The sequence below is a fragment of the Onychomys torridus genome, chromosome 4, assembly GCF_903995425.1.
Source record: "Onychomys torridus chromosome 4, mOncTor1.1, whole genome shotgun sequence".
Lineage (NCBI taxonomy): Eukaryota > Metazoa > Chordata > Mammalia > Rodentia > Cricetidae > Onychomys > Onychomys torridus.
In genome coordinates, this window is record NC_050446.1 from 58,427,436 (window position 1) to 58,571,614 (window position 144,179).

The window sequence follows — 144,179 nt, forward strand, 5'->3', positions numbered from 1 at the left end:
TATTGCTGTGATGAAACACCATGACAAAAATGCAAATTGGAGAGGAAAGGGTTTATTTGGCTTAAACTTTCACATTGCTGTTTATCATTGAAGGATGACAGGAATGCAAACAGGGCAGGAACCTGAAGGCAGGAGCTGATGTAGAGGCCATGGAGTGCTGCTGCTTACTGGCTTGCTTATCAACCTGCTTTCTTAATAGAGCCCAGAAAAACCAGCCCAGGGATGGCACCCCCCCAATAATGAGATGGGTCTTCTCCCATCAGTCACTAATTAAGAAATACCTTACAAGATTGAGTATGAACCAATCTTCTGGAGGCATTTTCTTAATGAGGTTCCCTCTACTCAGATGACTTTAGCTTGTACCACTGTAGTCTCTTTATGAGTCTGTTATTTTACTAGTTAGGAAAATTTAGGATATTTTTGGTGAACTTGCCTGTAAGCCGGAGTTCTAGGGTTTCAGCTTTAATTCTGGGATGGTTGTTTTGGTGATGCTTTTTGGTCATGTATGGGCCATGCTCTTTTAAGTAATTCCAAAAAACTCACTATTTAACCCAGCTAGACTGGGTGGAATCATTTCTTTGTTCTGTCATTGGTAAACCCTTTTCCTGGTTTATTAAAAATTACATGATTTCATGTTAAAAAGTAGATATAAGGATAACATTTAATGTTTCTTTCTAGGATTGATCTTTAGGTTGACATTTTGATAGTCAACCATTCAGCAAATGTTTCCTTGAATTCCACTGTCTTCCAAATGCTGTGACAGATACTTGCATATTGGTAGATAATGTCTCTGCTTCTTTAGAAAGTATATTTTAATACAAAAAGACAACAAATAAGAATGGCCCAAAAAAGGAAAGAATGTGGTAAGTACTCTGGAAGAAAGAAAAATACAGAAAAAGCTAAAGCATATTAGATGTAAGAAGGAGATGCCATCAGATGAGTTGAAATACTAAGTAGGTTCTCTACAAGCTTTACCTGATAAAGGTAAAGGCTGAAGATAATCTAAGCCTAGAAGAGCTTCTTTCTTAAGGCTGGAATATACCTCTTGTGTTAAAATAAAGTATGGATCTTATGTGGATAGAACAAGTAACCCAGCTAATGTGTGTGGTACATGAAACCAGTAAGGGACAAGTTCCTTGAGAGAACTCTGACATTCACTCTGTGGCTTTAGGAAGGAAGCTATGGTAGGATATTTGACAGAGGACTGCACAAGTGCTTTCCATTTGTTAAGTAGTTTGCTGTAGCTACATTTTTCAAAAAGTCCGTAGAGGTAGTAGAACAAAGTAGAGATGAGGAGACCATATTGGAGTTACTATAGCTAACAGACAAAATTATCAAACAGTGGAATGTGCCCTTCAACTGAAGAATGGATAAAAAAATGTGGTACATATATACAATAGAGTACTATTCAGCAGAGAAAAGCAATGACATCATGAGGTTTGCAGGCGAATGGATGGATCTAGAAAAAATCATCCTGAGTGAGGTAACCCAGACTCAGAAAGACAAACATGGTATGTACTCACTCATAGGAGGATACTAGATGTAAAACAAAGATGACTAGACTGCTACTCACAACTCCAGGGAGGCTACCTAGAAAACAGGAACCTAAAAAAAGACACATGGATTGCCCAATGACAGAGAAATGGATGAGATCTACATGAACAACCTGGATGTGAGTAGGGGTAATGAAGGACAAGGGTCAAGGGAAAGAGAGCTTAGGAGAGTGGGAGATCCCAGCTGGATCAAGAACAGAGAGGGAAAACAAGGAATAAGAGACCATGATAAATGAAGACCACATGGGATAGAAAGAAGCAAAGTGCTAGAGAGGTCCCCAGAAATCCACAAAGATACTTCCACAATAGACTACTGGCAATGGTCGAGAGAAAGTCCAAACTGACCTACTCTGGTGATCCGGATGGCCAAACACCCTAACTGTCGTCCTAGAAATCTCATCCAATGACTGAGGGAAGCAGATGCAGAGATCCACTGCCAGGCCCCAGGTGGAGCTCCAGGAAGGATTGTATGAGCGAGAATTGTTGAGACCATGACTGGAAAAAGTACAGGGACAAATAGCCAAACTAATGGAAACACATGAACTATGAACCAATAGCTGAGGAGCCCCTAGCTGGATCAAGCCCTCTGGATAAGTGAGACAGTTGATTAGCTTGAACTGTTTGTGAGGCCCCTAGGCAGTGGGACCTGAACCTGTCCTTAGTACATGACCTGGCTGTTTGGAACCTGGGGCTTATGCAGGGACACTTCACTCAGCCTAGAAGGAGGGGACTGGACCTGCCTGGAATGAATCTGCCAGGTTGAACTGAATCCCTAGGGGAGTCCTTGCCCTGGAGGAGATGGGAATGGGGGGTGGGCTGGAGGGAAGACAGGGAGGCTGATTGGGAGGAGGGAGGACAGGGGAAACTGTGGCTGATAAGTAAATTTAAATTAAATTATAAAATTTTTAAAAAGCTGAAAAAAGAGAGTTTGGATATAATTATAATGCACAGTAGATAACATTGGGTTTCCTTATGGAATGAAGTTGGACTACTTGAGAGCTATAACATTTGATGAATAGCTTTGTTTGGGCCTGGCCATGAGGACACATGAGATTGCCATTATTTTATATGGGAAAACTATGGGAAGGAGAGATTTCTTTAGAGAGAAAGAGAAAAGGAGGGATGGGAGAGAGAGAGAGACAGAGAGAGAGACAGAGAGAGAGATTTGGCAATTTGGTTTTGAGAGGAGAGTTTTATAAAAAACAGTATGAGGACTTTTGGATAAGGAATATTTCATGTTTGGAAACAGATATAAGGTCTAGATTTATATTTGAAAGTTATAGGGATGCAGAAAACTTTGAAATTACAGCTATAATAAAGTACTTCACAGACACATTTTAAAAGGAGAAAGTTTATTTTGAATCTGTTACAAAAGTCTCAGTCTCTGATTAATTACCCCATTGATTCTGGACCATGGCGAGGCAGAAAGAAACGGAAGTACTTTCAACTCAAGTGCTTAGGAAGCAGAGACAGACAGACAGACAGCTAGAGAAAGATATACCTTTCAAAAGCATTCATTTATTAATCCATTTCTTCCAATGAGATACCAACTTCCAACATGAATTTGTTGGAATGTAGCACCCTTTTGTCTGAACCACTGGTGGCCAAAAGCTTTGTGAAACACATTATTAAGCAACCTCTAAGAATGTTTATTTAAAATTAAGTGTTTCTTTTAAAAAATATCAATATGTGAAAATGTCACCCCAATTATAGAAAAATCAAATAAACTTTAAAAATGTCACATACATATAATTTATATCCATGTGGGTGCTTGTGTGTGAATATTCTCGTTGTGATTAGGTGCCTATAGATGCCAGAAGAAGACATCAGATCCTCTTGAGCTAGAATTGAAGGTGGTTGTGAACTGCCCAATGTGGGTCCTGAAAATTGAACTCTGGTCCTCTAGAGGAACAGGAAGTGCTCTTAACCACTGAACTATCTCTCTATCTCCAAATGTCCCTATTTTAAATAGCTTTGATACCATCTCTTTAAAAGTAATCCAATTATAATATTAGCAATCGTTCTAATTTTGTTTTACCACCTACATAGCAGTTTATCAATGTGTAAAGTCTGGGTTAAAATAAGCTTAACACATAGCACATTCAGACAGTGATAATCATAATAGGAATATTCTCTTTTCTAGTCTGGCTTATTTTTATTGACTTTAAGACAGAACTTTTTGTAAAATGTATATATTGGTAGGCCAGATTAAAAGTACAAAACTACTATGCTAGAGCAAAATAAGCATAAAATAAATTGATTCAGGTACAATATGGCAAGAGCATCATTTATACAGAAATTTTAATGATGTTTGCATTCCAAAGTAATTTCAAATTTTAATGTACATATTTTAAGCTATGCTGGTAGTTTAGGTTAGAAGTAACTTTAAATTGTCATGTAATTCAAGGAATATCAACTGTAAAACTATTAATGAAATTTATGGTTTGTTTTTAAGGGATACGGCTGTTTATAGGAAAATTCTTTGATGGAAATCATGACTTGACAACCAGTACTAAAATAATCACTGATATTTTTATATGTTCTAGTATGAAATTAATACAAGTCAAAACCTAGTTGGGACTTAGAACATCCATGTTGTTAGACTTTGTCCATTTTAAAGCAGGATTATCACAGTTTCAGGTCCTCTCATGTTATTCTTTGTCCTGACCAATACGTGCTCTTTTGTGATATGTTTTCTCCTATATTATAGGACCTATAGGCTAGAACATGAGTTGGACCTTTGTACATTTCCAGGCACTAATATAGGTCTTTGGTTTTTGTGCCAGATGGAATGAGTGTAGCTATCATCCCCCATCAAAGAAGTTTCTCTCTGCAGCAAAAGTATAGCATTACAGAAAACTACATTTGGTTACAATGCAGAGATAAATGGATTGTGGGGAGCCCAGTCCCAGTGGATCCATCTACATTACAGCATCTGCATCTGTGGAGTCAGAGAACATTTTGGAAGAGGAGATGGAAAGATTGTATGAGTTAGAATACCAAGATGTCTTCTGTGAGACTGTTTCTCTAGTCATGCTAACATCAAAGAGAGGACCCTTAGACAAATAAGTACAGGCAACTAATGAAGGATGAGAGAAGAATTATGTTCTCCCAGGCATGAACTCCCCAAGTGGTCATCCAATTGTTGTGTGGCAGTTTCCTCCTAGGCAAAAGCCTTCCAATTTAGAGGGAAACCTTTTAAGACATAGCATGTAAAAAAGAAAAGAGAGTATTTTCAGAATAGGGTGTTTACAAAAAGGGGAAACAGGATGTTCTAAGGGGAACATAAATTCTCCATCCCTCAGGGACACTTCTTAAGACCGGAATTAAGCAACTCAAAATAGCTTCTCAAAGTCCCTGAAACTGACCAGATTCACTAGGCCTCTGCTTCCCCCAACAGTATATACGCTGTAATGACTGCCAAGACTCACGACCAGCCACCTAAGGTATAGGAGTGATGTGAAGACAGGAAGGCTGAAAGAAACAGAAAACAGATGAGATGACTAGAAAACAAAGAGCAGTTCACACCAACTGAGCCACCAGGACAGGACCCTCAAACCTGCTGGCAGCTTGCAGGCTGTGTGCCGGTGTCCCAGGCTTTCAGCTTCTGTGAACTGTCACCTGTGCTGGGTAGGCTTTGGTGATGAAGCTGTCTTTGAGCTACATCTGCACCTGTAAGTAACCCCAATAAAACTCATTCATCAGACTTCTGTGGTATCCCAACTTTGGCCTGTCAACAGTTCTCTGTCTTGGGTGGGTAGACATTTTGTTCATGTCTCACTAAGAACAGTGTTATCCAACACCAGTGCAAAGTAGTCAGCCTTGAAACCATATACATACAAACAACAAAGACACAGCGGGTTGGAATTTATGTATTTGTGCATGCGTGTATATATAGTTGTTTTCAAAGGAAAAGAGGGTATCAGTTTGGGAGTCAGGAGTCAGTGGGAGGGGCTGGTGGCAGTAGACATGGGAGGGATTTGGTAGAGGAATCACAGTAAGTGATGATATTATATTTTAATTAAAATATATTATTAAAAATAAAATGAGTCTGAGTCCTACTCTCAAGACCTTAAAACATCATGGAAACTGCATAACTGGACCCTTCCCTGTGGACATGGTAAAGCACAGTATAGTTTCTTCTTCAGACCATAGGGGATGACACTGTAGCTCCTGAATCCACTTTCGGCACAACTTAAGCCTTAGCTTATCGCCATAAAGTTCCTTCCCATCCCTTTCTTACTTTCCATCCTCCTTAGATTTTTTCTTCCTTTCCTTTTCTTTCCCCTTCCTATTTATCTTATGGGCATATCACAGCCCTGTGAGATCTGCTAACATAGCAGTTACATACACATTCTTTAATGTTGAGGACTTTATCCCTCTTTTTTTTTAAAATATATTTATTTATTAATTTTTTTTCATTTTACATACCAACCCCAGTTCCCCCTCCCTCCCCTTCTCCCGCCTCCTCACCTCCCTCCCAATCTACCCCCCATCCACTCCTCAGAGTGGGTAAGGCCTCCCATGGTAGTCAACAAAGTCTGGACTTTGCCTCTCTTAAACAGTGACTTAAGACGATTTTCAAAAAGTAAATTTTGTTAGTGTTATTTATTATTTTGCCTTTAGTTAAAAATTTACCGAATATAAAATCTGAAACATTATTAGGGATTGTTTTTTGTTATAGAGAATTATGATAAAAAGTTATAATTTGATTATACTCACTTGAATAAATGTTCTTCTGAGAGAAATGGTCCTCAGTGTATAGATATAACTGATAATGCAATCAAATAATTAACAGCTTTAACTGAATTTTATAAAGTAATTTCCCAAAGGAATGGGCTGATGAGTGTTCATAGTTCCTCCCCTACATGATGAGCACTTCTCTCATTGGAACTGATAGTGACATCTATAGATTTCTCACCTTCCTATGAAGGGAGGGTCCTACAATATCTGTCTCAAATGAACACCCACGTGAATCTAACTTATAGAGCATGTCCTCATTGCACTTCACATCCTTCATCTTTGGGGAAAAGGACGAACATAAAAATGAAGAAAATGAATAATCAGCCAAATCATTTCAGGTCTCTGTAATGTTTTCATGTAGGATGGGATTGAACATGTCTCTAATATCACAAGCTGAAGCTTTTACATGTAATTAAAGTACCTTAGATTCATAAGACTCTTAGTTTAGCTACAACCCCTCTACTCCTTTAAATCGAAAGAACTCAACCTGAACATAACATCCCTTTCTTGCTTAAGAAGTAAAACCAAGATCATGTCTTCCTAAAACAGAAAATGTAGAGTGTTACCCATTTAAAGCAGCTCTACTTTATGCCTTGTGGTTTTAAATGGGCAAATTTCTTTAAATAATCAAACGTAGAAATGCTGAAAGGGGAAGCCTGATAATCTGAACTGCACCCATATCATGTAGAGCTTTTCCCTTGTGATGATTTGTTGGCTTGTTTAAGCTTTACTTTTATTTTTTAAATTTTTTTCTCTGCTACTGAGAATTTCCTGAAGAAATATTAGGTGAAAATATTGAGGTCATTTTTATTCCTTTGCTATTGAAAAGAAATTTGCTACATCACATTTAGGAAGTAGCTCTGCTCTCAGTGTGTTTTATGCAATATGCATATCTACTGTACAGGTGTTAACACTCTCATTTCTTTACTTTAAAAGTATCATATTTATAAAAATAATAAAATTAAGTAGATGGATTTGCTGAAATCACTACCATTACCACCACCATCATCATAACAATCATCATTTTTGATTGCAGAATTGTTGTTGAATTAAAAATCTAGTTGGAGGTATCTTCATTAGAGGATAAAGACAGTCTATTAGTTATAATGGCTTGAAAAATACAGGCTATTATTCTAGAACCTTCTGTTAAAGCCAATATAACTGGCCTCGGTAAAGTGCCCTGTTCTCATCAATGTTAGATGGACTATACAAGACTTGTCTGGCTAGCTTTGATAATATGGTTCCAAAAAATACAAGAAGAAAAGGTATGTTATTTAAATACACATCAAATAACCCTCTGCTTCACTATTCAGAGCCAAGAAAATTTCAATTTGCATAAATGTCCTAATTTTGCATATATGTACATTTCCTCAAACAGTGTTAGTAAACCCCGGATCTTTAGAAAAACAACTGGCACACTGCTTCTTACATGAGTAATGAACCCCAGCTAGAATAATGGAAAGCCCATCCCAGTTGCAATACTTCCTTCTTATCATGGATCATAGCCTTGGCCCAGAGTATTACATTCCTTTTTGCTGATGGACCAGCAGTAAGAGAAGTCAATGTCTTGGGCTTTCAGTGTGGTACTATGTAGGTAAAATGTGTCAAAGTCACTGGCAAAGCAAAGACCTAGAATTGTTATGACTGTTGGCAGGATGCAGGCCAGCATAAGGTTGCTCTGTATGTGCTTCTAACAGAAGCTGATTTGCCAGCTATGTCAAGCAGCCCTACATGATGGAAGGCCTATTCATGAGCACTAGCAGCACTACCCATGATAATGATAGCAAATGGGATGGTAAGATTTGTCTTCCTTCTTTGATGAATTTGAACTTAGGACAGAATTTCAGGTTATTGAAATGTGTGATTTGTCCAATAGAGTCAAAAAAACTTAGAATTTACAAGATTGAACCTTAGGTCAAGAGGCACTATTTGGCACAAATTGCGTTTAAAAAAAATTTTTTTTTTTTTACATTTTTCTATTTATTTCATTATGGCATCTTTTGTTTTGTTTGGGTACTTTTTTATTATTATTATATTTGTGTTTTAATTTTACACATCAGCCCTGTCCTCCCATCTGCAACCCCTGCCCCTATATTGCCCCCCCATCCCCTCCCCTCCATTCCCATCTCCTCCAGGGCCAAGACTCCCCTGGTGTTTCATTTAAACCTGGTGGATTCAGTACAGGCAGGTCCAGTCCCCTCCTTCCAGGCAGAGCAAAGGGTCCCTGTGTAAGCCCTACGTTCCAAACAGCCAGCTCATGCTCTAAGGACAGGTCCCAGTCCTACAGCCTGGGTGCCTCCCAAACAGTTCAAGCTATTCAATTGTCTCACTTATCCAGAGGTCCTGTTCCAGCTCTGGGCTCCACAGCCTTTGATTCATAATTCATGTGCTTCCATTAGTTTGGCTATTTGTCCCTGTGCCTCTCCAATCTTGGTCTCAACAGTTCACGATCTTACAGTCCCTCCTCTTTCTCGACAACAGGACACACGGAGCTCCACCTGGGGCCTGGCTGAGGATCTCTTCATCCACTTCCATCAGTTATTGGGTGGGAGTTCCAGGAGGACAGTTAGGGTGTTTGGCCATCTGATCACCAGACTAGGTCAGATCAGGCTTTCTCTCCACCATTACCAGCAGTCTACAGAGGACATATCATTGGGTATTCTGGGGACTTCTCCAGTACTGGGCCTATTCCTGTTCTCATGTGGTCATCATTTTTCATGGTCTGTTATTCCTTGTTCTTCTTTTCTGTTCTTGATCCAGCTGGGATTTCCTGCTCCCCTAAGCTTTCTTTCCCTCAAACCTTGCCCTTCATTACTCCAACTGTCGTCCAGGTTGTTCATGTAGATCCCATCAATTTCTCTGACATTGGGCGATCCCTGTGTCTTTCCTAGGGTCCCATTTTCTAGGTAGCCTCCCTGAAGTTGTGCAGCAGTCTAGTCATCTTTGTTTTACATCTAGTATCCTCCTATGAGTGAGTACATACCATGTCTGTCCTGAGTCTGGGTTACCTCACTCAGGATTATTTTCTCTAGATCCATCCATTTGCCTGCAAACCTCATGATGTCATTGTTTTTTCTCTGCTGAGTAGTACTCCATTGTGTATATGTACCATATTTTCTTTATCCATTCTTCAGTTGAAGGGCTTCTAGGTTGTTTCCAGGTTCTGGCTATTACAAACAAAGCTGATACGAACATAGCTGAGCAAATGCCCTTGTGGTATGATTGAGCATTCCTTGGGTATATGCCCAAGAGTGGTATAGCTGGGTCTTGGGGGAGATGGATTCCCAATTTTCTAAGGAAGCGCCATATTGATTTCCAAAGTAGCTGTACAAGCTTGCATTCCCACCAGCAGTGGAGGAGAGTTCCCCTTGCTCCACATCCTCTCCAGCATAAGCTGTCTTCTGTGTTTTTGATCTTAGCCACTCTGACAGGTGTAAGGTGGTATCTCAGAGTCGTTTTTATTTGCATTTCCTGGATAATTAGGGATGTTGAGCAATTCCTTAAATGTCTTTCAGCCATTTGCACTTCCTCTGCTGAGAATTCTGTTTAGTTCTATAGCCCATTTCTTAATTGGACTGTTGGACATTTTGATGTCTAATTTCTTGAGTTCTTTATATATTCTGGATATCAGCCCTCTGTCAGATGTGGGGTTGGTGAAGACCTTTTCCCATTCTGTAGGCTGTCGCTTTGTCTTATAGACCGTGTCCTTTGCTCTACAAAAGCTTCTCATTTTCAACAGGTCCCATTGATTGATTGTTTCTCTCAGTGTCTGTGCTACTGGTGTTGTATTTAGAAAGTAATCTCCGGTACCAATGCATTCAAGACTACTTCCTACTTTCTCTTCTATCAGGTTCAGAGTAACTGGATTTATGTTGAGGTCTTTGATCCACTTGGACTTAAGTTTTGTGCATGGTGACAGATATGCATTTATTTGCAGCCTTCTATACATTGACATCCAGTTATGTCAGCACCATTTGTTGAAGATGTTTTCTTTTTCCATTGTATATTTTTGGCTTCTTTGTCAAAAATTTATGTTCATAGGTGTGTGGGTTAACGTCAGGGACTTCAATTCCATTCCATTGTTCCACATGTTGGATTTTATGTCAGTACCAAGCTATTTTTATTACGGTAGCTCTATAGTGGAGCTTGAGGATGGGGATTGTGTTGCCTCCAGAGGTTGTTTTATTGTACAGGGTTCTTTGGCTATCCTGGTTTTTTTGTTTTTCCATATGAAGTTGAGTATTATTCTTTCCAGATCTGTGAAGAATTGTGTTGGTAATTTGATGGAGATTGTGCTGTGTAGATTGCTTTTGGTAAGATCACCATTTTTACTATGTTAATCCTGCCTATCCACGAGCATGGGAGATCTTTCCATTTTCTGACATCTTCTTGAATTTCTTTTTTCAGAGACTTAAAGTTCTTGTTATATAGGTCCTTCACATGCGTAGTTAGAGTAACCCCAAGGTATTTTATATCATTTGTGGCTATTGTAAAGGGTGATGTATCTCTGATTTCTTTCTCAGCCTGTTTGTCTATTGTATATAGGAGGGCTACTGAATTTTTTGAGTTGATCGTGTATCCTGCTAAGTTGCAGAGAGTTTTTATAAACTGTATCAGTTCTTTGGTTGAATTTTGGGGTCACTCATGTATACTATCATGTCATCTGCAAATAGGGAAAGCTTGACTTTTTCCTTTCCGATTTTTATCCCCTTATGTTGTCTTATAGCTCTGGCTAGAATTTCAAGTACTATATTGAATAAGTATGGGGAGAGGGGACAGCCTTACCTTATTCCTGATTTTAGTGATATTGCTTTGAGTTTCTCTCCATTTAATTTGATGTTGGCTTGCTATAGATTGCCTTTATTATGTTTAGGTATGTTCCCTGTCTTCCTGATCACTCCATTACATTGAGGGACTTTCATATGTTGAACCACCCTTGCATCACTGGGATGAAGCCTACTTGATCATGGTGGATAATTGTTTTGATGTGTTCTTGGAGTCTGTTTGCCAGTAATTTATTAAGTATTTTTCCATCAGTGTTCATGAGGGAAATCAGTCTGTATTTCTCTTGTTTGTTGCATCTTTGTTTGGTTTAGGAATCAGGGTAATTGTAGCCTCACGGAAGGAATTTGGTAATATTCCTTCTGCTTCTATTGTGTGGAACAATTTAATGAGTATTGGTATTAAGTCTTCTTTGAAGATCTGGTAGAATTCTGCACTGAAACCATCTGGTCCTGGGCTTTTTTGGTTGGGAGACTTTTAATGACTGATTCTATTTCCTTAGCAGTTATTGGACTATTTAAATGGTTTATCTGGTATTGATTTAAATTAGGTATCTGGTACCTATCCGGAAAAATTATCCATTTCTTTTAGATTTTCAAGGTTTGTTGAGTAGAGGATTTTGAATTATGACCTGATGATTCTCTGGATTTCCTCATTGTCTGTTGTTATGTCCCCCTTTTCATTTCTGATTTTGTTAATTTGCATGTTCTCTCTCTGTCTTTTGGTTAGTTTGGATAAAGGCTTGTCTATCTTGTTGATCTTCTCAAAGAACCAACTCTTTGTTTCAATAATCCTTTGTATTGTTCTCTTTATTTCTATTTTATTGATTTCAACTCTCATTTTGATAATTTCCTGGCGTCTGTTCCTCCTGGGAGATTTTGCTTCTTCCTGTTCAAGAGCTTTCAGGTGTGCTGTCAAGTCACTAGTTTGAGATTTCTCCAGCATCTTTATGTGGGCATTTAGTGCTATGAATTTCCCTCTTAGCACTGCTTTCATCGTGTCCCATAAGTTTGGGTATGTGGTGTATTCATTTTCATTGATCTCTAGGAAGTCTTTAATTTCTTTCTTTATTCCATCCTTAACCCATTGGTGATTCAGTTGAGCATTATTCAGTTTCTATGAGATTGTAGGATTTCTGTAGTCTTTTTTGTTGTTGAAATCTAACTTTAAACCATGGTCATCTGATAGAACACAGGAGGTTATTCCAATATTTTTCTATCTGTTGAGATTTGCTTTGTGGCCAAGTATGTGGTTGATTTTAGAGAAGGTTTCCTGGGGTGCTGAGAAGAAGGTGTATTCTTTTTTGTTCGGGTGGAATATTCTGTAGATATCGATTAAGTCCATTTGAGCCATAACATCAGTTAAGTCCATTATTTCTCTGTTAAGTTTCAATTTGGCCGATCTGTCCAGAGGTGAAAGTGGGGTGTTGAAGTCTTCCACTATTAATGTGTGGGGCTTTATATGTGATTTAAGCTTTAGTAATGTTTCTTTTACATATGTGGGTGCCTTTGTGTTTAGGGCATAAATGTTCAGAATTGAGGCTTCATCTTGGTGGATCTTTCCGGTGATGAGTATGTATTGTCCTTCATCATCACTTTTGATTGATTTTAGTTTGATGTCTATTTTGCTGGATATGAGGATGGCTACACTAGCTTCCTTCTTAAGACCATTTGATTGGAAAGTCTTTTCCCAGCCTTTTATTCTTAGGTAGTGTCTGTCTTTAAATTTAAGGTGTGTTTCTTGTATGCAGCAGAAAGATGGGTCCTGTTTTCATATCCATTCTGTTAGTCTGTGCCTTTTTTTAGGTTAATTGAGTCCATTGATATTAAGAGATATTAATGACCAGTGATTGTTTGTTCCTGTTATTATTTTTATTTTTTGGTGATAGTGTCTGTGTACTTGTCTTCTTTGGTGTTTATTGCTGTGGTGTTATTTATTGCGTGTGTTTTCATGGGTGTATCTGACTTCCTTAGGTTGGAATTTTCCTTCTAGTGCTTTCTGTAAGGCTGAATTTTTGGATAAGTATTGTTTAAATCTGGTTTTGTCTTGGAAGGTCTTGTTTACTCCATCTATGATGATTGAAAGTTTTGCTGGGTATAATAGTCTAGGCTGGCATCCATGGTCTCTTAGTGTCTGCATTATATCTGTTCAGGTCCTTCTGGCTTTTAAAGTCTCCATCAAGAAATCAGGTGTTATTCTGATGGGTTTGCCTTTATAAGTCACTTGGCCCTTTTCCTTTGCTGCCCTTAATATTCTTTCTTTATTCTGTATGTTTAATTGTTTAATTATTATGTGGCGAGGGGATTTTTTGGGGGATCTAGTCTGTGTGGTGTTTTATAGGCTTCTTGTATCTTCATAGGCATTTCGTTCTTTAAGTTTGGAAAGTTTTCTTCTATGATTTTTTTAAAATTTATTTTCTGTGCCTTTGAGTTGGTATTCTTCTCCTTCCTCTATCCCTATTATTCATAGGTTTGGTCTTTTCATGGTGTCCCAAATTCTTGGACATTTTGGGTCATGACTTTGTTGGTTTTAGTGTTTTCTTTGACTGATGAATCTATTTCTTCTTCCATATCTTCAACACCAGAGATCCTCTCTTTCATCTCTTGCATTCTGTTGGTTATACTTGCCACTGAAGTTCCTGTTTGTTTACTCAGATTTTCTATCTCCAGCATTCCTTCTGCTAGTGTCTTCTCATTTTTTCTATTTCCTTCTTCAGGTCTTGGACTGTTTCCCTTGTCTGTTTCGTTGTTTTTCATGATTTTCTTTCAGGGACTTATTGTTTTCATCTGCTTTAATTGTCCGTTCCTCTAGTATTTTTTTTTATGGTGTTCTTCCCATTTTTTGTTTGTCTGTTCCTCCACTTTATTTTTGATTTCTTCTATATAAGGCTCTAGCCTCTTCTTGATGTTACTTATAAAGCTGTTTTCTTCTTCTTCCATTCCATGATTTTCAGGTCTAGCTGTTGGAGAAGGGCTAGGTTCTGGTGATGCTGTACTACTCTTTATTTTGTTGTATGTACTTCTGCCTTGACGTCTGCCCATCTCCTTGTGGGTTCGTTCTTGGTCTTATCAGTGTACTTGATCCAGACAGAGCTGACAGATTTAGGGGGCCTCACTCTGGTCCAGATGTAAGCTCTAGGCCTGATGGGAGCTCTGGTCCAGATGAGAGTGCTGGCCAGATAGGAGCTGGAGGGGTTGGACTCTGAGTCTCAGGAAGTCCCTGGGGTCCCCTTATCTTGTCCAGATGGGAGCTCCTCTTGTCCAGATGGGAGTTCTGGGGCAGGATGGAATGCTGCACTCTGGTCTCTAAGTCTCTGGAAGTGGCTGTGGTCTCTGGCAGATGGGTGTAGGGGCAAGGCTTTGAGGTTGTAGTGTCTACCTCAGGGTCTCTCTGGTCCAGATGGGAGTTTAGGAGTACATGGGAGCAGTGGCTGGGGTGTCAAGCAAATGGGTGTGGAGACTGCAGGGTCTGCCTGCAGTCTTGGAAAAGGGGAGCCTTCCTGCAGGGACCGCCGATTGGCCAGAAACTGGGGCCAAGTTGGTCAGTCCTACAGGGATATCTGGTGCCCATGGGTGGGACCCAGGGGCCGTTGCCTCTCTGACTATAACCCCAGGCACTCACCTCTGGTCCAGATTTGAGTTCTGTGGCTGGATCTGTCCTTTAACTTTTTTTTTTTTTTTTTTTTTTTTTTTTTTTGGTTTTTCGAGACAGGGTTTTTCTGTGTAGCTTTGTCCCTTTCCTGGAACTCGCTTTGGAGACCAGGCTGGCCTCGAACTCACAGAGATCCACCTGGCTCTGCCTCTCAAGTGCTGGGATTAAAGGCGTGCCCCACCACTGCCCAGCCCCTGTCCTTTAAGTTTTAACACCACTCTTTGCTCAGTCTTATCAGACATCCTCGTTTTCTGTTTCATTGAAGTGAAAAGCCAGATAGAAAGAATTTTGAAATCCCGCCATCACGTTTGTCCAACCTTTTCATTGTGGCTTACACATGCTCTATCATTTCACCTGTTTGGGAAACTATCCATCCTTAAAAGAAAGGCCAATCAATCCATTTGTGCACTGCCTCCTTTCTTTTATATCACTGCTTTTCTCTCACACTACACCATCCACACTATTATAAAAAACTGAATTTATATCTTAACAACTCCTCTTTGAGTTTCCAGTCTTCATTGGTGATCACCCCATATTTCTAGTGACCTCTTCAGCAAAGCTGTAGAGCACACCAGGCTTTAACTTGTCCCTCCATTCATCACTCACATCCTTAGTACTGCTTGATGGATTCTACTGTCAGAATATATGTATAAAACCCATCCACTATTTTCTATCTCAACTACTACTACCCTGAACAAATTCACTATAATCCTGATCAGAGTACAACTAATTTACCTGCTTTCTTGCATGCATTCTTGCTCTTTATATAGGAGTTAATATTTTTCTTAACAGAATGTAAAGTTATGCCTCTTCCTGCATACAATACTCTGCAGTAGCTTCCCATTTTATGAGAAAACAGAAATGTAATCTTTTCCTGTTCCCTGAAAGACTTTGCTTACTTTCCTTCTTCACCTATGCGTTGTCTGGCTGCTGTGTCAATCACACTACTTTCTTTGTCACACTACGACCTTTTACATTGCAGTGTCTTGACACATGTTGGTCTATCTTGGCATCACTGGCTCTTTTTTTGATTCTCAAAGCACGGAAATTATATACTCCTTCACAATAGATTTTTTATTATAACCTCTCATTTTTTCATAACAAACAGTTTCAATTTACAAACACATATCCACTTTTGTATATTATATATTTTCCTTATTAGGATACAAGTTCCATGAACGTTAGAAACCAGGATCCATTAATTATTGTCCTAATGCCATATACACTGCTTGGATACTGTTGTTGAAGTTAAAAATATCTGTCTGTGTTATCTGTCCTTTCTATAATCCCATCCTTTTTAGAGCAACTTCAGTCAGACAACTTCTCCTATTTAGCCATAGAAATGAATTTTAAGATAATCACATGAGCACACATGCTATCAAAACCAACCAGAAATTGAAGATTCATTCTCTTCATTTTTATTCTCTATTCTATATCTTAACTCACTCCTGTAAGCTACTCTCTGTAAAATCCCCAAAGGCTCTAGCAGTTCTCTTTCCACTGTACTAATGCTCCTCCTTTTGCCTTCTGGATATGGAATATGATGGGCTTAGTCCATTTATTATGTGGATTTTAGTTATTAACACCAATCTCTCATAGCTTTAGTGTACTATCAGTTTTAAAACTGTAGCTCAAATTCTAGAATTCCCATAAGTACCTACAGTGGCATATTTAGCAGCTTAATTTTGATCACTACTAAAAGAATCCACTAAGGAAAACTAAATCCCTTATTTTACTACCTGTACTACCTGTTCATTCTTTACCTTAGACAGGTGACCCTTCTTTAAAGCCTATAACTTAGGACTACGAAATTTTTCTAACTGTCCTTTTCGGTTCACATCCCAAGTCCACACATTGGTCAATCCTCATTCAATTAAGCTAAAAAATATTATGAATTCTCACTCCACTATCATCCTTGTCCAAACAGTTATATTTTGAATCTTTCTAGTTAAGGTTATGTCTGGGACCTAGAATAGTTCCTAGCACTGAGTCAATGTTCTCTAAATATACATTGAAAGTTAGATGTAAAAGCTAAACCATCAGGTGTTGTTTCTCAAGTTGGCTGCATCATAATTCAGGTGGTTCTATTACTTAGAAATTCAAATAATGCAATCTTTTAATTTGGTCAGAGTTATGTATTCATAATTCTACAAGTGATTATAGGGTTTACAAGCATCAAGGATTGACTAGAAACTGAATGAATGCCTAGTCATGAAAACAGCTTCAGGCTCCATTTTGTGACACTATTAGACTTTGTTTAGATTCCTTGACTCTGAATTTTGTCACTTTAGTAAAGCAGTAGGTTCTCAAATTTGAAATGTAGCTTATAATATAATGGACACAGCATCACATCTTTCATGTTTAAAATAGTTGCCACTTTGTTTCTGCTACTGGTCTATTCAGGACATAAAACTTCAGCATGGGATGAACTAGTATCATAGAAACATAAATAATGATACACTGCAGTTTATCTTCAATCAATAATTGGATTCATATGACACACTTAAAATTGTTGTGTAAAGACATATGGGATGAAAATAGTTACTGTTTGTTCCAGTGTCTGTTTTATATAGTTTGGTATTTGGTTTTATAGACACTACTACAGGCACATTTAAAATAACCACCAGCACTCCAAATGGTTATTCAAGGTAATGAACTTTTTGTTAATGCAGACTAATTCCATTTAGTAACAGAAAATGAGAAACCATATTACAGAAAAAATAATTGCTTAATGTCACAGAGACATCTTGTAAGTAGAAATATAATAATTATCCCTTCAAATAAATGCTTGACTCATCACCCATCTGAGACTTGCAATCTTATTCCTTGACTATCTTGTTACTGTATCCATTCATATAACTGCAATTTTAATTTTTTAAAAAATTCTCCCCAATTGTTCCATTTACTAATCATGAGAAAATTATTAGAATTGTGTGGGACCTGAATCCCTATATGTTCCAGGTACAAGATTGTAATTCCAGGTATTTTATTGTATTTTCCCTTTCCTATATATTACAACTTAAATAACTTTCTCATTGCTCACATAACCTAACAGCTAAGTACGTGTCAACTCACAATGTGTTCCATACAATTCAAAAAGCACAATTTTCAAAACTGCTAATCTTTTTGATGTATAGGTGGTTAACAATCTACACTTTGCTAGAAAGTAAAAAATGTCTCACAGAAGAGTGACAATGCATTAATATTTTAACAAGATCACTAGTTAATCATAAAAATTAATAGTCTATCTCCTCCATTTAAATTTATGATTCTTTAAATTTATTTTTTAAACACCCAGTTCTTTTACCTAGATTACCCAGAAATAACTTGTGGTGATACTATTTGGTTAACTGTTCCCTTTGTAGAATGTGATTACATTATTCATTTGAACCCATTTGTATTAAGCAACAGGTCTATGAAAGAATTCTTAGCTAGCTGGATATCATTAAAGATAATTGAGTTGGAAGTGCTTTACATATTAAAGTTCATTTTAAAAGCAATTCCTAAATTTTATTTTAATTTATTATTTATGAATTATAAGCTTCATGACTTTATATAATGCATTAATATTGATTCAATCTTGAATGATGTTTACAGAATGAACTTGCATTTTTCATATTCATTGTATATCATTTTTGCCCATTTATATAATAGATTGAAACAGTTTTACAAATTTAATCTATATTAATATAATGTTTTTTCTTTTTTCTTTTCAATTTTACCCATTATATGTATAGTGAAATATGTCATTTAAACATACATAAATATTCATACATATAAAACTACTCAGAACTGTGTAGAGAACCAGCCATATTTAAAGCATATTACTTCATATGCTATTCAGAACCTTAGAGGGTAACCTAAACAAATGAAGTATGTGTAACTCTTTGAATAGTTCTTTCTGAAGAAATAATTCTTCATTCCTAATAAAATGTTTGCTACACATATGAATACAAACTATTTAAAATTATTTTCTCTCAATATTTGAATCCTAAGTACTATGGTAAGCCTGGACAATCATGATGAGTACTTTCTTTCACCTGTTGTGTCTGAGAGATTAGTTATATAGACTGTCTTTGAGTAAGCACATAGATTATTATGAAATAGAAATATTACTTTAAGGTCTCTCTTTTAGATATGAGTTTATTTCAAAATTCAAGTTGTCAAAGACATTCTTATTGTAAGATAACCAATTTCTTAAATGTATAAAACAGGATTTAAGAAGTTTCACAATAAAATATAAACAAATCTTTAAGAAAAGTATAGTATGGACATAGTGATATATGTTTATTGAAGCTGTTGATGAAAATAAACAGTGAGAAATATTAACCCTAGAAGCATGGCAGTTAGGATCACAACACCTATATCTTCTCCAAAACAACCATTTTATACTCTTGGTTTTCATCAGCAGCCTCTGCAAACAGCACTGACACCTCTTTGGAATAGGGATACTGCAGCTGAAGTTTTCTCCAGTCCTGCTCAGCCCCACAGACCCCACAACCACTTATAAAATAATCACTCAGAAGCTTATATTAATTAAACTGCTTGGCCATTAGCTCAGGCCTACTACGGACTAACTCTTTCACTTAAACTCATCACATTTCTGTTAATCTATATGTCCCCATGAGTTCTGTGGTTTTACCTATTGTCTTTACATGCTGCTCCCTGGATGGCAGACTGGCATCTCCTCACTCAGCCTTCCTATTCCTAGAATTCTCCTCTCTCCTTATCCCACCTACACTATGCTTCCTGCCTGACTACTGGCTAATCAGCATTTTATTTATCAATCAATCAGAGCAACGCATTCACAGCAACCCCAGCAGGATAACCCAAGAAGGAAGATTTTTGTTCTTCCTATATGCTCCGAGCTTATAGGGATCTGGAAGTGCCTTGCAATTTCAAGTTCCTATGGTAACTTACAACAAGTGACTGATGGGTGCAGAACTGACATGTGCTCCCTCCTCTTTTGAACTATACAGATGTTTTCTTTGGAATTGCTATGCAAAGTTGAGACAAAATCTCTACTCTCCATCTCATTTTACATAAAATCATATCTACTTCTCACTTGCTACTGGGTTATATTTGGGGATTTGAAGTAAAAATAAAATGATTTTTAAAATGTTTTAAATTGTATGTTATTCACCTATTTTTTTAATCTATGTAATTCTGAGTGAGCATAAGCCAAGGTGTATGTGGAAGCAGAAGAACAACATGCAGTGTTAGTTGTTTCCTTCCACCCTATGGGTCCTAGGAAACAACTTTATCAGCCTTGGTGGCAAGTGTCTTTACCTTTATCCTCTGTGACATCTTGATGACTTTAAAAGTAATTTTAAATGATTTATATCATGCTGAGGAGGTCCCTTGGTAATTCAACTGTCTGTGAGTCATTTTCACTCCTGTAAGTAATTCTGCATCCATATTGCTGTAAGTAAGCTCAGTAAAATTCTTTGGTTCACCAATTTGGAGTTGGGTGCACTGAAGTGACTACAATAGTGCCATCTTGTCTTGACTCCATTTTGTGTCTGCCCAATACTCCTCAGCCTTCCAACCCCATAGCCATGTCCCTCTTGGCAATTATTTTGGGACTTCTATGTCTTTGATGATGGTCAAGATTTGTTAACCAAAATAATTAATGTTTGTGCAAGTTAAAACAAACAAACAAACAAACAAAAAACCTAAATTAGACAAAGCATAAATCAAAAATAATTGTTGTATCTGGAAAATACTGCTGAGATCTTCAGAAAGACAAACATCATAAGGATATTCCAACCCATAACAATGATATGACCCCCACCAAACACTGATGTAATTGTGGTTTTTGTCTTTTAAAATGTTGTGCTCCTGAGCATTTAAAGAAACATTTTGGAGGCATTAGCCAACTCTTGGTGTGGCCATTATTAAAGAACTCTTATGTTCTTAATTGTTGTGATTGTTGGTAACTATCTTCTTACCTTTGGTAAGGGATCATTTCAGCACAACTTCAAGGCACACAAAATTTTTGTGTAGAGAAGGGGAAGTCGTCACACCTCTATTACAAACCAGTCTATTTGCAACTGATAGTTGCTGGGAGGGGAGAAATAAGCTTTTTCCATGGTGGAAAGCTGGGGATATTACCCATACTCCGTGGCAGGTCTCCTGCTGAGGAATAATTGGCCAGCATAAAACACAATACAACAACCAGGCAGTGGTGGCAGGGCAATATGTCTCTACTAGAGCCCTGTTATCTTCCTACAGCAGGACCTATACATTCCCAAATAGCTGAAGCACAAGAAAAAGACTTTAAAATCAAATACATGAAGGTACTCAAAGAGGAAATGAATAAATCCCTTAAATAAATTCAGGAAAACACAAACAATTGGAGGAAATGAATAAATCCCTTAAAGAGTGCCGAGAAAAAAAAAAAACAGTTAAAGAAAATGAATAAAACTGTTCAACACTTGAGATTGGAAAAAAAGGCAATAAATAAAACACAAACTGAGGGAATTCTGGAAGTAAAATAATTAAGAATGTGAAACGGAGCTAGAGTCAAGCTTTGCTAACACAATACCAAGATGGAAGAAAGAATATTGGGCATTGAAGATATGATAGAAAAAAAAAAAACAAATACATTGGTCAAAGAAAATGTTAAATCAAAAAATTCCTGACACAAAGCATCTAGTTAATCTGAGACACTATGAAAAGAACAAACCTGAGAATAGTAGAAATAGAGGAAGGAGAAGAATCCCAGCTTAAAGGCTCAAAATATATTTAAAAAAAAAACAAAGAAGAAAAATCTTTTTAACTTAAATAAGGACATGCCTATAAAGATACAAGAAGTGTGCAGAACACGATAGAGATTGGGCCAGAAAAGCAAGTCCCCATGCCACATTATACCCAGCAATAGTTTCAATCACTATATATGAAAAAATAAAATATTCCATAATAAAGTCAAATTTATACAGTATCTGTCTACATATCCAGCTCTACAGAACGTGCCAGAAGGAAAACTCCAACCTAAAGAGGTTAATTACCCTTAGGAAAACACAGGAAGTAATAATCTCACACCAGCAAAACCAAAGGAAGGGAAGCACACCTACCCACTGCACACGTGCACACACACACACACACACACACACACACACACTACCACCAGCAGCAACTACAAAATAACAGGAATCAACAATCATTGGTCACTGATACCACTCAATATCAGTGATCTTAAATCTTCAATAAAAGAACACAGACTAATAGAATAGGTGCAAAACCAGGATCAATCCTGTTGCATTCAAAAAGCATACATCATCAAGCATAGATATTATGTCAGAGTAAAGGGTTGGAAAGATATATATCAAGGAAATGGACCTAAGAAGCAAACTTGTGTAACCATTTTAATGTTTAACAAAATAGACTTCAAAACAAAATTAATCAAAAAGGATGGGAAAGGATATTACATACTCATCAAAGGAAATATTCACCAAGAGGACATTGCAGTTCTTAATGGCTATGCCACAAAAACAAGGGCACCCAAGTTTGTAAAAGAAACACTACTATAAGCTCCCAATTGACCTTTACACACTGATAATAGAAGACTTCAATATCCCATTCTCACCAATGGAAAGTCATCCAGATAAAACCAAAACAGAAAAATTCTGGTGTTAACAGATATTATAAACAAAATGGACCTAACAGACTTTTAGAGAACATTTTACCCAAACACAGAATATACCTTCTTCTCAGTTCCTCATGGAACTTTCTACAAAACTGACCACATACTCGGATACAAAGCAAATATCAACAGATACAAGAAAACTGAAATAACTCCCTACATCCCATCAGACCACCATGGAATAAAGCTGACCACCATGTATTAAAGCTGAAATTAATGACAACAGGAACAAGAGAAAGCTTACAAACTCATGGAAACTGAAAAACTCTCTACTGAGTGAAAAATGGGTCAAGACAAAAACAATTAAATTGAAGGCAAATTTGAAAGGAAGAAGTCAAATTATCACTATTTGTAGATGATATGGTAGTATGTGTAAGTGACCATACAGTTTCACCAAGGAACTTCTGTAGTTGATAAAACATTTTCATTAAAGTGGCAGGATACAAGATTAACTAAAAAAATAGAAAGAAAGAAAGAAAGAAAGAAAGAAAGAAAGAAAGAAAGAAAGAAAGAAAGAAAAAGAAAAATCAATTGTTGTTCAAATCTTAGATGGTCTTTTAATAAAAAAAAAAAATCCAGAACCAGGTATTGAGGTGAAAGCTGAAATATCAGAGTAGCAGAGCAAGCCACAGCCAACCTCACCAACTCCTCAGCCAATCCTATTTCTTTAGACTGAAAGCCTCTGAGTCCTCTCTGGAAAGGATCTCAGATGAACTGCTTTAGTTCCTGTTTCCTCATGCCTTATATACCTTTCCTTGCCATCACTTCCTGGGATTAAAGGCATGTGTGCTTCCCAGTACTGGGACTTCAAGGCATGGGCCTTGAACTCACTGAGATCCAGATGGATCTCTGCCTCCTGAATGATAGAATTAAGGGTGTGTGCCACCACTGTCTGGCCTGCATGTCTAATCTAGTGACTTGTTCTGTCCTCTAATCTCCACGCAAGTTTATTAGGGTACACAATATATCATATCACTACACTCAATATCCCTCCCATATATAAATGACAAGCAAACTAAGGAGGAAATCACGGGAAATACATCTTTCACAATAGACTCAAATAATGTAAAATATCTTGGTGGTAACTTTAACCAAACAAGGGGGAGACTTTGTATGATAAAACTTCAAGCCTTTGAAGAAAGCAATTGAAGGAAACATTAGGAGATGGAAAGATCTCCCATGTTCATGGATTGGTAAGATTAACATAGTAAAAATGGCCATCCTACTGAAAGCAATCTACAGATTCAATGCAATCCCATCAAAATCCCAACACAGTTCTTCACAGACCTTGAAAGGACAATTCTCAACTTTGTGTAGAAAACCAAAAAATTCATGATAGCTAAAACAATCCTGAACAATAGAAGAACTGCTAGAGGTATCACCACCTCTGATTTCAAGGTATACTACAGAGCAACAGTAATATAAACTGCATGGATTGGCATAAAAAAAGAGACATTCACCAATGAAATTCAATTGAAGTCACAGACATAAATCCACATACCTACAAACACCTGATTTTTGATAAAGAGGCTACAAATACACACTGAAAAAAAGACAGCATCTTCAACAAATAGTCCTGGTCTAACTGGATATCTGTATGTAGAAGAATATAAATAGATCCATACTTATCTCTCCGAACAAAACTCAAGTCCAAGTGGATCAACATAAAACCAGATATACTGAACCTAATAGAAGAGAAGTTAGGGAATAGCCTTGAAGACATTGAAACAAGAAATGAGTTTCTGAACAGAACACCAAAAGTTCAGGCACTAAGATCAACATTTCATAAATTGGACCTCATGAAACTGAAAAAAACATCTGTAAGACAGAGGACATTGTCAACACTACAAAGTGACAACCTACAGAATGGGAAAAATGTTTGTTTGTTTGTTTGTTTTTACCAACAATACATTTGATAGAGGGCTAATATCCAAAATAAACAAAGGACTCAAGAAATTGATATAAAAAGTCATCTAATTAATAATTGGGTACAGATCTGAACAGAATTCTCAACAAAAGAAACTCAAGAAAAAGAAGAAGAAGAAGAAGAGGGGATCAAGATCATGATGGGGAAACCCACAGAGACAGCTGACTGGTGCTAGTTGGAGCTCACTGACTCTAGACTGACAGCTCAGGAACCTGCATGGGACTGAATTAGACCCACTGAATGTGGACAACAGTTGTGTGGCTTGGTCTGTTAGTGGGATCCCTGGCAGCAGGGACAAGACTTATCGCAGGTGCATGAACTGACTTTTTGGAACCCATTCCCTGTGGTGGGATACCTTGCTCAGCTTTGATACAATAGGGAGGGGCTAGGCTCTCCTTCAACTTGGTATGCCAGACTTTGTTGACTACCATGGGAGGCCTTACCCACTCTGAGGAGTGGATGGGGGTAGAGTGGGAGGGAGGTGAGGAGGCGGGAGAAGGGGAGGAAGGGGAACTGGGGTTGATATGTAAAATGAAAAAAAATTAATAAATAAATATATTAAAAAATAAACTCAAAGGGAGGAGAAACACTTTAAAAATGTTGAACATTTTAACTTTCAGGAAAATGCAAATCAAAACTATTTTGAGATTTCATTTTATACCTGTCAGAATGGCTAAGATCAATAACACAAATACCAGCTCATGCTAGTGAGTAGGTAGACCAAGGGGAATACTCCTCCTCTGCTGGTGCAATCTTGTATGATCACTTTGGAAATAAATATGGTGGTTATTCAGATAATTGGGAATCAATCTATTGTAAGACCCCACTATATGTCTCTTGGAAATATACCCAAAGGATGCTCCCTCCTATCACAAGAACACTTGCTCAATATGTTCATAGCAACTTTTCTCATAATATACAGAAACAACTGGAAACAATTTAGATGTCCCTTAACCAAAGAATAGATAAAGGAAATATGGTACATTTACACAATGGAATATTACTCAGATGTTAAAAACAATAACTTCATGAAATTTGCAGGCAAATGGAGGGAACTGGAAAAAGTCATCCTGAGTGACATAATTCAGACTTAGAAAGGTAATTATTGCATGTATTCACTTATAATTGATATTAGCTGTTAAGCAAATGATAAACAATCTACAGTCTGTAGACTCAGAAGGGTTTAGTAAAGAGGAGGGGTCTAGGAGGGATGCATGGATCTTCTTGGGAATGGTAACTATAATAGATTTTGTGGGTGGACTGGAGAAAGGTGGGGATGGAAGCAGGACTGATTAGGTGTTGGTGGGGGATGGAATGGAGGAGAGAGTTAATGGAGAGATGGCTGGAATCAGAGTACATTTGGGATGTGTTGTAGAAACTTCCTGGAATCTATGAAAATGATCCTAATGAGGACCACTAATAATAGGGAATATAGTCTCAACTGGCCATCTCTTGTAGCCAGGCAAGGCTTCTAGTGTCAGAGTTAGGTTACATTCAATTAAGTTGTTGACCAAAGAGGTCCCATGGAATCTCCAAATACCCAAGGCTAATGCGCAAAGATTGCTCTAAAAAACTGATAGGGGTCCTATTGCAGAGGACAACATACACCTAACTCATTGAACATGGAGATGTTGAGCTGGTACCTACATAGAGCCTTTACCCCCTACTTTTTGTATGTCTTTTGGTGTGCGAAGGTACTTTGTGGGCTACTGATAGAAAAACATGAACAACAATCCAGCCACAAAATAATTGATCTACAATCTGTCCTGCCTGCAAAATATGCTAGAGTAATTGTGGCACAGAACTTGTGGAAGTAGCCAACCAATGTCTGATTTGACTTAAGGCCTACATCATGAGAAGGAACTCATACCTGATATTGCTCTGGTAACCAAGAACCAGAGAAAAATAACCTCAAAAGCCTAGTCTTAAAGCAAACAAACTAACTAACTAACAAACATCTCACAACTGGTCTCAAAAAAGATTCCTAATGATATTCTGCTATACTCATAGATCAGTGCCTTATCCAGTCATCATCAGAGAGGCATTTCTGGTAGCAGATGGGAACAGACACAGACAGATACTCACACCACATATCATGTGGCAAGAGTGTCTAAACTGGATGTCTCCATCAACTTCCTCCCTTCAAAACTCAGAGAATTCAGGGGAAGAGGAATAGAGAGTGTAAGAATCACAGGGGATGGACAACATCAGAACACAGGTGTCTGAATCAACTAACAAGGCACATATGATCTCATAGAGACTGAAGCGGCAAGCACAGGTCCTACAGGAGTCTACAACAGGTCCTCTGTGCATATATTATAGCTATTTGATTAGTATTTTTATGGGACTCCTGACTATGTTAATGAATGAGTCTCTCAATCTTTTGCCTGCTCTTGGGACTCTTATTTTCTTCTGTTGGGTTTCTCCATTCAACTTCATTATAGAGGGTTTTCCTTCATCTTACTATATTTTATTTTGTCTTGTTTGGCTGTTATCTCTTAGAACCCTGCCTGCTCTTTTCTAATGAAAGACAGAAAGGGGATGGATTTGGAGGGGAGGACAGGTAGGGTGGAGCTGGGAGGAATAGAGGTAGGGAAAACTATAATCAGGATATAATGTATGAGAAAATAATCTATTTTCAATAAAATAATAATAATAATTGGATGTATTTAAAGTGTTAAATGAAAACATATACAAAACTGAAGTTAGAAGTTTTAAATTAAATCATCTGGAATAATATAAAGATTTTAATCTATTTTCATGTAAAAGAAAATTTATAAAAATGTCTAACTAGAAAATTGGTATCATATAAATATAGGAATTGTTTCTTCAAATTTATAGTCCATTTTCTCTTTTCCACTAAGTTCATTTTCTCCCACTATATTCTTCCTGTGTTTGGATTGATAAAGGGAACATGCTTTTTTTATTTACATTCTTCAGAAATTTTAAGTGTCGTAAAGATACAATTCATGTACTGTTTAACTTTGCAGCACTAGAAAATCATAGGTTGGAATGTCTCCAAGAGTGTGGCTAAGAATAGGATCATTTCCTCTCTGTGTCTTTGGGAAAGCTTTCATAAATAAAGCCATTACTTGCTACTTTATGTGAAAATTTTTTATAACATTGTACAAGAGACTGCTACTGGAGAGCTACACCACACACATATCAACTCACCCTAGAGAAGGAGTCCATGACCAATCAAAGTAGGGATACCACCAAGTCCAGCTTGGTGAACCTATGAGTTTTACTAGAGTTACAGGAATACAAGTGAAACATCATGAGAACAGAACTATCTCAAAGACAGCTGCATCCCCAAAGTCCACCCCAGCATAGATGACAAATGACAAAAGATGGGAACCTGGAATATGTTGCACAGCCCACATATAACTCTACAATTTGGTGCCTCAGTTGGTCTGATCCTCTTCCAGGCAGCATGACTGGTCTCTCTGCTTCTTTCAGGAAACTAGTCTGGTCTCAGAGTTGTCTTTACAATTTATCTCCTCTAAGGCAGACTCTCAGCAGTCTTTACTGGTTCCTCTTGGGTTAGGATAGTGAATCTGTCCAATTTGAGGGACTTCCTGAAACTATTTTGAGTGGTCTACTTTCTGTGTTAAAGAAATTTCCTGAATGTTGGAATGTTTCTAACTCAAAGAAAACTGTTATATTATAGGTGGGCACGTTACCTGGGCTGTTACAATATTCTTATGGAACTGACACCTATTGTTGAGGTTAAATTTATTTTATGATTTTAGTGCCAAATATTCATATTTTAAATGCTGAACTGAAGAAGCACATGTTTCCAAGATTGAGATTTAAAAACTTGAAAATTGTATGTGCACCTTAAATATTCATAAATCATAGGTTTTAATAAACAATTTGGTTCTGATTTAATTCACATATAAAAAGAATAACTCCCAAACATTTACTAGGATAATTAGTTTTTCTTAGTCAACCAAGCTTTAAATGTCTTTAAAGCAATCTTTTTTTTTCTAGTGAAATTTAAATTTGTGCATAATTAATACGAACTGAGTAGATATTCCAGGTATGATGAATTATTTCAGCAGAAGGACTGAACTTCAGAAAAGGTCTATTTATGTTACCTGGGTATCAGGAAAGGAGGTCGCTCTTGACAAACCTTAAACTAGCTATTTGTCTACAAATAAAAGTCATAAAATAGTCAAATATTAAATGACAGAATTGAAGATAGATCTCAAGAGCTGTGTGCTATTTTTTTTTTCCTATTACGTCATTGGCCCCTCGGCATTTTTTCACTTCCTACGTAAAGTAATCATTGTTGTTCATCCAAGTGTTTTGCACTTGATTATTTATATTCTTCATTCTCTGTTCTCAAATCTTTCCCACAAACAAAACCACTGCAATGAATCCTAGCCAAGTGCAGTCTCAGCCTTCGGTGTAGACTCCCAGTGAATTGTGCTGAATCTCAAGTTTAATGAGGGTTGCTGGAATGAGAAAACATTAGGATTGAGTAGGAATGGTAAGTGATTAGTAGTAAACTCAATTTATAACAATACAATATATCTAAAGCAGATTGAAAAAATACAACCAACATATATGTAATTTATTCAGGTGGGAGCGACCAAGGTTTGAAGAACAGCTTAACTGCACAATCCAGGCAGTAAATTCAAGTAGTATTTCATCAAGAGGGAAAATACTTTATCAAATGGGAACAAGTTAGAATGGAAATGGCAATATTATCTAACAGGAGCAAACGACAGTGGAATGGGTCTGGGTAATTGCATTCCTGTTCAATGTCCTGCTCAAGCTCCAGAGAAATTAACATGCTAAAAAATGGGAAAATTAGGGCAATTGACAGCTAAAAGGAACAAATTCAAAATGGGGAATTTGGACAAATTTAGTTAGACCCCAGGTGGAGTTAGACCACAGGTGGCAAGTATCAGTGTAACAGATTTACCAGTCAACATCCATACAAAACACAATGTGATTTTTCAGAGGAGCTAAGCTCTGGATCTGTGCTGACTAATAGGTATTACCAGTCACATGGGGCTAGCTGTACCAGCTTATACTAAGTCAACCTGAAATGCACTGGAAGTCTGTATCAGGCCTTGCCCCAGTCTTGGGAAGCCACTGGAGGCTTTCGACTAATTTATTGTTCCTAATACAAATGCTTGTTTGTACCACTAAGGAAAATGTAGTTGGTACTGTTTAGGATGAAACCAGTTAGTGATTGTATTGAAGAGACTTGGACTATAAGAGGTAATTTTAATGATTAAAAATAATTCATATGAGGAATGGCATAACCTGTTTACAAATTTAAATACAGATGAAATGATATAAATAATTGTTACATATACAGTTAGAGTTCAATGAAAAGCTTTTATAACCCAAGTATTTTTTTCTCAAAATCCACAAATAGTATAGATAGAAAGATACTTCTGTGTTAAAGTCACATATCTTTTTTAAATGATGAAATAAAAGAATCCTGAGAATTGTTATATCCAAACTGAAAATGAAACACATGGTACAGAGACAGCCAGCCAGCTTGGTTGAATCCATGAGTTCCAGGCTAAATAGGAGACTCTGTATCAAAAACTAAGACTGGAGAAGGATTGAAAAAGACAGCCAACATTGACCTTTTGCCTCCACAGGTACATAAAGAGAAGTGCATACATGCACATATTTAATAGTTTTTATTCCACAGGTACATAAAGAGAAGTGCATACATGCACATATTTAATAGTTTTTATTGGTTCTTGATAGAAAAATGCTAACTTAAAATTTGACAGGAGAAATCTCTTCTACTGTTACTCCTATGACATAAATGGTGCCTTTCAGAATATATTTTCTCTTTTGAAATAACAGACACACACACACACACACACACACACACACACACACACAGACAAGCACTCATACACAGGGAAACACTCATACACACACATGGTTGCACACATACATACACACACACACAGATACACACACACACACAGCACAGACGAACATTCATAACATAGACACACATATATACACAAACACACACAGACACCATAACACACACACACACACACACACACACACACACACACACCATAGCACAATGGATTTATGCTTTGTGTACCTGAAAGGCCTGTTTTTTGTTGTTGTTGTTGTTGTTGTTTGGTTGGTTGGTTGGTTTTGTTTGTTTGTTTTTCCTGAATATAGTGGTACTTGTTAGGGAACTGGGATGTTTTCTCAAGGAGCTGGAGATCTCTATCACATTTCCATGTCTAGATACAAAACTTCATCTTCAGTGAGAGTTCTATAAAACACTTACTAGAAGCTTCCCCCAAAGGACTCAGTGCAAACCTTGCCTCATTTAATTGCAGTGCAGTACCAATACAGCAGATCCCAATGAAATGAGAAGGATCAATATCCTCTAGAATGTGTTGAACAAAAGAAAGGAACTGGTGCCCTCACAAAAAAATAGTATTCAAAATTCTCTCTTTCTTAAAAAATAAAATACTTTATTCCAACTTTTTAAAAATAAAATCGGACATGTAAGGAATAGCTGATATGTGATTTATAAAGAGGGAAAATAGTTGGGAGAAGCCAAGTTAGAATTGATCCAGATGCTAAAGTTAGCAATTAGACAACACAATTGTTTCAAACATGTTGAATAAATTAGAAGGAAAATAGGAAAGAATGAATAAAAGTTCAGTAATTTAAATAAATAAATGACATATTTAACAATGACTCAAAACAGATTTTGGAACTGAAGTTGTAGTATTAGATAATGAGAGTTAAGGCATACAACTCAATGAGCAGAGTGGAAGGGGAACAATGGGCACAAAGTGATGCCATGGACATTACCATGAAATAGTGGCAACTTTACGAACAGCTGAATTACAACTTGGGCATTGAGGATAACAAGAAACACCCCAATGTAAATTTAAATTAAATTAATAAAAACTTAGATAATAAAACATTTAAATCAATCCTTAAAGAGATAAAGTGGAGTATCTATACTTCAAACAATTCATAAAAATTCAGTCAAAAAACTAAAACTTGAAATTATTACACCATTGACATAAGCTGAAGATAAAGACAACACCATTAAAGCAAAGAGAAAACATAGGCAAAGCAACATCCATAGGAACAAAAATAATAATAATAATAAATGCCAAAAATAATGAAAGGAAATAGAACAAGTGTTTGGAAAATAAATAGGGTATAAATCTCATCTATAGAATATGTGCCACAGAGTCCATTGGTTGAAAATGTCTATTTTCTCCACTTGACTATGAGCTTCAAAAAAATAGGAACCTAGCTGTCATTTCTGCATTTTGTCAAAATATCTGGCAAAATCAGATATTTGACAAGTATCTATTAACTAAACCATAATTTGATCAGTAGTCCTACAACCAAGGTATTGTTTTCCTAGTGATGAGAATCCTAAAACATGAAATCACTTAACCAAAGTAATGTAGATTGAAATTAACACAGACAGATATAGTGCAGTGTTCTTATATTCAGCCTAACACTTGCTTCCCATTGATGCCCAACAAATGAGAAAACACCAGAGTTTAGAAATACTATAAATTATTGTCAACTTCCCACATGGACACTATCAGCATAGTTTCTTCAACAAGGATAGTGCGATGGTGATAATAAATGTGTGATAACATTATTTCTGGCTTCTTAAAAGAGGAAAAGAAAGAGGCCTCTTTAGTGTAGTGGACAGCATGTCAGCCTTGTAAAAGAGAAGGAGTTGCATACTTGCTTTCCTGCAGTACAACAGTGGCCAACCCTTCAAGACTTTGTGCTTTCAGTTCTGGTACCTAACCCCCAATGAAGCATAGAGGGACTTTGGTAAACTGCTTGGAAAATTATTGAGCATTATAGTAGTTATTCATTATTTTTGCTTTTTGCACACCCTATATGTTGCAAATTGATCATGTTCTTGATACACCTTGCTTCATCAGAGGGGTCTCATTTATTGAGACAACTAGATAATTACTCATAAATACTAATAAGCAATGAAAACAAAGTCTGTTGTGGGATATTAAATACAATTCATATATTTGATGTGTGTTCTTTCTGACTATTGGCTGCTATTTATGGCCTTCTAGCTTAAAAAATTATGAAACTCTTTCATGCAATATGCACAATATTGAGGGGTTTAGAAATATAATCTGATAAGGTTAAGATTCAAATATACTAAATAAATACTTCAAAATGAAGTTAAAAATGAAAAAAAAATCTCAATTAGAGAGAAATTGATCCCCAGGAATAAATGCAAGTATAAAGAAATGATAAAAGTATTTCACAAACATCTAAAATTGCTTGTAAATGTGTCCTACTCTGATTGTTTTATTTGACATTTTATTATTTATACAATGGTTTTCCTGATATTAAAGTCTGTTTCTCAACCTCAACAAACTAAATATAATGTAACTATTACTGAAATATTATAATAAAACTTTGCCTTCATTTCTAATAAATACTCTTTTTAATTTCCTTAAATAATTTTACTCATACATAAACCATAAAATAAATACACTAATGGGACATGATATTATACTTATTGCATATATACATTTGGAATCTATTACTGGGTTCCACAAATCTATATCTTTTAATAGTTGTCATTTTTATGTGAAACATTCAAAATATTCCTTTCTTGCTTTTGACAGACATTTCATTACTGTTATACACGTTTACCCTGCTGTGCCATGCAGCACATCAGAGCTTCTGGCTTCTATCTAATGATAATGTGCACACCGATCAATATTTCCTCAGGTTTCTCTTCTCTTATGTTATATATTTTTGATGAAAGGAACCTATTGAAAAGGTAATTTACACAGTAATATAAAATCATTAAATAACGTATATGTATATAGAATATGTGAAAAGTTACACCTGAGCTAAAATACTATCTATGACTTTACATGAACAATCATAGACAGTTACAAAGAATTGGCCATGCAACATAAAACATGACCACAGTGAGATCCCTCACTGAGTTACAGTAGTTGTGAGCTGCCTGGTGTAGTTACTGGGAACTGAGCTAGGATCTTGTGCAGGAACAGTAAGTACCTGTTCTTTACAAGCAAGCTGTCTCTTGCACTTCAATATGAAAAATTTTGTATTCTTATTTCTAGCCCTTCTTGAATATATTATGGATTATTGTTTTAGCAAATGATAACCTTGTATGTAAAGATGCAGAATTAATTCTTCTCTGTATGTTGTGCCTCTCCTTGAACATATTTCAGCCCCCAAACCCTTATCTTTCTGTGAACTGTTGACACCATTCTTTTTTGATATGGGCAATAATCATATATCAGGTAGAATTGTCTGTATTTTAAGTGAAAAAAAATATATAACAAATAGTTACCACATTGTATTTGGTATATCAATGTCAAACAGATCAGGCTAAATATCATTATGTTAGATATGACAAAACTTTAAAATGATGAAGTTTGTAATTTCTCAAGAGAAATCTAACAAAAACATGGGGTGTTTTCCTTTCTGGGTTTGGGTTACCCCACACAACATAGTATTTTCTAGTTTTATCCATTTACCTGAAAATTTAATTTTTCTTTATTGCTGAATAGTATTCTGTTGTGTATATTACCACACTTTCAACATCCATTCATCAGATGATGGACATTTAAGGTGTTTCCATTTCCTAGCTGTTGTGAACATCAGCAGTGATGATGTCGAAGTCTTTGGGCATACGCCATGAAGTGGTGCTGCTGGGTCATATAGAGATTTATTTGGCTTTTTTTGGAATTCTCCATGCTAATTTTCAGAGTGATTCCACCAGTTTGCAACCCCATCAACAGAGGTATAATCAAAAGAGAGTTCCTCGTTTACTGCATCCTCAACAGCATTTGTTTCAAGTTGTTTTCTTGCTCTTAGTTAGTCTGACTTGGTTAAGATTCTCAAAGTAGGTTTTCTTTGCCTTTGTCTAGATGCTAAGAATGTTGAACACTTTTTGAATTTTTTATAGTTATTGTTATTTCTTCTTCTAATAACTCTGTTTAATCTTTCTAGCCAATTTAAATTTTTAAATTTATTTTTATATGTGTATAAATAGATGTTTTGCTTACATACATGTATGTGCGTCAGTTGCATCTCTAGTTCCCTCAGAAGTCAGAGAGGACATCAGATGTTCTAGAACTAGATAGAATCACAGATGAATGTAAGCAGCTATGTGGTTCTGTGAACTAAACTCAGGTTCTCTGCAAGAGCAATATGTGCTTGTTACTTGTAGGCCATTTCTCCAGCCACACAGCTAATTTTGAGTTAGGTTATTTGCTTTCTTGACTTTGTTTTTGAGTTATTTATATATATATATATATGGATATTAATCCTCTGTCTGATATATTAAGTTGGCAAAGATTCTTCTGGGCTTCCTCTTTACTCAATTGACTGCTTTTCTGTATGGATCTTAGTTTTATGAGGTTTCATTTGTCAATATCATCATATCTCTTTATCTGACCATATTTCCAAAGGACAATATATTAGATTGGGGCTATAGTTATAGACCCTGTAAAATATAAGAAAATATATTTCTGAGCTCCAAATCTTGAGGTATGTTTTTTTTTGAGGGTCTATTATTCTGCCCAAAAGAGAAATACATAACTTAGAATATATACTCACATGTAATACTGTTTTAAAGTAAATTTTATCTGCTTTGCTAGATTTTAATATTAGCAGTGCAATACTGTGTGACATGATACAGAGATAGTCATTTTTTTCACTCTAGAAGTAAAATATTTGAGTTCTAATATTTGAAATAGCATATGGCTTATCACTTTCTTGAATATTAGAAATATATTTCTTAGGAAACCATATGTGTGTTTCTCTTAGATGGGATCTAGTTCATATAATCTATAGTCAGTTTCCCTTAAGTCCTGAATTATCTAAGTCTATCTTATATTGAGGACATTTTAGGTTTGAAATGGTTAATAACTGGGATAGTTTTGGTTTTATTTGTGGAAACACATGTAACTAACATTTCAGTCCACATGCATGCAAACTCCAGGCTTGGCCATGTAACAGTAGATAAGGCATAGAAAATACTGGTACATTAGGCTTCTACTTGTATCCCCTTGGAATAGTAGCGTAAGCTATACTAGTAAATACCCGGAATGGGGGCAATGCTTTGAAAAAGCATCTATGTCTTCCAATCTCAAGAAGGCTGAAGAACATATCTTTGAAGCCATTTCTGAATTCTCAACTCTGATGAATCTATTAGGTAAAATTGTCTACAATGGTCATCCTGAGCAAGTCCAGTAAAGCATATAAGTCAATCTTGACTGAAATTTCTGACATCTAAGTTACAAGCAATCAGAAATTATTTATTTTAAGTCACTGTATTTTGGTATGTTTTGGTATGTAGTGATAAATAACAGAAATAACAATTCATATGGAGGAGGAGATAATCCCATTTCAAATATTTTTAAAACATGCCATTAAAAGGAGGATCAGGTAGCAGCTAGAGGGTAGTAGAATAGTATGTTTCTTTATTTGAATTAAGTGATAATTGAGGACATTGTTATTGATACCAGGAGAAAGTAAGCTGTGTGGTGACATGCAAGGGTTGGTAAAAATGCCACACTTGGTAACTTAGAAAACAGGAAATGTACAAAGTGAATTCAAGGGATTTAGGTAAGAAGATTATCTGGCAGAATTTTCAACGCTTCAATTGGTTTCTTTCAGTAGCTTTATGGGGTATTGCAAAAACAGAAATGAGCCAAAGAATAAAATAGTCACTTTTCAAACAGAATTTAAGAAGTCAAACATAAAATTGATTTGCATCTCTAGTTCCTTCACATGACAGAAGATATTTGAATTAAAACATAAGGGTAAAATATTACGAGTTTTACTGGAAGAACCTGTGTTTAGTAATTTAAATATTGAAGATAGTACCTATCTTTCAATTACACAAAGGGTTTTAAGGAGTTTTAAAACATTACTCTGTGATTACTTTACTTATAGCCCCCCAAAGGGAGGGACTAATCTTAATAAAACTAAACAAAAACAAAAAAGAAAGAAAAAGAAAAGTTATGAATGTGGCATTTGCAGTAAGGATTGAAACTGTTGACATTCACAGGAGACTCAAAGAGACATCTCAGGACTATATTAACACAGACGCAAACACAGGGAGTGCCAGGAAAGAAGAGATTTGGGGTCTGAGGAAGGAGAGTCATCTGACCTGTTTCCCATCCCAGTATTCTATTTAGTATTTTTGCCTACTTTGAAACAATATGGAAATATATTCGTGAAAAGGACTCCCAGGATATTTCCAGTTAACATGTAGAATTACATTCTTATCCTGTCTGTTTCTGAATAACTTTCGGATTCCTGCCTTAAAAAGCTAGCATGCGAGTCTGCTCCTAAATCCACAGCAGGATTAGTCATGTTTGAATTGATCAAAGAGATGCCCATGAATCACAAGGTTGTAGGATGTCTGACAAATGCTTGCATATATGGATAGCTGATGAAGAAGGTTGGTTTGGCACACTAAGTGACAAAAAGCTATTAACAGGGTTCAGTCTTTCAATCACATTTCCAAGGGCCCAGAGATGAGGATAAGAGTTACACCTTCCAGCATAATTCAAGCTTCCCAATGACCACAGACAGATGCCTGTTGTAGGCGAGCACATAAGATCAACGACCTTGGTATCTAGCCCCAAATTATTGAATAAACAAATTTGGACAAGTAAAAGCTGTTTTAAGATATTTCCTTTTGAGATGTTTTGTCATCCAATAAATGATAATAGCAAAAAAGATAGGGGCAGGAACCTGCAGGCAGGAGCTGATGCAGGGGCCATGCACAAGTGCTGCGCACTGGTTTGCTCCTTCACCTCTTTTTTTCAAAGAAGAGTTTTCCCTGCATGTATGTCTGTGTGAGGGTATCGAGTCCCTATACCTGGAGTTACAGACAGTTGTAAGCTGCCATGTGGGTGCTGAGATTTGAACCCAGGTCCTGTGGTAGAGCAGCCAGTGCTCTTAACTGCTGAGCCATCAGCCTGCTTTCTTATCACACCCAGGATCAGCAGCCCAGAAGTAACACCACCCACAATGGGTGGGGCCCTCTGATATCAGTTACCAATTAAGAAAATGGACTACAGACTTGTCTATAGGCCAGTGTTATAGAGGTACTTAATAGACCCTGATAGAGTCAACTAAGAGCCCTTCTTCTTAAGTGGATATCTTTTGTGTCAAATTGACATAAAACTAGGTAACATAATACACATGGACACTTCTCAGCTCTCTGTGTTTAACTTCTATGTGTTATTATGTAAGTTTTGACAAAATATCTGACAGAAACACAGAGGAGAGATTTGGTTTGATTCATGGTTTCATACGTTTCAGCCTATAATTGCTTTGCCACACAGGAGCATGAATGGAGGAGGATCTCAGCCCATGATGGATAAGAATACAGAGTGAAGACCTGATGCTGGGTGACCTCATTTGATCTTCAAAGGTAAGGCCTAGTGCTGGACTTCTTCCAGCTAGTCCATGGTTTCTAAAGTCTCTACCTCCTCCTCCCAGAGTGCCACCAGCTGGGGACAAAGTGTTGTCTCCATGAGCCCATGGTGAGCATTTCACATTTAAACTGTGGTATATTTTGTTCTCTCATTAATATTGTTAGTTGTTATGCAGCAACATACTGTAAAAATAGAAAAAGATATTTTCTTACTATCTTTTTTTAGTACCTTCCCCACCTAAATACATGTATCTAACAGCTTATTTATTCAAGTACCAGTTTTAACACTGAACCCTTGATTTTAAACTTCTAAATCAAGAAGTCAAAATTATCCAACATCTTTATCCAGAAATTTTGTGCTTTTTCTCAGTTAAAATCAAATATGTAATTAGAACTTCTAAAATAAATCTTGAAGTTCTTCCATCATGGAATAAAATTAAAGTCATAGTGAAGTTATATTAGATTTGAAATGGAAGATGAATAATCTCCTTATTAATTCTATATAAGTGACTCTTTCTTTGCAGCAGTCCTGATGCTAGTCATAAAGAAAGAAAGACTTAATTCTAGTCTTCAGGCATCGAAGAAATCACTGTCATGGAAGATGCACACAGAAACTGATGGCCCTCTGTGCCCTAGCAGCATTAAGAAGAATGTGTGTACAGAGCTGTTAAAGCAAAAGGAAAGGGCATCTGATCAGGTTGTGAAAGCAAAACCAAGCCTAGAAAATCTTTTTAACTTAAGAAATATACACATTTTTTCCCACAATAAGCCATAGCATATGGGTAAAATCACAGCCATAGACACAACCACTCTACTTTAAATCTACACATCACCAAGGAAGCAGCTTCTGAGTGCAGACAAGTCATTCAGATTTTTCTATGGCCAACACTGGTATCAGTAAAGTAATAATAATTTAAAGCATGAACCTGTTAGGAGGAAGAAACGACTAAGGACAGGGTCCACTGATGAGTTCACCTGTGCCATCACTAGTCTTCTCATTAAGAAATTAAAAGATTTGCTTCTAGGACAGGGATAAAACTTGAAATGAAAAAAATTAAAATTATGTTAATGGGTTTAGAATATCCTGCTAAAAAGTCCTTTGTTGTTGTTGTATACATTTAATTTATAATTAGTCTTGTTTGTTTGGGGTGGCTTCTAAACAGATGTTGGAAGGGTAGAGTGGAGGATGGAAATGACATGAATATATTATTTATGTATAAAATCCTCAAAAATTAAATAAAATTAAAGGACCAAGTCAAGTTATACATTATAATATCACTCTCAAAATCAAAGAAGAACCCAGTGATGACATACATATACTGTAGACAAACATGAAGAACTTTCTCTTAGCAAATGGGTACTCTTTTAAGAATTTCATTTCCTACCAGTTAATAGCTTAAGAGGATTTGGTTGATCATAGACTGATTTACAACATACTAATAGCTTTGTGGCTCACTTGAGACGTCTGTAATGTGATTGAGATGATTTCATCTTTAATATTATATTTTACAGAAGTCTAGGGCAACAGATTAGCATTTCTTTGATATGAATTCTCCGATTTTTTTTCTCAGATGCCATGTTCCCTTCTGTACAGTTGGCTGATTAGATAGCATATGACTCTGTAGCTTGAGAGCTGGCTTAATTGGTGCACTGTGCTGAGTTAACACTGTCTTCCCACGCAAGGGCTTTTGGCTCTGCTCTAATTCACATCTGCAGACTGCAATATGCCCCACTGACAAATGGGTGTATTATTGCTGGGGGTAAAGGCCCCACAAGGTAGTATAAGTACATTAAGACAAGCCTTTTGCGGCTGAGTGGAAGAACCCAATCCTGACTTGCTGCTGGTATATCAGCTCTATTATGTTTACACAGTAAAGAGAGTAGAGATTGGTTCATATTGAACAATTCTATGTTTAGTCCTGGCGTCAGAAATTGCTAGTTTTACTTGAAATAGCTGATTCATCAACCTAATAAATTCCATCCTAACTATTCTTAAAACCTTGGTAGAAAATGTTAATATGAGCATTCTCCTTTTAATGCTCAACATGATAGAAACAAGGAAACTCACAGCAGACAGAGGCCTTTTCTAGGTTCTGTGGTCATACAATTATCACATCTTGTGAGTTCTCTTACTCACAAACTTCTTACTCTCCCAGGCCTCTGATCTATCCTTCCATTGAATCTCTTTGCCAAACATTTTTATGTTGTTGCATTGACACACTGTAGTAATTACCATGTCCAAATAGTTAAGGAGGTGAGTGGGTAGGTGGTCTTCTTACAGTGTAAGAAGGAATATAGCCCGTTATAGTGGGCAAGGCAGCAAGAGCTGTTGGTCATACTGCAGGAAGCAAAGAAGGAACAAGATGTAGGGCTATCAAATGTCAATCCCAGTGACAACTTTCCTCCAACAAGTCTCCCCCTCCTAAAGGCTCCACAACCTTCTTAAAATACCCCTCCAACAGGATGCCAGGTTTCAGACCCAGGGAGTCATTTCACATTTCATCCACAACACACATAAAACCAAATAACATAAATGTGCCTATTACAGGAAACAGATGTGATAGACATTGGTTGGTGATCTGTAAACTATGTTGATGTATTTGTAAAATTTTAATTTTAAATATGAATACTAAAGCTTTATGCAATGGAAATTACTCACAGAAATAATATATAGAAAATTAAGGTTGTCTGGCCTGTATTTTATTTAAAAATATCAGTTACATTACAAAAATATACTGGAATTCAATAATTTCAAATACTTGGTGATAATGTTTTAATGCAATGTTTCTCAGTATTAATATCTTACCTGAAATACCCTCACGGGGTATTTACTTCTAAGCAGACATAAGCCTGTGGATGTAATGTAGGGAGATGAAAATCAGTAATTGCATCATTGTGTATATTAGTATTTCATGCTAGGTTTCTTAAAAACAAATGAGTATTTAGTGGCTACTTCCTTGGAACACTTAACACCAAGACCAACATGACCATTGTAGTCCCCAATAGCGACAAAAGCCTTGAACCTGGTCCACTAGCCAGCCCAAGTCTGCTTCTGCACTGGCATGATCTTTAGAACCTCATCCTTTAGGGATGCGTCCAGGAAAAAGTCAATGATCTCGGACTCCTTAATGGGAAGGGAGAACAGGAAGATCTCCTCCAGGGACTTGATCTTCATATCTTTAACCAGGCAGAAAGCCTGATCTGACCTAATCCGGTGATCAGATGGCTAAACACCCTAACTGTCGTGCTGGAACTCTTGTCCATTAACTGATGGAAGTGGATGCAGAGATCCTCAGCCAGGGCCCAGGTGGAGCTCCAGGTGTCCAACTGTTGAGAAAGAGGAGAGTCTGCAAGAGTGTGAATTGTTGAATCCAAGATTGCAAAAAGCACAGGGACAAATAGCCAAACGAATGGAAGCACATGAATTATGAACCAAAGGCTGTGGAGCCCCCAGCTGGATCAGGCCCTTTGGATAAGTGAGACAATTGAATAGCTTCATCTGCTTGGGAGGCATCCAGTCTTTGGACCAGGATCTGTCCTTAGTGCATGAGCTGGCTGTTTGGAACCTTGGGCTTACACATGGACACTTTGCTCAGTCTGGAGGGAGGTGGCGGGGCCTGCCTGTGCTGAATCCACCAGGTTTGGATGGATCCCCGTGGGTGCCTTGATCCTGGAGGACATGGGAATGGAGGGGAGGGGCTGGGAGAGGGTGGGGGCGGGAGGGTGGGGACGGGGGAGCCCACGGCTGATGTAAAAATTTTAAATTTATTTTAGAAATAATAAAATTTAAAAAAAAATGAGTGTTTAGAAACCACCATCTCAAGGCAAAATATTTGGTAACTTACAGGAAATGTTTCAGTAAAGCATTGGCAGCAAAGAAAACTAATTTATAGCATCTTCAATAAGCATATCATCTGATATCTTAGTGTTTGGGATGAACTGTAATGCTAGAATGTTTATTTAAGCAACTCCCCACTTTACTTATTGCAGACTTATCAGTGTGGTGTTTGGCTAAATGAGATCATTATGGAACACACGAAAGACTTGGCGATGACTAACTGACTGTAACTGTTCTCATCAGTCAGGGTTTCAATGTCATGATTGAGGCAGCTGTGCTACTGTTAGCCAGGTCATGCTTGGTAATTAATTGAGCTCTCTGAGACTTATTTTCTACACTTACAAAGTGGCTTGTGTGTATTCTCTTCTGGCAAGCTTGAATAAAACTGTTAGAACAATGGACTTGGGGGTTAATATCTGAGTGCAAAGTCCTGATAGGATGTTAATTATCTCTGTCTTGGATATCTCTGTCTATGGATCCTTGGTGCTAATAGTTTTGTACCTCAGTTGTATCATTTGTAAAATGTATCTGTGTAATATAATGTAAGATCATTGTTAGCATATACACAAATATATACAAACATACTTTACTTTGAAGCACATGTACTATGTATTCAACTGTAAAATATTAAAATTATTTAGTAATAATTTAGAAGCTTCTCTATTGGATATAAACATAAAGGTCAAACTCTTGACAACAAAATGTCTTGCATTACTAATACTTATTTTTATTGATTATATCCCAATGCCACCATAGAGCCATTACTTAATAATATTTGAAAATCAACTAAAGAAGATTTTACTTTAGTTAAAGTCACAAATATGCAGAATTATAAACACAATGTTTCATTACAATTTATGCAAATATTAATAATGGTACTATTATAATATAATGGAAACATTCATTGAGATTGCTCTAAGAATGATATTGCTTCATGTTCATTTCCTTCTTGCTTTATATCTCCAATCAGCTCCAATCTACCCCATTAGTTTACAAAAATATATTTTCTCCTGTTGAAAAAAAAAGAACAATGTACATGTTTAGTTTAGTTCTTAAATAAATAGAACTCCCATTGGCCAAAAATTTGCAAATGAAGATCAGATTTACTATTAGTCTCTAAAATGCAAATAAAAATGATGATATACTCTCTTCATTTATAAATTAAAGACTTAAAGTAGGCCCAGACTGGAGAGATGGCTCAGCAATTAAGAGCACTGAATACTCTCAGGGGACACAGTTTTCAATTCTCAGCACCTATATAAGGGTTCATAATGCTCAGTAACTCCAGTACAAGGGTGTCTGACATCTTCCTCTGGGCTCTGAAAGCACTTGCCACACATGGAGTGCACGTATATACATGCAGCCAAATACTCGTGCACATAAAATAAAATGAATCTAAACTAAAAAAAATACAAATAAAAATATTTGTATACCTCATCACTAACCATACTGACAATATTATATCACAGATTTGAGTAACTAGGACCTATGAAATTGAGATGTCATATATCTTAATCTACATTCACACTTTTCTCCATTTTCTCCCACCTGTCATCATTTTCTTAGGTATTATGAGTGAGTAAAAAATCCCTATTCTCCATACCTTTTAGAGGAAGAATACTGTGTGGTTGACTTACAAGACTTAACATAATGTCCTCAAGTTCACCTATGTGCTAACACATTGCAAGATATCTTTTTAAAATCTTTCCTAATGTTAAATAGGTTTTATTCAGCAAAAGGAACAACCATCAGAATGAAAAAAAAGCCTGCTGAATGAGAGAAAATATGCAAACTTTACATCAGCTAAGTAATGAATTGTCTTAATATAATAGGAACTCATGGAACTTGGTGGCTAAAATACAACTAATAACTTAATTACTAATGGAATAGAAATCTGAATGTTTTCCAGAGAAGATAAAGGAATGGTCAACAGGTGTATAAAAAGTCACTTAGAGACACAGATCATCAAGGAAAGGCAAATCAAAGCTAAAAAGATATTAATTTATATCCATTCATAATGGACACTAGTAAAATAATAAGCATTATTTAGAATGAGTAGAAATGAAGTCTTGAGTACTGCATGGAAAATGTGCAACCATCACAGGAAAGGGTATTGAGAATCTTTAAAACACTAAAAATAGAACTACTGTGCAATGCTGAAATTCTGCTTCTGGATATTTATAGTGAAATTAAAATATGATCTCTAAGATATTACCAATTCAATGTTCATTGCAGAATATGCTTCAATAGATAAGTGGATAAGTAAAGTTGGAGATTGCACACATGCACACAGAGAGGGGGTAAATGGGTGTGATGAACCTTAAAAAGTGATTTTGAATATTTTGAGAAGGTTATGTCATGAAAATGGAAAGAAAGAAAATGTAGAATACAATCCTACTATATAATGACATGTATATGTAGATATCACATATAATCACATAAGAATTGAAAATAGCTGGAAGGCAATAATGATGATGGCAGAGATAATCCAAGAAGATTAAAAAAACAGAATTAAGACTCCAGTAATTATAAATACATGCAATAATTCCATTTACATCTACATAGTTGTATATTTATAATTCCATTCACATCTACATATATAAAATTACTCATTTAAAGTGAAATAAAGACTAGCACACCAAAGATCTTTCAGAGTCGAGAGAGGAATGTAAGACCACTTAAAAACACAAATGATAATGTTTTTGTTATATCGTGTAGATTTAAAACAAAAGAGAGAAAACTCAAGCGTTTCCTCCAGCTCATACAAGGGAGTTACTGTGCTTGGGAATGTTAGAAAAGAGTCACAGAGCTGTGATGAAATGCTGACGCAGAGGCAGAAAGCTGAATCTTTCTGTCATGTGCTATTTTCAGAACAAAAGTCATGCAATGTTAGCTTGCACTTACTATCAAACAGCAGATGATCCAAGTGCTAAATTCTCAACACCTAGTCTGTACTTTAAGGCTATTAAAAATATCATTTTAGGACAAAAAATGAACAATTACAATGGGTACAGATTATGTCTAGTTCTATTGTATCAGACTTTTATAAGTGTCATATGCTACTTGCTTTATTGAGCAGTAGCAATATCTTGTGATACTCCATGAAGGGATTCACAATCTGTTTTCAAAATAGGAAGCCATGTTCATTTCAACAGTGCTTGAATTTGTGAGTTAACAAGAAGAGACAAAAAAGAAAGGAAGTAACATGTGAACAAAATCTTAGCAGATGGGGAAGTAATGTAGGGGGAGGTGCACCTCCCAACTTATGGAGAGGAAGAAAAGATAACAGAACCATCAGCTTAGTTCTTGCCTTGGCTCTAATTTTATTATATTTTCCCTTCCCTTGCAGTCCAGAGACTTGTCCAAGTGCCATATTGAAAGATTCTACCTGTATTACATTTTCTTCCTAATTTATTATCCACTTCAAAGATTACTCTTGATTAAGTTGTTTCCATATTTCAACTCTTAACACAGTTCTCATGTATAAAAGGTGACTGAAGCCACATGTATGCCTGACCACCTATTTATTATAATAATTCTAAAAAATAATAATTAATTATTTTTCCTGGCCCACAGTTTCCCCTCCCTCCATTCCTCCCAGTTCCACCCCTCTCCCACTCCCCCTGCCCCACATACTCCTCCTTTCTCTTCAGAAAGTGCCTGCCTCCCATGGATATTAGCCAGCCATGACATATCAAATTACAGTAAGGCACCTCCTCTCCTATTAAGACTGGATGAGGCAACCCAATAGGAGGAAAGGGTCCCCTAAACAGGCAACTGAGTCAGATACAGGCACTGCTCCCACTGTTAGGAGTCCCATAAGAATTCCAAGCTATATACACAACTGTAATGTATGTGCAGAGGGCCTAGGTCAGTCTCATGTGAGTTCTCTGGGTGTCATTTCAGTCTCTAAGGCCCTAGGTGAGTTGACTCTGTGGATTTGCCTGTGGTGTCCTTGGCCCCTTTGGCCCCCATAATCCTTGCTCCACTACTTCCCCCAGAATTCCCCAAACATCTAATGTTTGGCTGTGAGTCTCTGCATCTATTTCTATCAGTTTCTGGGTGAAGCCTCTCTGATGACAGTTAGCTAGGTACCAAGCTATGAGTATAGCAGAATAACATTAAGAATTATTTCATTAAGACTTTTTTTTTGCCAGTCATTTTTTGCTCTTCCCTAGGTCTCTGGGTTGTTCAGCCTCTAGGTCCTGGCCTTCCAGGCAGTGTCAGGGTTAGGTTCCCTCTCATAATATGGTTCTCAAGATGGGGCAGTCATTGCTTGGCCACTTCATAATTTCTGGGCCACCTTTGTCCCAGCACATCTTGTAGGTAGGGGATATTGTAGGAGAGAAATTATGTGGCTAGTTTGAGTTCCCAGTCCCTCCACTGAAGGTGTTGTCTGGTTAGAGGAGATGGCTGCTCAGGCTCTATATCCTCTATTGCTAGTAGTCTTATCTAGTGTCATCCTTATAGATTATTGGGAGTTTCCATTACACTAGGTTTCTAGCTCATTCCAGAGATGTCACTGATTCCAGTTGTCTTTCCTGGTATTCTCTCCCTTCATCCTCCCTGAACCTGATCCCTCCTGGTGCCCTGTGCACCCCTCTATCCAGACCTCTCCATCCATCCACTATATTCTGTTTGCCCTGCATAGTGAATTCCCATCAATTGAACAGACACTAAGAACAACAATTAATAAATGAGACCTAATGAAACTGAAAAGCTTTGGTAAGGCAAAGAACACCATCAAAAGGAAAAATGATAAGCCCACAGAATGGGAAAAGATCTTCACTAACCTTATATCTGACAGAGGGCTAATATCCAAAATATATAAAGAACTTAAGAAACTAGATAGCAATAAACCAAATAATCCAATTTAAAAATGGGGTAAAAATCTAAGCATAGAATTCTGAATAGAGAAATCTCAAATGGAAGAAAAACATTTAAGGAAATGTTCAACACGCTTAACTATCAGGGAAATACAAAGCCTAAACACCTCTTAAATAAGAATTGCAGTTCTGCTTTTTAAATCAGTTATCAGTCACAGAACCACTTTAAATGTCTTTTCTCAGTGTCACAATTTTGACCAACAATAATCTCCATTTGTGAATGGTTTGCAGCAGATGTAACACACACACACACACACACACACACACACACACACACACACACACACCTCATTGTATTCCTAGGCATTTATTTATCTAAGGTTTAAAGAGCACAAACACACTACCCTGGTAGCATATCAGCTATCAACCACTAGGAATAGTTACTCTCTCCTTTCACCCATTAACTGTCCTTAGTGTTGTTCTGTGTGGCTCCTGTGGAGCAGAAGTACCCCAACTAAGTGATAAACACATTTTTCTGGATGTCAGTCTTTACTGTGCACTAACATCTGCTAATTTGCATTCAGGCTCTGTTCTCATCCTGCAGCATCCTTTTTATATTGGCTGGGGTCCTATAAATCCAGGTGATATCACCCAGATGACTTTGTCATAACTGACTTTCAGTTAAGCTGTGCATCAGAGGATAGTGGTATTATGTTATAAGTCAAATGAATGTAGAACAACTCTTCTTCATATAAATTCAGTACCCTTGCTTTAGACAGGTCATGATCCTTTGCCTTCTGAATAAACTTGAAGAAGCAGTAAGTAGACATTGTTCCCCAGATCTTCAGCAGTTCTGGAAAATGAAGAGCAGAGCTCTGCTTCAGCTCCATATATATTCCTGGACATCCCTTCAAAACTCTGCCCCTCCTCTGGTAGTACTGAAACTAGCTGTGGACAGACCAGCAGTCCAATACCAAGATGCAGAACTATTTCATGAGATCCTTCTATGTGATACTACTTTAATGGGACTACTATTACCACTAGTTCTTTCTTTGGATTTTGACTTCACATCTTCTAATTACATTCCCTCCTGGTTTCGTGTCTTCACAGGTTGTCATGAACAATCTCTGAATTTTTCTCTGTTCTACTTTGGATCTCTCAATCCATCTTGGGTTTCTAATGAACACAACCTGTATTTAATCCATATTACAAAATAAGGGTCACTTATTTTCTCTGACTTAGAGTAGAGAAATATGTGATACACTATCATTTTAACCTTTAAGTATTCAGATGCTGTAACTACTACAGCATCTGGACCTAAAGGCATAGAAACTTGACAACTTCAGAACTAGGGCTTTTGAAAAATCATAAGAATTTTTCCATAAGGCTAGATCAGGCAATGTGGCATGAAAAGCCTTTAAAAATCTGATTGATATTGCCATCATCTGACCTCCCACACTGTCACTCAACCCATTTATTCTAGTGTACCAAAAGTCTTGTATTTTTCTAAATGATGCGTGCTGGAATGAATGCACAATTTTTACTGTGTTAATTTTCCTTATTCACATTTAACCCATTGGGTCTTCTAATATTAAGATCAAAATGTTGACCCTAACTATACCTTCACACCTTGCTTGTCTGCAATATAAACAGTATAATTTTTTCCTTCTTTAGCTCTTAGCTTAGAATATTTTGATCTCCTAAATTACACTTTTTATATTTTACTTTCCAATGTTTAAATGTAAATCATAAAATTGGTTCCAGAAATAACAAAAAAGAAGAGAACAATTTTATAAAATACTAGTTCTGACGTTTACTGTCTTTTCTTCTATAGCAATTCTACTAGGAGCTCTGAGCTTCTACTCCCATGTCAAACACTGGGGTCTTGTCTAAGTTCAAGAGTGGGAAGAACCTAGATGAGCACCTGACACATTGTCAACATTATGTGAAAAGCCTTGTTACTATTTCTAACTACTCCTACTAGGTTAATAACCAATTACATATTAACTCAGGGGAAGTCTTTTTAAACAGTAAAGATAAACATTTCTTCATATTAAACATAATCAATATGAGGCTTTATGACTATAAATGAGAAACAAAAGTAAGAATCTCAGATTGATTTGTGACTGCTAGGCACACAGCAAATATTTAATCTTTGAGTTTTCAAAACAGTGTGTTCATCTTCAGTCTTCAACACCACCAGAAAGCACACATAACAAACTACTCTGAAGTTTCCATTGTTAAGTCTTGCCATAACCTTTCTTTTGTATTATTGTGTCATGATTTTGGTGTAGGTGTTATGACACTTTGGATTTAGGTTATTTCATGAACATCCAGAGGGTAGAATGTCACCTAATGAATCATTAATATTGCTGTTGCAGCATGGTTTTCCATTATATTCTCTTCCTGTATCATAACCTGACTTGACCTTAATGAATCTGGAAGCTAATAGACTCATCACTCATATGGCTATGCATTTGAGAACAGGGATAGATGTGCAGAGACCATTCTTTCCTTTTGTTCAGCACCAGAATTGAACCATTTGGTGATATTATTGAATTGAACAGATGACTTTTTTTTCACTCACTCAAGAGTTCTATACATACTCTTTCATTAGCTGTCTGTAAGAAATGGGTGATTTCTTTTCCACCAGAAGACTAAAGACTGTTTCTCATGATACTCAAAGAGTTGTAAAACAATTTTATAGAAGGACAACTAAAAGTTCAATAATTTCTAAAGTTATTTTTTAAAAGACAAATACTGTTTTACACAGAGTTTTTCCAGACACAAACCCTGGAGTTTAAGATGTGTTAATAGGACATATTTCAATGTGATTTTTGCAGCAAATACAAGAGGGAATAGAAGTAGCTGCATGGATAGAAAAGATGACATCTGCAATGCAGTTATAAAGGGCTCAGCTGACCCAAAAATGCTGTAAGGCTACTGGGTACTCTTAGGCTAAGAAGGCCCCCTGTTGATGGGAAGGAACTGAACTTTTATTCTTGCTTCAAGCAGTCAATGAGGGTAAGGTGTCCATGGGGAAAACAAAATCTTGAATGAGGTTATTGAGATTCAGAGTTGAGCCATTAGCAGTCATTGTTTTTGCAACTGAGGATGTAGGAAATGTGGGTTGCTCACAAGAGCACCACAAATACACATCTCTCAGTCAACTATAGCAAAATAAGTCTTCAGACTTCAATCATGTCCTCCAGAATGTTTTAAATTATGAGTCATGTATACTTCTCTGTGTACAGGGGAAAGAGTGAAGGGATTTAATCAAGCCATGAAAAATTGGAATGCAAAGCTCATACTTAGACAGAAGCACCCAGAGTAAGAGAGGCCAAAGCTCTGTTTTTATTCATCAGTTGAGTATTTGCTTCAGGTCTATTCCACCAGAGCAATACTTTGTCCTTAAAGATAATAAAAATTATAAGTGGCTGAAAATTATTTATCACCCTATGCATAAAGTTAAAAGTCTTCCACAGTGAGAATCACAGTGAATCATTCAATGAAATGCTAAGTGTAAGTGTGAATGTAATAACTTGCACATTTGGTTGTTTAAATGTCACTATATTATTATAAGTTCCTTTTATTTTTTGATAGAGCATTCTTATTTTTATGATATTATAAGGTCTGTATAATGCTAAATTTGTTGCAATGACTTTAAATGAGGGAAGAAATTGATCCCTTCAAGGAAAACAATATAGATAAGTGCCCTGAAACCGTAATCAGAATAATTAGATATGTGAAAGAAACATTCGATGTAATCAATAAAATGTGCATCTTGTGTCAAACACAGTTAAACCTCTTACTATGTAAAATATGTTTAACTGTTAAATGAGGTTGGAAATATGCACAAAAATGGAACAGTAGTATTTTTACCATGATTCAAAGTCCCTGAACTATTTCTGAAGCTGGTTGGGCAGTATCATAGACACTCTTACCTGATCCAGTAAGAATGAAATGGAAGATACTTTCAATAATGGGGATGACAAGAAGAGGATGATATCAATTTACAACAGAAGGGTAGCTACCAATGACATATCTTGAATTATTTTTATAGTGAAAGTAACTTTCTCCATTACTTAAATGACTTTTTTACTTTCACACTCTTCAAAATAAGACAACTTGTCTCAGGTGTGAAATCATAAAATCAATAATTAATTATTGCCCAAAGGTCAGAAAATGAAGTTAACATTTAATATCTAGGAAGCTAGTTACTTGCAATGACTTTAAGAGTATTTTGAAATATCAAGAAAATGATATCTAATTTATGTGATTTATTAAGGAGATGAGGAGAACTCAATAAAATAAACCTAAAGGAAGATCCTAACAGTCTTTCTGCGGTTTTCACAGGTCAATGCTAAGATGCAAAGTGAGTGATAAAGCAAGTGTTGTTGTGCAAAGTTAATGGAACTGATCAAAAGTATGTAGAGCATGTACACAAATTGTAAGCATATTTTCTTTTGTAGTTTTATTTTATTCTTTATTACGATTACGAGAATATGTGTGTGAGTTTGTGCATGTGATTGTGGATTAGTGTGGTTACTAAAGTGTCAGTGGTGCACATGTTGTTAGCAGACTTTTTTTCAGGAGTTTGTTATGTCCTTCTACTCTCTTCCAATGATCAAATATTTTTAGAGTAAGTGCTTTTATCCATTGAGACATATCCCTGGATATAAACACAAATTTTAGTTTCTGAAAGGGACAGCTTTCAATACATTTGAGGATTTGTGGGAGAGTATTAAAGTGAACATTAGAATCAGACAAACCAAAGGGTAACTTCTTTCAAATTTTACAAATCCAGGAGGGTCAAAAAGGAAAATCTCTCTCTATAAAAATTTTTACAATATTGTCTTTCTTTGTTTTTTTGAGACAGGGTTTCTCTGTGTAGTTTTGCTACCTGTCCTGGATCTTGCTCTGTAGACCAGGCTGGCCTCAAACTCACAAAGATCTACCTGGCTCTGCCTCCCACATGCTGGGATTAAAGGCGTGTGTCACCACCACCTGGCCAGTATTTTTTATTTTTTTAAATTTTGTGTGGTAGAGTTAAGATGGATATGTGCTTCTGAATGCAGGTGTCCACTGAGGGCAGAGGAATCTGATTCCCATGGGTTGGAGTGACAGGCTACCAAAACTGTGTGCTGAGAACCAAATCCAAGTCTTCTCTGAGAGTGATATCCACTCTTTTATTTATTTTTTCATATTTTTTTTCATTTTTTTATTTTTTACACATCAGCCATGGGTTCCCCTGTCCTCCCCACTCCTGCACCCACCCCCACTTTCCCCTCATCCCCTCCCCTCCATTCCCATCTCCAGGGCCAAGACTCCCCTGGAGATTCATTTAAAACTGGTGGATTCAGTACAGGCAGGTCCAGCCCCCTCCTTCCAGGCTGAGCAAAATGTCCCTGTGTAAGCCCAAGATTCCAAACAGCCAGCTCATGCACTAAGGACAGGTCTAGGTCCCACAGCCTGGATGCCTCCCAAACAGTTCAAGCTATTCAATTGTCTCACTTATCCAGAGGGCCTGATCCAGCTGGGGGCTCCACAGCCTTTGGTTCATAATTCATGTGCTTCCATTCATTTGGCTATTTGTCCCTGTGCTTTTTCCAATCTTGGGCTCAACAATTCACGCTCTTACAGTCTTCAGCCAGGCCCCAGGTGGAGCTCCAGGTGTCCAATAGTTGAGAAAGAGGAAGGACTGTAAGAATGATATCCACTCTTAACTACTGAACAATCTCTCTAGCCCTGAAAATCTCTCTCAAATAGGAAAGATTAGGAAGTAAATCCAGGCTGTTTTTTTCCTGGTGGAAAACTCTTTGGATCAGTCTTTGCCCATTTGGCTACAGCTCATGTTGAGAAAACTTATCCAAGGTACCAAGGCTCATGACTTAGTACAACATATGATGTTTGCTGTGGTTAGAAATGCCTTGTCCTCCAGTATGGCCAAGTGTGGTTTCCTATTGAGTAGCAATAATGATCCTTCAAAGTTGGACCCTTGTGGAAGCAATTGTTTTGACTTCCAAAACTCATGGGGGACACCAGACCTCCAAAGCCAATGAAGAACACCAGTGATCTCCTATCTCTTATATTTAGCCATGAGGTGCCATGTCTCCTTTTCCTAGACAGTTCTATTATTTTGTATTATTCCACCAGAGGCCCAAAGTATTAGAGCTCAGTGTTCAGTAATGCCTATGAACTACAACCTCAAAATTGTAGAACTTTGTTCATATTTAGTTCATAACATTAACTATGTTATTCTAGTACTAGAAAGAAAGATGACAAATATGATAAATAAGGAATATGAGTTATTTCTATGAAATATTGATGTATATCCTTCATTCAAATGGTTCTGCTATTTATGAAAATAGTAACTATCTTGAGATTATTGCATGTTGAACTTTTAATTTGCTTTTTTTTCAATGTATTCTTAGGCTACAAAACAGAGCTACTTTGGGGAAAATGACAAAGTTTAATAAAAATATCCTATTGCATATACACACTGTGCAAACAAAACATATAATCTTGACACATTGATTTTTACCATGTTGTTGGATTCTCTATGTTATTGCAAATTTAAAGACTTTTATAGTTGTTTGGTTGGGTTAGTGATTTTCTATAAATAAATAAGATATTTAGTGCTTAAGATGTAAGAGACTTTCTGTTAATTTGGATTAACTACTCACTAAGTCATCTGAGCCAAGTCCATTTCAATGGGAAGGATCAGATAGTTTGTAATTCTGTCCTTATTTACAACTTAGGATATGGTTGAGAATGAATTCATGCATTTCTCCTGTCAGAGCCCTAAACCCCAGAGTTCTCTCATCCTGGTCATCCCCAGATCCTACTACACTGTGGCCTATGGTGTTTAGGGATCTTTACTTATTGCCTATCTGTAATCAAGGGACGGTTAAACACAATGTAGAAATTCTTTACTTACACTGCTGTGGCTTCCTTCTCTAAGCTCTTTATAAGGCCCAGCAGCTCCCCCAGGAAGGGCTACCTGGTCCATATTCAGCAAGAATGCAGGAAGTCTGCCATCAGCAAGGATGCAACCCTTCTCTCAGTCCCAGTGGCATGCTGGCTTTTCTTTTATAATGATAGGTTCCTTTCAGACAGGTTTTGAGAGAAGGCCAACACAAATGACATTTTGAGAATAAACTTTTTTCTTTAGTCATAAAGTAATATGCCTATTTTAAATGAAGAAGCAGTCAGTTTCTAACTTTCCTCCTAAGGGGGGCAAGGCATACCTTGTGGCTTTTAGAGAAAATAAATAAATATATGTGAGGGACTGCAGAGCTAACCCTTTACTGTATGGAGTAAACCTATGCTTAGAATGTTAGAAGAGTTGAAGTTACCACAAACCAACAAGTAATTCTGCATTTATCTATCAGCCATTCTTTCTGATAGGCAGGACTGTCCATCATGATAGCCTATTTCAGCTCTGGCCTTGAACATTCCTAAATATATTTTTCCCACCATTATTCATGTCTCACAGTCTTTACTGATTTTAACTCTACAGTTTAATGAAAAGATAAATAGTGCTTTATGGTAAGATAGTAAGAAATAAATTTCTTATAATGTTCTGTGCTTTAAATGATGGGTTACACAATTTCATTTTGTAGCACCTGAAAAGACTGAATTTGCATTAGCTGTAGAAATATTACTCTTGAGGAAAAAAAAATCACCAAATCTATTTAATATTGCATACTTAATTCCAGATTGTCTCTTTTATGAATTAAAGATAATTTGCCACTATTTTTCAATTTGCTGATGTAACCATTTGCTATCTTTTCTCATTTCTTCCTCATTTTGATCATTGCTTGGTAGACTCTTGTTGGACTTCTCTTTTAATCTTGTCACTTTTATTTGTCTATACATATGCATGTGAAAGAGGGAGGAATTTAGGGAGCTTTTCCTTCAGGTTTTTAAGAAATTTGCTCTTCAGTGGGGATTATATTTTATACTCTACCTCCCTCAATCTTATCAGCAGTATATTGTATGTATCCCCTAAGCTGGAACTGTAAAGTTTAAGTAAATTTTTTTTTTTATTAGGCTTTGGTCTCAGTTTCTAACTCAAATGTCAGAGGTTTCTGGCAATATCAATAAGAAGCCATCAACAGGGCCCTTACTCCTAATTCTCATCCTGACATGTTACAAAAATAAGCATGATAATTTTATGGTCTTTTTTCCTGCCTAAAATGTAACTACATTAATCTGAAAGACAGCTGATTTTTCAAGGTCAAAAGTGCTTAGTTACAAATTGATGAGCTATTATGCATGTCTGTGGTTTTCTTGATGGCACTGTATTAATAATACGCGTGCAGAACAGGCCATAAAAATTCCATTTAAAGGTATTAAGCCATACTGGGACATTTAATCAGGTTAAAATTCCTGTCAGTTGGCTCTAGGCACGATGTTGTTCAGTCAATGATTAGCAAAGTGTGTGGAATATAAAGATGTGTGTCTATTACGTGAGTTCAGATTTCACTGAAATGACCTTTTTTTGTTTTGTTTTGTTTTCTGCTTCTCGCAAATGATTCAACTAAAATGCACTACAGTGATATTCATTGCTTTAATAGCTCCCACTGTCCTCCAGCCTGGGTTGTTTTGATTAGGAATTCGGGAGATAATACACTTGGAAAGGCGCTGATATTCTTTCAGAGTTAGACAAAAGCACTCTGGGATGAAGTGTTTTAAAATATGAATTGCATGGTAAGGTTTCATTTGTGATTTATAAAAGCTATCTCACCATGTGTGCAACTGTGCTCTCAGAAACCAAGAAAGAGTAAATGAGAGAAAGCTCCAGAAAGGATTGTCCTGATAGCCTTTTACAGTATACATTGCAAGTTCAAGGTGAACACTGTGGAATGCAATATAAGAGAAATAAGAATTAGTCTGCACACGTTTGTACATATTACAGAAACAGCCACATTTGGGGGATAAAGAAAGGAATGAGTATTCTTAGCCTGTGACAATCTCTCTTCATAGTAGTAACTAAAAAATACATCTCTATAAAACAAGCTCTTTGGAAAACTTGCATTAACAAAGAAATGGGCAACACCCAAGGTGCAACTGCTAAGCAGTCTAACATGGCCTCTCTTTAAGTGTGGGAAGTTGGATACTATTCAAACTTGCCTTTTATGCATGTTTGTACATCTGTATACTTATAAAAATGCTTAGAAAGAAAAAAAGTATATTAATTATTTAAAATCTAAGCCCTTCTAAATAGCCTTGTTCTTACAACTCAGAAGAATACATACTTATGTCAGAGAAACAAATAATGACCCTTACAACTCCTAACAAATTAATCTCCCCTAAAACATTCAATGTATGGACTTTAATTTTATATTAATACATTTCATTTCTTTTTCATAGATGGAGGGCTAGAAAGGTAAATAGAAAGTATTTCCCCTGCCAACTGCTTCCTCCATGAGGTATCTTGTGTTTCTATTATACATTTGGGAAATTTAATGAGTGTTAATAAACTAGTGTTTACCAAAGTCTGCAGGCTACATTAAAGATCACTGTTTATTATGATTCATTTTTAATATTTTTAATTATGTGTAGGCATGTATATGTGAGTATAGGCATATGCACAGGTGCCCTCAAAGATCAATGACATCAGATCCTCCAGAGCTAGAGTTAAAGACTATTGTGAGCTACCTGATGTAAACACTGAAAACTGAACTTGAGTTCTCTGGAAGAGCAGCAAGCACTTTTAACTGCTAGGTCATTTCTCAGTCATGCCTTTTATTTGCTTTTTAAAGATATTTTAATTTTTTAATATATGTATATGTGTATGTACATGTGCTTGTGTAGGCCAACAGTGTCAGATCTTCTTGGAGCTGAGTTGCAGACAGTTGTGAGCTGCCTGATGTGGGTGCTGAGAATCGAACTCTGGTTTTCTGGAAGAGCAGTACATGCTCTTAACCACTGAGCCATCTCTCCAGCTCCCTTTATTTGTTTCTGAGACAGATAATCACTTATCTCAAGCTGGCTTCAAACTCCCTACATAGCTAATGCTAACATTGAACTTTGGATTCTCTTACTTCTACATCTGGAGTACTAGGATATTTACCACATGCATGGCTAGTTTTACATGCAGTGCTGGAAATAAAACCCAAGTCTGTTTATCATGGGAAAACACATGCCCAGTTGAGCTTCATCCCAGTGCTCAAGTTTCACTCTGAGTTGTATAATACTAAAAGTTTACAGAACATTGTGATAAACATCATAATGTAATAAACATTGAATTATTGTACAAAATAGCTTAGTTTCACTTTTTTTAAGTCTACCATGATCTCCATGTACTATTATTCCCTTTAGTACTCCCAAACATGCAGCTGCCAGTGATATTTCACTCTCTTTGGTTTGTCTATTCTAGGATGTTATAGGTTTCAAGTCCTACAATAAGGCTATGTTTCAAATTGTCTTCACTGAATTCACGATAAATATTAAAATTTCTTTTACTTTTTTCTGTGATTGCATGTGGTGGGTATTGTGTTCCCTGAAATATTGTGTGTTTCCCGAAATAAACATATCTGGGGTCAGAGAACAGACAGCCACTAGAACAAAGCTAAGCATGGTGACCCATACCTTTAATCCCAGGGAGTGGGGGCAGAAAGAAAAAGGTATATAAGGTGTGAGGACCAGGAACTAAAGAGTAAAGCATGTAGTTAGGCATAACTGGAGAAGTATTCAGGCTTTGGAGCAGCACAGTTCAGCTGAGAGCCATTGGGATGAGGACTCAGAAGCTTCCAGCCTGAGGTAAAAGGATCACCTGAGGAACTAGCAAGGTGAGATAGCTGTGGCTTGTTCTGCTTCTCTGATCTTCCAGCGTTCACCCCAATAACTGGCCTCGGGTTTGAATTTTATTAATAAGACTCTTTAAGATTCATGCTACAATTGCATCCCTCATTTGTTTTGTTTTTAAACTGTATTCCCTGGTATGAAGTGTATCACAGTTCTATGATGTGTATCACAGCACTATGATGTGTATCACAGTTCTATGATGTGTATCACAGCACTATGATGTGTACCACAGTACTATGATGTGTATCACAGCATTATGATGTGTATCACAGCACTATATAATGTGTATCACAGTTCTATGATGTGTATCACAGCACTATGAAGTGTATCACAGCACTATATAATGTGTATCACAGTTCTATGATGTGTATCACAGCACTGTGAAGTGTATCACACCACTATGAAGTGTATCACAGCACTATGATGTGTATCACAGCACTATATAATGTGTATCACAGCACTATGATGTGTATCACAGCACTATGAAGTGTATCACAGCACTATGATGTGTATCACAGCACTATATAATGTGTATTACAGTTTTATGATGTGTATCACAGCATGGTTATATATGGATGAGTTAAAGGACAAAATTGATTGCCTTCAAATTTGGGGAATTATTAATAAAGCTGATTTAAATGGCCATCTGTGTGGTTTATATAGACATTAATTTCAAATGTATTTGGGTAAATTCAGATTGAACAATTGCTGGATCTTTACTGAATCTTTTTTAGAAGCCTTAAGAGTGACACATTTTTGTTTGAGAAATGTTATTGCCAAGCAGAATTAAATGCTAAAGAAATATTATGTTCAAGTTAAATGAGTTTAGTCTGATTAAACAATTTTCAATAAAAGAAGCAATTTAGCTTTTCAAATATGATTCCTATTTTCAATCATTGCTATCTACATGATTTCATATACACTTCTTTCTTTCTTGTAAATGTTTTATATTTTTAAATTTAAAATAATCAAAATATTTCAGCCTATTAAATTTCAATAAAATTTATCCATTAGCATTTTATGTCTTTAGTTAATAATCATCTTTTAATCAATTATGTTATAGTGAATATTTTATGATATGGTTGATCATTTTCATTGATAGTGCTAAAATATATTATGATATTAGATTATTTAATTATGTATTATGAATTAATAACCTATCTAAAAATGTTATATATGGTTATAGAACATTCCAGTTGCATGCTCTCTTGAACTCATTTTTTATCACAAAGTTTGAAAGAGTTGTTTATTAAAATCAATTTAATAAATTTGTAAAATTTAAAAACAGTTGCAGTAGGTTATCAAAAGCAACATTAAAACACATTTTAAGTTAAAATTAAAATCTGCATTGATATTATATCTCACCCCAGTCAGAATGAGCATCATCAAGAAAATAAATAACAAGTAGTCAGTGGAGCATGGGAACACTACACACTGCTAATGGGAGTGTAACTAGTGTAGTCAAGTAAGTGTGGGAATTTCTCAACAATTAGAACTAAAGTTATAGTATGATACACTTCCAACACACAATGGCACCAAATATACACATTCCATTCTAAAATGGAGGAAACAGAGCATAGTATGGAAATACTGAACCAAAGCTAGTCTGCAAACCAACCTCACAAACTCCAAACTCTGCATCTCTGTGTCTGATGTCAAGGTGCTCATCAGATCTCCATCCTTTCAGATTTGCTGACTGCAATACACTTCTCTTTCTTGGGTTGGTTCCACACTCTGTTAGCAGTTCTCCTTAGTACCCCACAAATCTTCTACCTCCAAAATCTTAGTGTCTCCAATGAAATTCAGGTTTCTCTTTCACAGTTTCACACAATGGCCTTTCTGGGCCTCCAATCAGGGACACCCCTGACCTAAGTCTGACCCAGGAACTTTCCTAAGCTGCAGAAGGAGATTCCACAGCCCCTTTCTTATATTCTTGACTGTAAAGGCAGAACTATATGACCAAAGCTTCCAAGTTATTTTCCTTTCTGGGGCTGGAACATGCCCCCTCATTCAAATACATTTTCACCAGCTTTCTGGTTTTGATTATTCCCTCCACTGCCTAAACTCGGCTATTCTGAAAGTTGCTCTTAAATCCTCAAACTCAGAGATATACCTGGATCTGCCTCCTGACTGCTGGCATTAAAGCATGCCTCACCGCAACTGGTCCTAAGCTTTTCCTTAATTCCTTCCCCAAGTTAGAAGCTTAGCTGGGGTGTTGCCCTGAAGTCACCACTCTCTTTTTTTTATTAAGAAATTTTTTATTCATTTTACATACCAACCACAGATCCCCCTCTCTTCCCTCCTCCTGTCCCCAGACTGCTCCCCCAACCCAAGCTCCCATTCCCTCCTCCAACAAGGTAAGGCCTCCCATGAGGACTCAGAATAGCATGGCATACATTCAGTTGAGGCAGGTTCAAGCCCTGCCCCCTGCCTTAGGTTGTGGTCTCCAAAAAGTCATCTCATTCACCAGGGATGGATCCTGATCCTACTGCCAGGGGATCAGACCCCTTAAGCAGATCAAGCTACACAACTGTCTCACTTAAGCAGAGGGCCTAGTCCAATCCCATGGACACTCCACAGATGTTGCTCTAAAGTTCATGAGTTCCCAGTAGCTTGGTTTGGTAGTCTCTGTAGGTTTCCCCATTGTGATCTTGATGCCCCTTACTCATAGAATCCCTCTACCACTCTTTTTATTCCATTTAGGATCAGGCTTTCCTTTAAACTTTTTATTTCCTTGATCACTAGACTTAGCTCCATTACACTTCTTGACTCTTTTTCCTCCTCAAACTGTACATTTTGAATTTTTTCTTGCTTAGCTTGCTCCTTTATATTATAGATCTGCATAAGCATGATCACTAATAACCAAACACCACCAACACAGTCAAAAATAGGCTGTTTAATATCCCTCTGCCAATGCTGTTAATTCAAAACACTTCAATTGTATGCTGGAAATGTGTGATCTGCTTTTTTGATTCTTCTTTTATAGGTAATTACAGTAAGATATATATATATATGTGTGTGTGTGTGTGTGTGTGTGTGTGTGTGTGTGTGTGTGTGTGTGTATCTGTGAAGTATCTGGCCTTTATGAAATAACTAGCAAGCAAGGGTATTTTGAGAATGTTGCAGAGGCTGTGATACTCTGGTTTCTGCTATACATTAGACACTATAGCACAGAAGAGGACAAAGATAAATCCACACAGGTATTACTTTCAAATAGCACCTAGCATATGAAGTAAGAAACAAAGGCATAAGTCTCTAGATTGTGTGTTCAGAGATTGGCATTCTTAACATGGTTCTGGAGCAGTGCACTATACATAGTACAAAGTAGTACAGGGTGGGCATAGAACTTTTTTGTAAATACCTAAGAAATAATTTTAGATATGGGGAGGCTTGAGCTGAGTTTTTAAGGAAGGAACAGAGGAGAATGCATTTAAAACATTGTTAAAAGCATATGTAAAACATCTTAAATCTTGTTGACAGAGGCAGAATATTGGATATCTATGTATATCTGGAGTGGGAGGGTCTGCATTGGTGACTAGAGCAAAAACAGATCTTGAGAAAATCTAAGTTCATTTTCTAACTAAAATTGCAGAAGAAGCAGTTGACTACACTATCATAATTACTTTCATAATTTTGTTCTATTAGCTTTGTGGGTGATGATCTGTAGATAAAAGGGTCTGTAATAATTTATCTTGATTGTCTTAATGATTAGAGAGAGAAGTGCCTGGATTAGTAAAGCATGCCTCTGGAGTGTCTGTGAGCATGTGGTTGATTTTAGAGATGGTTCCATGGGGGTGCTGAGAAAAAGGTATATTCTTTTGTGTTAGGGTGAATTGTTTGTAGATATCTATTAAGTCCATTTAAGTCATAGTATCTAATAGATCCCTTATTTCTCTGTTAGGTTTCTATCTGGTAGACCTGTCCATTGGTGAGAGTGGGGTGTTGAAGTCTCCCATTATTAATGCATGAGGTTTGATGTGTGGTTTAAGCTTTAGTATTGTTTCTTTTGCATATGTGGGTGCCCTTGTATTTGGGGCATAAATGTTCAGAATTGAGACTTCATCTTGTGTATTTTTCCTGTGATAGATATATAATGTCCTTCCCAATCTCTTTTGATGGATTTTAGTTTGAAGTCTATTTTGTTAGATATTACGATAGCTACACATACTTGCTTCTTAAATCCTTCTTGATTGGAAAGTCTTTTCCCAACCTTTTACACTGAGGAATTGTCTGTCTTTTGAAGTTGAGGAGTGTTTCTTGTATGCAGCAGAAGGCTGGATCCTGTTTTTTTTTTTTTAATCCATTCTTGTCTTTTTATAGGCAAATTGAGACCATTGATCTTAAGTGTTATTAATGACAGTGATTATTAGTTTCTATTTTTTGGTGGTAGTTTGTGTGTATTTCCCTTCTATTGCCTATGGGTTTTGTTTTGTTTTTTGGTTTTTTTTTTTTGGTGATTCTAACTTCCTTGGGTTTGAGTTTTCCTTCTAGTGCTTTCTGTAGGGCTGGATTTGTGGATAGCTGTTGTTTAAATTTTGTTTTGTCTTGGAATATCTTGTACACTCCTTCTATGGTGATTGAAGCCTTTGCTCGGTATAGTAGTCTGGACTGGCATCCATGGTCTCTTAGTGTCTGTACAATGTCTATCCAGGACCTTCTGGATTTCAGAGTCTCCATTAAGAAGTCGGATGTTATTCTGATGGATCTGCCTTTATAAGTCATTTGGCCTTTTCCTCTTTCTGCTCTTAATATTCCTTCTTTATTCTGTATGTTTAGTGGTTTGATTGTTATGTGGTGAAGGGACTTCTTGGGGGGTCTAGTCTAGTTGGTGTTCTATAGGCTTTTTGTATCTTCATAAACATTTTCTTATTTAGGTTGGAAAAGTTTTCTTCTATGATTTTGTTGAATATATTTTCTGTGCCTTTGAGTTGGTATTCTTCTCCTTCTTCTACCCCCATGATTCTTATTTTTAGCCTTTTTCTGGTGTCCCAGATTTCCTGGACATTTTGTGTTATGACTTTTTTTGCTTTCATGTTTTCTTGGACTATCCAATCAAGTTTCTCTCCTGTATCCTCCATATCAGAGATTCTTTCCCCCATCTATTGTATTCTGTTGGTTTTACTTTTAGTTCCTGTTAATTTACTAAGATTTTCCATTTCCAGCATTCCCTCGGTTTGTGTCTTTTCCATTTGCTTCTATTTCAGTTTTCAGGTCTTGAATATTTCCTTCACTTGTTTAATTGCTTTTTCTTTTTTGTGTGTTTCTTTTTTTGTTATTATTGTGGGGTTTTTTTTTTTTTTTTTTGGCTTTCTTTAAGGGATGTATTTGATTTCTTCCAATTTTTTGTTTGTCCTTTCCTCAGTTTATTTAAGGGAATTTTTCATTTCCTCTTTAAAGGCCTCTATCATCTTCATGAAGTTATTTTTAAGATCGTTTTCTTCTGCTTCATCTATGTTGTAAGCCTCAGGTCTTACTGTTGTAGAACGACTAGGTTCTGGTGGTACCAAATTGCTCTTTATATTGTTGTATGTTAGTTTGCACTGGCATCTACCCATTTCTTCCTCCAATAGGTGCAAGAGGTGTCTGTGTCTGAGGGAGGTGCTCTTGGTCCAATCTGTGTTTGCTGTGTCTGTGTCTCAGGGGACTACTCTTGGTCTAATCAGGGCTAGTGGATTCTGTGCCTTAAGGAGCTGTTGAGGTCATAGGGGGATGGGTGGGTTTGGGGGAGGGAGTGGGTAGACTTCAGGGTCCTATGGGGCATATTGGTGGGGCAGCCTGCCCTCAGGAGTCTTCCCTGCTGTCTTGCAACTGGGGCAGTGATGAGTGGGGCTGAAGGGGCACAGGTGAATTCATTTGTCTTAAGTTCAGGCACAGAACTTGACATTTTGTCCATTTCCAGGGAGTTTGTCAAACACAGTTGAGGTGTTCAGAGGAGAAATAAGGAAATATTGTATTAAATCAGTGATGGATATCAGAGAAGAGACTGTATTTGGAAGCCAACTTGCAAGAAATTGTCTTATGTAGTTGGGTAAATTGAAGTTATATCTTCTTTAGGGCTCTTTAACCTGGAATTAATATTACACAAAGATGTGCATATTCTCCATTAGCCTAAGCTTATCATTTTTATTACATTTAAAAACTAAAATTACAAAATATAAAATTCAGCATGATAGTCAGATTTAATGGCATTTTATGTAATATATTTATGATTGTCTCTATTAGGGTTAAAACTTCTTCAAACATAAGAAAATGAAATTGTTTTACTGTTGGATAATAAAGATAATCATATTAACCACATCCACTGATTGCTTCGTAATTGTATAAAACTGTTCTAGGCACTTTCCAATAATTGTGATAACTTTCTGAAAATAAAGGATCTTAGGTTCAGAGCAGTTATATAAATCAGTTAAGGTGCCCTCATGAATTGTCCTCCAGAAAACCATTCTGGATGCAAGTGTATCTGCTCTAAATCTTAGGCAGTAAGATGGTTTCCCCAAACACCATCTGTTCAATAAGGCACCTAGGTTTAGCAATGACTGAAATGTCTTCATCACATGAACATTAGGACCCAATTATCTTGATACAAAAATAGAAATAATTTTGCTGATTTTACCCATGGTTTTTAAACAGGAAAGTTTATGTTAAAAAAATAACTGCATCTGGACTTACATAATTTGATTGATTTCAGAAAATGGGACTATACAAACCATTTTCTCTAGCTATGAGAACGAATTGTATGGCAATGCATACTAGTCACAGGTTTCCAACATTAATGCTAGTCTTTTTAAGGAGAAAAGGTAACTTCTATTCACAATTTTTGGTATTTTTTGTGCTCAACAAAATGACATTGTTCATTCACTTATTGAAGTTCATTTCATCTAAGGTCTTTACTTTCTTAGATTATTATAAATGTATTTGTTCCATTAACAAATATATTTTGGCAACATTCAACTACTTATTCAGTGACATTTTTTTTCTTTAACCTATTCTGGTTTTAAAAGAATTTTTAGAAATATTTTTGAGTCTAATAGGTCAACAGTTTATAAAAAGAACAAAGAAGGTACTTTGGTAATTTATTTAAAAGCCTATGCAGGAAATGTCATAGTAAAGTTTAGACAGTTGTTTTGTTCAACAAAATGTGATTTTTGACTTATATAAGAAGGCTGCATTACTAGGTGAGCATTGAATGCCACTAATCTTAAATAATTTAAAGAGACTTTAATGTCACCTATTGACAGGCACAGTTGCTATTGATGATTATAACTTGTATTTATAAATTCATTAAAGAAAACCTTGGGACAGTGTACTGATATGGGAGTAACATAACTGATGTCATGGAATATGGTTTTATATTGGTGACTGTGTATCAAGCTATCCTAGTAATCTAGAGATTTTGACTGTAGTCTCTTGTCTTTCTTCCCACATATGTGTTTTATATTGTTCTCACTGTACCATCTCATAGATTGTCACTCTGAATCAATGCCTCTGGGATGCATCCTAGGAATAATGGAAAAAAGGTTCATGGAACTTCAAAGAAACGTTTGCAGAAAGCAGAAAAAAACAAAACCCAGTAAGATGGGGTAGACTCCCTGATTTCATGGGTAAGTCTTAATTCTCATTCTTCTTACCAACCTGTACAAATGTGCTTTAAAAGAACACAGTTCTGTGGAAGAGATCACAGAAAGGAAGTACTCCATTATTTTCCATTATATACCTTATAATTTGCCTCATGATGAATTCAACATTTACTATACACAAGCCATTCTTTTGATAACTCAGTACATTTTTATAGTAACCTGCAGAAATCTCTTATCTTACTAATGTTTTAAACATTATTACCAAAATTTCAGAAAGCATTTTTATATGTTGTTATTTCAAAAACATATATTACTGAAGTACAGATTAATTAAAATTAGTTATGTAGTTCTTTTTAAATAATATTTATATTAATTCTTTGGGCATTTCATACAGTCTTGGTTACGTCCTCTCTCCTTTCCAAACTTTTCCCAGATCCATCCCCACCTCCATAGTACCCAACTTCATAATCTCTCTCCCCAGCTCTAGCTCTCTCTTTATCTCCTATGACTCCTTTTAAAATCTATGGATTCTAGTTTGTATTGTCCAATCACTCCTGGGTACAAGGCCTGGAAAGTGCTCAAACTTCCAGAAGTAATATCCTTAAAGAAACTGACTCTCCCTGTAGCCATCAAATGCCAACAGCTCATAAGCAGGAGTAGGATTTATGCCCATCACACAACACATGCTGGGTTTTAACCGGCTTGATCTTGTGCAGGCATTGTTTATAGTCCCAAGATCGCTATGGGTTCACATGAGCATCTGCCCTGTTATGTCTGGAAAGACTGTATCCTTGTCATCATCTATACCTTTGGCTTATGAGACCTTTCTACCTCCTCTTCAATGATTATTACTGAGTCTTGTGGGAAAAGCTGTGTCCTTCTAAAGACTGAGTAATCAGTGGTCTATTTCTCTATGCATGTGGATCAATTGTTAAATCTCTGTCTTAACTGCCATCTACTGCTAGAATCAGCTTTTCTGATAAAGACAGAGATGCACTAATAAATGTGTATAGTGACAAGATAGTGGAAGACATTTTCAATAAAGTAATAATAATTTCTCCTCTAGGGACTGTGACTATCTAGTCATGGATTCTTTTCTCCAGTGATGTTTCTGGGCATGGGTTCTATCTCTTGAAACATACTTTAGTCAGTGAATGGAAAGTAGTCAGTTATTCTCATAATATTTGTGCCATATTGTTGCACCAGTGGGCATATCTTGTCATACAATTAATTATAGTAGCTAACAGGCTTCATAGCTGGGTAATAATGATGTTTATTTTTTCTCTTTCAGTAGCACACACAGGACACTCAAGCACTATGAAAGTTGGGCAATGGATGTAATGTATGTAATCTGAGTGATACATTAAAAATTACACTTAAGAATGATTAATACTTCTGAAGAAGAATACTGTTGATTTTTTGTCTTCGTTTTGTATCATGATATATTTCTGAATACATTTAACAGGTGTAAGAGTTTTCTGGTGAATTTTCAAGGATTTCATGTATAGATTAATATTGTTTGGAAATAAGGATAATTCATCTTCTCTCCTTATTTTTGTTTCTTTTATTCCCTTTACTTGTCCAGTTATGCTACCTGAGGTATCAAGCACCAGACCTAAAAAGAATAGACAGAGTGTGCATCTTCAATTTATGATTCTAGTGGAAAAGTCTGGGTGTTTCTCCACTGAGCAGTGTTGGCAGTGGGCTTGTTGTATGTTACCTTTATTATGTTGAGATAGGCTGGCTGTACCTCTGGGCACTCCAGGACTTTTATCATGAAATGATGTTGGATATTTTCATAAGTCTTTTATGATCAAAAGTAGAAATATTGCAAATGAAATTATGGCATAAATGACAATATTAAAATTAAAAGGCAGAAATAAACATTTTCATGTCAGTTAATCACATGACTACCCTAAACAATGTGTTTTTCTCTGATCGAATATATTCTTTATTTAAAAAATATGAAATGTTAAATTTTATTTATATTAATATAATTTATATTTACATGGCATATAGGCACATCATCCATTTTACATGATCAAATTATTAGGCTGCATAAATTGTTATCCTGCATTAACAAAGATATTGAAATACACAAATAAAAGTGAATATCCAGTAATTGTTACTGTCTACAAAAGACCTGCTGCAGATCAAATCAGTGAATATCTGAGCATAAATGAAGAGAGGTCGTAGTAGGAGTCCTCCTAGTCAAGAAGCTGTTGGCAGTAATGGGGGTGCTGGTGGGTGGGCTATTGCCCCAGATGAACTGATCATGCTCTGGTAGATGACATCACACCCATATGCATTTGGTTTGCATTGGGTTTGAACAAGCACAATTGGTTATTAAAAGAAGGAGGAGGGAGAACAGAGGAAGAGGAGGAGGAGTGGAAAGAGGAGCAAGGAAGAAATGAAGATGAAAATAATTGGAAAGAAGAGATGGGCACATGGATATGATGAAAATACAGTGAGTACATGGATGAAATTCTCAAATAATAAAAGAAATGAAAAAAAATTAAATGAAGATTTCTCACTCAAAGGGAAGATTATTGAAGACAATAACTTAATAATCAACAACTTTGTTGATCTCTTCAAATACTCATTTGCTTCTGGTTTGTTTTTTTTTTTTTTTTTTTTTTACATTTTTCAGTCTTCATGATTTATGAACTCACTGAAGGATGTGTAGTGTGGACCTTCATTGATTGAGACTGAAGCAATAGAACAGAAAGACTGATAAACTTAATATTTGAAATGTGACTGAACTCTCAGAACCTTAAAATAAATTCTAGCAGGTTGATTGTAAAGGTTATTTTCTTGCAAATATTAAAGAATTCCCCAGAATCAAGTAACTTAATTTTAATGACTTTATATCTTTCTAGATGTCAATATATTTTCTTAGTGTAGTATGTGTTTTGATGTTTCTCAAACATGTTTTGAAATGTTGAAAATATCTTTGATAGCACTAGTAATGTAAAATCACTGGAAACACACATGCTATGTTATGAAAGTTGCATATCATTCTCAAAATAAACAGCTCTTTTAAACTCAGGCCTTGGTCTTTATCCTGTACATACTATTTACTAATGAATTAGCCATTTTCAGTAGAGATAAAGCACAAAATTAGTTTGTATTTGTAAAATTTAATGGTTTTTGTTTACAACATTGGGAAAACATTTCATTGTAATAATATTATAATGCTATCTGTCTTCATTATTTATAGGATTGTGACTCTTCCTTTTTACAATGAGAGAAAAGGCAATTCAAAGAGAAGAGATTGAAGACGTGTTGGCATATTCATGAGGAACACTCAGAGTATACTTCAGTAAGAGGTGAACTTCCTAAAGACTTCAAATGAATATTAAAAAAAATAAAGGATCAATAACACGAGCTAGAGAATTTTATGTTTAATAAGTTAATGAAGTGGCATTATTTAACATTAAAATACACCTTTATTCTATTTTTTTATTCTTGTGTTAATTTTAAAGGCCTCTTATGGCATTAATTATAATAAGTATAAGTTTAACCCATATTAAAAAATAGAGTATTCAAATGAAATTATAAAAAATATTGCCTGCAATATCAATTTTGAAACTTATTTTTATCACAAAAATCTTAAAGGGGATATAAATTGTTGAAATAAAGTTTAAATCACTCAACAACAAGCTATGTACCCCAAGTTAATTATTCTAAATTAAATCATAGATAAATCTTTTGGAATTGATATTGTAAGTTAATTTTTCTACATTGTATAACCATTTTTTTACTATTAAATTGAGCAAATTAACAGTTTTGTTTCTCTTCCATCTTTATGTATTTCTGCCAGATTTTATTATTTATATTTTGGATGCTATATTTTAAATATTTATAGTTATGATATATACAGCAGAGCTGTTCATAAATAATTTATGGTTTTACACTTTCCAAATGTGGTATAAATTGTATCTCTAATCCTATTTTCAATATTCTAATTTTCCACAAACATAGGGAGAAAATCTGAACAAAACCAAACAATAACAACAAAAAACAAAAGGACAACAACAACAACAACAAAAACAAATCCAAATATTCTCTGTGGTCCAGAAGGATGAAAGTTAGAGAGTAGAGTTCCAGTGTGTTGTGTGTACTTTGTGGCTTGCCTTCTTCTGACTGTGCATGGTCCTTCTTGATGGTAGTATATTATAGGGCAAGAATTGATAATCCCTCTCTCTGTCTCTCTGTCTCTCCCTCCTCCCCTCACTCTCCCTTCTCTCCCTTTCCTTCCCTTCCCTTCTCTTCCCCTCCCTCCCATCCTCATCTTCCTTTTCTTCATCATTGTTTTTTATATTTATTTAATGTGTGTGTGTGTGTGTGTGTGTGTGTATGAAAGCACATGTGTATGTTCTCACATGCACATGTACCTCTGTGCTACCTGAAGGTCAGAGGACAACTTGTAGGAGTTAATTCTGTCCTTCTGCCTATGGATTCTGTGCTAACTACATTTATTTAGCTCAATGACAATTTCCTTTATCCTTGAACCACCTAGACAGCCCATCATCAATTTCTTTTATATGGCAAATGTCCTATTTTTTTTTTCCCGTCTTTGTTGCTATGATAAAACACTGGCCAAAAACAGCTTGGCAGAGGAAAGGCTTCATGTCATCTTATGCATTAACGTCCCTTATAAAGGGAAGGTGTGGTACATACTCCAGGCTGGAACATGGACACAGGAACTGAAGCAGAGACCATATCAGAATGTTGCTTATCGCCTTGTTTCTGGCTCAGATTCAGCTAAATTTCTGTACTAGGAAGTATCTCTAGAAGAACAGAACTGATAGGCTGAATGTATAAACTGTAAATTTATTAACCTGGCTTACAGGTTATGGTCCAGGTAGTCCATTAATAGCTGTCTCTCAACTGAAAGTCCAATATTCCAATAATTGTTCAATCCATAAAGCCAGATGTCTCAGGTGGTCTTCAGTATCTGTTGGAATCCTAAAGAAATAGACTCTAATGCCAGTGTAGGAATGCCTCTGTATCATAATAGATGAACTTGCCTGTGAGAGCAAGGATAAGCACGCAACAAACAAAAGCTCTTTCTCTCATGTTCTTTACATAGGCTGCCAGCAGATGTGGCCTAGATATAGGGTGTGTCTGTGGAGTGCAAATGATCCAATTTACATAAGTGTGTAACACAAATCTTGTAAGGTCTTATAGTAAAAAAACCCAGAGCCCGATATTGGAGTGAAAGCTGAGACATAAGAGAAACAGAACAAGCCACAGTCCCATTCTCACTTCTACAAAATCCTGTCTCAAGACAGTGAGTTCCTGTTTTCTCGGACTGAAAGCCTCTGAGTCCTCATCCCTGAGGGTCTCAGTTGAACTGCTGCTTAGTTCCTGTCTCCTTGTGCATTATATATTGTTCTCAACCCAGCCATATTATTTTATGGGATTAAAGGTATGTGTGTTTCCCAAGCAAAGATATGAGATCTCAAGTCCTGGGATTAAAGGTGTGTGCCACCACACCTGGCTCTGTTCCCAGTGTGGCCTTGAACTAACAGAGATCCTGAGTGATAGGATTAAAGGTGTGTGCCACCAATATCTGTCACGACCACCTCGACCAGCAAGGAAGACGCAACACCGAGCTCTTCTTTCAGCAGTTTACTCAGGAACCTTGAACAATCTTCTGACTTCTGACCCCGGGGAAACCCGCTCACAGCCTTAAGTAATCACTGGGTAGCCAACCCTGATATGCCACGTGGGCACTACCAGTAGGTCCAGGCGTGCATAAGCAAGCCAGATTCTCAGCCTTAGCCAATTAAGGAGTTGTTTATCACAGACAGTGCTCACCATCTGGAAGGTGGAAGGTGGAAGCCGGCACCATCTTTGAGGCTCAGCTGTATGCAGCTCTCTATAACTATCTGACAATTATGTCTAATCTAGTGGCTGGCTCTGTCCTCTGATCCCCAGATAAGTTTTGGGGTACACAATATATTACCACACAGGTGAGTCCATTTGATTAAGTTCTTTGTTAATTCCAGATGTAGTCAAATTGACAGCCAAAAATATGCATCATACTTTCCTATAGACCCCAGGCACACTTGACTCTGGAAAGTACTGTCCACAGTGGACTGAGCCCTCCTACATCAATTACCAAATAAGAAAATGCTCCACAGATGTGTCCAAGGGCTCTCTATTGGAGGTGATTCCTCTATTAGGATCTCTTCTTCCCAAGAGTTTCAAGTTGACAACTGTAGCTAACTATGAAAGCAACTATATTCTGAGCTGGTGACGAGTCACGATTATCACATTTAATCTAATTACCTACTAAAGCCCCTAACTTCAGATACGATTACAATGGAGTGATGCTTCAAACTGGGAAATTGGGAAGAATATTTTGCATTCAAATTTATGTAGGTACATGACTTTTACAGACAAACAAATGTGAAAGGGAACATTTTAACCCCACTATGACCTCCAACAGTGAGGACAGTCTGTTTTAGAAAGAATTTTCAATACCGCTGTGCTCTTAGGGGGACAACAATTGCAGAGATCATGCTGATATATATCTGGCAGTAATGCGTCAAAAGTAAATGATGTTTGTTGTGTGAAGTCAATGAAATATTGAAGCAAATTTGACCAACTTTGATATTATTTAATTTGTCTTTATTTATAAAGTATAGTATTCTGGGTTAGAGAAAAATGCCAGCAGTTGGCTTGCTTCTCTTGCATAGGGGTAAATATTTGATTCTGAACGGCCACAATGGGGCAACCCTCAACTCCTTGTAACTTTAGCTCCAGGAGGTCGGCTACTTCTGGCCTACTTGGGCACCTTCATATGAGACTTACATTCATAAAGCCACATGCACATACAAATTAGTGAAAAGAAGACTATTTTTAACTAAAAAGTTCTGCTATGTCTCTCATAGACAACTCTGTTTCTCCATAAATGGATATAATATAATTATTGTTTGTTTTATTGTAACACATACACACCATTTTTCACTGAGCTTTGCTGTCTAGAATCTGAGAACAGGTTGATATTTACTCTTCATATTTGATGTACTTTTCTGTTGGAAATAACATGACTGTTTGAATTCTTCTTATTGAGAGATGCTATACATACAAAAAAATACTTGAAACGTAAATGGAGGCATAATGAGTAACTAGAAATCATTTTCAAATGGAAAAATTATAATATTTATAGAACATAGCCCACTCTTCAGAATGCAGTAAACTTTGGTATTTCACTCTCACCTTCTTTGGGTCTTAATGAACACGCTGACTTTTCTTTTTTAGTTATCATTTCTTTGCTCTCTTCTCTCTCTCTGTTCTCTCTCCTCTCTCCCCATCTCTCTTCCTCTCTCTCTCTCACTCACTATATAGGCTTTAATTTTCAGAAACTAGAATAGCAAATGGATTTCTCTTTGCCTCTCAATTGAAAGATAAATGATTTATTAAAACAATGCTAGGAATTTTATACAAAAATACCTTCTTTTTTTTTGAACTGAGGATTGAACCCAGGGTCTTGTGCTTTTTTGGGTTGGGGATTTAGCTCAGTGGTAGAGCACTTGCCTAGCAAGCGCAAGGCCCTGGGTTTGATCCTCAGCTCAAAAAAAAAACCTTATTTTTAAGGATAATCTATATCAGTGGCAAACTTCAGAAAAAATATTTAAAAATTCCTTCAACATTTTATGCCAATGACACTGTGAGAGTACTGATGCTATATATAACTGGATATAATCTTAATAAAATTTAATTTCACATTCTTGGTAATTCTTATCTGTATTTTCTGACTATAGGATAGGTGAGAAATAATATAATTAATATAATACTGATGTTTATAGTAAGATACAAAAGTTATATTCTTTCACGACAAATATGAGCCTTCTATACAATGTTCTGGAAAAAGTGATCCTGATATGATCTACATTGTCAGGTAAACACCACTGTTAAGCATATAAACAAATGAAATTAATTACAGATTAAATAAAGTAGAGATTAAAATTAGAGATTAAGCTATTTCTTCCTGAGTGAGGTAACCAAGACTCAGAAAGACAAATAGGGTATGCATTCATTCATAAGTGGATACTAGAAGTAAAGCAAAGGATAACCAGACAACCCACAGCTTCAGAGAAGCTAGTTAACAAGGAGGACTCTAAGAGGGATGCATGGATTTCCCTGGGGAATAGATGAGTTCTCTGGAGTAATGGGGGGTGATGGGTGAAGCAATAGAGCTAAGGGGTTGGGGCATAAGAACATGAGGGAACAGGATGGTCGAGCTGGGAGAGGGACAGAGAGGGAGAACAATGAAAGACATATCTTGATAGAAGGAGGCATTATGGGGTTAGGAAGAAACCTGGTGCTAGGGAAATTCCCAGGAATCCACAAGGATAACCCCAGCTTAGACTAATAGCAATAGTGGAGAGGGTGACTGAACTGGCCTACCCTGGTAATCAAATTGGTGAATGCTCTGTCATCATAGAGCCTTCATCTAGTAACTGATGGAAGCAAATGCAGAGATCCACAGGCAAGCACCAAGCTGAGCTCCAAGAGTCCAGCTGAAAAGAGGGAAGAAGAATTATGTGAGTATGGAGGTCAATATCATGATCCAGAAATCTACAGAGACAACTGAACCAAGTTCTTAGGAACTCATGAATTATAGAGAGACAGCTGTGGAGCCTGTGTGGGGCTGGACTAGGCAATTTGCACGTGGGAGACAGTTGTGTAGCTTGGTCTGTTTGAGGGCCCCCTGGCTGTAGGATCAGGATCTATCCCTGGTATATGAGCTAGCTTTTTGGAGCCCATTACGTATGGTGGGACTCCTTGCTTAGCCTTGATGCAGTGGGAAGGGGCTTGGTCCTACCTCAATGGAATGTACCAGGCTTTGTTGGCTCCTGATGGGAGGCCTTACCATTTGAGGTGGAGGGGATTTGTGGGGTGGCAGGAAGGCTGGGGGGGGTATCAGGAGTTGGTGTGTAAAATGAATAAAAAATTTTCTTAAAAATCTATTTCTTATTTAAATATTCAGAAAAAATTACCATATATTTTATCTAACAATATATTTTGAAAAAAATAGGGTGCTTAACGGAGGTTTTCCCTAAAGGACCAACAGCACATGTTTGTAAATAATCTGACACTGATCCTCTATTGTTTCTCTTGATGGCTTTTGGAATTTTGCTAGCTAGGGATAATCATTTTTGGAATGCAGTAATGGAAGTTGTCGAGTATATTGTCTTTTCCTTCATTGTGACCAAACTCAAATTCATATTGAATGTGCTTACATTCTATAGATTGATTTTTGGGAGGGAAAGCAATTGTTAACCTAGAAGTGGTGGAAAGGATTTTATGGGTTTTCTAATCATCCCTCTGCAATTCACATTTCATTATTATCTTATGTCATGGTTAGAGTTTCTGTTGCTATGAAGAGACACCACAGTCATGGCAAGTGTTATAAAGGAAAACATTTAATTGGGGCTGGCTTATACCATGGAGGTTTAGTCCATTGTCATCATGGCAGGAAGCACAACAGCAGGCAGGCAGACATGGTGCTGTAGAGGTAGCTGAGACTTCTACATCTGAATGGCAGACAACAGGAAGAGAATGCTGCACTGGGCTGGCTTGAGCATTAGGGACCTCAAAGCCCATTCCTAGCAACAAACTTTCTCCAACAAGTGACACCTTTTCTAGTGAGGTCACACTTTCTAATAGTGCCCTATGAGCCTATGGGGGCCATTTTCTTTCAAATCACCACAGCTAATATGGTAGAGAGGCTCTTTGTGAATCCATTTTTCTTGAAATACATTTTTATCATCTTTGCAAACCATGATTATTCTTTTTTCTTGAATATGTATGTGTGCATGTGTCTGTGCGTGTGCCTGTGCATGTGTGTGTGCACGTGTGTGTGTGTGTGTGTGTGTGTGTGTGTGTGTGTGTGTACCACATGTGTACATGTGTGCAGGTACCAGTAGTAGCTAGAAGAGGGTGCTGTGTAATTTGGAGTGTTAGTTGTAGGTCATAACATGGGTGCCAGGAACTAAACTCAAGGACCCAGAAGAGCAACAAGCACTCTTAACGACTGAGGCATCCCTTCAGTCCTGTCCTCCTCACCACTTTTTTAAAATGTGAATACGCTTAATGCTTCTTCTTCTTTTTTTTTTTTTTTAGAAATCATGTTTCTTTTAAAAAAGACAGATTGCAAAGGTTTTCTCCCACTGCACTTAATGCCTTGATTTTTTTTTCTTTTCTCTTTGACCTTTACAAGAGCACAAATTTAAAGCTTTAAATACCGAATGTCAGAATTCTTACCTAGAGGCATAAGGAGCTCACTCATAGCAAAGTTATTATACAGTTCACATACTTTTATATAGTTTCTGTCTAGGTAGTAAAAGGTTAAACCCGCTTTCACAATACAAAAGCCAAACAATGACAAATGGAAGGGCATGTTTTTTAGCCTCTTTTTATTATCTGTAATGTTTAAGAAATACCACAGTGAGTAAAACACTTTAAATTGAACCATTTATTAAAAAGACCATGTCTGTCATGGCGTCTTACGTTCCCTAGCACAGAAGCAAATTTGGAAACCACCAGGAAGAGAACAATAGATTTTTAATTAAAGACGATATTTTGGGTATTAGACGAAAGGGACATTTAAGCCACTTGTATTCAAAACTGGCATTTGTAATCTCTGTTGCTCAAAGTATGTGATAATTTATTGCTTATATTAAATACATTTGAATTTCCAGAGTCTGCCTTACAGTTTTGTTGATAGTGACAAAATTCTAATAGTTTTCAATTCTGAATAAATATATTCATGGCAATATTTTTTCATTTTCATGGAAACTCAATTTGAATGTGATGTTTTCTCACACAGAGAAAAAATGTTGAGTCTGTGGTTCAAGATATTTTATGGCTGAGGAATTTAATGATGGTTCTTAGGCTTTGAGGGAGCCACTGGAAGATGAGTTTCTCCACTGATTGTGTTTAGATAGATTCAGGATAAAATGTGGATAAAGAGGGAAAGAAACAAGGCTTGAACTACTGAAACATCTTCTAGACTAGCTGAGAATGGGAATCACAAACATTAACTAGTTTGCGGAGATAAATAACATCTAAACAAAGAACATGATAAAAAATTAAATCCTAAAAAAGCAATATGTGAGTCAAAACTGTACAGGGATCATGCATTGGGCAGATTATCAGGGGACTCTGTTCATCTGTGGCTGCAGTGTCCCTGACACAACATGGCCATGCAAAACCAGAGTGCATCAGTGCAGACTGCACACCAGTTCCCAGAGAACTCTGGAAAATATCATGTACTCTTCAATACCTTAATCTTGACTAAACTGGTATTTATTTTGAATTTTAAAGTATTTTTGGGTTCAACAGCTTGTTTTGTCATTATAAAGATAGCAATAGAAAATATCAAATTATATATATATATATATATATATAATGGGTAACTATAGTTAGTCAAATGTGGTGTTGAAGAATAATTTTTAATTTCTCTTCAGGTACTTATAATTCCAGAATTGATCAAGAAGCTTACCAGAACTCTACAGGTAAAACTGCACTTTCAGAACTTTGGGGGTTCTCAATGCTTGCATACAGAAAAAAAATAATATAATCTCATAACTAATTCTCTTTCCTTTGGGAGGGACTTGGTTAAATTGTTTTAATGTTCTATATTTCAACAATTATTTATCTCAGCAATTGTGTTACAAAATCTTGTTGTAAATAAAATTATATCTTCAAATCTTAATATTAAATTTTGTCCATGAAATTTATGAACAAAGAAATTTGATATCTGTCCTAGATTTTTTGAAAATGCTCTGTCATCACAATTGATATGATTTTACCTGAGTGTTATGTAAATATTATTATACTGTTACAGAGGATTTAATGTATTTTATGTGTTTATAGTTAGAAGCGTAAGTGAATATTTTAAGTGGTCCATCTTTTAGTGTGTGGGTAATTTTTATTATTAATTGGCTTCATCAGAAGAAAAACATATAAAATGAGTGATCAAACAGCAAGTGTCAAAACTGTAACTCTTTGGTTTTAAACCCAATATAAAAATGCTTATACCATTAAAAATCTTGAACCAATAGAAGAAAGGTTATAGTTTCAGAAATACACTAGTTTATTTCCTGAGGAAAAAAAAATTAGAGATACATTTTACAATTGCAAATTGCTGACTTTGCTTCTGTAAACTTGCTTGCATTAGACACTGACCCATCCTCTCCCTGGAAATAAGTAAAAAGTTTCAGAGTCCAGCCGTCGGCCTTGGGACAAGGTCTGTAATTATAGATTAAAATAATAATAAGTCTCTGTTTAAAAATTCCCCAAATGGGACCCAAGATAAGGACCATCTGGCAAGTCCAGCAAACTTGGTCAAATGTCAGCCAATCATAACCCTGTAACTATGTGAACTCCCCTCCAGAGTAATCGCTCCCCCTAGACCTCCCCTGAGCCAACCAGTTTACGACGAGTGTTACAAAATTTCCCGTGTAACCTAATGATTGCTGAAATAAATGATGATTTTTAAATTGGGCCAAACCCGGGACACCTGGTATCTTATGCTAATTTTGTAGTTTCTGCCTTTAAAAATGCTTGTAACCACTGCTCAGGGCTCCCTGACTGACCAGGACAGAGAGCCCACTTGCGCCAGTGCTGAATACATTCCTCATGCATGTTGCATCTGCTGGTTTGGAATCTTGGTTTCTGGGGGGTCTGGGGTCTGGGCTCTTTCATTTCCTATTTCACCTTTTGTTTAAAAACTATGTGAAACACAACAAAGTACAAACTGAGTACTTTCTTGGATTTGATTTTTTTTCCTTTTTCAGAATCTGTGTCAGATTTTCAAATTCTATGTGGTCTCATGCATTTTCTTTTCATTTTCAGTAATTATTAAACTATACTCTGAGTTTAAAATACCTTTTAGTAATCAGTTTTACTAACATTAGCTCACTAGGTGTTAACCCTTAATCCATAAAATTGTAAGTAAATTTTTTCAGTAAATTTTAATAATCTATTCATTTAATAATTATGTCAATTTTTGTATTTTATGGAATATCAATCACATTATTATATAGTCTTGTTTTCTGGCATCTGTAATGATGATTATTAAATCATCACTGTTTAATTGATGTAATATGTTAATTGAGACTCAAGCTTATAGTTTGAGTCATGTTCCTTACAAAGAGTCATAATATACTTATCTTCCTTCAGAGAATTGTATTTGGTATACAGTTTTTTTTTTTTAATTTCTTGAAGCATGAACTTATACAAGATGAATGACCAAACTTCCCATATAGTATTTTCAGATGAAACAAATGCTTTCTGCCATAAAATGAAACCATTCAAAGAGTAGTTCGAAAAACTGAAACTGTGTTCGGAACTCTATAGCTTTTGTAGCAGTAGAGGATGTAGCTGAAGGTATAATATGGCAAAAGGTATACTCCAGGAATTAAACCTTTAATGCAAGACTCTTGCTTGTCCTCAAAATATCATGGTGGATGTGTTTTACTCCTATTACTCTGGTACTGAAAGGCACTCTATTTTGTACAAAACCTTAAGAGACAACATGAGATGTGATTAATTTCCACTCATGAAAGAACAATCTTTAATTTATCATTTGCTATATACCTACAGATGACAATGAGAAAAATAAATTATGCCTTTTATTTGGATTTTTAAAAAATGTGTGCCTAATTCCTGTGTGTTTGGAATTGGATAATGACAACACATGATTATGGAAGATAGCAAAAATAACTTGATTTTTCTCTTTTTATAACAGAATATATTTGAAATATGATTACTATATTTCAATTAAATTCACATAATTCAAACTTTATTTCAAAGAGAGATAGCTTTATTTTTCTTACTATTTAGAATCTCATCCATTTTTAATAACAATGAATAAATGAAATAAGACAAAATAATTGCTAATAAAGAAAAAAATTGTGATGTTATTTAAACAATTATCTATTAAAATATTGTCTTCCAGTCTTCCTTTCCTTACCTCAAAATGTAGAGCTTCTATGAAATGTATGAGGATTATTCTTCCAATGTCCATTTTTCTTACTTTTAAATTAGTAACAAGTACATCTATCTGTAAGAATAAACTGGTTCTACATTCAAATGTACTTTGTTTGAGGGGTCTTTAGGGATTATAACTTTATATGCCATAATTTTCTTAAATATAAGAACTATGCTCTGGAAAAATTCCAAGAAAGAAGGGTTGGACTGTTGCTGCACAGGAGAAGAGCAGAGTCTTCATTGAGAAAACTCTAATAGATCTTTCTTTCTACTTCTCTGGCTTGAATCGTAAAAAGAACTAACACTTCCTTTCATTTATCCATATTGAGAAATCAGCATAGAGTGAAACTCTTCACAAAGGCCAATTTCAAGCATCACATATAACACCAAAAAAGATTCCAAATACTAATCTATAACACTATTTACTTATTTTCCTTTGTAGGTGTCTTAAAAATTCTACATGCACATTATATTTTTGTCCACATCTATTCAAATACTTCAAGCTCTAGATTTTAAAGACAATTCTTAAAAATCTCTGACAAAATATTTTAAAATGGGATTTTTTTGTAAAATAATTTATATATAAAGTATATAATGAAACTATTATAGCATTAATATAATCAATAATTTTAAGTTTGCTTAAACATCTGACATTTTATGTCAGCTAGTACTTTGGGTAATTTCTCTGATAAGAGAATTGGACATTACTTCACTTCTTCAAATTTAGGCCAGTCGGCTTCTCTGACAGTCATACCAGTAAAGACACTCTAAAATTTCTTATTATTCCAGAGTTGTAACATATATCCATATATCTGTTTAGTCTTAGAGCAGCATGATATGTGGTCATGTGTTTTTTAATTCCTGTTAATTCCTTTGATTCTCCACATTGTGATAGTGCATCGTGATGATTGGCTTGAGGGGATTGATAGCCATTTTATAGATCAATAAGGAACCCCTCACTGTGTATGTGTGTCTGTGCTTGCAGAGAGAACAAAAAGGCTTGACCTAGTGATAGATTAATCCCTTTATGGAGTCATAAAATGGTGGCCTTACTAGGAAACGGAGAAAGGTAGGAACTGTAGCTTCACTGGAGAAAGGGTTTTTGTAGTATATTGCATATGATTTAGTCGCTTTCATCTGCTTCTTCCCTGTCATGCATTGAGCCTCTTCTTTCAGCACATGTCTTTCCGATATGATGCTCTGTCCAGTAGTCCAGGGCTCTGTGTCTATGCAGTGAACCCTCTGAAAACATGAACCAAGTTCATTATTTCTTACCTGCAAGTGGCTTCTATCAGCTACTGGGCCAGTGATGAGAAAGTTAACATGAATTGCCAATCACAATAATGTAAAGATAATTAAAATTTGAAACAATGTCTGGTTTTAGATAACACTTCCTAATTTTCTAAAGATAAAGAAAAGTATAAAATACAATAATAGATGGTTTGTTCAAAGAAGTCATAGAAAAATTCCTATAATAATAATAATCCTATTTATTGAAAAGTTGGATGACATAAATTTGTAATTGTTAATTGCTTAAATATAGAAAGCTTTGCTTCCCTCACATATTTGTATTTCTCAGTTCAGGAACACATGCTGGTGATAAACTTCGGAGGCACCCAATTCAAATAAATTATGTGCATTTCAAGATCACTTTGCAGTTTGAAAGATGCCAGCCTTCAAAATCATTCATAAAATAAAAATTTCTGCAGAAGTCTGTATATGCCTTCTTTCTTGGGTTAGCTACATCAAACTTATAGGAAGTTGCAATACCCAAAAAACATTATATGCTCTAATACTATGAAATCACAAATGCTTGACCAAAAGACTCTATGTCTGAAGTCTCACTAAAACACATGGTTTATATATGACCTCCACACAAGTTTCCTTCCTGACTGTTAGGGACATGGATCAAAACCATAATTAAACAAAGAAACAAGTAATAGAATGGAATAGTTACTACAAGGTATCTATTTTAAGCATTTATGCATGTGTTTTTTTTTCGTGTGTGTGTGTGTGTGTGTGTGTGTGTGTGTGTGTGTGTGTGTGTGTGTATGTGTGAGTGAGTGTACATGTGTCCCGAAACACATGTAGAAGTCTGAGGACAACCTGTGGAAATTGGTTATCTGTTTCCACCATGTGGGTCTAGGTGACTAGGTCCTGGTTGTTGGCTTGGCCTCAAGTCCTTTCTTGATGAGCCATCTTGCCATGCTTATAGAAAATTATCTAAGCATTAAATAACTCATATACTTACAGAAAAAGAATTTACCTAAACAACAGTAACAACAAAACAAAGGCAGACGTTTAATCAACCAAAACTTACCACAATTCCAATTTATTACATATAGAATAACTAAAGAAATTGTAGAAATGTTCCAAGAAGTAATGCTATAGAGAAATTAAGCCAAAGTGATGATAATGATGTCAATGTAGCTTCAACATTATCAAGTTTTATATTACTCACCCTTCAAGCTCTCTGCTCAATGGTTTGCAGTGCCTGCTAAGAAAGGTTTGTTCCTTTTACAAATCACTAATATTGAGCTTCGTCAAATCATACTTTCTTGCCAAATTGCAAATAGTAAGGAAAGCACATTAATAAATGCACTTGACTTCTTGTATTTTATGAGACATGTAAATTTTTAAAGAAAAACTGCTTGAGATACCATATATAGTAAGATACCATAAATTTCAACATCAAGCGTGTAACTCAGTAAACTCTATGCTGCTTAAAAATTAATCATAACATTGTTAAGCACAATGAAATATAAAATTAAGATACTGTCCTAACTCCTAGCAGTAGAAAATAAATATGGGGATTACAAAAGAATAGTCTATAAATTATTCCTTATTCTGGAATTATATACATGAGTATCTGTTTTATTTCATAAATAAAAACAATTATACTTATATATTATTTCTGTTAGAATTCTATATAAAACTAAGCAAAAATTTGTTGTCTTTTGATCTTTTAGTTTACACACTATGGAGAAACTAATTGGCATTTGATAACTATGTATTTCACTAGGAAACATAAACCACCCACTACTGCAAAATAGGCTACTATTTTTCCTCTTGATTCTTTCTTTCTTTCATTCTTTTTTTTTTTTTTTTTTTTTGATTTTTCAAGACCTTTATTGAGAAATTGTGTCTTTTGGGGATCAAGTATTACAAACATAATGCAAAATTTTCCCTAATTCTCTTCAACGGAAACATTAAATCTATTAGGGGGCACTTGAAAATATGTTGCCTAATAAAAGTTGATTAAAGAAAAACTATTGCAAGAGGGCTAAGTGAAAAGGTAGGGTAGAAGCTACTTGTCCTGTGGGTGCTCATTAAAACTGCTGCTTCTTGATTGACTGACCTAAAAAAATGTCTCAGGGAATTTTGATCAAAATATTGAGTTTTTAGAGTTGCTGAGACTGGTCTTAACCGGTTCAGAAGTTAATACAGAAACTGAATCCTGATAATAACATTATTCTGTGCGTGCTGGTGAAAAAATTTTTAGGGAGATGTTGTTTGTTTTTGTTTGTATTGTGTGTGTGTGTGTGTGTGTGTGTGCGCGCGTGCGTGTGAAGTAGGGGCTTTTGGAGTATCTTTTGGAAAACCCTACTCTGGGCCATGAACATAGAGAGAACAGTCTCCTGAAACAATAACAGCTGACCTTGGTTGATCCTTAATCCTCAACTTTTGCTAAAACTTGGTGGCAGTTCTTAGGATTTCACTAGTGTGTAGGGATTGATTTCTATCATTCATCACATTGTCTACTTATTCGTAAATTCTGGTACTCTGCTCTGTTTAAAAAAATCCTTCAAAAATTAAATATAGTGTTTGTATTTACTTTAAAATATTCTAGATTAGATTCTTTTCTTTTTTAGAATGTATTATGATAAATATCATGTGTGAGTGTGCATGCAATGTGCATGCTTTCTTTATCTTATCAATTAAGAGTCTCAAAGTTTGGTCCATGCTATTTATTTTATACAGTAAAGTTTCACATTATTACACACATATTTTTACTTTATTAATTTTAGTATATAGTCAGATTTATTACTTTAGTATTCACCAAGTTATTTTTATTTCTCTAAGTACTTTATTTACTGCCTTGAAATTTTCTGTGACTATCTGGCTTTAGGATTAAATCGCTGTTCTAATATCACTGATAATATTTATAACCTACTCTATACAGCGGTGCATGTGTTGTCATTGAAGGCAATATTGCTCTCCAAATTGAATATCAATGGGTTCTTTAGTTGTAGGGATCTAAAAGTCTTATTTATATAGGGTACAGATATTTGGAGGATGTATTAATTAGTATAACTGTGGTAATGATATGTCCTGTGAGAGACAATGACAAGTCCCAAAGTACTTCTTAAGGATAGATACTGAAGAAAAAATTATGAAAAGCACTGCTATTTTATTAAGTGCTTAATGTATGGATATAATGGCTTTTTATTGAATACACTTATGTTCCCTCCTTCCAAATTCCTATACTATCCTTTAACTTCTCCCTAACCTCATTCACTCTCTGTCCTTTTCTTCTTAAACACAGAATCTGCTTGATACTGCCTGTATGTGCATGGATTTGGGACCATCTCTTAAAATGCAGGCAATCTCTCTGAGGCCACATACCTGAAGAAAATGTGCTCCTCTTCCTCAGCAGTCATCAATTCTTCATAACTTTTTACATTTGGGGGAGAGTTTATGAGCCCCTCCCCTGACCATACTGGGATTTGGGCTAGCTAAATCTTGTGCATGTGTTGTGCATGTGGTCACAGTTCCTGTGAGTTCATGTGAGCCATGGCCCTTTTACATCCATGGATGCTAATGATGTTTCCTTGCAGATGCCTGTTATTTCTAGCTCTTACAATACTTCTGCTTTCTACAATCATACTAAGCCTTGACCTAGGATGTCTAATATAGATTCCCATTTAGAATCCAATATTCCACATTCTTATTCTTTACATTTAGACCCTGACTGCTGAGAGCTGCTGGCAGCAATGGCTTTACCACAGCCTGTGGGAATATATAGCATATGACGACTGATATTCAATAAGTCAATCTATCAGATAAATAATACTCTGATGGGGATCCCCTACTTGGCAAAGGCCATGGGGCTCACTGATTTGGAATCCATTTGTTTCTGTCTTAATTTTTCTTTGCACTTCTTCCCTAAAAATTACTATGGGCATTTCCCACTGCTTGTGTGTTTATCTCATGTATATATTCCATCTAAGGCACCCATGCAGCTGTGGATGGTGAGGGAGATAATTTCTGCTTAAGCTATATAATTTTCATGAATAGAAACAGTAGAATATTTTTATAACTGACATAGGAAAGTAACAGTATTCTCAGTCACAAAAAGCTAATTTTGGACTTCAGAACAAATTCGAAACAGACTAGCTGCCCTTTTAGTGAATACACAAAGAGAAGTTCATAGTTATTTATTGCTGAATCAAGGTCAGGCATGAAGCAACTTTGGCACACACAACCCCCTGCAGTAATTGACTTTCTGCACGTACTCCCTACTTCAAGGCTTAGCCAACTAACTGTTTATTGTTGAAGTTTTGAATTTCAATGTCACTTTCTGTTTGTGAACACTGACTACTAGGAGCTATGTGTTACTTCACCCCCCCATTCCCTGTCAATGTGACCTCCCTAGCTTAAGAGAAACTGTGTAATTTATCATGTGTTATGAGAATTGGTTGGACTCTGTACATGTAACTTATATTTGTCTAGAGTTTTAGCTGTGGAGACAGAGATGTGTATGTAGGGAAAAAAATGTGTGTAGAGGAGGGTGAGTGAATGAGTGAGAGAAGAGGTGAGTGAGTGAATGTGAATGATGTAGTAATGTGTGAAGAAATGTAGCACAGTAGAGAGAAGAAATGTATATAGAAGAAAGATGTGTAGCTATGTGAAAAGATATGTAACTGTATGTAGAAATACATGGCTGTGCAGGAGAGAGACATATGTATGTAAAGAGAGATATATAGCTGTATGTAAGGAATGTAGCAGAGATTTTTAGAAAGAGAACTTTTAAAAGATGAAGTAAAAAAGTAAATTATCATCAGAAAGTTTGTGCTTCCTTATTTCCCCTCAGAAAAGTTGAGACCTCAGATAGATAAGAACTTTTTCTAAGTCCCCACTATTCTGTAGGCATTCTTTTTGCTACCCTAGGTGATGTTCTGGAGGCTGGTCTTCCCAGGCTGCATTGCCTGACAAAGGTTGAGAGAAGCAATAATAAATGGGAATAAAAATAAGAGTTCAGGGGGCAATTTCATACTGTATCAGTTTACCAGACCTATTGTAATAGGTTCTCTACTTAGGTTTATAACCTAGCCACTCATTAGTTTTTAATGGAATGAGTTCCATCTTTGGCATGGGTCTTAAATAGAATCAGAAAGTGCCACTACTGTACAAATGATAGGACAGTCATTATTATAGGTCATATTATAGGTCATAACGTTTACTGTTGGGTAAGATTGTTAAATGCTTTTCTCCCTGGTTGTGTAAATAATATCTACCAATATTATGAAGACTATCTAATAGGGAAGAAGTTTCTAGGTCAGTATCAGTTTGATTTTTTTCATGCCCTATCATTCAAGTATGTGTTGTTTTCAGGAGTTGGGTCTAATCATAAAGCTCTGGATGATAATTGAAAATAATGGCAGTAGCATTTAATATTGAGAGAGGGCACCTTTTGGAACTCACTGACCAACACTTTACCAAAAGACAATCTATCTCTGGCATTGGGCTTTTTAATTAATAGCAATGATGTCTGAAAAAGACATTGTCATCCTTATTATAGGGTAATACCATCTAAATTATTTTATATATGGATATGTGTATGCATATGTATATTTTAGGAAGGCTATACAGCAGTAGGTTTCCATATATCATATTCAAAGTTCTTCAGTTCCCTCTCCATACTCCCTCCTCTAGCCTGGCTTCCCAGCCTTCTACCCTACTTCACACTCTCTGTTCCACTATTTTCTTTTCCTCATTCATGCTACCTATATTTTTGTGTTTCTTTGAACCTCACTTCATGACTTTTAAGGATTTTATAACTTCTATATGTACTCCAAAGCAATCACAATATCTAGTTTCAAATACAGCATCCACACATGAGAAATTACACGTGTTCCTTGCCTTACTGTGTCTGAGTTACCTCATTCTGAATGATTATCTCCAGTTCCATTCATGTGTTGTCTCCAGGAATAGGGTTTTATCATCAAGTTTTATATGGTAACCAATTCAGTAGCAATATTCAGTGGTGATTGTGTTGGGGGCAGAATCATTTACCTTAACTATCACAATTACATTTTTCTTTACATGTAAATGATATTCTATAACTTACAGGGATAGGAAGGATTTTCTGAGTAGGATTCTGCCATTGAGACCAACAATGGGAAAATTGGACTTTATGAAATTACAATACTTCTGTGTATTAAAGCAACCCATCATTTGAGTTAAGGGACAGCTTCTAAGTAGGCAAAATAAAACAAAAACAAAACAAAGCAAAACTTTACAAACTACACATATGATAGATATTTGTTACCTAGATTATAGATAGAACTAAAAATCAAACAGATCAAACCACTAAACTCTAAAAGAACAAATAACATATTTAAAAATTATGACACTGAACTTAACAGAACTCTCAAAAGAATTCAAATTTCTGAGAAATATATATATTTTTTGTGGAGCTGAGAATTGAACCCAGGGCCTTCTGCTTGCTAGGCAAGCACTCTACCACTGAGCTCAATCCCCAACCCCGAAATACAAACATTTAATGTGTAATATGTTTAGCTATCAGTGAAAACAAATTGGAGATTTAATTTACCCCAGTTAAAATGAATGAGATCCAAAGAGCAAATGGTAGCATGGCCTGGGGAAAGAAGAACTTATTCACTGTTCGTGTTATACTAGTTTCACCTTGTATAACCACTAGGAAGTTTCTTCAAATATAGAAATAAGTCTATTATATGAACCAGTTATTACACTCCTGAGTATATTCCCCCAAACCCAATATCCTACTATTGAGATACACATTCAACCCTGTTCACTCATGCTTCATTTAAAACATTGAGAATCTGGAAACAGCCTACATGTCCATCAACTGATGAATGAATAATTAAAACCTAGTAAATATCCACAATGGAATACTATTCAGACTCAATGGTTCTTATCCACTTTTTAAACAAATCATATACCCACTATGAATTCAAGGTGAATTTTGCTTGTAGTATAATACATGTGGTTAAATAGAACTGGCAAATATAGTCACAAAATTAAGTGGAATAATAAAAAAATCCTTTCAGCATTCCAATAACTTTCCTGAAAATATCTTATACAGTCAAATGATTGTACTTTTTGGTTATTTTTATTATTTTCTATCACTGTAGATTAGTTTCATCTCTCTGTGAAAATAAAATTAACAAAATGCAACTCTTCAAACATTATTATTCATGGTTCCTCTGTTATGTGTTTTCATGTTTGAGAAATAAAGCATTCATGTAAATGTTTTCTGCCTTAGGAACTTGCAGCTACTGTATGATTAAGTGTTGATACAAAGGCAATAATTAAAGATAGACTATAACACTGCAATGTTCTTGATTACATTTGCAATTTAAGTCACTTTAGCAAAGATTTACATAAATGGAATATTAAAATATCTATGGTTACTTTCCACAATGCAATTTCTATGAAAATTATACAATATGAATGTACAATTTTGCTATCTTTTATTATGCTGGAAGATACTTACATTGTTATAGTTTTTTTAATTATTGCTAAACCATAAGGATTACTGAACAGTAAAAGAAAAGAAAACAGAAAAATGGGAAGATGAAAGACCTAATTTCAAAGGAAACAAAAAATAGTATAAAAATGAGGAAGTATTTCATAAAGCTTATCCATGTAGTCTAAGGTCCTTGCTTATCTAGAACTTAAATTATTTAGTTTTGCATTGAGAAGCTTTAACTAAAAATATATTAAATGTTACAATACATAGAAAATCACCTTAGAGAGGAAAATGTATTGAAGAGTCAGAAAACTCAACATATTTGATGCTATATTCTTCCTAGGTACTTGTAGCCCTTAGATTTTAAAAAAGACTTGGCAGATACAGTCAGTATTGGTACACAAGTTTTTTTAGTTTTAAGAGACACACAGTTGGTTATGAAACACAATGCAATATAATTTTCAAATATTCCAGCACTTTTACTCCCATTTTCTCTGTCTGGTACTTGAAGTTCTGAGAATGCTATCTTCCTTACTAGTTTTCAGTGATTGTATGATTAAGTGTTGATACAATGCAATAATTAGGGATATTCTGCAGCAATATAAAGATGTTGATTGCGTTTGTAATTTAAGTCAATTTGGCAAGTTAAACAAAGCTTTGCTTACTCTATAAAACAATAAACTAATCCAAGTGACAACATAAATTATAGAGGTAGCAGTATTGTTTGAAGTTTTATCACTGGTTTTCTTTAGTAAATTATCTTCAAACAAATACTATTAAATCTATTTGATAATGTGCCATTGTTGAGGTAAAGAAAAAACTTTATATGCCACAATTTTGCTACACTATTATATTTACCTCTTATAATTAACATCCTTAAACAGCCTCTAATTCATCCCCGTGCCTTCAGAAAGTGAGTTTTGATACTTGTCCTGTGACTGGCAACTCTTCAAAATAAACCAGTACTCACAGTTATTGGTTACTCATCTTTGAAGAGAATCCCGTTACATGCCTTGTTTGTCCAACCTCTCATAGATGACCTTTCCTGTCATTTCACATCTTGCAATTCATATGTATTTTCTACTGTCTGGTATTTTTGTCACACATCCCAAAATCTGTTAAGAAATGAGGCTTTGGAAACTGGTTTCATGATCAAGGAAATGCCTGGCAAAGACAGTTCAAGGAAAGACTAGTTTTGGCTCACAGTTCTGAGGTCCACGCCATCATGGCAGGGAAGTCCTGGCAATGGGAGATTGAGGCCAGTAATCACATCCATGAGGCAGAGGAAAAAGAATGTTTGTGTTTAGTTCACTTTCTATTTTTCATTTGGTCCATTTCCTCACATATGGAATGGTAACCCATACATTTAGGATGAGTTTTCCAGCTACAACTAGCTTATTCTAGATAAACCCAGGAAGAGATTATTGGTGAAATTATTAAGGCCACTCCACATAGATAAAACGAAGAACCCCTGCATCCGGAACTCAGGTCTTCAGCATCCTCTCTCAGCCCTGCCTTGTAGGCGTGACCATTACCGAATTCTCACTGGGGGTTGGAACTTCCAGGTCAAAGCTGGAATGGCTACCTACTACATCTCCCCCTTTTGTCTAAATAAGAAGGTTCTAACCTAATGCAAGACTATATACAAAGGGATGATTATCAAATATTGTCCCAGAGTAATGAGAGATAATGACCTAGATAAGATGGAACTACAATCAATGCGAACAATATCAAGTAAGAAACACATACTGGATAGATAATTAATATATATACACATACAGAGACAGCAAAGACAACACTATGAACAGATGCCCAATATCACTATTCATTTGAAAAATTCAAATGAATAATGATATCTGACTATAATGTAGAATGCTACTTTTTAATTATAAAAACTTTTAACATTAAAATGTAAAATACAACACTCCCCTAGTTTGATAGGAACAAAAGTGATAGCTATTTTAATTAGATAATAAAGTAGTTTAGGTTCTAATATTCTTCATAATGAAATTATAGTACCTAAGTTCTCAAATGGCAGATATTAAATATTCATTGTTTGCAGAATTAAAAAGAATACTTCTATTTTTTCAGGGGAAAATTAGCTTCTCCCACTCAGTCTCAGTTGGCATAGATTTTGTTTTTAATGGGCACCATGTCAGTGGCCAGCCTTTGTTAGATCTTCATCTTGACAGTTACCCACACTTAGGTGTCCTGATGCTTGAGTGCCTCCAGCACATGTGACTAGTAATGAACTGCTACAGATGTGGGGGGGCCACTGTGCAGGGACTTCAAAGAGAATGGCAGGGAGATTTTGTTACAGAATTATGATACATGAAAGGGTTAGGGTGTGTGGTAGGTCAAGGGAGGACATATGTGTGAAGCTAAAAGACCTGATAGATTGTGGCTCCTCCAGGCAGTACTTTCTCTCTTGGATAAGTTATTTTCTTTGTTGTGAAACAATATTCACCTCTCACTCATTTTAAAATTGTGTGATCCTTCTGTTTTCAATCTATAATTATTGTGAAGTCCCCTCATTTTACTTAAATTTATGTAAAGATCTTTAAAGACTCTCATGTCTTCCTGTGCATTCATTGACAGTGAGGACTGTCAGTTTGATTTTCATGCTCACTAATTTAAACTTTGGTGCATGCTTTCTATCTTGACTTTTTTGCTAAATTTTGAAAACCATATGTTTATCATTTCACTTGTGATATCTTAAAAGATAATATTATTGAAAATGTACTACAGATTAGTATATCAAACCTCAGTCTTCTGTAAGAAAAGACAGTGCTCTTAATCACTGAGCCATTTCCACAGCCCCAGAATTTTATTTTTAAATCTAGTTGCCATATGGCTGTATGTACAGTGGAGTTATTATTCTTAGGGAGTCTGTGTTTGCTCACTGATCCAGTGAATTTGTTGGGCTTACTTATAGGAGCACAGGTGGAGATCTTCTCAGGAAGTTGAAGGCTTGGTCAGCTCCATCACTCAAAACTTCATCATAGTACAGATACGGATTCAAGAAAGCTGCATCCCTGGCATCCTCTGAGTGGTTTGCAGGCAGCTACATTGTTTCAGAACCTCCATTTGCCAGCAACTGTTATATGTTCACATAAACCTGTGAATCCTAGAAGCATCATGTGCTTTGAATGGTGAATATCTCTGTGATATTCATAATCCTTTCCTCACCTCCACAAGGGAGTTTGAATATGAAACACACAGCCGCACAGTTATGTAAGAAGTGATTTTGTAAGGCATCAATTCACCTAAGCTTCCAGTCTTTGTCAGCTGCTTTAGGAACACATGGAGAAATTTATTCAAGTTCATAACTTCTCAGGTCTTCACCAATGTTTATCATGTATTGGAATATCTCATAACTCTTTCACCTATAAATACTTATTTCAACTAGATACATAAAGAAAGTTTATGCCACAACATTGATGATGATGTGATTTCTAGGAGCTTTGTAGTTTCTGATCAATCTGATCCGTATACTGAGCTGGAACACAAATCTGTGGGTTCTAAGATCTTTCTTCCCCACTGAGTCGCCACATCCTCGCATCCTCCTGCCTCTGAAAATGAATATTCCACTTCTCTTGAGAAAACCATTGGGTTTGGAACAACACATAAACTAGTAGAGCTGCTGTAGTATTCAGAGAGAGGGCGATGTGGGAGCTATTGTGTGCAAGAAGTGAATTGCACTTTTGTTAAATTTTAATATAAAAATATGAGATTCAATGTAATATTAAATGTAAAGCATTGACTCTCTGAGCTGGTGGCCATTGGCCCATAGTTTCATATGCATGAGACAAATGCTTTACCTTTGTACCATATCCCGAGCCCAAAGTAAGAAAATAATTTAATAATTAAAGTTTTTTTAAGTCTTAAATAAAAGTGAAAAATCTCCTCATAGTGGTGGTGGTCCTGTGAAAAGAATTAAAATGAATTTGGGTCATAAGAGTAACTTAAGGAAATTCCATGTTGGTCATGACTTTGCTCCAAGATAGTAGAAAGTCAGAGAAAAAGCTGATAGAGGGATGTGTGTCTGATAATTGAAGGAAAAGTAGAAGCAGATCAGAGGAATGTCAGTTCTCAGATAAATAATGTAAAAGTGAACTAACTAAAAATATTCAATTTGTCCAATGATCAAAACTTGTCTAGAATGAATAGCAGAAGGAGCTTTTCAAAAATTCAGTTGAGTATGTTCCTGGGTTCATTTGATTCTTTAAAATGCTCCCACACTTTGTAGAAGTGAAAGGAAATTGCAATATTAATTCTTCTACAGTTAAAACTGATACAAAATAATTTTGTTGATAAAGTTTCAAGTTATGTTAATCCAGTTTCTTACATCTTGCCAGTAAAACTTCTCAGAGGCATGTGAGGGGGGAACCTATCTGTTCTTTCAATGCTGGTTCTGGCTGATTATAGATAATTAAATTGAAAAAAAATGTTGACTTCCATTTGTCCATCTGGGTAGGATGTACTCAAAATTCACACAATTTTCAAATACTGTATTATGGAAGAGATTGGGACAAGGGAAACCTAAGTAAAGAACACAGGTCTGATCCTTAGTAGTGTTTTGGGGGGAGAGGCAGTTTTGGTGGATTATTTATTTATTTATTTTTAAACTTCACTGCATTTTAGCTTCACATACTATACTTTTCTGGACTTAATTTTGAAATACTGCATTGGATTCTTTAATTGCATACATATTAAGGGTTTATTCTCCCCACCCCCATTTGCTATTAAAACTCTAGACCTATGAGAAGTTTAATCAAACATTGAAGGCCATCTGAAACAGACAAGAAAGAACCAGAGACTGAGTGAGTCTGCTAAAGATGATTTTACTTATTTAGATAAAGCTAATAGCTTAAAATAGATCAGACCTGGAATGGTATTGAGTAATTGAAATTGCTAATGTTCACCATACAGTCCACATGTGCACAGAATCATGTTGCCTACACTGCTTGCTCTACCAGCAGGTTGACACACTGATGATTGATGTCAATCTGTATGCTATGAATATAAGTTGATCTTATTGGTTGATAAATAAAGCTGTTTGGCCAATGGTGAGGCAGAATAGGGTTAGGTTGGATATTCTAACTAGAGAGGAGGAAGGAGAAAGGCAGAACAGAGGAGATACTGCTAGCCACTGCCAGAAGAAGCAAGATGTAAAGATACTGGTAAGCCACAAGCCATGTGGCACAGTATAGATTTATAGAAATGGGTTAATTTAAGTTGTAAGAGCTAGCTTGCAAGAAGCCTGCCATGGCCATAGTTTAAAAATAATATAAGTCTGTGTGTATTTATTTGGGTTTGAGTGGCTGTGGACTAGGCAGGACACAGAAAAACTTTTAGCTACAACACGCAATACTTCTCCTTTGAGATTTATCCTATTGACACTTTTCTTCCATTATAATTGAATAATTTAGAGTTGAAACAAAACTATATCATACCTTTGAAATACTGTATTGTTATTATAAACTCACATTCAATTTTAATTGTAATATTGATAATAAATAAAAGGTGATTATAAAGTTTCTGGTATTTTACTTCTTTGGCTTATTTAAGGATGTTTTGTAGCCAATTCATACAATGGAGGTGCACAGAAAAGGAGACATTCAAATTTAATATTTTTTTCTGACTCTGGGGAAACTTTAAATGATACCCAATGCTGCTGTCTTTCATAAGAATGTGAGCTGTTACATGAAACAGGTTTCTTAGAAATGGCAAGACAACACCACTCTCTAATTTACTGTGATACAGCCTATTGCTTTTTGTGGCATTACTCTAAAATTCAATGATCTATACTGATTCCAAATTACACATATACATAACACACAAGAACATACAATATACAACTGTAGAAGGCACTGTTTGGGGGCTGAAAAGGTTGCTATGTTGGCAAAATGCTTGCTGCACTGGAACAAGAGCCAGTACCAGGAATCATGCAAAATTGGGTTGATATAGTAAGTGCCTGTAATTTCAGAATGGGAGAGTGGAGAAAGAAATATCCTTAGGATGAGCTGGGAGCCAGGTTATCCAAATTAGTGAGCTCTGGCATCAGTGAGAGTTCCTGTCTCAAACTTAAGGTTGGAGAATAATTAAGGAAGATACCCAATGCTGTTCTCTGTCTTCCAAAGGCATGTACATGCATGTTCACACACACTTGCAAACAATCTCATAAGAAAATGCTACTTTTTGTCTTTAAGAATGTTTGGACACATGTAGAGAATATTTTTAACTTACATTCTTTGTGTGTGACTGTATGTGAGTATCTATGTGTGCCATTGCATGTACCAGGTGGTGTTGGTATAGGTTATTGGAAAATTTTTTGATGTGAGTTCTCCCCTTCCACCATGTGGATCCCAGAGACTGAATTCAGATAATCTGGCTTTGCTGCAGGTACCTAACTTGCTGAGCCATATCATGGGCCATATATTTATTTTTAAAGTAATGTAGTATATATATTATTAACTGTGCTACTAATATTATTAATGCAGGATGTAACTACTTAATGATGTCGGAGAACACTTGAGAAAATTCAAGTTGAAATATCCATTAATTTTTTTTATTTTTATTTTTATTTTTTTTTTTTTTAGTGCATTGACATGAAACAGTCTCACATCTGTCTAACCCATGTGAGAAAGAGAAATGGGTGTGATTTTCTCCTCACAGGGTTTGGTTCTTCACGAGGGAATTTGAACAAGTAAAGACATTTGAAATAAGCTTTCAATTGTATTTTAAATTGGAACATTTTTTTCTACAAATATATATTTTATGCCCTAATAACTGGTTTTGAAATATTATGCCAAATGAGCAGGTATTTCTACTTTAGAATAGGTAGATCAGAGCATTTTGTAACCTCAGTCCAGTACTATCAATCAGACTGCAAAATGCATAGGTGAACAAAGAAATATTAAAGGCATAGACAAGTGTGGGGACTTATTTAAAACAATTTAATTTTTATCTCTTATACAAGCTACCTGGTGAACCACACATAATACAACCAAAATAACAAGCAAATTTTGTACTTTGAGAGGAAAATTATTTTTAATAAATATAAGAATGTAAATATCAATATTTCATTCAAAATTATTATTTAATAAAGCTTATTTTTCTTTAATAATTGTTCACTTGGCCCTTGAGTCTTCTTTATTGCTTTTCCCTTCTTTCTTTATTATTTAAATAATTTTACCACTTATTTAATTACCATTCCTAACCAAACCTCTCAAGCTCTTCAAGTACCGAACAAAATCATTAGCAAGAAAATATCTAAGCCTGGAAAGAGATAGATAAATCTTTGGGTTTTGTTGTCTGCAATCACATGCTAGCAAAAATACTCAGAATTTTAAATTCTAACTTTCTCTTTGACACCAGAGAAGTAAAGATATCTATTCAGAAGGTGAGAGACAATGTTTGGAAAATGCCAGTTTCTCGGTTTGAAAATAATAATCATGAAATAAATAATTGTTGCTATTAACATGATTTTTGTGTCATTTTATGTGAATTAATGTGCTTCAGGGGTCATTTCTTCAAAATTATGAATATAAAACAAAACAATACTGCCTGATTCTCAAACTTAAAATAATTAATATTATTAATTATTTATAGATAATTAATATTATTTATAGACACAAGGTTTGGAGACTAAAAGAAAACACTTTGTAACAGAAAAATATGAAATTTAACCTTTGAAAATTTTTATCTTATTTAAATTTGATTATCTTCAAGTACATTGTATTCACAATGTATTTCATAAAGATGTGTAAACCTTTAGATACAATCCCTTGATGGAGCCATAAGCCTAAGTGACCCTTGATGCACATGCCGCCATATTTGGGCTTCTCTCCTCTTTTCCTAGATCTAGGCCTTGCTTAAGTCTCCATAGCACCAGAACCTCTCCTCATAAATACCAGAACCTCTTCTCAGAAATCAGGTGACCGTGCTGCGGTTAGGCAGTTAGGCAAGAACAGATAGATAATCCATCCCCATAGCAACAGTCCCCACTGGCTTAACAACCCATGATTAAAGTCCAATCCCTGCTTGCATCCTCCTTTCCCCTGCCTATATATGCCTTAAGAGGAAAATAAAATTTTGGAGCTTGATCAGACATTCCTGTCTTGCTCTCATTCTTTGTGTCTCTTGTCCCTTTCATTTTCCAAGCCCTCCCTTTAGGTCCTTATTAAAGACTCTGCTTGCCAGGACAGTCCCTAAATAAGACCAAGGTCAATAATATGAGTGATAAACATATGAATAACAATGCACAGAAAAATATAAGTAAATTGAATGGCATTATTAAAAGAGCCATGAAATTAGTTTGTGATAATTTGTAACAGTGAAGCTGTCAACTTTCCCATCCCAGTGGACAACTGTTGTTAAGAAACTGATATCCTCTATTATTAATGGATTATTGAGTGACTATGCATACAGAATCAAAAATCCTAAAAATATTCCACATTTTCAAATATAGAAATGCACTCAAATATTTATACATTCATATAAAAGTGCATATATGCATACTTTTATATAATTAGTTTATGCCATCTATGTCCAATGAATATAAACTCCAGTTTTCATGTTGCTGCAAAGTTATAGGCTTGCAAATGTTTATATACCTGTTATTTTTAATGAAGGATAAAAAGACGTCATGAACACATTTATGTTTGTAAACTGCTCAGAATCTGAGAATTTTTTATTTAGTATTTTTATTTTATAATTAACTTAATTTCACATATCAGCCACGGATTCCCCCCTCCTTCCTCCTCCCTCCTCCCAGCCTCCAGCCTTCCTCCCAATCCACCCCCATTCCGATCTCCTCCAAGGCAAGAATCTGAGAATTTTAGTCATGTGGGAACACTTTAAACTGTGCTGTTATTATATGAAACTTGCTGAAAGCCTCACTGAATTTTCAGTTAGAAAGAGCTGGATTTCAGGAGCCCTCTAGTATTCTTAGTCAAGAAAGTTATGCATTTTCTCTTACAGGCCTTTGTTTTCTTTGGAATGCCATATATGAGTACTTTCTTTTAAACATTATGTGTACCCCTTCCTCTAAACTTCCAACTTCTCTCACAGCCCAGCAATCTCCAGCTCAAATAATTTGGACTTATATACACTCAATTAAGTTATAAAATCTTAAAAGAAAGCATGATGAAGTTCTAGATTCATCCAAAGGATCAAAGTTGATACAAGAGGAGAACAATTAAACAGACTCATGACAAATAAAGACATAAAAAGAGCAATAAAACCCTTTCTACAAAAAAAAAAAAAAAAAAAGTCCCAGGCCTAGATGAACTCACAAAAGAATTCTACTAGACTTTCAAAGAAGAACCACAAACAATAATTCTGAAATTATTTCAAGAAATAGAAAAAGTACATTTCCAAAATCCTTCTCAAAGCTGACATTGCTCTAATGTCAAAAGCAGGTAAAGAAAACCGTGGGCCAATGTCACCAATGAACATTGATATAAAAATTCTCAATGAAATATTAGTAAACTGAATACAGGCATATACAATGGTTATCTACCATGATTAAGTAGGATTTATACTGAATGCATGTTGGTTCATCTTGTGTTATTAAAAAAATCATAGAAATGGACTTAAAGAAAAAAATCACATGACATTGTCAACAAATGGAGGAAAAAGCTTCTGAAAAAATCCAATATATCTTCATAATAATTTTACTAGAAAATTAGGGACTACAGAGACCCACAACATTTTAAAAGCTATATATGAGAAAACCTCAGCCAACGTCATCCTAAATGTAAAAAAGCTTGAGCCAATCCCACTGAATTCAGAAACTAGACAAGGATATTCATTATCCCCACTCCTTTTCAATATTATGTTTAAAGTACTAGCTGGAGCAACAAGCACGCAAAGGAATTAAAAGGATACAAATAGGGGAAGAAGTAAAATTATTATTGTATTCAGATGATGGTATTAGAAATCCCAAAACTTCACCCAGAAAACCCCTAGAAATGATCAAAAATTTTAGCAAAGTGTGAGAATACAAAATCAATTTTAAACAATCAATAGCTTTTCTGTTCATCAATTCAAGAAACATGGTTTCAAGTATTGATATATATTCTTAAAGAATAAAGATGTTAATATTTTTAATATAAATATTCTCTAGTGACATATACATATCACTTAAAATATAATTGATAACCACTTCCATAAATACCTTAACAAAAAGACTAGCTTGCCAATAATTCAATTTTGGCTATTTTCATACTTCCTAAAGAATATTAACAGTTTTGTAGAGTAAGATGATTGCATATAAGTTTTCATGACAATATAATATAATATGTTTTCAAGATGTTATCACAGATGTTGATCACTATATATATATTTACATACTGTTGTCATTATATATAGACACATTTCTTACTGCATAAAATACCTAATTGTAAACAAGGAAAGATTAGAACTATTATTTAAATATTTAAATTTAATATAAACATTAGAGTATAACATGAACATCTGGATTTTTAAGGTACCAAAATTAAAATCAAACAATTTAATTGTTGCTAAATTTCTTTTTCATATTTGCTTAATTGTTTGTCCATGGATTAATATTGATTTATGCCCGTCAGTGGTTTATCCATGTGCAATGATTCCTCATATTAAATTAATATCAGGTACAATATGAGATTAGGACCTGCCAGGCAGTGGTGATGCACGCCTTTAATCCCAGCACCTGGGAGGTAGAGCCAGGCAGATCTCTGTGAGTTTGAGGCCAGACTGGTCTATAGAGCAAGATCCAGGACAGTCACTAAAACATGGAGAAACCCAGTCTCTCTCTCACACACACACACACACACACACACACACACACACACACACAAATAAACAAAAAACAAGATTAAGTCCTAGCAATTGTGGAAATAGATCTCAACCCATGCAAATCTAAACTAAATATGACATAGTAAATATTATATCATAGTAAGAAATTGTGAAGGTCAGCTCCCTACAGCTTAAGTCTGATACAAATGACTATCATCTGCCAAAGGATTAAAACATGCTTCAAGTTCCACATGTGCCTTTTCCAGACAGAATTTGTTAAATATACTTTTTATTTATTCTTTGAGAATATTTTACACATATAAAATATGTTTTATTAGATTACATCCTTATTAGTTCTCCAGCAGCTCCTCCTATAACTATCCCAACATGTCTCTCCATCAACTTCATGTATCTGTTATTATTTTTATTTTGGTTTTGAGATTATATTATGGTCATATCATTTCTGACCCACTTTTTTCTCCCTCTAAACCCTGATCCATACGCCATCTTGCTCTATTTCAAATTAACAATCTAGTATTTCACTAATGATTGTTTCATGCATATATGTAGATGTATACACATACATATATGTATGAATATGCATATTCCTAAATATAACCTGTTCCATCTATAGGTTAGTTGTACATATGCTTTCAGGGCATGCCATGTGGTATTGGATAACCAATCAGTGTGCTTTTCCCTGGGAAAGACATTATCTCCAGCTCTTGGCATTCCTTAGTTGCCTCAAGTTCTTTGTGAGGGTTGAAGCCTTTTGGTCTCTTCCCTCACCCACTTTGGCCTTTCTATTATTGTTGTCCTTGTTCAGCTTGTTTAGGCAGTCCTACTTAAAATGCCAAATGTGGATCCCAGTCCTAATAGATATATCTACAAAACAACTCTGGTATCTAAGGCTCAGGTAACACTGCAGAAAAGGAGGTATAAAACTGTGACAGAAACTTTATTGTAAGATTAGTTCTCCTGGTAATGTTAAAAGCTACACCCAGAAAGTCTTATGAATCTTTTTTAACCCACCAAGTGCACTCTGTCTTCTACTGGAACAGCTTGTGCACCAACGGGAGATATAAGAATCTACTGTCATGTAAGATTCTGTTCCAATTGTAAGCCTAATAATTTGAATACTTTTTCCTTAAAGCCAATGCTAAAAATACTTAGATATCTTAACATTTATTGTTAGATTGTTTTGTTTTTATGCAGATTCCAAGTTTGTGCCACTGACTTAGAGTTACTTCAAAATTTTTAAGTACATCTGTTTAACAACCCACGATCGTTGTTTATTCATTGTTTCTCAACCATAATTAAGTCTATTACAAGTGATATAATGATATTATTAAATATTTACGTATCTTTGAAGAAAATATAACTATTTTTACAAATAACAAAGCAGTTTCCAGATGGTGTTACACATGGGTGTCCAGATGAAGAAAATAAAACTTTTATGTTTTATGAATATTTGGAAGATGTAACAGTGAATATAAAGTTTAGTAATTTGGGTGCCAATTATTGGGCCAATTTGCATAGAGCAGATTTTCACTGAAGTATGAAAGAGCATTGGCTGATGTCCAACATAAAATAATGTAAAATTTGCAGCTATATGTTACTCAAATACATAAAATAACATGCTACTCTATGCTTAAGTATAACAAATATAACTCAATTTTATAGATGCTATAAATGTTATTATATATATAATTGTCAGCCAAATTTTACAGACCTTTGTAATTATGAAAAAAGATAATAAATATGATTATGATTTGTTTTTTATTTTGTCTATAGCAGTATAACTACATAGGCTTTTTTAGCAGAAAAATAAACAAACTACATTTTAATCTTCTCCAATAAACCCTGAGTAGTTTTAATAAGTATACACCAATCTATCTTAATTTTGTAAAGCTAGTTTTATCTTCTAATTAAATTTACATAAATATGTATGAAATGAATTAAAATTTTTGATAGAGGAAAGGAATACATGTAAGGGACATTCCGATTGTTAACTTTTTCAATGCAACAGATTCATTAGAAAATATAATTAAGTGAACATAACTTATGAAACAAACTGATAAAAAGAAATAATATGATTTTATATACCTTAAGATATTTGACTCTAGAAGATTTTATAATGACAATAAATTATATATATTTATGTATACATATTTGTCATTCACTAATTCAGTTATGGAACATTTTTTTAAAATAAAATCTCTATGGAATTATTTATTTCCTGTTGTCTAATAGTCTTGTGTTTATCACATCATGATCTACAATATCCTCTTAGGAAAACAACTGAGAGCCAAGTTATTGAACTTGGGTTGCAGAAAAGCCCTTGATTGTGTTGTACAATAATTATTGAATCCATAAAGACGCTGCTGTTCAGAGACTAAGAGCTTGTGACATTTATTTTCTGAGAAAACTTATGGAAAAATCATTTAATTGATTAGTTTATAATGATGTGGATTGCTAATGTTAAATGGGTGCATAGGCAAACAATCCAGTAACAAACAAGAGAGAACTCTAATTACAGAGATACACAGAGCATTGAAAGTTCAGAATAATTGGCAAAAGAAACCTCATGCTAGTGTCAATGGGTTTTACTTGCTTAAGGTAGACACACAGAAGGACGAGCTTTCTAGAAAGGATACTATACAATGTTCTGAAATGACTGTTCCTTGCTTGATACACCAGCATACCTATGAAGAGTACTGCCTGGAAGTCTCCATTCTCTATTTACAAGCATCATTGTTGTTTGAGTAAGAACCTCTCAAATAGAATTTACATAGGTCGGTATAAGAATGTAGACAGGCTCATGTTGAAGACTAGACAATGGAAAGTAGACATTTATTATTTTATGTAATTTGAAGTGAAAATGAATCAGAGTAAAGATTCCCATGTCTGGGAACTTGTGTAAGTGTCAAAAGACCTGCCTAGCATGAGCAAGAATGAGGCCCTGGGTGAATGGATCAATGACAAGAAATGAATTATTGACAGTAGAATGTTAGCCAACAAACCAGATAATACACAGACTATATCATTAAATTAGGCCATATACAATATAGGGATTAGTCAAATATGTTTAAACACTAGCTTCATCTTCTATTATTACTTTGTTGTTGTTACTGAGGTTATGTTCGGTATATACTTTATAGTAGACTATAGCAATTAATACTTATACTACTTCATGATTGGTACTAGGATCACATAATATTTTAGCTTTGTTTACCACTCTGTTTTCTTCTGTGCCATTTTTTGGCCAAGAGCTTCAAATATTTTTATTTTCTGTACATGTGATCCTCACAAGAAGTATTTTAACCAGTCATTATTTTGTATTTGTTTTAATATTAGACCTTTATTTTTCACATTTGCATCCAGAATTAGTTTCTTTTATGGATAAAATTAATTTAATGTTTTTGTGACTGGTGTCTGGCACTTTTCTTGCCCTGTTCTCACCGTATCTTATTCCCAGTTTTCCCTTCTATTTGTTAAATAAATTTTCCTTGAGATTAACAGCTTTCGTAAATTTCTAATTTTCTTTCAGCAATAAAAAATTATATTTTAGTTTCCACAATTTATACTAGAAAGCCAGTTTTTGTTTGCATTTTGTTCTTAAACAATGCATTTAACTGTAGTTGTATTTGATGATGTTTGAATTTGGAGTTTAAGAACTTAAATCTATGGTGATTTTAGTGTTAATTTCTTTTTTTTAAACTTTTTTTTTTTATATTTGTGTTTTAATTTTACACATCAGCCATGGGTTCCCCTGTCCTCCCCCTTCCTGCCCGTGCCCTCACCTTCCCCCCATCCCCTCCCCTCCATTCTCATCTCCTCCAGGACCAAGACTCCCCTGGGGATTCAATTCAACCTGGTGGATTCAGTACAGGCAGGTCCAGTCCCCTCATTCCAGGCTGAGCAAAGTGTCCCTGTGTAAGCCCAAGGTTCCAAACAGCCAGCTCATGCACTAAGGACAGGTCCCAGTCACACAGCCTGGATGCCTCTCAAACAGTTGAGGCTATTCAATTGTCTCACTTATCCATAGGGCCTGATCCAACTGGGGGCTCCACAGCCTTTGGTTCATAATTCATGTGCTTCCATTCTTTTGGCTATTTGTCCATGTGCTTTTCCAATCTTGGTCTCAACAATTCACGCTCTTACAGTCCTTCCTCTTTCTGGACAATTGGACTCCTGGAGCTCCACCTGGGGCCTGGCTGAGGATCTATGCATCCACTTCCATCAGTTATTGGATGAGAGTTCCAAGACGACTGTTAGGGTGTTTGGCCATCTGATCACCAGACTAGGTCAGATCAGGCTTTCTCTCGACCATTGCCAGCAGTCTACAGAGGATGTGTCATTGTGGATTTCTCCAGGACTCTGCCTATTCCTGTTCTCATGTGGTCATCATTTATCATGGTCGGTTATTCCTTGTTCTCCCTTTCTGTTCTTGATCCATCTGGGATCTCTTGCTCCCCTAAGCTTTCTTTCCCTCAAACCTTGTTCTTCATTACTCCCACTCTTGGCCAGGTTGTTCATGTAGATCTCATCCATTTCTCTGTCATTGGGCGATCCCTGTGTCTTTCCCAGGGTCCTGTTTTTAGGTCCTGTTGTGTAGCAGTCTAGTCATCTTTGTTCTACATCTAATATCCTCCAAGATCAACTCAAAAAATCAGTAGCCCTCCTATATACAATAGACAAACAGGCTGAGAAGGAAATCAGAGATACATCACCATTTGCAATAGCTACAAATGATATAAAATACCTTGGGGTAACTCTAACTAAGCATGTGAAGGACCTATATGACAAGAATGTTAAGTCTCTGAAAAAAGAAATTGAAGAAGATGTCAGAAAATGCAAATATCTCCCATGCTCATGGATAGGCAGGATTAACATAGTAAAAATGTCGATCTTACCAAAAGCAATCTACAGATTCAATGCAATCCCCATCAAATTACCAACACAATTCTTTACAGATCTGGAAAGAACAATACTCAACTTCATATGGAAAAACAAAAAACCAAGGATAGCCAAAAGCATCCTGTACAATAAACAACCTCTGGAGGCATCACGATCCCCATCCTCAAGCTCTACTATAGAGCTACTGTAATAAAAACAGCTTGGTACTGGCATAAAAACCGACATGTGGACCAATGGAATTGAATTGAAGACCCTGACATTAACCCGCACATCTACGAACATATAATTTTTGACAAAGAAGACAAAAATGTACAATGGAAAAAAAAGAAAGCATCTTCAACAAATGGTGCTGGCATACTGGATGTCAATGTATAGAAGGCTGCAAATAGATCCATATCTGTCACCATGCACAAAACTTAAGTCCAAGTGGATCAAAGACCTCAACATAAATCCAATTACTCCGAATCTGATAGAAGAGAAAGTAGGAATTAGTCTTGAACGCATTGGCACTGGAGATCACTTTCTAAATATAACACCAGTAGCACAGACACTGAGAGAAACAATCAATCAATGGGACCTGTTGAAACTGAGAAGCTTTTGTAGAGCAAAGGACACAGTCAACAAGACAAAGCAACAGTCTACACAATGGGAAAAGGTCTTCACCAACCCCACATCTGACAGAGGGCTGATATCCAGAATATATAAAGAACTCAAGAAATTAGACATCAAAATGCCCAACAGTCCAATTAAGAAATGGGCTAGAGAACTAAACAGAGAATTCTCCACAGAGGAAGTTCAAATGGCTGAAAGACATTTAAGGAATTGCTCAACATCCCTAATTATCCAGGAAATGCAAATCAAAACAACTCTGAGATACCACCTTACAGCTGTCAGAATGGCTAAGATCAAAAACACAGAAGACAGCTTATGCTGGAGAGGATGTGGAGCAAGGGGAACTCTCCTCCACTTCTGGTGGGAATGCAAGCTTGTACATCCACTTTGGAAATCAATATAGTGCTTCCTTAGAAAATTGGGAATCCATCTCCCCCAAGACCCAGCTGTAGCACTCTTGGGAATATACCCAAAGAATGCTCAATCATAACACAAGGGCATTTGCTCAGCTATGTTCATATCAGCATTGTTTGTAATAGCCAGAACCTGGAAACAACCTAGATGCCCTTCAACTGAAGAATGGATAAAGAAAATATGGCACATATACACAATTGAGTACTACTCTGCAGAGAAAAATAATGATATCATGGGGTTTGCAGGCAAATGGATGGATCTAGAAAAAATCATCCTGAGTGAGGTAACCCAGACTCAGAAGGACAAACATGGTATGTGCTCACTCACAGTGTTAATTTCTTTTAATTTACTCTGACTCAAATGTGAAGTTCTCCCTAGTCATTTGAGCTGAATGCTTTTCAGGTAAATTTATAAGTATTAAGTTAAACATTTTCACAAAGTTATTGCTTCTTTTCTTTATTTTCATTTCTCAAAAGCACTATGAAGGCACACTGGTTGTGTCATTTTACTTAATACATATAATGTGTGCTCTTTCCATATTTTGTATCATAATTTTCATTTCACCTAAGCATGAATACCTCCTTTGATTTCTTCCAATTCATTAAAAACTCTTTTCAATACTTAGCTGATTATCTCAGCTAATGCCTACATTTTAAAGTTACACCTTGTATATTTTATTCTGAAAATATCCTTTTGGATTCACTTATGCCTTTTGAAGTTTTATGTATGTATGTATGTATGTATGTATGTATGTATGTATGTATGTATGTATTCTCTATCATTTGGTTACTTGACCATAGCAAATATGATTGCCTTAAACCACCACATAGTTTTCAGATCTGACAGACCCAATACTAGTATCTCTTGTAGTTTTGATTTGTTTTGTTTTGTTTCTACTTACTGTTTGGATTTGGTCATACATTTCTATCTTACTCATAAGAGGTACTTTTTCCTTTTCTCTGAATTTTAAATATCCTATTTAAAATTACTCAGGTATGAATTAAGAATGCAGTTCTCTCCTAAATTTCTATACATTAATCCAAACAAAGAAGAGTGTAGGGTTTTTATGGGCAGTTTCTTTCCTGGTTAGCCCTTTGGTAATGACTTTGAGAAAAACTGCAAACAGAATATTGAGTTCAAGTCCCCAGTTTCTTTATCAAGGATTTGGGCTACTCAAGTCCTAATTGCTTGGGCTCACAGCAGTAATTTAACCTTTTTAGCTCAGAACTCTTTTTTGATTGTCCTCTGTCCACAGCACAGTGGCTGAACATTCTTAATGAGATAAGATTGGGTGAACCAAGGCTCAACTTAATGTGCTTTGCTTCTCTCCTTTGTGCTCAAAATTTACATTTACATCTGATTTGTTCAAATAATGTTTTTTGTTTAGTTATTTTTTGTTTTATTGATAAATTATTGTTCTATGTAAGATGATTGGTTGGATACAATCTATATGTTATGTTCAGAAGCTTTGGTTTATTTGATGTTTAACAACATTTTATACAGTTCAATTCTCCATTATTTTTCTTGTAAAGAATATCTACCTGTGGAATGGTAATCTCTACCTCCAGAGACTCCTTGAAAATTTGCTATAAATTTTGCCTATCTTTTTATTGGTAATTAATTTTTCTACAGAATACATACTGATAGAAATTTTCTTACTTGTTAAAGAATCTAGTATGTATTTTGACATGTACAAAGTAAATGGGTTTCATAGAAAAAGAAAACTATCTATTACCTTTTGTCATTTGTTATTTTCAATTATATTCAAGGCTTTGAAAATACTAGATCTTATTTGTTTTTGTGGTACCAGATTACATTGACTTTAGTTTTATTTGTAATCTGTATTTTACTTTTTAAAATTGTTATCACTTCTTAGTGGAATCTAGTGGAGAGGCTCCAAAACTTAGAGTTACTTCTCTACTATTTTTCTCTCCTCACCAAGACCATCTTTTTTTGGAACTGAGGTTAAGGTTGAGAATGTAATGCTAATCTTTAGTACGACTTCTCTCCACATGAGTACCAAGGTGCTAGGGGGAAAAAAAAGGGAAGCAACAAAGCAGGTCAATGGCATTAGATATGAAAGGAAAATCCTCTTTACTAGACTCCACAGAAAATCAGACACCGTTCAGGCTTAACTTGATACCTGATAAAGGAGAAAGTTATTGAAGTGAGCTTTCCACATAATATGATTTTCTCATCTTCTGATTTCAGTTTTTCTCCTCAAATAAAATAGAATAGAATTTTAGCTAAATGTGAATTCTTGACTTACTGAGAGAATATGATCTGAAGTTAATAAATATGAGTTAAGAATGGTAGAGGCAGCCCTGACAATAACTAATATCTGACTTTAGAATAAGGTGGCATAAATAAAAATCCTAGGTTTACAACTTACTAATTTTAGTAAATATATTCAACATTTTCTTCTTATCATATTTTTCCAGAAATAGTAATAACAATAGTATCTCACATGCAAATTTTATTATTTCAGTAATACAAATGAAATCCTGACTGAGCATCACATTTGCTATTTAATAATCTATGAATAAATTTTGCATAACATCTTCACAATCTACCCAATGTTTAAGATTAGTTGTGTCAAGGAATTAGGATAAGATAGATTCCAGATCTACAAAAAATTAGGGACACAAGCTTTATTCATTCAAGTATATTGGATTTAATTTAAAAGTTCCCCTGTCTCCTCATTTGAAAACCAAGTCAGTAGATGTGACACTTGATTGTGATTAAGGAAGCAGTCTATTATACTTGTTTTCTCTTTGCTGACGAAGTCATCATAATTACCTTGTCAAGTGTCACTAAAGACAATGACAGGGTAGTAATAAAGCTTTACAAATTTACAACTAATTCAGTGCATCTTCTAGCAACCTTATGAATTCTGAAGCATTTAGTGAATTATGAGGAACTTTGTAAAACATATGCAAACTAGTATTTAAAATTTCAAAATCAGCATGCCTTGCTTTGGAAGGCATGATGTTGTTGTTGTAAGTATTAACCCTGCTTTCTACATCCATAATAGGTCCAGCGAGTATATGTTTTCTATTAAATTCTTAACTGTAAAATTATAGGTCAACAGATTTCAGGCTGCTGAATTTAGAGAAGAGGGGACAGTGAGAGACATGTTCACAAAATGTTCCATATCAGGTGTATATTTCAATAGGTTAACTAAGGTCAAAATGGGTTTCCCTTGCAGTTCGTCCAATTAAAGTAAAGCATGAGAACAAAATAAAGAAATGCCGTTAAAGAAGTTCAGGAAATAGCAGATACAGATCTCCTTTTAAATTCAGCTTATTCACTCTCTTCCTTTTGCTTATGCACCACTATGAACATGTGAAGTGCCCAGTCTTCAGCTATTGAGTTTATATCAGAATATAAATGTCTGAAATACAGTATTACTTTTGACTGAAGCAAAAACATAGAAGCTATTACAATCCCAGGTATTAAAGCTTGTCTGATAAGTGCCCTTTTGCTTCTTACATGAATCTGGCCATCATCTACTTTATACACACACACACACACACACACACACACACACACACACACACACACACTATGTGACTCTCTTAAAGTGATTTGTTCCATCTTAATGTCAAGTGTAGTACAAAAATTTAGAACATAAGATTTTCCACTAAATTTAGTTCAGAGTACAAAGTAGAAAAATACATTTACAAGTAATAGATGTCTGTTTGGTAAGTTAAAATTGAAGTCATTATTCAATTTGTTAACAATTATAAATTAAGTGATTTAACATTGTTGACTACAACTAGACTTCTCATAGAAAATCATTTCCTGTTATGTACACTTTATGATTTTTCTTTGACTCGGCTACTGTCTTCTCTATTTTTGAGTACAGCTCTTTTCTCCATTTCTGTGCACAGCCTTGGTAACTAAACCATGATTATCATAGAGCTCTTTATTTTTTTCAACATTTAAAGACTACCTTTCATTTATAGGCAGGACTAGCTCATTGTCTATTTTTAAAGCCTCCACATTTTAAACAGTAATATAATAAAACATAGAGGATTTCCCCAAATACTTTATTTCTCCTATGTAGTGATTCTCAAGGAATCTGCTGTCATGGAACCCCACAACCTCCAGAGAAGCCACACTATTGGTGATTTTTTTTTTTTTTTTTTTTTAATGAGCAAGTCTTAATTCCAATTACAGAGCTATTGGTTCCCACCAAGGCGTGTTGGGCACTACCGCTCCCTTAGAGTTATTGTGCCATACTGGTTATTGACATTGTTCATAGATGTCACAGCTGGTTAGGGCTTCTGACTGCCTCTAAGGAAAGCTAGGAATCAGAGAGGTGGTCCTCTTTGGGAAGAGGACACAAATTGGTTGTCCGGTTCCAAATGGTCTGCCCTGAAAACACACATAAAAGTAATAATGTACAGACTAAACTGATTACATACATACACACACACACACACACACACACACACACACACACACACACGTGCTAACAATTAGTTAAAAAATGAAGCTTTTAATTTGAAGAGAGTGGGGAAGTGAATGTAGGAATGTTTAGAGGGAGGAATGAGGAGGCAAAATGTTGTAATTATACATCTCAAAAATAAATTAACAAGAGTATGAATTGCCATCCTAAAATGAACATTTGAAAGTTACAACATTGTCTTCTATAAACTGTCCCTACAACAAAAAACTATAAATTCAGTCAATGCTCATCTCTAGAAGAAAGAACGAAAGAAACCAAGAGGGCTGTATGTGGCAAGTCCCAACCATGTTTCAGCTTCTAAATCTCTCATGTTTTAAGGGACCTGTAGAGAAGCTAGTTATCTGTCCTGCCTATCAAGTTCATTTGCAAATAAAGCAGATATGCCAAGAAACACCAAAATAAGTATCTTAGTAATTGCTTTATATAGAAATGATTCTCAAAAGCTCTGTTTTTGCTTTATTTATCCTGTAGTAATGGATCTTTTCTGAATGACTGTGTACATATTTGTGGGTATGCCTGCATCTGTGTGTGCATGCCTGTTTGTCCTGAAAAGAATGTTGGATCCACCTGGAGCTTCAGTTACAATGATTTGAATAACCGAACACTGGTGCTGGGAAACAAACTCTGGTCCTCTGAAAGAGGAGCAAGTGTTCATAACCACTGAGCCTTTCTGCCAAACCTTATTAATAGTGTTTAAGGTTGCATTTTAATATTTTTACCTCATTAAAATTTAATACATTATAATAAATGTAATATTGAAAATTTTTTATTGTGTAATGGTTTAGTTCTTTCTACTACTATTTAATTGTGAGAAATTTCTTATTAGTGTTTAATTCTGAAAAAAGTAAGCATTTTGAAATTATCAATAAATCATAATTATATTTACTAGTTAAATGAGTAATTCATTTATCATAAATTAGTAACCACATTAATAATATCTTATAATACATGTTGTTAGTTGAATACAGACTAATTATATGATAGCGAGAATAATTTACACTTGATACCGAACTTGCAATCACAACTCTGATATTCCTAATTGAAAGTACATTTCCTGTGCCCATTGTCCATTGGCTTTTGCATCAACATATTGTTATCTGATGGTCACCTTTCTGGTAAAATTGTCTAAAACTTACATGCTATTTTATCAACCATTAAAGGAATACTTTATCAGAAGGGGAAGATTGTAACAGCACAGTTTTCTCTAATCTCTCTTTCACTCAGCCAACTTTTCAGTAATCAATATGTCTGTCACCTTGATTTTTCTTGTAGTTAAATAGATTTTTCAATTATGTGTTTTCACATGTATCAGTGACCACTTACCTTAGATAGCTAAATAAAATATAAGGATTATATTACATCTTTATAATCTTACGATATGGGAAGTGACATCATGTTTAAAATACAGAGCTTTAGTGTCTTAGACAATGGTGTACATGTTAGTGCTATTTAACTGTCATGGTTTCCTCATATGAACTGATAATCAGGCTCCAAGACCTAGTGTTTGAAAGTAAATCAATAACATAGAACATTGTTGAAAACTGAGAAATTCTAGTTTCCTTTTTTTCTTTTTTTATTAGGAAAGTTTTTATTCATTTTACACACCATACAGATCCCCTCTCACTCCTCCTCTCATCTGCTCCCCCAGTGGTCGCCCCAGCCCACCTTCCATTCCCTCCTCTGAAAAGGTAAGACCTCCTATGGGGAGTCACAATGCCTGGCAGATCCAAGCCCTTTCCTCCTGCATCAAGGTTGTGCAAGGTGTCCCACCATAGGTAATGGGCTCCAAAATGTCAGCTCATACGCTAGGGATTGAACCTATTCTCACTTTCAGGGGCCCCTTAAACACACAAAGCTACACAACTGTCTCATCCAGTCCCATGCAGGCTACACAGCTGTCGGTTTAAAGTTAATGAGTTCCCACTAGCTTGGTTCGGTTGTATCTGTAAGTTTCCCCCATCATGATCTTGAAGTCCCTTGCTCATAGAATCCCTCTTCCCTCTCTTTGACTAGACTCCTAGAGCTTGGCCTGGTGCTTGGCTGTGGATCTCTGTATCTGTGTCCATCAGTTACTGGAGAAAGGCTTTATGATGACAATTAGGGTATTCAGTAATCTGATTACTGGGATAAGTCAGCTCAGGCATCCTGTCCACTATTGCTAGCAATCTAAGCCGGGTCACCTTGTGGATTCCTGGGAACTTCCCTTACACCAGGTTTCTCCCTATTCCCATGATGTTTTCCTCTATCAAGATATCTCTTTCATTGCTCTCCCACTTCATCCCTGTTCCAGCTCAACCATCCCATTCCCTTATGTTCTTATCCCCCATCCCCTACCTTCTATTGCTCCTCTCACCCCCAGTTTACTCAGGAGATCTCATCTATTTCCCTTTCCTAGGGTGATCCATGTGTCCCTCTTAGGGTCCTCCTTTTTACCTAGCTTCTCTGGAGCTGTGGGTTGTAGTCTGGTTATCCTTTGCTTTTCATCTAGTACCCACTTATGTGTGAGTAGATACCATGTTTGTCTTTCTGAGTCTGGGCTATCTCACTCAGGACAATATTTTCTAGTTCCATCCATTTGCCTGCAAATTTCATGATGTCATTCTAGTTTCTAAAACTGTGAACATGTTCATTTACTTCAGGTCTCTGGAGGTCTGGAATCCATATACTTTTATTGGTTGCCATCATGCTAACAAGAATAACTGTGCCTCTAAACCCCAAGTGCCATCCTGAAATATAGTCATTCTTCAGACAAATAATACTTTTAATTGAAACAAATTGACTCCTAGGATCAAGCTATTAATGCTCATTGTCCCTTCTCTGTCATTAGCTGATATCAGTAGGTGGATCAGCATAAGTGTAGCAAAGACATATTATGTATGGTATCAACTGCACTAAGTCTGCAGTTTTCCGGAAGCCATTCACACAACTTTAATGTACCTGTGATTTAGTCATATCCTTAGAGTGCAATTTTAAGATGTTGCTCCCTTGGTTTAGAAAACTGTATGTGCTTTATGACCCAGTTAGTTTAAATTGATTCTTTCCCTATGTATCCAATTAACAATTATGGTTTGCAGACCCCAAAGGGGGAAGTGTGTGTTGGTGGTAGAGAATCATGGTCATTAAATACAAAACACAAACAAAATGAGATATAACCCCAAACAACTTGTCATTAGGCATTTGGGAGATCTACTGCAAACCTGATTTAAATTAGCCTAACTATATTTTGTTTTGTGTATAAAGTGAGTTCATCTGTTCTTATGGTTTCCCTACTTGACAATGTTAATTGACAATGGAATGTTCAATTTCAAAGTTTTCAAAGGTTCCTTGGCCTTAGCCTTGACATAGGTAAATTTTGACTCCAACAGTACATCCCTCCAGGAGACAGGATGGTTGATAATGAAATTACTATTTATAAACTATATCTTTATAGAAATTGTTACGTATTTGTATATTCTTGGAATCTAGTACAAACTAGACTTAAGCCAAACAGTACATTCAGTAAGTATGATGAGATATCTTTAAAAGCCATCTTATGGAAAGTATCTGGTACATGCAGTGAGATTTTTATCACTGTTAGTTACATCCTTATCCATGAACACAGATGAACCTTGTCTGTGGTCCACACACTATACCATTTGGAGAAAAAAATGTTATTCTTAAAAACTTTGCATTATGTACCAACAGGTTTCTTCACTTTCTTCCAACACAGAACCACACAGTTGGGCTTATCATACCTCAGTGTAGCCAGCCCAATGATGAGCACCTTAGACCAGCATAACAGGAGTAGTAGGAATATTAAAGAGTCTTATTAATAAAACTCAAACCTGAGGCCAGTTATTGGGGTGATTGCTGGAAGATCAGAGACACAGAACAAGCCACAGCGATCTCACCTTGTTAGTTCCTCAGGTAATCCTGTTTCCTCAGGCTGGAAGCTTCTGAGTACTCCTCCACATGAATCTCAGCTGAACTGTGTTGCTCCAAAGCTTAACTAACTACATGCTTTTTCCTCCTTAGTTCCTGGTCCTCACGTCTTATATACCTTTTTCTTTCTGCCCCCACTCCCTGGGATTAAAGGCGTGGGTCAGCATGTTTAGCTGTTTCTAAAGTGGCCTTGAACTCAGAGATCTGGCTAGCTCTGTCTCCCAAGTGCTGGGATTAAAGGTGTGTACCACCACCGCCCAACTTCTTATGGCTTACTCTTCCCATTTTCTAGCCACCATTTCTGGCTTTGTTCTAGTGGCTGTCTGTTCTCTGACCCCAGATATGTTTATTTCAGGGAACACACAATATTTCAGGGAATACAATACCCACCACATTTCCCCTGCTTTTGTCTAAAATTAAAAAAAGGTTATAACTAATACAAGAAAAATCATATCCAATAAGTATATACAATATACACAGTCAAGATTACATTAATGATGTCTAGTCCATTAAAATTTGACAGATTCTGGTGAAAAATTCCATTATCTATAATAATGTCCAGTCCAGTAACATTTGATAAAACTCAGACAAAAGTTTTTCATTACTTATCCTATCTTTTCTTTTCATAATAGATTCAGTAGTCTACCTTTTGTCATTTTTATATCTTCTCCTTTTTATTTTTAGAGTAGATTCAGTGATCTACCCATTTATCCTATTATTTCTTTGTCTTTTTTCTCAGGGTAGATTCAGTGATCTACCTCATATCTATTTTCTCTTTTTCCTTTTCTTTTTTTAACAAAACCTCTGAATCTAATCTTCATGTTCAGCTTTTTTCCTGACCATTAACAATTAACAACTTCTAACCAATCATCATAAACAATGACAATATCCAAAACTCATTAAACGACCAAAAACCTCCCATCCCACTTTTTGGGGATGTGGGCGTCATCTTCTTAAAATTACTTCCATCTTTAAGGGATCCTGAAAAGAAAATTTTTGGGTTAATTGTCAAGTCCTGTATCATTTGTCCCGCCGCTGCATAGTGAGAAAGTGCAGGGCTTGTTTCAAGTCCTTGTTCAAGTAGTCTGTGGCTGGATCATCTCAGCCAGTCATCTTGAAATTGTCCTGAGCAGTTTGTAGTCCAATGTCGATCTTTCTGTGGTGTTATTGGCTTTATCATAGTCCATGTGGCATCATCATTGTGGAGTCCCATCATCCTTTTGAAGATTTCAAAGTCACTGTTAGGCATGATCATGGTTCCCTTTTTTTTTTTTTTTTTTTTTTGGTGCCTCCTCTGTGATTTGGAGCAATCACAATCTCATGTCTGTCTGTCTTTTGGAACCATGAATGTTCTTCCCTAGAAGAGAAAGTCTTCACAGCAATTTCTCCCCAGCATTTGTCTTGCCAAACACAAACATTTCCAAACTGACCTTTGCCGATGCTTTCTTGTAACATGCTGGTCCTGGCAATTCTTCTCTGAACAAGCAGCAGTAAACTCTTTGTTCCAGGTAGCAGCATCACCATAGTCACCAACACGATGAGAAGCAGTCAGCAACTGGAAGCAGCAGTCAATGCCTCCATGGTTCCACCACTGTTTGGTAGCTCGGCCCTGGCCGAAGCTTCTCCTAGGTTGGCCTCAAACTCGGGATCCTCCTGCCTCTGCCTTCTTCAGTAAATTCTACAGGCATGTGCCACCACAGCCTGTCGAGCCGGCCTGAGCTAGGGCTCACAAGGCCACAGGCAAAAGGCTATTTCATGAATTCGTACCACGAACGTTGGGCGCCAGAAGTAGTAGGAATCTTAAAGAGTCTTATTAATAAAACTCAAACCTGAGGCCAGTTATTGGGGTGATTGCTGGAAGATCAGAGACACCTCCAGCCACCACCATGAACAGCAACATGTAAAGACACTGGTAAGCCACAAGCCATGTGGCAAAGTATAGACTAACAGAAATGGGTTAATTTAAGATAGAAAAAGTAGATAACAAGAAGTCTTCCACGGCCATACAGTTTCTAAACAATGTAAGTTTCTGTGTGCTTTCTTGGTTGGGTCTGAGCGACTGTGGGACTGGTGGGTAAGAGAGATTTGTCCTGACTGGGCCAGGCAGGAAAACTCTAACTACAAATGGTGCCCAGTATTTCAGGGAACACAATACCCACCACAAACAGGAAATAGAGAAATGTCCTGGATTGGTTTACTATGCTACTCGAACACCAGAGGACAAGCTGGTGTTCTAACCAACAGTAAGCATCATCTGTCAGACTGAAGGTCTTGAAGCTCAACATCAAAATGTTGACAGGGTAAGGATTCAGGTGTCCTCTCCTTGCACTTTTGGCAGATGATGGCTTTGGTGTTCCTTTACTTCCAGAAGCTCTCTCCTGAGTTCTTCTGCTATGTCATCGACACTGCATTCTTGTTCAATGTGTTCTTATTTCTTGAATTTATCCCTTTCCCCCTAAATATCAGTCATAGCCTGTTGTAAGGAATTAAACTTAACCTGTTGAGTTTGGGGAGAAAAGAACTATTCCTATTATTAGATAAATACTGAATTGTGCCAGTACCTTGATTAAAAAGAGACTTAGCATTGCATTGTACTTATGGAATTATTGACCATGGCAGACCTTCTTCGCCTATTCTGCTCCATCTATTCCATATACCCATATCTTAAGCTCATTAGAAGGAAATAAGAAGAGGTACCAAGAAGTTTAGGACTTTGCAAAGAGACACAGAACTGGAAGCAAAACCCAAACTGAAACCCTGAGAGGCTGATTTTGGGGTCTACAGCCTTGGCCCCAATGAGAGACAAAGCCAGCTGATCTATCCCCATCCTGTGTGGATCTGCTAAAGGAGAGTAAGAATTACCAGTGGGTGCTTGCTGGAGATCTTGGAACAATAGCTATGTTGTGTTTAAAAAGGAAATCAGTACTATTAATGGGGATGAAAAATGAAACACCAAAGAAATCATTGGTACAGCTGAATATATACTGTATGCAGATCTTGACCTGATTTATTCAAGACAGTTAATTAGATCAGTTAATTAAAGTGAAACAAAAATGTGAACATGAAACTGCAGACCTTACAGAAACCATGAAGTAAGGAAAAGCATGTTTATAGAGTCCTGTTATACTGAGTTAAAATATGTTAAAGTGGAGAAAGAGGAAAACTATATTATTTGGCCCCTTTAGAAAGAATGTAGGCAACTGTGAAATTAGTTAATGAGGGATTTTCACCACTTCCCTTGACAGAAAGGGTAGCACTCTCAGGACAAGAAAGTCAAGGCCAAATGGATCTTTGGTGATTGTGTAAAGAATGTTTCTCCCTTTGTTGTTGACACTGTTTTCTTCCTTAATGTCTGTAGTTCAGTTAGAATCAGTGGAGAGATCAGTTAATGGGGCCACTGCACATGCAGAGAAGGGAGATTTAAGACATTTCTTCAGAGGCAGGAAAACTCAAGACAGAATAGCAGATGAGCTCCTAATGAAAGAGCTTGAGAATTCTCTAATTATTGCCTTTCTGCGGAGGTGGCAAGTGTGCCACCTGTGCCCTTTGGAAGTTCAGAGGGGTGACTGTGCAGCATTGGATAGCAAGCCTGATACGAGACATGAATAAATGAAGCAGGGAAAAAAATCCTAATAATACAAGTAAACCCAAATAGTGGTAATATTTATTCTCCTTTATCTTCTCCCATGGGTTTCTTCTGGTCTCCACATCTTTAACAAACTCCACCATGAGCCTTTCTTTTAGTTCCTGTGTGATTTTCTACTTGTTTATTCATCAGGCCACAGGATCTGCACTAGAACATGTCTTCACAGCTCTCGCAGGCATCTGTGGAAACTATTTAAAAACACAGTCTAAGGAAGAAAAGACGCATCTCAGAGAAATGTGAGGGTCAGTCTCGAAGCAGGTGGGATTAGGAACAAAAGCTGGGAACAGAGTAGGCAGGGAAAGTTCAGGATAGCAAGAGGTTGTGATCCAGGTAGAGCCTCAGAGCCCTCTGTGAAGATCTCTCAAGGAAAGCAAACTGCTTCTCCAAGCAATCTCACTGAAATGATTCCAAATAGGAACATGAAATTCTGCAAGGAATAAAGGAGTGTGGCTACTCAGCAGGAGAGAAGCCTTTCCATTAGCAGAGAAAGACCTTAAAAAGGAAGGCCAGGGTCTGCTTTCACCCAGAGAGTGCACTTGTTTCCTGCAGATCAGGAGCTAATCTACAAGAATAGCTGGCCCTAGGCTTGTAGGTAGAGAGAATTAAGAACATTACATTAGCAAAGCATTCCAGGAAAAAAAAATAAGGGAACGAACTGAAGCTGAAATAGACCTTTGAGTCTCATTTGGCCCCCTTTCCCTGGTGGGGCCTGTAATACCATGTTCCAATAGACTGCCCTTCCCGCCCTGAAACCATCTTCTGAAGCACACTTCAGGTTTGCTTTTTATGAACATACTACCTTCAGACATCAAGATACTGCATCACTAAAAAGACAAACTCATTGCAACCTGCTGTTGTAAGAGGCCTAGCAGAAATGACCTTGTTTTAAAGAGCCATTTCAGCTATCGGATTATTTAAACAATGTCCACAAAGAGATTAGCATTTCCCCAGGTATCCCATGCTGGGAGAAGAAAAGCTTGGACCACCCAGAACAAGAGCTCTTCTCTCTGGGAAAGAGATGTGCAATCTCACAGAGACAAGACGAGATCAGTGTTTGACCCAACCACACCCTGGGGACTGTTTAGGTGTACATATCCTTGGCCAGTTATTAAAATGTTAACTTTATTCCACAACCCTGAAGGAAAGGGTGGATGACAGTCATTTTACCACTCTGTTCCTCTCTTCAATGTGGCCACACTGAATACAGCTCCTTTTTATGCTTGGTTTTTAAATAGTTAACTTGTTGTTGTTGTTTGCTTTGTTTTGTTTCTTTTCCTATTAATTTATTTATGTTAACTAGCTCCCCAAGAACAGGTGGCTGACCTTGGCCTTTTGAAATAGAGACTGGGACCCCAAGTTTGATAACACTGTCACAAAGGCAAATGCTTTATAACAGATCCATGTGGACACAGAGGTTATAATCACAGGTTTTTTGTCAAGCACTCAGGGGTGGGCATCTGGAGGTGAGACTTCCTAATTTGTTATCAAAATAATCTGTCCAGCATAATTCATGTTGTTAACACAGTGATGGCCATTGCTGACATTATGACAAGGCTCATGGTTCTTACTTCCTAGAAAGAAAGAATCCAGTTGAGAGGTACAGTTTAAGTAGAAATTTATTTAATGGAGCAAGTCAAAACAAGAACTCCAGATTGTAATGAGAAGCCTCACAAAGGGTAGAGGAGGGTTTCTGTGTTGCCAGGTGAATTTTAAAGATGTTTTCATTGATATTTAGGAGATGTGTCATATTCATAGGTGAGTTGTCCATTTCTTCTTAATGGGTCATGATGCCCTGGGTCTTCATAGATATCATAGGATATCTCTTCCCATGATCCTCTAGCAAAACTTTCAAATGGGAGAATAGAAGCAAAACTACTATTCACATGATGTTACAAAGTCAGAAGTTTTGGAGGATGCAGGTCCTTTGGTGATGAGATGATTGGTAAGGTACTATTGGACCCTGACTCTTGATATTAGTGGGAAAAATCTACCTGTAGATTCAAGGATATTTAACCACAAAAAAAAAAAAAAAAAAAAAAAAAAAAAGGCATTCTGACCTCAAGAGGCATAGCTACCAAGGCTTCCTGAAATTCTTTTTCTTCCTTCCTTCCTTCCTTCCTTCCTTCCTTCCTTCCTTCCTTCCTTCCTCCCTCCCTCCCTCCCTCCCTCCCTTCTCTCTCTCTCTCTCTCTCTCTCTCTCTCTCTCTTTCTTTCTTTCTTTCTTTCTAACTTCATACCAGAAAAAACAGCCTGCCTCTGTCTTAATCTTAAAAGCCATCTTATAGGAATGGCAAACTGTTTATTCCTGCTTATGGTAAAATTTGATCCTCAAGAATTGGGCTATACCGACCTGGAAACTTAACTACAAATGATTCTATACTGCCTGTTCCAGGAATGGCAATCATGTTTTTGTCTCCAAAAATTAATAAACATCTCACAGCGCTACCTTTGTTTCAAAAGGGTTGTTATGGCTATTTTGTTATTACTGCATGTTACTATGACATTACAATCATGTCTTTGTTTCAGTAGATCATTATGACTAACTTGTTATGCTTTTGTTCTGTTCCTGTAACACTGCCTACTGTGTGTGCTAAATCTGTCATTTTGGAAACCGCCTACCACTGAACTATAAAAACCTTGTCTTCCTTACCTCCAGTACTGACCTCTCAAACCCCACCTTATAGGGAGACAGCCCATGTACCTGAATAAAAAAATCTTGCTTTAATTAATTTGGCCATCAGGGTTTGGATAGGTGGTCATTCTTCCTTATCTTTGGAATTAACACTCCCCATTTGGTTTCTGTGAAAATAAAACTGATTTCTTGCCCTGCTTCCATTAAGGACAAATATGGAAGTCACACACCCACTACTTAGAAAGAAGTGGCATTTTATATCCTGAAATGAAAAATAACCACAGCAACAAAAAACCAATGTCACCCTTTTCCAACAAACGGCACCTTGACATTTCTTATGGGTCAGTGACTCCTCAAAAAATGCATTTATTTATGACCTTTTGATTCTTACTGTTTAAAGAAATAATGGTTTGTGAATGTAAAAATCACAGAAGAACGTGTCGTCTGCTTGTCCAGCATAAATGAACGGCTGTGAGTGTGACAGCAGTGATGACTCAGATCTTGTCCTTAACTTAATAGCCTAAAATTAAACTGTTTCAAAATCTAACATCACAAGTAGAAAATTCCACATGTGGATTCATGTGGCAAGACCATACAAAATTCAGACATGTCAAAATTATTTGATGTTCTTAACCCCAAATCTGGTTTGTATCATGTACTGCTATCTGGTACTAATCATTTTGAATAATAGTTTCTGAACCTATCTTCAGTATATTGACCTTTACAGTATGGTTTAAAGTTAACAAGGCATTTGGTATCACTTGGTCTCCTTTGTAAACCTCTTTTCTTTTCTTTCTTTTTTTTAATTGACAATTTTTTTAAAGATTTATTTATTTATTATATATAGGGTGTAATATCTGCATTTATTCCTGCAGGCCAGAAGAGGGCACCAGATCTCATTACAGATGGTTGTGAGCCACCATGTGGTTGCTGGGAATTGAACTCAGGACCTCTGGAAGAACAGCCAGTGTTCTTAACCTCTGAGCCATCTCTCCAGCCCGTAAACCTCTTTTCTTAACACTTCGTTATTTCTAAGATTGAAATTTTTTTGTGCATTACTGTTTCTCTGGATTTATGCCCAATATTTCTTACTTTTGTGTTTAGATAATTATTTATTTGTTTGTTTGTTTGTTTGTTTATACTTTGATTAATATACTTGTTTTATAGGCCTGGAGACTAACACACTCCATTCTTTTCATCTGTGTCACATTTATAAAGACAATAATGGCCACCTTTTACTCCTTCAGAGTAGACTTACCTTCATACTTCTTGTCTATCAGAGTTTACATCATATGATCATCTGAATATTTTCCATGTATTTCTAGTTTGAAGATAACACTCTGGCTCAGCATTTCTGGATTTCTATCCAAACTCCTCTGTGATGTTTAGACCTCTCTCACAATTGGCATGGGTGGAACACTCCTTGTGTTCAAGCTCTGTTGGGATGCCAGGAGGGGAGCCTGGCAAGCTCTCACACTGACACAAGTCAAAACAGATTATTCCTGCAGAGATGCAGACTTCACACTTACCAAAGGACACTTGGTGTCGGCCTCACACTTGAAGCAGTAGAAAATCACACATACTGGGAAACCCAGTGTTAAATATTTAAGAGACTCACACATCCCTCCCAGGCTCATCTGTAGTTTTTATTCTGGATACAGCTGTGTAGTCTTCAAAGCTAAGTTACATTTTAGTGTTGTTCAAATCTTAGATGTTCTTTTAATAGAAAACCCAGAGCTAGATATCAAGGTGAAAGCTGAAAGATCAGAGAAGCAGAACAGCCAGACGCTAGTACTTACCTCTATAAAATCCCTAGCTTAATAAGAGTGAGTTCCTGTTTCCTCATGCCTTATATATCTTTATCTGCCATACCATATTACTTCCTGGGATTAAAGGCAGGTATGCTTTCCAAACAAAGGCATGAGATCTCAAGTGCTGGGATTAAGGTGTGTATAACCACTGCCTGGCTCTATTTCACTCATTTACTGGATCCATCTCATGTAACCCAGTGAGGCTTTGAACTCAGAGGTGCAGACAAATGTCTGCCTTCCAAGTGATAGGATTAGAGGTGTGTGTCACCACTTCCAGACCTCTTTGTCTTATCTAGTGCCTGCCTCTGTCCTCTGATCCTCATGTAAATTTATTAGGGTATTTTATTATTTTTTGCCTAAAATAATAAAAGAAGGTTATAAATAATATAAGAAAAATGATATACAATAAGTACAATAAGTATATATAATATATACAGACAAGAATTACATTAACAATATCCAGTCCATTAACATTTGACAAATTCAGACAAAAAACTCCATTATTTATCCTATCTTGGTGAGTCCAAAATGTTGTACCTAATTCACTTTCTATCCTAAATTGTATTACTAACCAAAAATTATCTTTTTTTTTCTGGTCTTTTAAAAATGGACTTTTTAACAATTTTATAATTTTTTTTTGTCAATATATAGCCTTTACTGTGTTGAGGAATGTTCCTTCCCTTCCTAGATTCTTCCCCCCCACCTTTTTAAAATTTTATTATATTTGTGTTTTACACATCAGCCATGGGTTCTCCTGTCCTCCCCCTTCCTGCCCCCCCCCCCACCTTTCCCTCAGTTCCTCCCCTCCATTCCCATCTCCTCTAGGGCAATTGAATAGCTTGAACTGTTTGGGAGGCATCCAGGCAGTGGGACCTGGACCTGTCCTTAGTGCATGAGCTGGCTGTTTGGAACCTTGGGCTTACACAGGGACACGTTGCTCAGCCTGGAAGGAGGGGACTGGATCTGCTTGTACTGAATCCACCAGGTTTAAAAATTTTATAATTTAATTTAATTTTACATATCAGCCATGGGTTCCCCTATCCTCCCCATCCCGCCCCGGCTCCCACTTTACCCCCAGCCTACTCCCCTTTCTCATCTCCTCCAGGGCAAAGACTCCCCTGGGGATTCAACTCAACCTGGTAGATTCAGTCCAGGGACAGGGGATAGGGGACTGGAAGGTGGGAGTGGGAACAGGAGAGATCAGGTAGGGGGAAGATGAAGGGAGAAAGTTATGGGAGTGATAACTGGAATTTGGGAGCATCTCTATGATGAGCTAGAAACCTAGATCAATGGAAACTCCTAGGAATCAATCTATGAGGGTAACCCTAGCTAAGATGCCTAGCAATAGGCTATGTGAAGCTGGAACCATCAATCTCCTATCACCAGGCAAGACTTCTAGTGGAGGGTCTGGAATACCAACTTAACCACAAACCTGTCAACCTACAGTTTGTCCCACCTACAGGATATGCTGAATGCAGATGGCACAGCAATTATGGGAGTGGCCAGCTGATGACTGGCCCAGATGGAGGCAAATAGACTGAGATGGAGCTCCTCACTGAGGCTGTAACTCATAAGTGGATACCCCAGAGACCCAGGATAGAACTGGACTTGACTGACAAAAAGAAAAAAAAAAACAGAAAAAGATAGGAAAAAAGACAATGAAATGATTCCTAATCCTAATGATGTTCTACTGTGCTCACAGATTCCTGCCTAACCCAATTGTTATCAGAGAGGCTTCACCCAGCAACTGATGGAAATATATGCAAAGACCCACAGCCAACCATTAGGCAGAGCTCAGGGAAACCCTGCAGAACAGAGGTAGAAAGGATTATAGGAATCAGTGGGGCCAAGAACATCACAAAAGCCAGGCAGTGGTGGCACAACGCCTTTAATCCCAGCACTCGGGAGGCAGAGGCAGGCAGATCTCTGTGAGTTTGAGGCCAGCCTGGTCTACAGAGGGAGTTCTAGGACAGGCACCAAAACTACACAGAGAAACTCTGTCTTGAAAAATTAAAAAAAAAAAAAAAAAAAGAACATCACAAGAAATACTACAGAACCAACTAACCTGGGCTCATAGGGACTCACAGAGACTGAACTGACAACCAGGGAGTCTGCATGGTATAGCTGAATTTCTAAATGGTCTTATTAAATTTAAAACATGGAGCCAGAAATTTGAGTTAAAGCCTTAGAGAGATCGGGGAAATACGGAAACCCACCAGATAACCTCACCTCACCAACTCTGCAGCTTCTAAAGAGTATGACTTCCTGTCTACCCAGGCTTATACTCCTTGCTTTTCTGCCCTCTCATTGGCTCTTAGCCCAATTACTTCACTTTCTCTTCCTACACAGGTCTGTCACTGTTTGACCGTCTCTATGGTTGGTACTGGAATTAAAGGCATGTCACCATGCTTGGCTCTGTTCCCTAGTGTGTCCTTGAACACAAAGGGATTCTGCCTGCTAGTGGATTAAGGACATGTGCTGCCTGACTTCTTTGTTTACTTAAAATAGCTGGCCTTTTCCTCTTGATCTCCAGGCAAGCTTCATTTATTAATTCACAAATAAAATATCACCACAGCATGGGACTGATGTAGGCCCTCTGCAAATGTATTACAGCTGTGTAATTTGATCTTGTGACACTCCTAACAGTGAGTACAGGGGTTGTCTCTGATTTTTTTTTTTGCCTGCTTTTGGAGCCCACTCCTACCAGATTGCCTTGTCCAGGCTTAATAGGAGAGGAGGTGCCTAGTCTCACTGCCACTATGGCTGGCTGATACCCATGGGAGGCTGGTCCCTATGGGAAAAGAAATGAAGGAGGAGGAGTAGATGGGAGGGAGGTGTAGGGGAGGAACTGGGAGGAGAGGAGGGAGGGGAAACTTTGGTTGGGATGCAAAAACAAAATAAGTAAACAAAAAAGAAAGAAAGAAAAACAAACCATTTTCAATAGAACTACAATATGAAAAACATAAACAGTTGTTCTTCCTATAAGAGGTGAAGATAAGGCATAGGATCCAGTAAAACACACTAATAAGGTAAATTTTATTACACTTTCAGAAAACTCTCCAGATTATAGAATGAGTCTGCAGTGGTCTGGAACAGAAGCCTCAGGGAGCATTGTAGAAGTGGGGGCTGAAAGATTATCAGAATCTGAGGATCAGTGACCTTCCTGTGACAGTGTGTCTCTTAATATTGTCAGACGCTATACCCAAAAATATCACCAACATGACCACATAAACCAAATGTGAAATGAACAAGGGGGATACCAGTATGAATGCATATAGGGTGAAACTATTGAGGCCTGAACCCTACACAAAGAATGATAGGCAACTGAGGGATGCTGGGAGCAGGAGAGGTAATCTATTCAAAGAAGAGCACACCAACTGGTTATCTAGTTAGAAGTGGTCAGCCCTGAACACATATACACCAATATACAGACTGAACAGACTATAGTCAGGAATATGTATTTACATATATGTGTATATATATACATGTAATATATCCATGTAATAAAAAGAGGCTATGGATTTGAAGGAGTATGGGAGGGCTATATGAGAGAGTTTGGAAGGAGAAAAATGAAGGTTATAGTTACACTATAATCACCAAAGTAAAATCAAGGAAAAAAAATTCTTATGAACTAACTTCCTAAAGCCACACAATATAGACTTCATTGCCATATTCTGATTCTAGTGACAATCACAATATGTGTAATAAATACAAAGAAATGATCAAACACTAGCCAAGGACTGAAATAAAAATAAAGAATCATAGTTTGTCATTAATTGTAGTGAATACTTCAAACAGAGAACTATCTATAGAACACAAGAAAGAAGTGATTATGCATGGCAGGTATTAGACAAAATAATAGTGTATGTTTTGTTTGTTTAGAGGGAATGGAGACATTTGAGACCATAAAGAATATGACCATCTATCTCCAACCTCGGACATTTAAGGATTATCTTCTGCAAGCAGAAATGTTAGGCAAACATTTTGAGATGAAGACTGACTTGCAAGAAACATATTGTTTAAATATTTTCAAAGGTTATACCAAAGACGGACTGATCTTTCTAGCTGAATATCTTATTGTATTTGTTCTAGACTGAGAAAGAGATTGCTTAGGTGACATAATGCTGTTCTGCTGAGGAAATTCCTGGTGAAGGACTTGGCCCAAGGATATTAACTGCTAGCACTACATGAAGAGGGGGAAATTACTGCTTTTTGTTTACCTGGGGTATCTGTGTGACACAGCACAAAATCCCCTATATTGCCTAGAAAGAAAAGCAAATTAGAAAAAAAAATAAGCCTTTTAGGAAAGCAAAGGTAAAGGGAACATTGTGGAATGGGAGATGGGTGGGTGGGTTGTTGATCAGGGCATTTGATTTACTTTATGTACCCCATGTCATTGGCTACAGCCATAAAAATCTCACTAACATTACTTCCTAAACATTACCTGAACAAGGACAACAACAGTGGACCTGCTAAGGTGGAAAGGGAGTAATCCAAGAGGCCTCAACCCTTCACGGAAAGTAGGCAAGTATGATTACTTAGAATGGGACAAAGAGTCTTTCCCAAGGAAGAACATAGCAATTAGTTATCTAATACCAAATGATCAGCCTGAAACACACACATATGCACAGTATTATACAGACTGAACAGGTTATATTTAGGAACATAAATTTGTATTTATATGTATACATAACAACAACTAATGAGGAAAGGAAGTCATTGATTTGAAAGAGAAAGTAGGGGTTTGTGGAACGGCTTGGAGAAAGGAATAGAAAGGAAGGAATGATGTAATTATGTTATAATCTAAAAAATAAAAGAAATAATTTTAAAATGTACTATAGCTTAAAGCCTAAATTGTTAGCCATTTATCTAAAAGTAAGAGAGTTGAAATGCTTATGTTTGTTTTGATCACAAAAGGACTACCATACTGAGGAAGGTGGGTAATAATTATATTGTACCAATGGAGGGATTTACCATTGTGATAATGTTGAGATACTAATGCTTATATTCTATTGAGTGTTCAGTATCTGCCTTATTCTGTTCAAAATACTTTGCATGCATTAGCTTATTTGATACCAAAGTAGAGCCAAGTGTACTATGTTATTAAAATCAATTGATCATTTCATGTTCTGTATTAATATTGCATGGCAACATATGAGTCTCACAAGGAATCTGAAATATGAACAGCCACATGGCTTGTCAACCTTCACACTTGTAGTAATTTATCCTGCCAGGGTTTGACATCTGTACCAGTCCATTTAAACAGATACTGCATAGGGAAGTAGCATTTATGTGTGTCTTCACATTTAGGCCTATATTCTACTGTGGTGGAGAGTGGTACATAAGTAGAATAGTAAAAGTATAGATTAAAATAGTACTAAGCAATATAGCTTCATATTTATAGAAAGTTAATCTGTAGCAACAGTATTCACATAATTTTAAACCTTGCAGAATTGGCACTCACATGCACATCATAGCCAAATTAACTATAGATATATTTAAATAAAATGAAAACACAGTAAAAATAAATATTAGACACAAGGAATTTTTAAACTAGGTAAGACTCCTAAAACAATAAAAATGATGATATACATTTTAAAAAGAAAGAAAATATAAGCACAGCAAAAATGGGAAATATATATGCATGTTTATCTCCATATATACAGATATATGCATGTGTGTATGTGAATTTTTACCTTTTACAGCAAATAATTCTTTTTTTGAAGTCACAGTTTTTTAAAATTATAATTTGAATTGTTTTTCTATTTCTTTCCATAACCACAATGTACTTCTCCATGGTTTTCCTCAAATTTTATCTTCTTTTTCCTTAATGGTTGAGAAACATATTCTAAAACATATGAATTCAACCTGCTCAATCCATAGAATGCAATGATTTCCGAGATGACCATGTGGTGTTAGATAACCAGTTGGTGTGCTCTCCACTGTGGAAGATTGTTTCTCTTTCTCTCAGCATTCCTTAGTTGCCTGTAGTTCTAGGTTTGCGGTCCACAAGATTTTCCCCTTCCATGCTAGCATGTCTACTGGTTGTTATCTCCTCTCAGATCCTTTTCAGACAGTCATGTTCTTGAGACCTCATGGTTGTAGCCTCCCTGACTTTTCTAAGACATAATCTTATAGTAGACTTTGTATTCCTCTGACTCTTACTTACAATCTTTCTCCCCTTTTTTCCTAGACCTTAGAAAAAGTTGGAAAGCCTGCTAACAATCAAGTTAAGCAAAAACAGAATTTAAAGACTGAAACATGGGAAAATATGTTCAGTCTTACAACAAAGTCGAAGGATGTCTCATTTTTAACCAAAAGGTACACAAAAGAGAGAATGATGAGGAGATGGTCATTGATACATTTTTAGAATTCATTATAAACTCTCTTTTAAATAACAACAACAAACAACAACAACAAAACTCAACAAACAATAAGTTTGCACTTATGTGTATCCTTCAGCTAATTCTGTAACCAAACACCTGAGTTGGAATATTTTAAAAAGAAAATATTCTTATTCAGTTTAAAGTTCTAGAATAGGTAATGCCCTAAACCATTGCACCAGTGCTGACAAAGTCCCTTCTTGATTCATCACATTGCAGCAAATAGCATCACCAGAAAAGAAAGAGATTGCCTGGGTAGACAGAGAACCTGAACTTGGGGTATGGGTGGGAAACTGACTGCCACACCAGACATGATGGTACAAGCTAGAAATGTCAGTAAGGCACTAAATATGTACATTCTACATATCTAAAAATAGTGAGCAATAAAAAAATGAAATAGGACAATCTACTAGTCATCATCAATAGAGAAATTTAAGATAGCTTGTTGTCTACTTCTCTACTGTAATACTGTAAGGTATTTAAGTACTTATTTTTTTTAATAGGCAGTAAATGTGTGCCATGACTATATCTCAGTGTTGAACATATATGTGCAGTATGCACACAGTCCTGGGTTCGGTCACTGGCACTGCAATCAATCAATAAAGACTGAATAAAAAAAAGAAAGAAAAGTAAAGAACATATATATGTGTGCTGTGATTTTAACAAAATTAGTATCCTGAAAAAAATCAGTACAGAATATCTCGTTTTTTATATTTCTAATTCTTCAATTCTGTGGGAATTTTTTTCCTTTGCACTTTATGAATCACTAACAATCGCCAAAAAAAGTGCTGTGTTGCAGTTTGTAGCATTTGGTGATACAGTTTTCCTGTATAGATTTTATGATGGTATTTATTTCACTTTACTAATTTCTATTCTGGATTTTTATAATCTTAGAATATATCTGTGCTGGGGTGGGGCTGGTCACATCTGAACCTTAAATGCACACTAGGAGGTGTTTTTTTTTTTTTTGTTTTGTTTTTTTGTTTTTTTTTTTTATGGCCATCCTGAGATTCTGGACTTCTGGACAGCTGCTAGAGCAGCCTCACTTAGAAATGAACACTGGAATATTCTTAGAAAAATTTGGATTGTCTCTTATAAGAACAGATTAGAGTCATGACTCCCTGAGGTCTGAAAGGCACTCCTGTCCCGCATCACTGGGATTTTGTGTTTGGTGATGAAGTAGCTGAAATTATAAGAATGCTTATCCAATCTTGCTTGGTTTCTTGACCATATGTTATACATACAAATTTTCTCCTGCAGTTCAATTCATTACCTATCTACATACATTACATTCCAATATCTGCTCTTGTATATACCGTGTTGTATTCCCACAGATGTTCTATATGCCAAAGTGCTAATGTTGATTCAATTTTGATATCCTTTTCTGCCCAAATTAATAATTATTTGAGGATTTTCTGTCTCTGTGTTAAATATTTCTAAGAAAAGTTTACATTATTTTCAGAGCCCCAGCATGATGACACTATAATATAACTATTAAGTGGTACCAAAGAGAAAGATTCTCTTATTTAAGGCTTTGTTCCCTCATAAAAGTAATGCATAAAGGCAGGTATTTGGGGAGGTGGTTGTGAAATGAGGACTCTGTCTTCACCAGTGCATTCAAACAATGACACCTTTAAATTGAGGAGCATCTCAGCAGGTAGTGAAATGGTGAGAGCCTAGCTGGGGGAGGCTTCCCTGGAGGGGTGTCTTTAAAGTGTGTCTCACCATTCCCACCCACCCTGTGTTTCTCCACCTCTGCTTTCTGTCTGTCATACTCACCCCAAAGATATTTATCTTTGCTTCCTGTATACAGCAATGCACCAGATGACCATAGGCTGAAACCGTGAGAAAATACATCTTTCCTAATTTAAAACAATTTTTTTCTGAAGTACAGTAACAAAATCATAGCAAGCAATAAAGTGAATTACCATGGACATCAGCTGGTGGCTAAAGATACTCCCAGGTAATAGCCTTGGCTTTGCTGATAAGGACAGATATCAGCTCTCTTATTGTTGGCCTCTTGGCAGGAGGATTCTGTGCCTAGGGAAGCAATGTAGCTCCTCATGAAAGAGGACAGTTGATAATTGTCCTAATGGAAGTGCTTCCCCTTTAAGATCCAGAGTCACAGAGCATGCAGAGCCCACAGTTAAAACAACAGAAACATAAATTCCCCAAGTAGGTCACTGCTTGTAATGATAAGTGCAATCACTCTTGCTCTACTGTTTGATTCCTGTTTCATTCCTACAGGGAACACAACAGCACATAAAACTCCTTAAAGTCCTCACTGCTGTGTCCTAGAGAATAATGTTCCATCTTACTGATGCTGCTCAAATACAGAACAGCTGGTACATCCTCCTGACCACCAGTCAGGAGGAATAAACCCCAAGTACACCTCTTTAGGTTCTCTAGACAGGATAGTATATAGATGTGAAAATCCTGTGTGCCTTACATAAAAGACAGAAGTGCTCAACTAAATATCTAACCACACTAACATCCCCACATTGAAGCACTTCACTTTATGTGAAAGACAACATAATTAAAAATGTGGAACCTCCACTACAAAAAGAGAGGTAGGAGTTAGATCCTGGGATTATGAATACAGTTTTACATCATATAAAGCATCACTGTATGTGGCCTGATAATGTAACAAAAGCAATCAACTTGTTGGATCAGAGCCTTATCCTTAAGACATAATGTAACTTAAACATTTTCTTAGTGGTCTCATCTATAAATATAATCATAGTAGGTATTACTAGGTCTTTAGTATAGAAGATTCAAAATGTATCACTTATTTTTTACTTATTTTATGAATGTCCCCCCAAAACTGTATACCTAACATATTTACCTTAGTGGCTGATTCCAGAAAATCTTCAGCTTTTATTAGCAAACATTTTTTTTCCAAGACCTCCATTTGCTCATCCAACTGACCAGTATGATTTCAGTGATATAGAAATATCTTACAACTGCTGGAACCATTTGATGCTAAAAATAAGAGTTGGTAAGGAAAGCATGTAGACCAACTGCAAATCTTCTCTTTTCTCTCTGTTTCTCCAAATCCAATCCCTCTGTCTCATCTTCACACCTGTAGCAGATCATCCACTGCAGCCTGCCCTCCCTCCCTATAACCATTTCCAGTGGATCACATAGATCTCCTCCTTCCAACCTTCATTCCACACACTCATCACTTTATCCCAGTCCTCAATTCCAACAAGTGTTCCCTGGGAACCTCTAGGCCACACATCCAAGGAACCAGGTAGGATAACTGCAGATCTTCACCTCTCCCAACTCTTCTCCCAATCTATTTCTCTCAGTCTCATTTCCAGAACTTTAGTAAACCACCTGCTGTTGCCTACCCTTTCTCCCTTCCTTCATTCTCCCAGATCTTCTCTTCTAACCTTTCTCCCCTTTCATCTGGTTATCTTCAACCCTCAACTCCAGCAGGCATTCCCTGGAACTCCACCAGCCAAACCACCAGAGAAGCAAGTAAGTAAGTAGAATTAATATAACAAAAATGGTCATCTCACCAAAAACAATCTAAATATTCAATGTAATCCCCATCAAAATTCCAACACAACTCTTGACAGATTTTGAAAGGACAATTTTCAGTTTCACATGGAATCATAAAACAACAACAAAACAGGATAGCTAAAACAATCCTAAATAATAAAAGAACTGAGGGAATTATCACCATCCCCAATTTCAAGTTTTACTTCAGAGCTATAAACAGCTATTATATTATATAGTAATATAAACAGCATGGTATTGGCACAGAAATAGACACATTGATCAATGAAATTGAATTGATGACTCAGGGATAAATCTATACATCTATGGACATGTGATTACTGATTTTAAAAAAGCTAGATATACACACTGGAAAAAAATGATCTTCAACAAATGGTGCTAGTCAAACTAGATGTCTGCATGTAGAAGAGTGCAAAAAGATCCATATTTATCACCCTGTGCAAAACTCAAGTCCACGTGAATCAACTGACCTCAACATAAAACCAGATACACTGAACTGACAGGTGAGGAAGTGGGAGGTAGCCTTGAACACACTGACAAAAGAAAAGACTTTCTGAACAGAACACAATTAGTACAAGCACTAAGACTAATAATAAACAAATGGGACCTCATGAAACTGAGAAGTTTCTGCATAGCAAAGCACAATGTTATTCAGACAAAGAGGCAGCCTACAGAATGGGAAAGATATATATAACCAACTACACATCCAATAGAAGTCTGATACCCCAGATATATAAAGAACTTAAAATATAGGTATCAAGAAAAGAAATAACCCAATTTTAAATATGAGGTATAGATGTAAACAGACAATTCTCAACAGAGGAATCTCAAATGGCAGAGAAACACATAAAGAAATGTTCAACAACCTTAGCCATCAGGAAAATATAAATCAAAACTGTTTTGAGATTTCATCTTACACTGGTCAGAATGGCTAAGATCAGTAAACAAAAGACAACTCATGCTTGAGAGGATATGAAGCAAGAGGAACACTCATCCTTTGCTGGTAGGAGTGCTAATTTGTGCAGAAACCATGGAAATCAGTGTGGAAGTTCCTCAGGAAGATGGAAATTATATACCTCAAGATCCAGCAATACCACTCTTGGACATGTGCCCAAAGAACAGCAATCCTACCACAGAGAAACTTGCTGAACCATGTTCATTGATGCTCTATTCATAATATCCAGAAATTGGAAGCAACCAAAATGTTCTTCAACAGATTTGTAAATAAAGAAATTGTGGTATATTTACACAATGGAATAATAGCTGTTAAAAAATGAAATCATGAAATTTACAGGTAGATGGATAGAAATAGAAAAAAAAATCATCCTGAATGAGGTAACCCAGACACAGAAAAGCAAATATGGTAGAAATTTGCTTATATGCAGCTATCAGCCAGAAAACTCAAAGATAACCAAACTACAATATGTAAAAACTAAGAGGTTAGGTATAGAGTAAAGGACTAAGGGTGGGAGAGATGTAGATCTCCCTAGGAAAGGTTAATAGAGTAGATAGTTATGGATGGAAGGGTGGGGCCTGGAATGGGAGAATCAAGTTGGGGAGGGGACGTGGAAGGGAATATGGGAGAGACAGCTAAAATTAAGGACCATTTGAGGGATAGTGTGGAAACCTAATACTGTAAAAGCTTCCTAGCATGTATAAATATATTAAGGTGACCTAAGTGAAATCTCCAAAAATGGAGACATCCCTTGTCACTAAATGAAGTTTCAAGTATTAGAAATTGGTTAAATCTAATTGATTTATTGTTGATGGGGTTCTGTGGGGACCCTCAAACAAACCAGGGAGTATAAGTTGCTCTCCACTAACCGATGTCAAGGCTCCATTGCTGAAGACAACACCTATATAGTGAACACAGAGAAATAGAGCCTGCACCCCTCTTATGAATGTCTTTTTTATGCTACCAATGAGAAATGTAAAACACCAGCCCATTTGCAAATGTTTTGATTTACAATGGTCCTGCCTGCAAGATATGCCAGTGCAATGGTGGTACATAGATTGTTGGAGTAACCAACCTATATCTTATTTGACTGAAGGCAAACTCCATGAGATGGAGCCCACTTTAGGATACTGCTTGGGTGATCAAGAACCTGAGACTAGATATGTCAGGGAGCTAGAAAACACCAAATACTTTAATTCTACTAAAAAAAAAAGTAGCAATAAAATGACTCCTGTTGATATTCTGCCATATTCATAGATCAATACCTTGCTCAGCCATCATCAGAGAACCTTTTTCCTGAAGTAGATGGGAACAAATACAGACCCCAAAAGCAGACATTATGCAGACAGTGAGAGACCTTGGAACACTCAGCCCCAAATGTGAGATCTCCATCAAATCCTCAGGGCTCAGGGAACCATGAAGAAGAGGCAGAAGAGTCCAAGAACAAAAGGGGATAAAGGACACCAAAGAACTATGCCTCTTTAAAATCAAAAGGACCAAAGCATGGATTGATGCAGCATGCACAGGTGGGCACCAGATGGGGTCCCAGAAGTGAAAGGAGAAGTGGACACATGCCCCCATCCCTCACCAAGAAGCTATCTCCAATTGATAACAACCTTGAAACAAAAAAATGAGTTTACTCCAAGAGCCTCAATGGGAAACAAACTACTCTGAAGGGTAGACCACATGCCTGGTTGTAGAGGCCCACAGAAAACCAACTCATTGGCATCTTTGGAAGTTTCTTGTCTCATGATATTGTGTCAGGGATTTTTATATCATTTAATTTTGCACGTGTGTGTGTGTGTGTGTGTGTGTGTGTGTGTGTGTGTGTATTATTTCCCTTGTTTTTTAACTTAACAGGTCTTTTGTGTATATATAATAGCTTTCAATTTTGTTTTTTTTCTTTTTTCTTTTTTTTTCTTGTTGGGTGGGAAATTCCTGAGTGTGTAAAGGAGTGGATCTCTATGTTATAACTGTTTCTTGTGTATTTGGGGAGGGGGATTTTTTTCATTATTTGTTTTACTCTGTTCTTGGTGTTAGTTTTTATTTTATTTATTTTGATTATTATCCATCAGAAACCTGTTTGGTTATTAGTAAAAGACAGAAGGGGCTGATCTGGAGGGTAGTTGGGGATGAATTGAGAGGCACAGAGGGAAGAGAAACGGTATCAGGATACATTGCATGAGAAAAGGCATTTCACTAAAAGGAAATGAAGAGAAAAGAATTAACTTAGAAGCCTGTCAAAATTCCAAATACTTTTCTGATTTTTGTGCTTATAAACTGTATCTCATCTCCTTTAATTGGAAACATGATGGAGGTGATGACTCCTATACTTGTTAGGTTCTTAGCATGGAAATTCCCATCACAATGTGTTTTTTTTTTCCATGTTTTCTACTTGGTTCATTCTACCAGAATAGTAGGGTTACCTCCATATATAGCAAGCATCCAAAGGAGTCTTTAAGGCCCCTTAATTACATCAATCCCAACTATTTATTCAGGGAACAGCAAAGTGATCAGCAGGTGTCACTGAAGATTTAAGTTGATTCCAGGTCAGCATCATGTTTCTTTCCTGGCTCTCATATGTTTTTACTCCCAGCAATGGGTAGAGATCCCTTAAAATGTTTGATCACCAGTTTGGCTTTAGACCATGAGTTGAAGTCTTTGAAAAGTTCAGATTCTTCTCCTTTACTACTGTAAATCATAGTCTAAATACCACAGAGATTTATAGATGACTTATAGAATACAATGTTCCACCTTGCAAAAGAGAGTAGCCGAGAGTTGAACCACAAATTTATGAGGACAAAAAAGTTTGTAAATAAATAGTTAACATTCCTTTCACACCCAACTAGCAGAATCATCTTAGTCAACTTTGAGCATCTGTAATATAAATACCATATGGTGGATTATAAATAAACCACATGGATATTTTTCCTCATAGTGCAGAGGCCAGAAGTCCAAGATCAAGGTGCCTTCATGATTGGGATCTGGTGAACAACCTCTCCAGGTTGACTGTTGAATTACTGTATCTCACATAGCTGAGAAAGAACTAGCTAGCTTTCTAGTCTCCATTCTTCAGGACACAAATCTCATTCAGGCTCCAACCTCAATTAATTTTGGCACTTAGGAATCAGGACATGAATTTGGAGAATAAGCCTACACATTAAGTCCACTGAAATCAGTGAAACCAGGTTGTATTAAACACATATAAAAATAAAGTAAACTGCCAGCATAGGTTAGAAGACAATCACCAACTTGACTCTGGACTATAAAATGTTTTCTCAGAAGCCTTGAGATCACTGGTGTGTCTCATTAGAAAACTTGCATCTTCTCATGACTTTTCTATTTATCTAAGCAAAATAATAAACATTATAGAGGGAAGGGTTTGTTGTTTTAAGCTTCCGACTAAATAATACGGTGCTATGTGAGACCTGTGGTTTTTATGTACATTCTCAGTGAAAATTTAAACCCTTTTCAGTAGTTGAAGAGTTATGAATAAATCTATTACATGGCACTTTACTCATCTCCACAACCAAAGAGAAATAAACAGAAGGATATACATAAATCATATTCCCATGCTAACCAGAGAAATCAGCAACAATAGTGTTGCTATTTTCTTTATTCACCTACACTCATGCTCAAAGTCTTTAGAAAGTAGATGCGACTTTATTCTTTCTTACCACAGAGAAATAGTAAAATAACTTTCCATGACAAAAGTCAGTACATTTTTATAAATTTCTTTTTTATCAGAAACTATAAAACCACTGTACTTCTATGGTAGCTATTGCTCTTTTATTATTTTAGAGGTTTGGAATTGTGTGTAAAGCTCGATTGAGTAAAAGTGTTACAACTGGATGAAAAAAATACAAACAATTCTTGCATATTTAATTCCACACAGTGCATATGATAACAGGTGTGAAAACAAGGGGATGAAATTTGTACTGAATCTTTGTGTACTAGGAGAAAAACAAAATATTCAGTGTTTGTGTTAAACACCCTGAGTGTTCTTATTTTACCAATTAAATCCTTTACTTCTATTTTGAAACTTCTAGTGAAACAAGGTATTTTTGAACATGTGTGTACTATATTTCATATCCAATGCACTTGCTAGACAAAATATTCATAACAATCCTTAGATCCCAGGCATAAGATAGCTTTACAGTCACCAGCAGACTTCAGAGCAAATTCTAAATTATCTGTTCTTTGCAGAAGCTCTTCAGTCACAGAGAAAATAACTTAGTGGGAAATTTATATCCCATAGAGAATTGCACAGCCAAGAAACTAGACTGCATGACTGACCATGATGAGGAAAATCCAAACAAAACCACACTTGTATGAGCTTACCTCCTAGTCTTTGTAAGTGAATTTTAACCCCCAAGTAATTAAATATTCCACCTGAGAAAAAAACCACACAAGTCCATGTGACCCAATTCTAAAGAAAAGGAGACAAAATTAACATTTCAGTTTTAAGAGGATTCCTAAATTTTATCTCTGGTGTGTAAGTTTTTGACAGAATAAATATTTTTGAATTATTTTTTATTTGTGTGAAGTGTGTGATATGTATGTATGGGTGTGTGTGATGTATGTGTGTATAATGTGATGTGTGTGTACGCACATATGTTTGTATAGTCATGTGTTCATGCAGGTATGTGTTAGAGGTTGTCTTCGTAGTCACTCCCCACTTTATGCGGTCAGACATGACCTTCCACTTAATGTGGAGCTCACACATAGCTGTAGGCTCGCCAGCACCTGTCTCCCCGGCCTGGGATTACAGGCGTCACCCAGCGACATTGTCCTTGTCATTTGTGTGTTTGTGCTTTTGTTTTATGTGGGTACTAAGGATGAAAGTCATGTTCTCAAGCTTGAGTGGCATTACTTTACCATTTGAACCATCTCCCTACCTCCAAAGAATAAAATACTCAAAAAAAATTCTAATAAACTCTTTTTCAGAGAATTCTAAAGCAATTCAACCACTCCTATTGGAGTATGCAAAAAGGCAAAGAAACATTTCTAAAACTTTTCTAAATTAATATTTTTCTGAATATGTTCTGTAGTTACAATTAATACAGCTTTTTACCACCAGGTTAAGAGAGCATGTTGTCTTTAGAACAGGTGCACAATGTCTGAAAAACTGAAAATATACAAACAACAAAACAAATCTTTGTTGTACTTGGATTAAGATACTCCTGAGAATGTTTCATTCCTGTGGCATTAAAACTCTAGGTGACACATTAATTCATGTGGAACAAATGCAATGTAAGAGGGGAAAATAAAATCACAAAATGTTAACTATGAATTAATCTTTACATATTGTGAAAAGTACAACTTAATAATTTTCAATAGTTTAGTTTGTACATGTGCATGTGCCTGCGCATGCATGTGTGCAATCACATAGATGTAAGCTTGTGTGTAGAGGTCAGATGTTGATACCAGGTGTCTTCCTCAGCCACTATCCACATTATATTTCTGTGACATAGTCTCCCACCGAACCTAGATGCTATTGAATGGACTTCAGTGGTTGAGCAATAATCTACAGAGACTTTGTTGTCACCTGCCATGTAGAATCAACTGAGGCATATCCTCTGCAGCAAGCTGGGCTTACAAGAAGGGAGCATAGCCCCAGGAATTTTATTTTGTTTTTTTATTTTTTAACAAGGTTTCTGAGAGGCTAAAACTTTTTTCCTTCATAAACTATGAACATGTGACTCTTACTTCATCCATATGTTATTCAATAAAGTCCCAAAATTTGCTCCTTTGTTAACTTTGTTTTCTAAAACAACAATGCATCTTTGTTATTTTAACTCTTCTTTATCTTCAGTTACATGTTACTTACATATTATTGTTTTAAGATTTATTGATTTATTTTTTGATACTTCTGCAATAAGCATACTATGATTACCACATTGTTATATAAAATAACTCCTCCTCCTCCTAGGAAGATTGCCTTCATATTGTTTAAGATCATAGTAGAAAAAGGAAGACTGAAAATGGAGTTCTTGGGTAAGAGTTAACCACACAGGTGTAGCTTCAGAAGGACCTGAAGCAGAGAATAAGAACCCTGAGCTATCACCACTTCCATGACTGACAGGGCAGGGGACAAATAGTTGCAGGAATCTGGATTAAGAAACCTTGAGTAGAGAAAGTCACTTCCAGGGCAGAGTACCTTAGAGCACCTGTCACAGGTGACACACAGAAGAAGGAACACAGCTGATGAATAAACTGGCCTTTGCCTTCTTCTGTGGTGCTATTGTGTTCCCCAAAATATTGTGCACACTAATAAACTTATCTGGGGTCAGAGACAGAACAGCCACAATCTTAAACATAGAGGATAGGCAGTGGCACTCACACCCTTAATCCTAGCATTCCAGAGGTAGAAATCCATCTGTTCAAGGACACAGCCAAGCATGGTGACTCACACCTTTAATCCCAGAAAGTGAGCCTTTAATCCCAGGGAGTGATGGCAGAAAGCAGAAAGGTATATAAGGTGTGAAGACCAGGAACTAGAAGCTTTTGGCTCATTAAGCTTTCAGGCTTTCAAGAAACAGTTCAGCTGAGATCCATTTGGATAAAGGACACAGAGGCTTCCAGTCTGAGGAAACAGGATCAGGTGAGGAATTGGCAAGGTGAAGAAGCTGTGGCTTGTTCTGCTTTTCTGATCTTCCAGCGGACACCCCAATACCTGCTCCAGGTTTGTTTTTATTAAAAAGACCTTTTAAGATTTGTACTAGATCTTTCTATTTAAAAGTTAGATAAAGTTTTGTAATTGCACAAGAGGAAGACTGTACATTCTCTCAGTATCCCCCTGGAATGTTATTCAAGAAGCCCTCTTCAAAATTACTTCTTTTACTAGGATTACGGAGTTGTGTTTGATAGTAGTTCCAGACTCAGAAAATGTGGCCTTGGGTGCCCAGTTTCAGAGATTTGTCTGGTGGACACCATTTTTCTCTGGTAGCAAACAACCACTGACACAGACATCACTCTTTAAGAGATTTGTAATGGGTTTGGTTTTAACTAATGACTTGGAAAAATATTCATAGTTCTTTAGAGAAACAGAAACTGTTGGATGAATGTATATTAAAGAGGGTTTATTCATAGATTACACCATAAGGTCTTGGTAGTCCAAGTATGGCTGTTTTATGCTGGAGTCAGAGATCCCTGCACCTGCTCTGTCTTCCCAAGAGATAGACAACTCAGTCAGCAGACCCAGTTTCCTGCTCATGTGCTGGAGCCACTGGCATTCAGTTCATGTTAGAAGGCTGAAGATTCTGAACTATGGTATCAGTGAATGAAGGCAGCAACCTCTGTAGTAACAGGGTAAATGGACTCTTTCAGCAAGATGTGAAGGCACACATCAAATCCTTTTCTTTTAGATTTACTTATAACTGGGCATCTACAGAAAAGGATATTTGACATTGAGAGTGAGGCTTCCTATTCCAAACTTATAGCAGTGGAAATCCATCCAGGAATATAAATGCAGCACAAATTGGACATGAGATTGTAATGAAAATTCAACAGGAAAGGGGAGATCTGAGGAGGGTAAGTGAATGTAATCAAAAGACACAATTTGAAATTCTCAAAAGTAATAAAAATCAATTTGCCTAATCAGCAAACATTCTTGTCAATATGTTCACAGACTTGTCTCATGAGTGATTTTTAGATCTGGTCCAGTTGACAGTCAATAGAAACCATTAAAATATCATTGGCACTTCATTGTGTTTGTAAGAGACTCTAGATTTTGTCTTGACATCACTGAAATGAGAGGAAACCGAACCCAGTTATTATATCCACCAGACTCATGCAGAAGGCTTGAAGAAGACATGTAATATATCTAAAGGAGCAAATGGAAGAACTCCACAGTTACAATTTTTGATCTAATATGGTATTTTACTTCATCCTTAACAGAAATAAAATTTAATTAACTGAATATGATGGTAATTCTTGGTTGTCAACTTGACTATAAGTGGAATGAACTATTATACAGCAATGGAGAGCACAACTGTGATCCAGACCTTGAGGCTGGATGACACATGCCTTTAATCCAGACCTCATAAGCAGCCATTGTTGGACTGTAGCCTGTAAGTTATTTCAATAAATTCTCATATATACATATTCATTCTATAAGTTCTATGACTCTAGAGAACTCTACTATACTAAATCTGAATAAAAATTTGATTAATACTTTTTTAACACAAGAGGTTATAGACACATGCTAAAACCTTGTGACGGAATATATTGGGCAAAAGTTAAACATTTAGAGAAAATAGAATCTCTATCAAATGCAATGAAGATAATATGTATTTACATGATAACATATTTACACATAAAATATATTACATATCAATAGAGATACAATGTAACACCTTAAAATCCCATGCATTTTCACATTGATTAGGTTATATGCACAGAAATTTTATTAATGATGCTATTTTAACACAAAGGGTCATAGATATTTACCAAAAATTTTGTGAGAGAGATAAAAATTAGAATATATTGGGGAAAATGTTAAAAGTTGAGATGATAAGATCTCCATTGAATACAATAAGAATGACAATATATTTATATATTATGTAATAATAAAGATACATAATATATAGAATATATAAATAGATATAATTTGTTATGCTTGAGACCCCTTTGATCTTTGATTTCATACATGATATTGTGAGAGTATCTTTTTTATACATTAAAGTAATTAAAATAACAATATAGCTATTTTAAGGACTTTATACATGAATACTGTATTTACATTTCTACTCCTTAGTCTCCTACTCCAGCTTCTGCTTTCCCTCCTTCCCTCTGAATTTCATGACTTATATAATAATTATTATTATATATACATACACTTAAATTTATATTATGCTATGTACTGATTGGCCATGGGGAATTAGATAAGAGGTGAGGGGGCTAAGAACCTAACAAAATCTGTACAATGAAGAGAAATAAGCTGAAATAAAATATAAATTTTTTATATAAAGCACTTGTGACATTTTCTCTTTCATGATTATTTGATAAACACTTGGAATTTAAAAACCAGTATCAAAGATCTCATTGAGAAACCATATTGTTTCAGTGCATGACATACCATGAGGGGGACATTGGCTGTTGACTGTACATGTTACACTGCATCTTGTCAGACCTTTGTCATTTGAAAGAAAGAACAAGGGAAGCAAAAGGAGGAACAGAAAGGAGAAAAAGAGAATCCCTGAATCTATTTATTGGGAATAGTTTTGTCTGCTACCATTGACAAAAATGCAGTATGCATATACTTAGGAGGTGAGATTTGACTTCAATCCTGAGTACTTAACAAAACTTTAAAGGATATGTTATTTTTCTTTAATCAACACTGAAAAAAGTGTATACGTAAGGGAGTTTTAACTTTTATTTGAAATAACTAAATTTTCTAAGAATCTACCTATCTATGTAAATACCTACTCCTCAGTATTAAATGATTACTAAAGTGAAATATAAAATAAAATACTGGTTCAAACTTTGTCCCTTCTCATGGTGGTAAAAGTTCAAATATGTTCATAGCTAATCAACAGTAAAATTAGTTTCTACCCAAGGGTATTAACTAAGATGCAGCAAGCTGTTTGCCTGAGATTAAAATTCTGGTGAGCCAAATCCTGTAAATTCAATATTAAGAACACCATGTTCCCTGCTAGTCTTTAAAACTCTAATCTGTTTTCTTGCCATGGCTTTAAGGAACTTTGTTCAGTAGTTGAGAGTCCTGGTATCTCATGGATGGTAATTTCCACACTGTATTTTCTGTTGATGTTTCTACATAACCATTGGAGAGTGTGAGGGTTAGAAGACATGTATAGTGAGTGCATCACTGTTGAGAATCAGACTAAATCACAGCTCAATGAACTTTGTTTAAGATATATTTTCTATCGAGTCTCAAATCCTCTCACACTATATCACATAGGAAATCGGGAACTGGAAGAGGCACGACTTGGCTCCAGATGATTTCCATCATTTGTAAGAGTACAGAGTTGAGGAAAATCCCAGGCACTTCTTAATAAGGATTAATGACCAAGGAATTTCTAGCAAACTTTTTTCTTCTCTAGTGCTCTTAAAGTGAAATTGTGTATGAAAAATAAGTTACTTGTAAATTCACCTTAAGCTTCTTATGAGAGGAAGCATAATATATTGAGGTAAATATATGTACCTTATTCATAAAACAGTTATTGAACTATTTTACAAGCTTGTTGTCTCATTTTCTTGTACCATTTCTCCCCTTTCTTTTGATTTTTTAAAAAGATTTCTTAGCAAATTTGTCTCTTCCAATGACACTGATATTCCTTGGATTTACATTTACTGCTCTGACACAGAACCTATTCTTTCTGTGTCTTTCATGTCTTTGTCTCAGCCCAAGATGATCAAATGCAACAGTGAAGTTCATAAATTTCATCCCAAATTGATTTACACCTCACTTATCACTGTGATTAACTATTGCAACTCCTCTTCACTGGGAAAAGCTAGAGATGTTGGTTTTATTTCAACCCTTGGCTCACCTTAATTCTAACCACCCAGTCTGTTAAGAGAAAATTCAGCTAGTACTTTTCAATTTAACAATTCACAGGGCTGAGCTTCAGTCTGCCCTTTCTTGTTCTACCAGTTTTTTCATATTTTCATAACTCTAGCCTTTGATATAATAAAAGACCTCACACAAGTTTTTTTTTTTTTTTAGTTCAATGTTTTTCAAGTTAAAGGCATTTATTTTCTAAATGTGCCTCAGTTCAGCCTGCCATTTCTTTTATAGAAACATATGAACACAGTTGTGTGGTTTTAGAATTTTAAAATGGCATCCCCTGACATTTGTCCACCTATACCCAATGCTATGTGTATTGGCCTTATTGCAAGAAGCTTCCTAGCAGTCTTCTCCATTCTCAATCTATGCATTTTCCCATTTCCTGGGTATTTGTATTTTGAAGTCTTTAAATGTTTTTCTTCCATGACTGAAATATCATTTCTTCACTCAGTCTCAGATTAACTTATGAGCCTATTTAATACTTTGTAAACTCATCTTTCTTAACCTTTTTCCCACCCCCATAACCAAAATTCTCTTACTTCATGTTTTTTTTTTTCTTCCCATTTCACAGTATTTCATCAAAATGACTTCATGAGAATAGAAAGTGCCTAATTTGAGTATTCTATTATCCTACAGCATATATTGGATGCTTTATGTAGGAGCTCTTAAAATACTTTTCAGGATATTAATAATTCCATTATTCATGGAGACTTGATTTATACACATGAGAAATTCAGTCTTCAGAAGCAACTTGTAAATCACAGTCCAGAAGGCATCAACAGACATGTCAGAGAGAAAACATGTCTTTGGAAGCATACAAATATCATTCTTGTTTGAATAGTGTGCTCTGAGAGTACATATCTATAAAGAGAAGAATTGTGGTGACTGCAAAATCAAAAGGAAGATCAGTGCTCATATTTATCTCTGCCTTCTTTCAGTATACTGTTTTTAAATTATACCTATCAGCAGTTTTCAGTAGGACTGCAGGAAAAAATAAATCGTTGCCATATAACTGATAAAAATAATATAAGAATTTCTTAAATCTTCTGTTGGGTCTTTGAAAGTCAAAGCAAGCCAGTGATTTGACAGATAAATAAAGTCAAATTCATACTTTAACTTTGCAAGTACAAATATAATTTGAGCTTTCAAATGATTGTTTTTCAATCATACTCTTTTACTCAGAAAACTTTCATGGAATAGTGCATGAGCACAAGGAAAGCTTGTGTGAGTGTGGTGGAATTAATACACACGATGAACAGGAATACAATTTTTAGTTTGATTTAGTGGTGTCACCTGGAACTCACGGAAGTTTTACAGCATTGTTTGAATTTATCACCAATTCTGGTAATTTATTTCCACACTCTCCCTAACTCTTATAAGTAATCTGTCAATTTTGCAGAGACAAATAAGAAAGTATGATGAGAAAGGGCTTGTCTGTTAAAATGTGTATTGACTGGAAACACAGAATATTTTTATGCAATTTCTAGAGGATAAAATTGAAATTCTATCATCATAAGGAGAAATCATGCCAAATGTTTTCTCAGCAGTGGAGTTCCAGATAAGCATTGCCCCTTTTCTGACTACTACAGGCTCTTGCCCTTGAATTCTTTTGGGTTTATATGAATAGTAAGTCTGTCTGTATGCTGAAGACAACAGAGCTAAAGGTAAGACTTAAGACGACCCTCATTGACTTCAGTATCAAGTATCTGGAATAGTAATGTTCATAAGTAACCAAATAATTACATTCAAATACAATGTTCCTACTCTTTATATGTAAAGCATTGGGAGAGTAAATACTGTTTCCTTCTGGGAAATATTTCCACGTGAGACTGATGACTGTCACTAGGATATTCCTCTGCCCCTGTCATACAACCCCGGCTTCTCATCCCTTGACCAACACTGAATTCTTGACCCAGAGTATAGCATAGAAGATAGGTAGTTCATTGTTGTGAAGAGCACATTCCCCACGAGGGTGTGAGCTGTGTTCCAAAAAGAACCATTCTG